Source organism: Narcine bancroftii, chromosome 2 (genome assembly GCF_036971445.1).
Source record: "Narcine bancroftii isolate sNarBan1 chromosome 2, sNarBan1.hap1, whole genome shotgun sequence".
In the NCBI taxonomy this organism is placed as follows: Eukaryota; Metazoa; Chordata; class Chondrichthyes; order Torpediniformes; family Narcinidae; genus Narcine; species Narcine bancroftii.
Window position 1 is genome coordinate 116,561,535 of NC_091470.1, and position 123,672 is coordinate 116,685,206.

At 42.7% G+C, this 123,672-nt stretch overlaps 1 protein-coding gene across 3 annotated transcripts; it reads left to right on the forward strand.

Moving 5' to 3' along the window:
• The first annotated feature begins 17,477 nt into the window (after positions 1-17,477).
• On the forward strand, positions 17,478-75,805 carry actn1 (actinin, alpha 1). Of its 3 annotated transcripts, XM_069918091.1 has the most exons (14): positions 17,478-17,571; positions 21,088-21,318; positions 23,857-24,004; positions 28,547-28,697; positions 32,252-32,360; positions 45,890-46,030; positions 59,481-59,663; positions 61,511-61,645; positions 63,574-63,753; positions 65,631-65,777; positions 67,472-67,552; positions 67,911-67,976; positions 73,360-73,518; positions 75,276-75,805. In XM_069918091.1, exons 1-14 carry the CDS (start codon positions 17,542-17,544, stop codon positions 75,432-75,434), a joined length of 1,920 nt encoding a protein of 639 aa, XP_069774192.1. In that variant the 5' UTR covers positions 17,478-17,541; the 3' UTR covers positions 75,435-75,805. The 3 variants fall into 3 exon arrangements, with proteins under 3 accessions (XP_069774192.1, XP_069774193.1, XP_069774194.1); XM_069918092.1 differs by lacking the exon at positions 67,911-67,976; XM_069918093.1 differs by lacking the exon at positions 67,472-67,552.
• The last annotated feature ends 47,867 nt before the right edge of the window (positions 75,806-123,672 follow it).

Below are 123,672 nucleotides of genomic sequence, written 5' to 3' on the forward strand. Positions count from 1 at the left end.
AAAAAAAAATTTTTTTTTTAAATTCAACATACATGTTAAAATCTAATCAATTTAAATTGAAATGTAAATATTCTGAATATAACAACCACTTATTAATTAAAAAACTATAATTATCACGCAAAACATATGTAATTTTTTCCATTATTAAACAATATTTCATCTCATTATGCCACCTATTAATATCAATCATATTTGTATCTTTCCACGTACTAGCAATACATTTCTTTGCTACAGATAAAGCTAAATATATAAAAGCAAGCTGAAACTTATCTAATCCCAAACTTTTCAAAGGTTGCAAACTACCCAATAAAAACACTGTCGGATCTAAAAGTATTTTAATCTTATACTGGTATTTTAAAAACAATTGAATTTTCTTCCATAAAGATTGTATATGTATACATGACCAAATAGCATGAAAAAAAGTTCCAACAAAATTACCACATCTAAAGCACAAATCTGATTCATGAAAACCATACTTTTTTAATTTTTCAAGTGTTAAGTATAATTGATGTAAAAAATTATAGTTAATCATTGCATAATGTGCATTTATCAATCTAGTTACACTATCATAACAAATATCTAACCAATCATCCTCGGAAAAAATAAAACCAATGTCCGCTTCCCATTTATGTTTAGACCTATCCCAACCCTTTTTATCCATACCATCCTGTAATATTTGATACATAGATGAAATATAACCCTTCTCTAGTACCTTCATAAGAAAAATCTCAAATTTAGTCATTTCAGGTAAAATCATATCTCTACCAAATGTACGTTTTACCAAAGATCGAATTTGGTAATAGAGAAACAAAGAATTCTTATCAACACCAAAACTGTCCCTTATCTGATTAAAAGATAAAAATTTACCCTCTTTAAAACAATCTCCCAAATTCTTCACACCTTTAAATCTCCAATGCAATAAACTTCGATTATGTATTGAAAAATAAATAAGTTAATTATTATACAACAGGGTCAAAGCCGATAATTCAGCCCTAGAGCCTATCATTTTATTTTTCTTAATCTATAGCTTCATTAAATGTTTTAGTATAGGCACATTATCTTCTTTTCTTCTTTGGCTTGGCTTCGCGGACGAAGATTTATGGAGGGGTAATGTCCACGTCAGCTGCAGGCTCATTTGTGGCTGACAAGTCCGATGTGGGACAGGCAGACACGATTGCAGGGGAAAATTGGTTGGCTGGGGTTGGGTGTTGGGTTTTTCCTCCTTTGTCTTTTGTCAGTGAGGTGGGCTCTGCGGTCTTCTTCAAAGGAGGTTGCTGGCCGCCGACCTGTGAGGCGCCAAGATGCACGGTTTGAGGCGATATCAGCCCACTGGCGGTGGTCAATGTGGCAGGCAAATGCTGTAACAAATTTACATTCCATCTAAACAAAAATTGATGTATTTAAAATTCAGAAATATTTGCCATCTCAATTTTGGCCCAACGAGGAAGCCGTTCCAAATCCATCAAGGAACTAATAAATTTAAGTTGGGCTGCTTCATAATAATTTTGAAAATGTGGTAAACGTAATCCCCCTAACTCATATTTCCAAGTTAATTTATTCAAAGCTACTCTCGAAAATTTACCTCTCCATAAAAATTCCCTAACCATTTTATTCAAATCTCGAAAAAAAATATTATCAAGTAAATACGGAATAGATTGAAACAAATATTGCATACGCGGAAAAGTATTCATCTTAATTGTATTTATCCTACCCAATAAATTAATAGGTAAATCTTTCCATTTAATCAAATCAGTTTTAATTTTTTTTTTAATTAATGGAACATAATTTAATTTATATAAAGATTGATAATCAACATTCAGAATTATACTCAAATATTTAATTCGATCAGTCCATTTCAAATTAATAATATTCTTATAAACTGAATAATCTCCTTCACTTACTGGTAAAATTTCACTTTTTTCCCAATTAACTTTATATGCAGAAAGACATCCATATTGTATTAAACTCTCCTTCAAATGCAAAAGTGACTGAGCTGGGTTTATTAAATACACCAATACATCATCAGCAAATAAATTAATTTTATACTCCTCATCTAAAACTTTCATACCTTGTATCTATGTATTTTGTCTTATCAGCTGTGCTAAAGGTTCAATCACTAACGCAAACAAAGCTGGAGATAAAGGACAACCTTGACGAGTTGATCGAGTCAATTTAAAAGGTTCCAAAATCAAGCTATTCGTCAATACTATAGCTACCGGTTTACTATATAAAGCCTTAATCCAACCAATAAAAAAAGGACCAAACTTAAATTTTTCCAGAACTTTAAACAAAAAATTCCACTCAACTCTATGAAATGTTTTTTCTGCATCTAAAGATATCACCATCGGGTGGTCTGAAGATTGTCGAAACCTATTAATCAAACTAATCACACGCAGAACATTATCTGAAGCATATATATTCTTTATAAAACCTGTTTGATCCATATGAATCAACTTAGGTAAAAATTTAGCCAACCTATTCGCTAATATTTTAGCTATTATTTTATAATCTACATTTAACAACGAAATTAGTCTATATGAAGATACTTTCAAAGGATCTCTATCTTTCTTTGGAATTACTGTAATTAAAGCACTAGAACAAGACTCAGGTAATTCATAATGTTCTCCAACTTGACGTAATACATCCCCAAACACTGTAGAGAAATCTTCATAAATATTGTATAAATTTCAACCGAAAATCCATCATCACCAGGCGATTTACCGTTTGGCATTTCCATCATAGCCATTTTAATTTCCGAATCAGTAAATGGTTCCCTAACTCCTGAATATCTGCATCCTCTAATATTGGTACATTCAACTGTGATAGAAAAAGATCAATCGATCCAACTTCTTGTATTTCTTCAGATGTATATAACTTTTTATAAAATGAACAAAATTCATCATTAATCTCATGAGGTTTATGTAATGAGAGAATTCCATCTAATAGCATTAATAGTCCTCGATATCTGTTCTTTCTTTAATTGCCATGCCAATACCTTATGTGCTTTCTCTCCCCATTCGTAATACCGTTGTTTAGTCCTATTAATCACACATTCAAATTGATAAGATTGCAAAGTATTATATTCAAATTTCAACCTAGATAATTGTATTTTCTGATCTTCAGTAGCATCTTTCTGAAATTCCTTTTCTAACTCAGCAATCTGTTTCTCTAAGTCAAGACTCTGATTTAATTGATTCTTTTTCATTTTAGAAGTATAACTAATTATTTGTCCTCTCAAATAAGCTTTCATAGCATCCCATAATACAAACTTACTTTGAACAGAATTAGAATTTTCTTTCAAAAAAAATTAATTTGTTTTTTCAAAAAATTAATAAATTCCGTATTTTTTAACAACATAGTGTTAAACCTCCAACGATAGGCCACTTGAATTTTCTCAGACATTGCATATGTAAAATATAACAAAGAATGATCTGAAATCACCCTACTTTTATATTCCGCTTGTTGTATCTTTCCTTGTAAATGTGCCGATACTAAAAAAAAGTCAATCCTTGAAAACAATTCATGTCTAGATGAATAAAAGGAGAAATCTTTCTCTGTCGGATTAAGACGTGTCCAAATATCTACTAAATTAAGATCTTTCATCAACGCTTGAACCTGAACTGCCATCTTAGATTTCTTAACTTTCTTCAGAAATTTATCCAATAAAGATTCCAAAACACAATTAAAATCACCACCAACTAAAATATTATCATTAGCCTGACCCAAATATAAAAATGCATCTGAAATAAATATTTCATCATCTACATTTGGGGCATAACTATTAAGTAAAATCCAAAATTCACTAAAAATCTTACAATTCAATTTAAGAATACATCCTGCCTTTTCCTCCAATGATTGTAATTCAAAAGATAAATTTTTATGTATCAAAATTGCTACGCCTTTAGCCCTAGAATTAAATGAAGAAGAATATACATGCCCAACCCAGACCCTCTTTAATTTCATACTTTCCTTCAGATTCAAATGTGTTTCTTGTAAAAAAGCAACATCAATTTTCATTTTCTTAATATACGCCAAGACTCGCTTACGCTTGATCGGACTGTTTAAACCTCGAACATTAAAAGTAGCAAACCTCAACTTTGACATATCTACTACTGTTACTAAATACCAATAATATCTTTATATGAAAACTCAAATGAACGTAAATAGGCCCTCCAGTAGGAGAAAAAAAATCACAATTTAAAAGCTAACTAAAATGAAAATTTAAAAAAAATTAAACCCCCCCCCAAAAAAAACTACCAAAAGCTAATAATCCCTAAACAAAAATTGAGTGTGGGTCACCCACCAGTGGCTGATGACTAGTAAAGAACTTAGAGCAAATCTCTCCCTCCCCAGCCAAACAATGAATAACATCAAAATATCATAATAACAAAAAAAAGTAGAATAAGAAAATTCTTCTATTCATCCAAGAGATTCCAAACTCGGAGATCCCATTTCAGAAAAAGTTGGGCTCTTTCCATTCCCGTTTTTTCCATTTCTGTCATTTCTTCCATTTCCAAAACAAGCAGATTTTTTTTTAGGAGACAATGGTGGACTACTTCTTTATCCTCTTGTGTCTGGCAATGAATCAGCAAAAATCATTGCTTCACGATCATTCTCAAAAAACCGAATTGATGATCTCCATAAAACACCTTCAACACTGCCGGGTAGCGAAAAGTAGACTTAGAGCCTTTATGTAACAAAGCTTCTTTAACTGGGTTAAATCGATGTCGGCGTTGAATTACCTCTTGACTCAAGTCAGGATAAAAAAAAACCTCTACTATTCTGAATCAATAACGGAGTTTGTCATTGTCTCGCATTTTGCACTGCTAGTCGAAGTATTGCTTCTCTGTCCAGATAATTCAAACATCGAATTATTATCGGTCTTGGTGGTTGTCCAGGTAAAGGTGTTCTTCTTAAAGCTCTATGAGCTCTTTCCAGTACCAAGCCTCCTGAAAAAAATTCTTGCCCTAATACTTGTGGGATCCAGTCTTTAAAAAAACGAAGAGGATCTTGTCCTTCTATACCTTCTGGCAAACCAACGATTTTCACATTATTCCTTCTACTTCGATTCTCCAAGTAGTCTATTTTCCTCTCTAACTCCTTCCCACGTTCTCCCAATTCTATAACTGATTTTTCAACCTTCCACACTTTTTCAGTGTTAGAAACCACTTGCTGTTTACATTCCAAAAAAGCAGACTGAAATTTTTTTAAATCTTCATGAGATGCTTCCACACGTTCTTTAACTGTATTCAATTCTGAACTTATCTAGCATTCATTTGAGCCATCTCATTCATTAAAGGTTGAATGACAGCATTTAACTGCATACATTGTAACTCAGAAAAGCTCAGCCCTGCTTTCTCTGACGTAGTGGCAGAACCAGGTAACTGTAGCTCCTGCTGCAACTCAACAAAAGGCATTTTAATGGTTTTACTTTGGGTCTGGACTCCCAGCGACGGCACCCCGACTTCCTCAGGGGGTCGCCGCTGGTCTCCCCCCACAGCTCATTGTTTTTTCACAAAATCACGAAGGAAAGCAATATCTTCAGGTTGAAATGCTTCCTGATGCATTTCAAACAATAGAATCGTCTTCCTGCGTGCTCCCTCCATTAAAATCGGGAGGCTTCCAGAATCGGGAACCACTTCTTGGGAACATGCACTTTCTTCCAGAAAACGGGTAATTTCAGCGCCATCCTTCACTTGGTGAGTAGTAGACATTTTTTTTTCAGCTCCCACAGGCAGTCTTTGTGGTTTAGACACTGAAGAAATTAAACCTGAAGCTGTAACAAGTCATTTAGGCCCCAAATCTTCAGCACTTCAAAAATGTAACTTCTTCTGCACTTGAGGTTTAATCTTTTTACCATTAATGGCCATAATAGTTCCTCAATACTTTAAACTAAAATTTAAAAAGTTTAAACTTGAAAACAAAGGGTTAAAAAAACGGGTACTTAAAAGTCTGGCCAGAGAGGTCAAGTTTACACGTCTAGACTCTACGCTATCTTGCCACACCCACCCCCCCCACCCCCCATGTTCCTGAAGATCGAGTGATTTGACAGGCCAGCATTTTTCAATGCTGGCCCTTGATTGAACAAGCTGAGTACTCCCAGCATCTTAATGCTCAGCACTCCATGCCACCTCAACAATGGGGGGAAAAAAACTCTACTACATATTTAAACCCATATATTTCATATACAGGTTCCACATCTTAACAAAAACAGAATAATTATTACGTAAATTATGTTATCTTTTCCAGTGGGATACAGGATCTCATTTCCACTTGCCATCTTTGAAGACTTAACTCAGTTTCATTTTTTCCAAGTAATTCCTAAACACTTTCTCGTCACAATGCTAATCTTATAAATGCAATCTGAAACTTACCTAATTTTAATTCCAAATTCAGTTTTTTAATAAATCCCAATAAAAATACTAAAGGATCACATGGAAGTTTAAATTTAAATAAACCTTCCAAAAATTCCATAATTATGCTCCAAAAAGGTTTCACTGTCTCACACAACCATACTAAACGTAAAAAAGAAACACTACAGGCTCCACCTGCAGGAAGAAAGGACACTACACGAAGGACAGTAGGTCCCAACCACCTTCCAGCAGCGTCACTTGTGACTGGCAGCTGCCGCCATCTTGGATCCATGGTCCTGGCGAATTGTTCTCCATGACCGGAAGGGGTGCCGGAAGTGACGCAATCCAAGATGGCAGTGGCTGCCAGTCACACATGACGCTGCTGGAAGGTGGTTGGGACCTACTGTCCTTTGCGTAGTGTCCTTTCTTCCTGCAGGTGGTGCCTGTAGTGTTTCGGGCTGGGGAACTCTTAATGGGGATGTTTCGCATGGCTGAAGAAGTAGCATTTTGGGTGCTCGATGGTGGCGGTGGTGACCTGGAACCCCACATCCCAAGATGGCGGTGCCCGAGCTCCCCACGTGGTGGCTGCATTTCCAGAGAAGACCTCCACATTCAGCTGCGCTCTCTCGGGTGCTTTTGCCAGATCAACGACTTCTTGCAGGCTTCGATCGCCCTTTTCCAGTAGTCTCTGTTCGATGTGATCAGACTTGAATCCAGCCCCACATGTATCACATATCAGTTCCTCAAAGTGGGCATCAGCAGAGACATCTCTGCAGCCACAGGCTTGCCCCAGTTCTCACAGGACCCACATGTACTCATCCACCAACTCACCAGGCACTTGTCTACAACTGCCCAAAAGGCTCCTGGTGTAGATAACATCTGTCGGGGTCCGATATTGTCTCTGCAGGTGCTCCATTGCGGCTTAGTAAGTAGTGAAGTCTCTTAGCATCTGAAAAGCATGGTGGCCGACCTGAGCAAAGAGTAGATCTCGTTTGTCTTCTCACTGCACGACGTTGCAACTCATGAAGGCATTGAGACAGTGCAACCTTGATTGAATTTGACTGAGGCCTCCAGATCTTTAGGGTCGGTGTGTCCAGTTTATCTGCCCATATTGCATTGTCCATGGCCCAGAATTAAGGTGATTAAATTGTCGTGCCATCGATGAACCACATTAGACTGAGAGTTGTGGTTCATAGGTTTTAATTACCAAAAGACATCAGTACATCTCACATGTTGCTGGCCCGGTTCCAAGGCAGATACTGAGGGAGGGGTTTGGGCATGACAGCCTTTATGGGGATTCTTAGGGGAGGAGTCACAAGTGCAGGGGGCGGGCCAGCCCATACAGTACATAAATGCAGTCAGTGCTAATAGCTATGCAATGGTTCCAGCACAACATTCTGCTTGAAATGATTTATTTTACAGAAGCACTGGAGTTGGAAATTGGAATGAATGTCTCTTTATATCAATTCTAACTGTCATTGGTTGTACTTGTTAGTATTAACACCACCATACAGATGGCCCTAGCAATCTGATATCACTTCGTCCTTATGGAAACCATTTAGCACAAGCTCACCGAAGAGGCTTGCTTTTCAAACATAAAACACATTGAAGATCAGGACTTGAATGCTTCTGAAACATTACCACTATACCTTGGTCCCCCTAGACCCCTAGGAGAACCTGACTACAAGTCCAAGGCCTGCACTTACCATTGCCATCTCTGTCCATGGCCTCATGTACTGCCAGGTCAAAGGCACATATACTGTGCCCTCCATATTTTGGGGGCATTAATAGTGTCTGGTGTGAGATGCTGAGACAAATTGCGAGGTGCTGTTCCCCAGTTTTCACAGCCTTCCATAATGTTCGGGACAAATACTTTTTTTCCTTTATTTCTCCCTGTGCTCCACAGTTTTAAATATGAAAACAAACAATTCACATGTGATTAAAATGCACATTCCAGATTTTATTCAGGGTTATTTGTATACATTTTGGTTTGACCATGTAGAAATTACAGCACTTTTTATACATAGTCCCCTCATTTCAGGGCACCATAATGTTTGGGACATTTGGCTTCACAGGTATTTGTGAGGACTCAGGTAGGTTTAATTGCTTCACTGGGGCAGGTAAAGAGAGGTGGAATAACAAGAATAAAACATCACCCAAACCTTAGGATGACCAAAATCAACTGTTCAACAGGAACATCATCAAGAAGAAAGAGTGTACTGGTGAGCTCAGTAATCACCAAGGGACTGGTATTCCAGGGAAGACCTCAACTTACTTAGCCACAGAAAGGATGGTCTGATTCCAGTTTGCCAATAAGGATTTAAAAGAGCCTTCAGAATTCTGGAAAAAGTTCTTGTGGACAGAGGAGACCAAGACTAACCTGATTCAGAGTGATGGGAAAAGCAAAGTGTGGAGATGTAAAGGAACTGCCCAAGATCCAAATCACACCACCTTTGCCGTGGATTTCTTTCTTGCAGTATAGCCTCTGCATTTCTGTTCATGTAGCCTTCTGCAGATAATAGTCATTAACACATCCACACCTGCCTCCTGAAGAGTGTCCCTGATCTATTGGACATATTTGGGGATGTTTCTTCATTATGATGAGAATTCTTCTGTCATCAGCAATGAAGGTCTTCCTTGGAATACCAGTCCCTTTGCAATTACTGAGCTCACCAGTATACTCTTCTTAATGGTGTTCCAAACTGTTGATTTTGGTCATCCTAAGGTTTTGGCGATGTCTCTCACTGCTTTGTTCTTATTTTTTTCAGCCTCATAATGGCTTCTTTAACTTTCATTGGCACAACTCTGGTCCTCGTTAAAAAATGACTCCAAAGGTGATCAAAAGTTTTGAAGCAAGACTAGCCCTCTTATACCTGCACCAATGAAGCAATTAAGCATACCTGAGACCTCACAAACACCTGTGAAGCCAAATGTCCCAAACATTATGGTGCCCTGAAATGGGGAAACCAGGTGTAAAAAGTGCTGTAATTTCTACATGGTCAAACCAAAATGTCTACAAATAACCTTGAATAAAATCTGGAATGTGCTCTTTAATCACATGTTAATTGTTTGATTACAAATTTAAAACTGTGGAGCACAGGGGCAAATCAAGGAAAAAAGATATCTTTGTCCCAAACATTATAGAAGGTAGTGTAAACTGGAGGGTCAGCACCTTGCAATCTCTCAGCGTCTCAAACCAGACACCATCGATATTGACCTCCACAGTATAAATGGGGTGAACTTCCAACAAGAATGACTCAAATATTCTTGAATGGGGTGGAATTTGTTAAGTGTGTTCAAGAGATTCCCCAATAGTGGAGAGAGTGCAACACTGGACCTCCTCTTGGGGAATAAGTGACTGGGCAAGTGATGGAAGTGGCAGCAGGGGAGCTCTGGGTCCAGCAACTATAACTCCATGAGCTTTTAAATAGTCCTGGACAAAGAGAGGATGGGTTCACAGTTTAAAGTCCTAAATCGTGCCAAGGCTGATTTTGGAGCAAATGGGCAGGAACTTGCAGAAGTTGATTGGGAGAGGATGTTTGCAAGTAAGGAGGTGAATGGAAAGTGGGATGTTTTTAAGAATGAGGTAACAAGAATCAGGCACTGCATGTTCCTGTTGGGGTGAAGGGCAAGGCTGGTCAGTTTCAGGAACCCTAGTTGACAAGGGATATTGATGTTCTGGTCAGGAAAAAGATTTAAGATTATATCAGGATCAAACTAATTTCTTGATGAGTGCAGGATATGTAGGAAATTCTTTAGAGAGAAATCAGGTGGGCATAAAGAGGCATTGTGGGCATAGTGGTTAACGTCAGCGATCAGGACCAGGGTTGGAATCCTGCGCTGTCTGTAAGGAGTTTGTACATTCTCCCCATGTCTGTATGGGTTTTTCCCGGGGTTCCAGTTTCCTCCCACCATTCAAAACGTACCGGGGATGTAGGTTAATGGGGTGTAAATTGGGTGGCACAGACTCGAGAGCCGAATTGACATGGTATGTCTAAATTAAAAATTCAAAAAAATCTAAAGAGGACATGAGATGTAGGTAGTGGGCAGGATAGAGGAGAATCCCAAGTGGTTCCACAGGTATATGAAGAGTAAAAGGGTGGTTTGGGAGAGAATTGGTTCCATTGAAAATTAATAAGGCAGTCTTTGTGTGGAGCCACAGGTGATGGGTAGGATTCTGAATGAATATTCATTGGTCTTTACTGTACAGGAAGATGAAGCCATGGATTTGGAGGAAATGAGCAGCAAGGTGCTGAACCATTTTAGAATGACCAGCCACCTTGGCAGCCTTGGACAAATCCCCAGGGCCTGATGAAGTGTATTGTCACACCCCGTGGGAAGCTGGAGGAAATGTTTCAGAGGCCCCAGCAGAGATATTTTCATCATCTTTGACTTCAGATGTAGTTCTGGAAGACTGGAGGGTGGGTAATATTGTGTTGTTATTTAACAAGGGCAAACCAAGGAACTACAGGCTAGTGAGCTTGATGTTAGTGGTTGGAAAATTGCTGGAGGGGTTTCTGAAGGACAGGATTGACTGGCATTTGGATGTTCAGAGACTGACTGGAGGAAGTCAGCATGGATTCTGATGTGGCAGATCATGTCTCACAGAAATGTTCTTTTTTAAGAGGTTTGAAACATACCAGGGGTGTCGGTCAATTGGGTGTAATTGGACGACACAGACTCAAGGACCGAGGTGGCCTGTTACTGTGCTCTGTGTATGACTATACACAGACTATACAACAAGGTGAATGAGGGCAGGGCAGTGGATGCTGGACTTCAGCAAGGCCTTTAACATCCCACGTGGCAGGTTAGTTTGGAAGATGAAATCACATGGGATTCAAGTGGAGCTGGCCCATTGAATTCCAAACTGGTTCAATGGAAGGAGGCAGAGGGTAGTGGTGGAAGGAGGTTTCTCTGATTTGAGGAATGTGTCCAGTGATGTGCCACAGGGGTCAGTACTGGGTCTATATATAATAAACACGATTAGTACATTTGCGGATGACATCAAATTTAATGGAGCAATGGACAGTGAGGAAGGGTACCTAAGTTTACAACAGGATATGGATCAGCTGGGAAAGTGGGCCAAGCAGTGGCAAATGGAATTTAACTCTCATGGGTGGGGTGTTGCACTTTGTTAAGTCAAACCATGGCAGGACTTGCACAGTGAATGATAGGGCCCTGGAGAGTGTTATAGGACAAGAGAGAGACCAGATTCATGCTTCCTTGAAAGTGGGAACTAAGGTGGTGAAGATGACATTTGACCTGTTGGCCTTCACTGGGCAAGGCATAGAGTACAAAGGCTGAGACCTCATGGTGGAGCTGTACAAGGTGTGGGTGAGCCCACACTTGCTGTGTATAGTTATGGTCATCCCGCCATAGGAAGAACATCAATGCGGGTGCAGAGGAAATTCAGCAGGATGTTGCCGGGACTGGTAGGGATGGAGCGAGCAGTTGGATAGCCCCATTCTCTGGAGCAAAGGAAGCTGAGGGGAGATCTTACAGAGGTTTATAAAGCATGGGGTCATGGATAACTTGAATGCTCACTGTCTTTATCCCCAGTGTAGATGTTTGACTAGAGGGCAAGGGTGTGAGGTGAGAAGGAAAAGATTTAGGAGGGACTTGAGGAAAGTTATTTTCACTCAGAGAGTGATTCTCATCTGGAATGAGCTGTAGAAGCGGGTGCAGTTACAAAGTTCAAATGACATTTTGACAGAGTTATGGGTAAGATGAGCTTGGTTGGATACGGACCAAGTGCAGACAGATGTGCTAAGCCCAGAATGTCGTCTTGGACTAGATGGGCCGAAGGCTTGTTCTATGCTGACTGATCAGGAGAAAAGATTTGTAAAAACATATAGAGGCAGGAAAAGTGTTTCCACTGGTAGATGAAACTAGAACCAGGGTACACAGCCTCAAGAATCTGGGAAGTAGATTGAGAAGGAACTATTTTTCCCAGAGAGGAGTGAGTCTGTGGAATTCTCTGCCCAGGAAGCAGCAAAGGTTGTTGCATTGAATATATTTAAGGCACAGTTAGATTTTTGCAAATTAGAGGTTATGGGGGAAAGGTAAGATGGTGGAACTGAGTCCACAGCTAGATCTTCCACAAATGTATTGAATGGCGGAGCAGGTTCAACGGGCCATACGGATGATTCCTGCTCCTATTTCTTGTGCTCTACTGTTGATGGACAACACAATGCATGAGAAATATTTCTTAAGCAAGAACAATATCACTGCAGTTGATCCCCTTCAGTTGATTCAATCCTTGTTGCTTTGATCCTGCTTCAAAATTGAGGGCATCACAATTGCAGAAACTGAATTAATGTTTCGCAGGGGTGAACTAGCATCAACAACGAGCAGCTCGGCACCGGCTTAATCCTTGTGGAAGCACTATTACAAATGCATTTTATCGCTAATATTAGCATCTTCTGCATTCACTTGCTGATTGCGGTTTGGTTGCTGGGCAACTGAATGGAAGGTGAAGGTTATTGTGTGTGTGAAGAATGATTGTTCAATAAGAGCCGAGGATTTAAGTTTCATCACCAAATTGTGACTGAGCCCTGCTTCAGAGCTAATAAACAGCTTAAAATGGTTCCACGACGTGGCCATCATCAGATCTCGTGGCAAGTTTTGGTTTCGGCAGTTCTTTCTTTTTGTTCTGGACTGAACTGCAGATGCGACTCTTTTGAAATATTGGCAGTAAAACTGTGACCATCCCAGGTGCAATATGCAAACATGTTGGAGAACCTCAGCAGGTCACGTAGCATCCATGGGATGTAACAGATAACCAACGTTTCAGCCCTGAGCCCTTTATAAGAAAATAACAAATAGGTAGCTGAATAAAAAGGTGGAGAGTGGGGGGGGGGGGGGGGGGAGGAGAGGAGGGAGGGACACAGCCTATTCCTGGCAAAGGGTTACCCTTCATTTCCTATGATGCTGTGAGACCCGCTGAGTTTCTCCAGCAGTTGTGCATTATACTCGGCCCCAGCATCTATGTGGAGAGACTCGATCTCATGTTTTATGGAAGGTAGAAGTGGGGTACTTCACCATTGAGTGGAAACCCCCACCTCTCATGGTTTGTGTTAATTGACCATTCAACTGGATATGTTTGAATGGGGACTTAAAGCAAACTATTGTCTGAGAAGATTGTACCATTAATGTGCAAAACGGTTAGCTGGTTAGCTGTAGACAAGCTAACCATTTTATTTTGGATTTCAGGGGAATCTCATCAAGTATTAAAAATAATTAACTAAAGATCAATAATCCTCCACTTAAAGTCTTGTTGGAAGTAAAGTTCATGTAAAATCCATTGGTAAGGCCCGAGTTTGTACTGGATAGTTGCCAGGCGATAACTGTGTCCAATACAAATGTGTTTAAAGAACTTCCCTCTACATTTAAATCAATTGATCTCACACTGGCCACATCTTGGGAGTTACCATTATCCAGTGGCATTACAGCTATGCAAGTACTCTGGGGGCAGAAGAGTTTCTGTAGTGAATGGCACACCTACTGTCACCCCCAGATCATTCCTCTTCCTACAAGGCACAGGCCAGAAGGAAGTTAAACAAGAAATTCTGTGGGCACTGGGGAAGGAGTGCAATATGTAAACGCATTGGAGAAACTCAGCAGGTCACCCAGCATCCACAGGAATTAAAGGGCCTGTCCCTTTCTCCCTCCTCTCCTCCTCCCCTTTTCCCCACCCACTCTATTGGCCCTTTGCTCCTCCCCCTGCCCCTTCTTCCTGCCTCTCCTCCTCCACTCTTGGCCTGTACTCCTCCCCTACCCCTTCCTCTTTCCTCTCCTTTCCTCCTCCCCCTCTGTTGGCCCTTTGCTCCTCCCCTGCCCCTTCCTCCCGCCTCTTCTCCCCCTCTCCATTGGTCCTTTGCTCCTCCCTTCCCATCAATGTGTGTGACTTGCTGATTTCATTCCAGTAGACTTGTGTACTACTGCACTGGCCAAGTCTGCTAGATGCTCTCCACTTCCCCGGATGGGTGTACGTCCAACCACACTTGCTGAGGTCAATACCCTGCAAGACAAATTCTCCAGCTTAGTTGATAGATTCCGACAGTGTGGGAACATGGCCTTCCTCCTAACCTGCCCATGGTGACCAAAATGTACCCACCCATACTAGTCGCACCAAATATGCGTTTGGCCCATAGCCCTCTAAACCCATCCTATCTATGTATCCATCCATTGCTTCTCAAACTTTGCAATAGTATGTGCCTCAAACACCTCCTCTGACAACCTACTCCCTAGCATGGATATGATGGGCAGAAGGGCCTGTTTCCATGCTGAAGGTCTTGATAGCTCAAAGCTAGATGAAAGATGGCCAGCCAGGAGTATACAGTATGTTTCCCATTATCCAAAACACTCGGGACCAGACGTGTATCGGTTAACGGAATTATTCAGTTAACTGAGAAATGGCTTTAAGCTGCCCAGTAGAATCAGCAGAATACTTGTATCAGCCGTCACCGATCCCAACACCTCCCCACCTCTGTTACCGATCCCCGACACCTCCCCACCACTGTCGCCAATCCCCGACACCTCCCCACCTCTGTCACTGATCCCCAACACCTACCCACCACCTCTCTCAGGTTCCACTAATCACCAACACGGATTGACATGGGATATTCAAACGTGAGTTGAACGTGGGTTGCGTCAGGTCAGGTTTGTCACTAAACGCATGGTTTGGTGTGCAGGCAACATCCATGGAAAAGATGTTCAGTTTTCGGAGGTTTAGGTTTTCAGAATTTTGGATAAAAGATTACGTACCTGTACAATCTTTGACAGTGAGTCACACGAGATGTGCCGGCATGTGACCAAAGATGTTTTGAGAAGCTTTCCTAGGGGCAAGGGGGGGCTGGTGGGCAGAAGGGGGATGCTGTTGGTACGGTTGAAATTAGGCTGTGCACCTCCCCCGCCCCCCCTCCCTCTTTTTCTTCAGGTGTCTGCCTGTTTTTGTTTCGACTTGGCGAAGGACCCAGGCCCGAAATGTCGGTTACCCTTTACCTCCTATGAATGCTGTGTGACCTGCTGAGTTTCACCAGCATGTTTGTCTGCTGACCCCAGCATTAGTAGATTTCCTTTGGTTTAACACCCAAGATGCAGATGAGCAAGGCCAGAGAGCAAGTGGAAAGCAAGAGCAAGCATTTCCAAATTAAGATGTTGCTTACCTGCAAAACAGAGGGGGCTCACCAAGCACATGGGGTTATGGTTATGGTGCACGTTGGCCAGAGAGAGCAGCCTTGTTGCTGAGAACATTTTGGAAAATGGAAAGGGGACGGAAGATTAGAGAGATGTAGGTCAAAAGACAGTCCAATGGGGCCAGCTCAGAAGGGCAACTTGGTTACGCTGGGCAGAAGGGCCTGTATCCGTGTCACAGAGCTACATCGATGAAATGCAGATGGCTGGCCAAGAGTGGGCTTGAAAACATAAATGAGAGTGTTGGAGCATGTGGGCTGACTCTGGCCTCTGTGGCAATTGTTACAAGCCCAAAGGACCCCAAAACTCAGCAGCAATAGATATTCACCACGACAAGTAGTTACTTAAACAAAAGTTGTTTTTAATTATCTTTAACATGAAAACAGAGTCAAACTTTAACTATCACTATTAACTTAACTAACCCAACTTACCCTCTTCTAATTCTAAGAGCACGTGTATGCAATGTGTGCAATGTGTGTGTAAATTTAAGAAAAGTTCTTTGGTTCACAGTTCAATCTCATTTCTCATTCTTCCAAGTTCACTGATTGCAGGCAATTCTTATACTGTGCACAGAATTTAACATGTATAAAGTTCACCAGGCTTTGATGATCAATAGATAAATGGTTACCGCTCAGGAAGGTTCTTGTAGGTTTGCAGAGAGAGAGAGATTTGTTGTTCCAAGATTTCCCCAACTGAGGTACCACCATTAGTCACCTCAAGGTCTTGCTAATGAAACTTGTCCCATCAGGGTTCTCCAGATGATAACCTCTTTCTTTCAGGTTACAACAGAGTTCCTTTCTGCTCCACTTATTCCAAGAGAAACATCAGACAGATAACACTTCCAGCCATCCACCACACTGGAGCTTCTGTTTTAGTCCCAACAAGCTTTTCCTGACTTGTTTCAGCTGTGTGTGTCACACACAGTCAAAGACTCCCTTCTGTCTGTCTCTCTTTCTGAGATTCAAACTGCCGGCAGTCTGTCCTTCTCTCTCTCTCACTTGCAAAACCCCCAACCTTCTCCAGGAGTTAGTCTTCTGCTCCGTCTGTTTTAGGTAAACAAACCTCTCAATGACCTCTGAGTGAGCACTTTACAGAGAGGTCAAAAGCCTTGCAAAAAGGTCCAAACAGACAACCTGGCTCTGGTTGTTCTTCCAGCACAATAGTCCATTCATTTCATGACATCATTTCAATTAGCACCCACTTGTGAAATGCCCATAGCATTCTCCATAGTTTCTGTAAAGTCACTGATTATGAATTCTTCAATATTTCAAATAAGATTTGTTTTAAAGTGTGTGTATGTAACCTACTCTAATTTTACCAATTTATCTCCCAAAAACATTCCCAAATATTCCATCACACAATAGACGTAGGTCATCTTGATGCTGGTTTTGTTATTGGAAGGCTGCTAGCATCCAGAATTTGTGGAGCTCTCTGCCCAAGGAGACAGTAAAGACCACCTCATTAGATATACTTTTGCCGTAGTGAGATAGATTTGTGCATCGTGGGGGAATTAAGGCTACCAGGGAACAGGCAGGTAGGTGGAGCTAAGTCCATGGCCAGATCAGCAATGATCTGATTGAATGGCGGAGCAGGCTCGATGGGCCAGATGGCCAATTCCTGCTCCTATTTTTCGTACAAGCAAATTGACCAGATTAAATGGAACATGTCTAGCCAACAGATGAGCGAGAGTTTAAGTTGAAGCTAATTTGTGGTTGAAATGAATGATACTGGATGACTATCAATTTCAACAAGACTAATTAACAGTGCTCTACAGCACTGCTTAACAGATTTGTTTAACCTTCCTCATTTAATGGTGTCCTGTGCTTGATAACTAAGCCAAATATGAAGAGACATCCCTCAGGGTGACTGAAGAAGTCGTCTTTTAATGAGACTCGCTGGAAATTTGATGTATTGTCCTTTGTGTCTGCAGGCGGAGACAGCAGCCAATCGCATCTGCAAAGTTCTAGCTGTGAACCAGGAAAACGAGCAGCTGATGGAGGATTACGAGAAGTTGGCCAGTGATGTACGTTTCTGAGGTCATGTAGCCCGACCTTTCCATCACCTTGACCCTGCTTGTCTCCTTGAATCCTGAAAAACACAAAATTTTCCCAAAAGTCAGAAAACATAAAACATAGAAATCTAAAGCACAGTGCAGTCTCTTTGGCCCACAGTGTTGTGCTGGCCTAAGTGAGCTCCATTCCACCAATTGAAAAGATAATTGTATCCAGCTCTTACCTAATGCTCTAATGACTTCACTCCCAAAAGGTTCAAGAGAATGTAACTTAAATGTGATTGGAGCCCAGGTTGCTGGGTCTGTAATAGCATGGCGCTAACTGTGCCTCATAGGTTGGCGAGAGGTTTCCTGTCCATTCTCTGAGGATGAGCATCAGCTGACCTCGGCACGGGTGGTGCAGTTGCTGGCATCTCCTCTTCCAAGCGGGCACTAAGGTTTTGGGGCAACGCAGGCTAGCTGTGGTGGGGTGCGTTGGGAGTGGTGACGTGATGCAGGGATGCCAAAGCATCAGCACAGGGGGTCGAGTTTCCACCCCCGCAGCTCCAGTGACCAAGATCCTGTCCTGATCTCTGCTGTTGCCTGTGCAGAGTTTGTCCATAGGTAAGGAAAGATGAATGAACCTTTGCAACATTGTACAAGGTAGGTCATGAGAGAGGCTCGCATTAACCTGTATAAAATTCTCACAGGACTGGGCAGGTTAGATGCAGGAAGAATGTTCCTGATGTTGGGGACGTCCAGAACAAGGGGGCACAAATCAAGGATTTGACGGAAACTTCTTCTCCTAGAGAGCTGTGAACTTGCAGAACTCCTGACCACAGGATGTTGCTGAGGCTGGTTCATTAGAAATGTTCAAAGGTCCTCGTGATGAAAGAGATGACGGAGGATAAGAGAGATCAGGAACAATGTACTGGGGTCACATGATCAGCTACGATTCTATTGAATGGTGGTGCAGTCTCAAGGACTGAATGGCCTTCTGCTCCTGTTTTCTATGATTAAATACATGAATGACCACGCCAAATTAAATCTGATTTATGCCAGAAGATATTGATGCTGCATTCAGTAAATTCAGTACAGGGATGGAGAAAGACCATCCATCACCCTTCATCCAGGTGATCCATGCAAGCAAGGCTCCGATGGTCTACGTTCTGTTGGACTGCGTAGGCGAGGCTCTATTGGACCTTGTCAGCAAGGCTCACATGGACTACCTCGGCGAGGATCCATTGGACCACATCAATGAGGCTTCCACGAAATGCATTGGGAGACTCCATTTGACCGTGTCAGTGAGGCTCATGTGGACCGTATTGACGCAGGTTCCACAGACCGCATCGGCTAACGGACTGCATCAGCGAGGCTCTGTTGGACCATGTTGCCGAGGCTCCACTGGGCCGAGTCGGCGAGGTTCCACTGGACCGCATCAGTGAGGTTCCATTAGATCGCGTTGGAGAGGCTATGATAGACTGTATCGACAAGCCTCCATTGGACCATGTCAACAAAGCTTTGTTGGACCGCGTTGGTGAGGCTCACATTGACCGCGTTGGTGAGGCTCACATTGACCGCGTCAGCAAGACTCACATTGACCGCGTTGGCAAGACTCTGTTGGACTACGTCAGCAAGACTCGCATGGGCCACATCAGCAAGTCGCCGTTGGACCGTGCTCCATTGGATTGCGTTGGCAAGGGTCACATGGTCTGCATCAGTGAGGCTTCATTGGACCTTGTCGTCAAGGTTCCGTTGGACCGCGTCGGCGAGGTCCGTTGGACCTCATCGGCGAGGCTCCGTTGGACCGCGTTGGCGAGGCAACATTAGACCACATCGGCAAGACTCCGTTGGACTGCATCAGCGAGGCTCACGTGGACCGTGTTGGCGAGGCTCCATTGGACTGCATCGGCGAGTCTCCGTTGGACTGCGTCAGTGAGGCTCCATTGGACAACATCAGCAAGACTCACATGGACCGCGTCAGGAAGTCTCCGTTGGACTGTGTTGTCAAGGCTCCGTTGGACTGCGTTGGTGAGGCTCACATGGTCCGCGTTGGTGAGGTTCCGTTGGACTGTGTTGTCAAGGCTCCATTGGACCACATCAGCAAAACTCACATGGACCGCGTCAGCAAGTCTCCATTGGATTGCATCGGCGAGGCTCCATTTGACCGTGTTGGCAAGGCTCACATGGACTGCATCAGTGAGTCTCTGTTGGACCATGTCAGCGAGGCTTCAATGGACCACATCAGCAAGACTCACATTGACCACGTCGGCAAGTCTCCATTGGACCGTGTCGATGAGACTCCGTTGGATCACACCAGCAACACTCACATGGACTGTGTCGGCGAGGATCTGTTGGACTGCGACGGCGAGGTTCTGTTGGACCGCATGAATGAAGCTCACATGGACCAAGTCAGCAAGGGTCTGTTGGACCGCATCAGCGAGGCTCTGCTGGACCATGTCAGCAAAGTTCACATGGACCCTGTCGGCGAGGCTCCGATGGATTGCCTGAGCTAACTGGTTTGTGCCTCACATCCCCCAGCTGACTTACCTTCAGAAATAGCACACTAGCTGCTTAGCTAGCCAGACAGTATTTACATCATGAGAAATGGTGAATTTTTTCAGTTGGTGACCTATCAAAGCCGAGAAAAGTTTGAGGTGAACAAACTTGCAAGTGAAGGTGGGTTGGAAAGGTGTATGAGGGACCAGGGGATAGGAGAGACTGTGACATCAACTTCTCTCTGCTTTCTCTTGCTCTCCAGACTTCCTAGTTGTTCTTCTGGGGAAACAGTTCAGACCCACAGACAATCTCAGCTCCCTCTCCTAGCAGCTCATAGCTTCTCACATTGATGTGTTATAAATTAAGGTGAAGAGGTGGCAGTTAATGGAGTTCATCTGGACAATGCCCGCAGAAGTTGTGTCCTATTGGTCTGGACCCAGGTGCATTGGTACTGGTTAGATCAAGTTGCCCAAGTGTCACTGCTTACTAAGCACTGGCCTTTCACATGAACGGATATGGGCAATGGAGAGGAATGTGCTTCTCAACACAGTTGTCAATGGACCAGGCATCTCAGTGGCTGCTCAATGTTATTCTTTGTTATGGGGTGAGTGGATGCATTTGTATGTGGGCTGTATCTGTGTGTATTTGTGTGGGATGTATCTAGGTGATGTGTGTGTGTGTGTGCGCGCGCGTGTGTGCGGGTGGTGCATGTGTTTGTGCATGCACACATGGGGGTGTCTGTATGATGCATGTGTGCACGTGTGTGCATGTCTGTGGTGTGTGTGTGTGTGTGTGTGTGTGTGAGGTGGGGTTTAGTATGAGGTGACAACCCAGCAGCATCCACTTCAGAAGGTCTAAGGCCAGCAGTGTTTGTCTTTTTGTTCCATTAGGTCTAATTATTCACACCTTCACAGGCAGGAAAGCACCTGAGCCGATGTTGTCCCATTCCCACAGCTCCTCTCAGCTCCCTGACTTCACTGGAGTGGGCAGAGCAGACCCTTTGTAGGCTATAGGTGTGATGTGCTGCTGATGTGTGCCCTTGTGTTGCAGCTCCTGGAATGGATCAGACATACTATCCCCTGGCTGGAGAACCGCTCCCCGGAGAACACCATGCAGGCTATGCAGCAGAAGCTGGAGGACTTCCGAGACTACCGCCGGCTCCACAAGCCACCCAAGGTGCAGGAGAAGTGCCAGCTGGAAATCAACTTCAACACGCTGCAGACCAAGCTGCGGCTCAGCAACAGGCCAGCCTTCATGCCATCTGAGGGCAAAATGGTGTCGGTACGTGTTGGTGGGGAATCACTCTCTTCCAGGCAAATCATTTCACCTTAACCCCCTCATTACAGGATTCAAGGCCTTATTTTCATTTCCTGGTGAGTTTCTTTATCATTGGTACTAGGCCTTTGCTTTGCAGACTTTGTCTGGTCTATGTCGATTCGGTCTTTACCACAATGATAAATGGTGCATCTGCACAGTGTCAAACCTAATCCCAGCCACATCTGATGGTCTCACACAAGAATCAAGTTTTCTTTAATCCCTTGTTACCCAAAGCCACTATGTTCTGCTGCACCTATAGACACAGAAGGCATTGTTCTCTCTGCTCCCTTCACTTCCTGCCTCCCAGACCTTGGCCTCGCCACCACATTCCTTCCAGGTCCAGGACCACCCGTGGCACACTCGGACAGAACTGGATTTGGTGGGAATCTAATTGAAGTTCAGCAAGAGAGTGGTGGAGAAACTCAGGAAGCAAAGGGTGACTAGCATTTCAGGCCTGGGCCTTTCGTCAGGAATAAGAATAAAACTGAATAAAAAGGTAAGGAGAGGGAATGGAGGGGATCACAGGCTGACAGGTAAAAGGTCGTAGGTAGGTACAGGTGGGAGGGTAGAAGAGGAGGAAAGCTGAGGAGATAAGGAGAGGGGTAGTTCTAATGGGAGACAGAAGGGAAGAGTGTGGGGAGCTGGAACAAGGGAGACAAGGGTGGGGAAAGAGGGAGATTGGTAGATTGGGGAAATGGTCAGTGTTAATGCCATCTGGCTGGAGAGTGCCGGGATGGTCGTTTTATGGAATGTTACGTAGGACTAGATGTTAATCTCCCTTGCACTCCTGAGACTTGCTGCCTAGACTCTGCGGGGCAGCCAAGTGAGTGGTGGCATCTTTTGGGAGATGAAGTGGGCGCCCTCCTTCCTCAGTGTTTCGCTGATAGACCCACGACACCTCTGCAGGGTTCAATATTGAATCCCGGGCTCACCTCCTAGATGCCCTTAACTCACTTGGGTGCCCAGGTGGAATCCTTTCTCCTCATCCAGAGCCACTGACTACCCTTTTCAGCAGCTCTGGAGAGATCTTTGGCTGCTTGTCGATGTATCTTTCCTCTCACTCCCAATTCCCGGAGTAGCCGTGATGATGATGTGGCTACAAATCTTCTGCAGCCAAATTCAACCGGTTGGACCCTTGCCTTCCAGCCTCAAGCCCAGCGTACTTCAGTTGCTTGTGCACATAGGTCTCCTCCACTTCATCCTCCCAGGGCATTGTAAGCTCGACTATATAAATGAGATGGAGTGAGGCCGACCACAGCCCAAGGTCTTGTCTGAGGTTGGTTTCCACGATTTCATTTGGGAAGCTGAGCCTCTGGCCTAAGTCTGCCGCCATCTTCCAATCACACCTAACCATCTGATCTTGATATGGCGATTCCAGCTTGACCCTCTCACCTTTCCAGACAAATGCTGTTACCGGCCAGTGGGATGAAGGGGGAGGTAGAGCATTGATACTCATCTGCCAATTTTCCAGCACTGCTTCAAGACATCATAGCACCTGATTGTGACGCCAGGTGTATCAGCCTTGCACGTTTTAGTGTTGCTGAGGTCGGGCAGAGGGAGCATTTCCCAGATGAAATCACAGAAACCAACCTCAGACCAGACCTTGGGCTCCATACCACTGGCTGAGGTTCGTGGCAGACATCAAGACCTGATGGTGAATCTCGCTCTGAATGTCTCCATCTCCCACAACTCTTTCCAGGAAACCGAGATGGAATGCAAGGTGCTACATAAATTCCAGATTGTTTTATAATCCAGTTTACGTTGTGCTTCTTGCTTCCAGAGTTACGATCACAGCCAGTAATTAAAATGTACACTATGATTCTAACGGTAATGATTTTGCTTCATAGTGTACCTCAAAAGTGCTTTCTTTAACATAATGATTAGAAATTACTGTAAATTTTCATGTTAGGCTATAAATTTTAAATTGAGATGTGGGGGAGAATTGTTTGCAGACATGTGAACCAAGATTAAATCTTCATTGAAGAGGGAGCAGGGAGAAATATTTCATTTTTGCTGCGATTTGATTTTGGTCACAATGTTTTGTGAAGATCGCAGGTGATCAGTGGCCCACTTCGCCCTATACCCCTTCCAATGGTTAAAAACCGACCCCCCCCCCTTCAATTTAAAGATTTAAAGGGGGCAGTTGGGGTTCTTGTTCACACAAGTGGTTTCCACTTTTGTGTCTCTGCGTATGGGAGTGAGGTGGGGTGTACGGGACGGTTCTGGCTTAGTTCTTGTTCACACAAGTGGTTTCCACTTTTGTGTCTCTGCGTATGGGAGTGAGGTGGGGTGTACGGGACGGTTCTGGCTTAGTGAGGATAAGTGGGAGCACAGTTCTGAAGAGTTCATTGAGGTTCCTGCCAGCATTTTCTCCTACCTTGCTGAAGGGCTCAAGCCTGAAACATTGGTTCTGTATCTTTACCTTTGCTACATAAAGGACCCTGTTTGACCTGCTGAGCTTCTCCTGCACTGTGTTTTTAATTGAGCCTCTGGTGATTGCAGGATATTAACAATGCCTGGGGGTCGTTAGAGCAAGCAGAGAAAGGTTACGAGGAATGGTTGCTGAATGAGATCAGGAGGTTGGAGCGACTGGACCACCTGGCAGAAAAATTCAGGCAAAAAGCAGCAATCCACGAGGCCTGGAGCAATGGTAAGTGCTTCAAGGTCGAATCGGCATTGAGTCACAATGTGTAGGATCTGTTCTTTTTCGTGGAGTGATGTTGGTGTTGATGTTCTTTTATGTCATTGTAAACTGGGCTAAACATTCAGGAGAAGCAGTGCTATAGATTTCTGAGCTCAAACAGGAGATCAAAGTATTGCAGACCATTTTGCCAACCCCTCCCTCTGGAACTCGCTGTAAGGTGCTCCTGGCTCTGTTCAGAGTGAATGAGAATGGTTCCAGCAGAGGCGGAAATGTGCATCGTGTGGCCCCTGGCCTCACCTCACTGTGCAACTGTCACCAGGCAAGGCCAAAGGCGATCGCGGCCACAACCTCACTTTTGTAAACGATTAGCACAAATAGATCCGAGTTGAACAAAAGGAGTGACTTATTGGGACTTAACTGATCAAATCCTTTTGGTCATTGTAAATGCCCGAATTAGTTTGCACCTCAACTCCCTGGATGCAGCTGAAATTTCTCAGACTTCAGATTTTTTTATGGTTTGGTGATATGAAGAGAACCCGATCAAAGATGGTCCAGTGTTTGAGATAAATGAGTGGGCTGCTGGGAGGGCAGGGTGGGCTCAGGGCTTCTCGGTTTCTTGGGGTGTGACAAATACATTGACGGCAGGTCCTCTGAGAGGGAGAAAGTCTAAGGCAGTGAGACTTCCACTTGTATCTCCACCCAAGCAAAGTGATTCACAGTCACTCTCCTCCCTATGCATGCTGCCACTGCCCTCGGGGAGGGTGGGGTGGGGTGGCAACACTGTAGTCGAAGCAGGACCTAAGCAATAGGGAGAGGTTGAGCAGGCTAGGGGCACAGGAGGGTGATCAGTGATCTCATAGAGGTGAACTACATCATGAGAAGAATACTGCAGATTGGTCTTTTGCCCAGACTAGGAGAATGGAGATCCAGAGGACATGAATCTGACACAGAGAGTGGTGGGTGTATAGAATGGGAGCCCGGAGGAGGTGGCTGAGACAGGTCGTATTGCAACGTTTAAGTCAGATGTATACATGGATAGGATGGGTATAGAGGAATATGGGCGAAATGCAGGCAGGTGAGACCAATGTGGGTGGGACAATTTGGGTTAGCATGGGCAAGTTGGGCTAAAGGGCCTGTTTCCATGCTGTCTGACTCTCATCGTCTGGCGGAGTTTCGATGTTGATTGCAGAGCAGTACCCTGTAAGGGTCCAATTTTGCCAATGGCAATGCTTTTCATTTTACAGTGCACTGCAATCTCAGCATCTTGTTATTTGATGCATTTAGCTTGAGTCAATTACAAGCTGATTGTAATCTGTCCCTGTGAATAAAGGACTCTCTCATTCTCCACAGTCAGGTATTTCCATTATAATATCTCAAGAACCATTTAATTTCCCAGGGTAATTAACTATTCCTATACATCCCACTTGCTTTGGTTGCTCTCAAGTAAATGAAGGGAGCATTAGGTAATACCTCCACAGTCCTTGACCTGCACAGTGCAATACATCAACGTGCTGGAGAAACTCAGCAGGTCACGCAACATCCACAGGAGTAAAAGGTACCAATACTTTGGGCCTGGGCCCTTTGTCAGGCATAAGCAAAAGCAAGCAGGTGGGGGGAATGGGGGGAGGAAAGGAGGAAGAGACAGGGATGGGAGGGTAGAAGAGACATCCCTGTCTCCTTTCCACCAGGTCCCTCACCCCTTTCCTTCCTTTACCTATCAGAGCTACTCCCTCCCTCCCCCATCACTTCCCATTTTCTCTGCATCCATTTTCTCTCTGCATCCACCACTCCCTGTGTAAAATGACTTAACCCTGACATCTCCTGTAAACTCTCCTCCACTCACTTTAAACTGATATCTTGAGCATTCGGAGGGAACCCACACAGGTCACAGGGAGAATGTGCAAGCTCCTTACAGACAGCGCCGGATTGGAACCTGGGTCGCTGGCGCTGCAGAATGTGGCTGTAAATGGCCCGCCCTGTTTTCTGTGCGCGTCCTTAATGTCATTGTATTCCACATGCCTCCAGCTGATGTGGAAAGACCTGCCTCTTTGATCTGCTCGGAATCTCTTTAATCCTGCTCCCCAACCTTTTCCCCTAACTCCACAAATGATTTATCTGAAGATATCTGTGTGGAAACAGGCCTTTCAGCCCAACTTGCCCATGCTGATCAAAGGGCCCCACCCACATAAACCCCACTGGCCTGTGTTTGGCCCATGTCCCTCCAAACCCAATCCTATCTGGGTATCGGTCTATTTTATTTTCTTAAACCTGCCTCATTCACATCCTCCCATCACATGCACCCATCACCATCTGTGTGAAAAGATCACTCCTCAGGTTCAACTGTTCAATCTCCCCTGCCCTCACCTTTGTTAGCCTGAACTTGTCCCCCTGCCTCTTCCTCCCTCCTCTCCTCCTTTCACCTTTTCATTCAGGCACCTGCCTGCTCTTTGCTCATACCTTGGCGAATGGCTCAGGCCCAAAATGTTAGGCACACTTTACTGCATAACCTGCTGAGTTTCTCCAACACTTTTGTGTATTTCACTGCGATCACAGTGTCTGCAAACTTTCCAGTTTAACTCCTTTAGTGGCCGATTCCCCAAGTCAGGGCAAAAGTCTCACACCGTTCACCTGATCTATTCCTCTCATGATTGTTTACACCTCTGTGAGATCACCCCTCATCCTCCTGCACTCTAAGGAATATCTCTGCCTCTCCCCATATCTCTAGTTGGCTTTGGAAAGTTGCCTAGACAAAACCTTGTCAATCAGGCAACTTCAGGCCATGAGAGGTCTCTGTATGGAGAGGAAACGAAATTCTACTGGAGCGATAGAGAGCTAGAGGAACTCAGCAGGTCAGGCAGCATCAGCGGAAAGCAATGGATGGATGACATTTTGGGGCAAAACCCTTCATCAGGAAATAGGAAGAACTGGACAATGTCCGAATGAAAGGGTGGAGTATGGAGGGGAGGGTGGAGAAAGACCACGAGGTGGCAGGTCTCTGGTCATATCTCCAACTCAATGCAAGTGGAAGCAGTCTCTTACTTGTGTAGCAGTTAGTGCAATGTCTTAACAGCGCAACGATAGGGACAGGACCAGGGTTCAAATCCTGCACTGTGTGCAAGGGGTTTGTAGATTCTCCCCGTGTCTGTGAGTTTTCATCCCACCGTTCAACATGTACCGGGGTGTAGGTTAATGGGGTGTAGATTGGGCAGCATGGACTCTTGGGCCAAAATGGCCTGTTACAGTACTGTATGTCTAAATTTTTTTTAAATTATGAACATTTTATTTCCAACAGCTATTAGGCTCTTGAACCTCCCCTTGTTATATCAATAAGGGACCATCTGATAGCACAAAAGAACTATCCACTCTTTTTATCACAGCAGGATAACTGTGAATTTTAACTAATTTTGTGTATTGTCTTTTTAATTCAATTAAGTATTGTATATGCCACCGTATAAGATTACTCTTGTAAAGACGACCCCCAGAATTTCCACTTACAATGTAGGTTTTGAGCTGTACTTCACTGTATAAGATTACCCCAAGTTCGGCACGTACCACTGACCAATGGAGAGATCTCGTCACAATATTTTAAAAGCAAATTACCCAGTCAAGGCTTAAATTTTAGCAGCATATATTAAAATAAACTACCATTAGCTCCTGTCATAGGCTGTTTGAAGCCCATATAGAGTCAACAACAGTCGGAGTGGGTGGATGGACCCCGTGGGGGAGCACTAAGATTTCACTGTCAAGATTTAGATTTTATACTCAGCATTTTTAAGTTTCGACTCGTCTTGTACACCAACATATACAGTATTTAGTACGTTGTTTTTGTAGTGTTTTATTCACAAGGTACGAATTTCAGTGCATGTGCACATTGTACAATGTGTATGACAATAAACTTGACATTATCACCCACACCCTGCGAACCAGATCATTTGTCAAAGAAAAACATCCTTGTGAGCAAAGCAAGGCTGCAGAGAAATCTGCCAAACACTGCAATGCTAACTCCATCTAGATCAGTGGTTCTCAACCCTTTTCTTTCCACTCACATACCACTTTAAGTAATCCCTATGCCTTTGGTGCTCTGTGATTAGTAAGGGATTGCTTAAGGTGGGATGTGGTGGAAATAAAAAGTTTGAAAACCACTGTTTTAATCATCCCTCATTGACTCGTTATGTGCACAGTTTCAGAACTCCAAAGGAAATGGGCCAATGACAATTTTTCTCAAGCAAAATATTTCCGTAACAATTGAGTCTAGAGCAGTGGTTCTCAGCCTTCCCTTCCCACTCACATCCCACCTTTGCCCTATTGTCCTTGAAGTCTTCCTATTGTCCAAACACTTAGATTTCCTGATGTGGTGGGATGCAGGCTCTGAGGGAATAATCTAGAAATCTAACCTAACTGCTCCACCCATCAGCTCCGTCTAACTATCAGGCAGACCCTGTGGTGGAACAGCGAGTTGAAGCTGCTCGCATTCCCAATGCCCAACCCCTCTCAAAGGGGGAGGTTGCACTCTCTGACTGCTCTTTCTGTCTCTTCCTCCTGTTCTAGGGAAAGAGGATATGCTGATGGCCAAGGACTTCGAGACGGTCACTCTCTCTGAAGTGAAGGCTATACTGAAAAAACACGAGGCCTTCGAGAGTGACCTGGCAGCTCATCAGGACCGCGTTGAACAGATAGCAGCAATTGCCCAGGAGCTGAAGTATGTCGTTCATCAGAGTTGTCATAACCAGGCGAGGCTGGATCAAGGAAGAGACTGGGTCTGTCCAGAGTGAAGTGCTCCATGGGAGCGTTCAAACTGCTGGAAGTCCCTTTGACTGATGGCTTTCATCAGACACAATGTTTTCTCTTGATAGTAAAGCTGTGGAGGATGAGCGCTGAATTTCGACTCTGCAAGGGCGACACAGTTAACATAGCAGTTCTTTATTTTAAATGTCAACATACAGCACGCTAACAGGCCATTTTGGCCCACGAGTCCACGCCACCCAATTACACCCCATTAACCTACACCCCCAGTATGTTTTGAACGGTGGGAGGAAACCAGAGTCCCCAGGGGAAAACCCACACAGACACAGGGAAAACGTAGAAACTCCTTACAGACAGCGTGGGATTCGAACCCCAGTTCCAATGCTGTAACAGCGTGGCGCTAACCGCTACACCAACCGTGTGACACTATTTGCAGTGCCAGTGAGCGGAGTTCAAATCCACCGCTGTCGTGGGAAGCTCCAGGAGGAACCCCATGTAAACATGGGGAGAGCATTCAAACTCCTCACAGAGAGGCGGATTCAAATCCAGGTCATTGTGATAGCCATGCTACCCCCATCTTATCCTATTTCTTTGAAGATCCAAGCTAATATATAACCCCCAAGTTTTCCGTAGCCTGTCACTCACTGTCATGCTCGCATTGAGATTTCCGATACAGCAAGGCTTTGGGTTAGTAGACAATGAATAATAGAACCCTTAGAGCAATACAGCTCAGAAACAGGCCCTTCAGTCCATCTTCTCTTCTGTGCCGAGCCATGATTCTGCACTTGTTCCATTGACCTGTACTTGGACCATACCCCTATCCATGGACCTATCCGAATTTTTCTTCAATGGCAAAATTGAGCTTGCATTCACCACTTTAGCTGCAGCTCATTCTACACTCCCACCACCCTCTGCGTGAAGAAGTTCCCCTCATGGTCCCTTTGAACATTTCACCCTTAATCCCTGTCCTCTACTTCTTGTCCCACCTGACCTCATTGGGAAAAGCCTGCTTGCATCCGTTTTCTGGGAATTATGTGCCTGCATTCCTAGATCCCTCAGTTCTACTGTATTCCTCAGTGCCTTTCCATTTACTATGTATGTCCTACCTGGGTTATTCATTGGTAGGCACTCAATTTCCCCCCCTTCTAAAAAGAAGTTGCTTACATCACACACTGAGTGTTCACTGTGACCTTTTTTGGGGATGAGGTGGGTGAAGCAAAAGGTAGAACAGGATTATTGTGTGACACCGACTGTTTGTACTGGATGTGGCCTGCTATGTCAGGGGGATGGATAGGGAAAAGCAGGAGCATTACATCTAACCATCGTGGATTGGTACCAAGTAAGAGGGGCGAGTTTGGGATCCACGTGGTGCTGTCTGTGTTTCTTCAGCTGTCATGTATCTTCTTAGCAGCCCTGGTGGGAGGCTAAAGCTTCTTTTCCTTTTTTCCCCTCCCGATCTGCAAGGTGACATCTGCAGAACATTTTCCCCCAACAATCATGAGTGCTTTGCAACATGGCCTTGAATTAAGCTGGAAAGGGCGCAGCATAGATTAGAAAGGATGAGAGAGAGCGTGTGAGTTATCAGAGAGGTTGAGTCCTTTCTTTCCCCACTGGAGAGTAGGAGGCTGAGGGATGACCTTATAATGGTAAATAATATCATGAGGGACATGAATATGGTGAATCTTTCTTCCCATGGTTACAAAATTGTAAAACTGGAGGGTTTAGATTTATTCCCCAATTGTACTGGAGAAATTCAGCAGGTCACGCAGCATCTATAGGAAGTGGAGCGTCACCAACGTTTCAGCCAGGAATAACAGGCAGGTGCCTGAATAAATAGGTGGGGGGGAGGAGGAGAGCAGAGGAGGGGGAAGGGGCAGGTGGAAGATCACTGACTAACAGATTAGACGACATAGGTGGGCACAGGTGGGAGAGGAGAAGTTAACCTGTGTCTGCCTCCTGCCCTTTCCTCTCCTGTCCTCCCCACCCTCCCCCAACTCTTTTTTATTCAGCCACATGCCTGATTTTGGCTCACACCTTGATGAGGGGCTCAGGCCCAAAATGTTGGCTTCTCCAACACATTTGTGTCCTGCTCTCTGAGTCTAGTTATAAGTGGTTCTGTCATCCTACTAAAAACTCAAGATTCCAGATTCCTTCATTGTCATGTACCAATATAGCAAATATAACAACTTGCACAAAATTGGTCAACATTTACTTGCTGTAACAATACATAATGAGGCCGCCAAAGCCTAGCATCTTCACCCATAAGAGAAAGAGAAGCAAAAAGGAATCCCTTCAGAGACACTGAGTATCCATAGATTCTCCTTCTGAAGCCGCACAGTTCGTTCCAGCAGTGTCCCTGACCTCCTGGTACTGAATCTCTGATACAGTCATGAACCCTCAGTGCCCAAGGTCATTTGGGAGCCCTGCTTGCCCTAGGCACCCTCACACAACCTCATGCTGATACCTGGCTCCGTCCAATACCCTGGTTCCCATCAGGAGCTCACAGCCTGATGTGAGTCCCTCAATCTCCAGTTCCCGAGGACTAGTGTGAATCCCTCAGCCTCTAGTAGCCCACGACCTGGGTGAGAGTCCCTCTGTCTCCAGTCTCCAGCAGCCCACAATTAAGTGTGAGTCCTTCAGCTGTTGAGCACCCTTGTTGGTCCAGTTCCGGGGCTTCTTCCCTGTAGGGCTCTCCCAGGCTTCTCTTACTGTGGGGTGGAGGGCAGGGGGTGGGGGGATGCATTCTCCCACTTCTGGTGTCCTGCTGATACCCCAGAGTCCGCGACCCCTTGTGGTCCTCACGAGTCTGAGCACTGTACAGACTGCCCCTGGCATGCCAGCAAAGCTCCAAGGAGGCCTTTTCCCTAGGGATAAGCCTCTACCACCTGGGTGAGACAGCCATGCGTTCAAATCCCACTTGAGAAGCTTGAAGATATGATCTATTCTGCCAGATTAACCTGTCTGCACTGTCTGAGGCAGCAAACTGAGGAACATTCTTCCTCGGGACTGCTTGAAGAGCAAGATCTTTTTTAATCTTCACTTATCCTTAGGTCTTAAAGCTAACCAGCAATTTGTCTTCTTGTATTTTTGATGAGACACTGCCAGGTGGAGATTGCTTGTCGACAAGGACAAAAACCATTAAGTCCTTGGTGTTATTCCTCAGGTATGAAAGGTGCAATATCTCTTACACCAGGTAATCAGGGTCCCCAACAATGAGGATCAGCTCCTCATACAGCAGGCCTTTCACTTTCAGAGCTCAGGTGCAGAGATAGCGCTGGTGATGTACAGTGAGCCTCTGTACAGTGATGTACAGAGATAGTGCTGGTGATGTACAGTGAGCCTCTGTACAGTGATGTACAGTGATGTACAGAGATAGCACTGGTGATGTACAGTGAGCCTCTGTACAGTGATGTACAGTGATGTACAGAGATAGCGCTGGTGATGTACAGTGAGTCTCTGTGAACTCTGCACTTCCCTGTGGATGAAACAAACTTCCTCTGACTTTTACAGTGAGCTGGATTACTGGGATTCTCCAAGTGTGAACGAGCGATGCCAGAAGATCTGTGACCAGTGGGACAACTTGGGAGGCCTGACCCAGAAGAGAAGAGATGCTTTGGAGGTATTTCCATTTTGCTTTGCTCAAATAAATATGCATGAGCTTGGCCTGGAATGCGGAAGGATCTTGTGCACATGCATGGGACTCTGATTGCCCTCTACTTCTCCATAAGGAGCAGATTGATTACTCTGTCCTAAAAGCCTGAAATGGCAGAAAAATGCTTTTATTCCCTTAAATTTGGCAGATTGAAGCAGAGAGAATTGGTGCTGAGGAGGATGAAAAGTTTTGAAAGGACAAAGGTCCAAAAACAAGAGGACCAGACCTTAACATTAGAGATGGATGATGACTAGAAGCAGTTCTGGGTGGCAAGGTTAGCGTGCATCTGCATCCTCTTGACTTTGGCCAATTTTCCCTTGTGTTTCCAAGTACTACGAAACCTGGTCCTTAATAATGGGCTCTAGAATCTTGCCCTCCACTGAGGTCAGGCTAATTTCCTGTCTTTTTCCTCTCCCCCTTTTTAAAGAGTGGAATGGCAGCTTCATAATCTCTTCAGCTATCTCATTAAGACCCCTGGGGGTGTAATCCATCTGGTCCAGGTGGCTGATCCCCCTTGAGCTTCCCAGCACCTACTCCTTGCTTATAGCGACTCCTGCCCTGACTCTCTCGAAAGACTGACACAAAATGCCATTCAGTTCATCCGCCATTTCTCTCTACCCCATTGCCACAATTCCGTTGTAATTTTCCATTCGCCCAACATCCACTCTTGCATCTTTTTCACTCTTTATATACCTGTGTCCCCTTTTATATTGTTGGCCAGCTTACTTCCATCATTAATCTTTTTTCCCCTTACTCCTTTTTGTATTGTCTCTGTTAGTTTTAATAGCTCCTCAGTCCTGATGGTACCTGCTTCTTCTCCTGAGAGAGTGATCAGTTTTATCAGCCTGCACTTGACATTATTCATTTCCTGGAAGGTTTAAAAGCCTTTCCCCTGATCCTGGTAGAACATTGATTAAAATTGATAGTTTGGAGGTTTCTCACTTATCATCCATTGCCATATCCTTCCTGCGTTTGAGGATAGGGGGGAGTGCTGTTGTGTCAAATGTGGCATTGTGGTTTTTGAAAAAGGTGGCAAAATTAATTGGATAAGAAAATTAGTTGGGGTTTGTTGATTAAATTCTCTTGGGATATTGCTGGACTATTTTTAAAAACTATTGTCCTGTTGACGCTGATGTGACTGTACCTGGGCTTATTTGCTCAATGCTCAATGTAAACAAAAATGTTTCTGAATGTTATGCAAGGAATCGAAGAAACAGCTGGAGCATGGGCTTCCTTTGCTGTCCTCTTGTGGTGAAGCTTGTATAAATGTTCAAATATATTATCATCCATCTGCCTGTACATAAACAACCAGAAGAAACAGCGTTTTGCCGGACCGCACCACATAATAATCGTGCGTGTGTGCATGTGTGTGCACATGCATATGTGTAAAAAAAAGATAAATATTTTGGAATAGTTACTCAGTTACAGGGCACTGTTTCTCATAGCCTATGTGAAGAAGCTACTTCCCAGTCATCAGTCCTGGTTTTGATGCTCCTGTACCTCCTTCCCAATGGAAGTGGGTCAAAGATCCTGTGTGCTGGATGGAAAAGGTCCTCTAATTCTTTGAGCCCTAATTAAACAACACTTCTGGTGGAAGTTGTCAATAGAGGAAAGGGGACCCCTCTGATCTCCTTGGATGTTTTGATGATCTTTTCTATAGACTTCCGATCCAATGCTTTGCAGTTACCATCCCAAACTATGGTCCATGATGATGCAATATATATTTCTTAGAGATTTTGTTACATTGTTTGATTTTGGTTGTCTGTTAACGACTAATCCCTGTGATATTAATGTACTGGATATAAAATATCCATTTCTGATTTCTTGATATTCCAGTAAACTAATGACATTTGTAGTCAACATGAGCAGCGATATGCCAAGAGACAAAAAAAAGTTAAAAGTAGATAAATAAATATTCACGGCTGCAATAAAGAAGTGATGTTTCAATAATACAGGCAGATCCCAGAGTTATTTATGTTTAGGGTGGTACAGGGAGGTTCAAGATCCTGATGGTGGTTGGGATTAAAAAAAAACTGTTCTTGAACTTGGAGGTGCTGGACTTCAGTCTTCTGAAGCTTCTTCCAGGAAGTGGTTGTGACCAGAACGCTGGTAGCATTTTCTGATGTTGGTTGCCCATGATGGACGTGGCTAGGTTTGCCACTTTCTGCAGTCTTCTGTGTTCCTGGACACTGGAGTTTTCAAACCAGGCTGTGAAGCAACCAGTCAGTGTACTTATCACTGTGCTCCTGTAGAGGTTTGATTGAGTATTCAAGGACATGCCTTACCTCCTCAGAAAGTAGAGCCGTTGGTGTGCCTTCTTCGCGGTTGCCTTGTGCTAGCTGCAGGAGAGACCCACTGAGATAGAACTTAATAGAACATTGAACAGTACCAGCCCATAATGTTGTGCTAACCCATATAAACCTACTCAACAATCTAACCCTTTCCTACCTCACACCCATAACCCTCTATTTTTCGCATCCATGTGCCTGTCAAAGAGTCCTTTTAATGTCCCAGTTGTACCAGCCTCCACCAGCACCCATGACCTTTTATCACTGGCATCTCCCTGAGATTTTCCTCCCCTCACCTTATACAGATGTCCTCTGGTGGTTGCTACTGTTGCCCTGGGAAGAAGGTGCTGGCTGTCCACCCTATTATAATCTTGCAGACTTTTTCACTCCAAAGAGAAAAGCCCCAGCTCTGTTAACCTTGACTCATAAGACATATTCTCCAATCCAGACAATACCCTGGTAAATCTCCTCTGCAACCTCCCCATAGCTTTCACATCCTTCCTACAATGAGGCGACCAGAACTGGACACAATACTGCAAGTGTGGTCAAACCAGAGTTTTATAGAGCTGCAACATTTCCTCACAACTCTTGAATTTAATTCCCCAATGAATGAAGACCGGTATACCATAAGGTATAAACCTTCTTAACTAGCCAAGTGCAGAAACTTGGTTCTTTTCTACAGTGCTTAGAAACCTGCATTTAACCATGTACCCTGCCTTCAGGTTTTACATTCCCAAAATGCATCACTTCACACTTATCCAGAATTAATTCCATCCACCACTTTTCGGTTGCATTCTATCCATATCCCGCTGGGTTTGGATATGGCACTATCCACAACACATCCAACCTTTGGTGTCATCTGCAAACTTACTGACCCATCCCTCTACTTCTTCATCCAGGTCATTTATAAAAATCACAAAGAGCAGGGGTCCTAGAACAGATCCCTGTGGAGCATCATGAGTAACTGAGCTCCAGGCAGAACACGTTCCATTTACTACTACCCTCTGCTTTCTCCAGCAACCCAATTCTGAATCCATACTATAACAGATTTGTGTTAATATTAATCTTTCAAGTTAAAATCTTCAGTTATAAAATGTATATTTCCTAGTAAAGTTAGTTTTGGGTGGATCAGGGTCACACAGAGATGCACAGTTGCACTCAGAGAGGTCATTTTCAGAGTCGACACGTCTGGAAAAACAGCCATAAAGCTGAAGTAGTTTTCTCGAGAACAATGGGTGTTGGCTTCAAAGCATTTGTGTGTACACACACCATTCTGCTAGCAGCTGTTCAAACACACAGGACTTTTAATTCAATGGTCAGCAGACTTATCGGAGACTCATAAAATTTTGAAGTGGCTCTAAGTGGCAAGAGATGCTATTAGCGTATACATGTGAATTAACTTTGGAAGGAACGTCAAAAAAGGTATGATTCATGTTTTTGGAGAAATGAAACAGAATCAGTATTGATGTCATGTGTCATGTCATGAGACATTTCAGAGAGAAACATATTACTGGAAGCAGAGACATTTTGAAACCAGAAGGAAGTTCACCATCCTGTGAGGAAGACAGGATTGCAAAACAGTAGCCTCTATAGAGAGAGAAAGAGAGAGGAAGGTGCTGTTCTGTGTTGTATTATCCTTATCGTAGGAGATCCACAAAATCAGTGGCAATAAAGAAGAGCCACTTCACTGAATAAAAAGGACAGTTTCAGGATTGAAGATACAGCAAGCAGAAAAGGTTTTGTTGTGTGTTACTCCTGGAAAAAGGGGAAGGCGGAATAAGTGGCTTTTGAATGAGGAAGACCACTTCTGACTGTCTCTTTAAGAAAAGAGGGCTGTTCAACCCTGTCTTTTTTCAATTTGGGCACTTCGTTTAACCCTTGTCTGGGTTTGTGAAATCATCATGAAAGAAAATAGCCACTTCTTTGGAGAAGAGAACAAACTCATCGTGTGCAACACAGATTCCAAAATCTCCAAGCAAGAGAGAAAAATCATTCGTATGAAGAAACATTGCTCTGAAAACAACTCTTCAAAAGAATGGTGTGAATTTTAAAGAGGTCTGATGAATTGATGTTTCAGCATATTTCATTTTTGCTTTTGAGCAACAATTTAAAGAAACCTGAAGCTTCACACTTAATCCATAATTGTTTTTGAACGGCAGTAAAGACTTTGAGTTTCAAACAAAAGTTTTGTGAGACTGAGCTTTAAAATCACCTCTTCAGAATTATGCCTGAATAGCAATGGTTTGGGTTTTCTCTCTCTCTCTCACACACACACACACACACACACACACACACACACACACACACACACACACACACACACACACACACACACACACACACACACAATATTTGAAAATACCTTTGTGGTACATCCCCATTACTTAGTTCGTAACAACACAGCCAAGGTTTCAAGGATCCCATGCCTCATGACTTTCTGAATGAGTCTACCATAGAGGTCCTTGTCAACTGCATTACTAAAATTCAGAATATTACATCTACCTTCATCAATTTATCTTGTTACTTCCTCAAAAAACTCAATCCCTCACAATCACTAAGAAAACTCGGCTTCTCTAAATCCTTGCAAATTCTGTTCCTAAGAATCCTCTCCAATAATTTGCCCACTGCTGATGTAAGAGTCACTGGTCTTTAATTCCCAGGGTTCTCCCTGCTACCTTTTTTAAATAAGGGGACCACATTTGCCATGGATGTGTGGATGGACCTCCAGGAACTGTCAATGCTATCAGGTTCCAGCCACAAAAATACCCTCAGTCGCGTTGATTTCATTTATTTTTATTTCGACATACAGCACAGAAACAGGCCCTTCCTGCCCATGAGACCGTGCTGCCCAATTACACCCCATTAACCTACACCCGCTCCAGTACATTTTGACGGGTGAGAGGAAACTGAAGCCTCCTGGGAAAACCCATGCAGACACGGGGAGAAGGTACAAACTCCTTACAGATAGCACGGGTTTCGAACCCTGGTCCCGATCGCCAGCACTGTAATGGCGTTGCGCTAGCCGCTACGCCAACCATGCCACCCATGTTGAGGGCACCAGATTATCAATCGCCATCCTACTCTGACTCGTTTTGACCTTTTATTCGGCCAGCAACAGGAGGTGTCACCAGTAAATTCATAAATTGCATTGGAGCCAACTTTGGCTGTGTAATCATGGGGTCTAAACCTGCAGCATTGATAGCAGCAAGGCTATGCTCTAGAAATTAATGGAGCAATGCCTTAGAGGTTCCTCCTACTTGTCCGCACCTGTTGAATTTTGTTATGGCTTCTGCAGCTGCTCTTGAACATGTACTTTCAGCTAGAGAGGCTACTGACGCAAAAAGCAAGAGTGTAATCAGTGAAGAGCAATGGAACCCTGTAGATGAAAGGGAAAATTTCTCAGTTGAGTACAAGTTAAATAGTAGGTTGGCACCTCCCTACGTTACAACCACAGCCCAGCCATGCACATTTCATTGCTGACTGACTTTCTTGGATTCTTGGTGAAGGTGAATTTCAGTCACCATTGTTTTGGTAATGGCACAGATGTAGATATTTTACACTGAGGAAGTGATGGCAATAAACAGCACCTGAAAACCTCTGTCAACTGAGGAAAGTTGATACATATTCAAAATAAGAACAAGACAGCAATTTGAAGACGAGATCTAACAATGAGTTAAAATGGAAAGAGATGAGAAAGGACATAGGGAAAGATTTTTTTGCCATTCACTCAGAAAAATAACTTTAAAATAGCAGTGCAGTGGGAGAGGCTATAGGCCCCCAAATAACCTGCAGGGCACCAAGGAACAGATTAGTACACAAATTTTGGAATGGAGCAGATATAGTAGGGTTGTTGTTATGGGAAACTTCAACTTCCCTAATATTGACTGGCACCTCCTGGGGCAGAATTTTTCTGGTGTGTTCAAGAAGGATTCCTGACACAGTATGTGGACCGGTCAACGAGAGGAGAGGCCATACTGGATCTAATCCTGGGTCAGGTGGTGGACCTCTCAGTGGGGAAGAATTTCAGTGATAGTGACCCCAACTCCTTGATCTTTATCATACCTATAGACAAGAATAAAAACAGGCAAATTGGAAAAGTGCTTAATTGAGGATGGGCTAATTATGATGGGATGAAGCAGGAACTAGGGAGAGTAAATTGGGAATAGATGTTCATGGGGGAAAGCACAGAAGTAATGTGGAGGAAGTTTAAGGACCACTTGCATGGGATTCTGTATAGGATTGTCCCACTGAGACAGGGAAAAGATGGTAGGGAAAGAAAACCGTGGTTGATGAAGCAGGTGAGGTAGCTAGTCAAGAGGAAGAAGGAAGTACACATTAGATTTAGGAAGCAGGAAACAGGAAAGGCTCATGAGAATTGCAAGATAGCCAGGAGCAAACCTAGGAGAACTGGAAGGGGGCATGGGAAGGCCATGGCAAGTAGGATTAAGGAAAACCCAAAGGCATTCTATGATTACATGAAGATCAAAAGGATAATGAGAGTGAAGGTGGGGCCATTTAAGGATAAAGGAGGCAAAATTCCTGGAGGTGGACCAGTTTGGGGAGGTCCCAAATGAATACTTTGCTTAACCACCAGAGAAAAGGACTTTGGTCAAGGTGAGTTTACATTGTCTAATCCAATTTAAAGGTGTTCATCGAATGCATAGGTCCAAAGTTAGATGATCTCGTTTTTATCCTAATGTTGATCCACGATGTGCCAAATGTAAAATTTTTGAGGCCTCTCTGATTCATATGTTCTGGGAGTGTCCAGAACTACAAGAATATTGGGAACAATTCTTCAAAACAGTATCACAGATTCTTTGGATTAAATTAGAACCATGTATTTTTATTGCTCTGTTTGGTAATTCTTTAGAAGAGAGGATTTCCTTGAATTCATCTCAAACAGGAAGAGTAGCTTTTACTTCACTGATGGCCAGTTGAGCAATTTGGATCAGATGGAAAGACAGCAGAGCACCAACCCATATGCACTTTGGTTCAGGATGTTAGGTCCTGCTTGAGTTCGGAGAAAATTAATGTTAAAGAGATCAAGGTTGAATGTGACAAGATATGAGGCCCATTCATGGACTATGATCATTTTTTGATGCCTTAGGCAGGGATGCTCTGGGGGTTTTCTATCCGATGTCCGAGAGCCAAGACTTGATTCTTCACAATTTATTTGCTGGTGACCGTGTTTAGTGAGAGTGGTTGGATTAGTGGGGGGAGAAGGGTCTTCCTTTTTTTTCTTTATTCTTTTGTTCTTATTTTTGTCTATTGGTCTATTTCAGTGGCTTTCAAACTGCCCCCTAAATTCACATCCCACTTTAAGTATTCCGTATGCGATCAGTGCTCTGTGGTTAGTAAGGGATTACTTAAGGTGGTTTTTGGGTGGAAAGAAAAAGTTTGAAAACCACTGTTTTAATCGTCCCTCATTGACTCGTTATGTGCACGGTTTCATAGCTCCAAAGGAAATGGGCCAATGACCTTTTCTCAAGCAAAATATTTCAGTAACAATTGGGTCTAGAGCAGTGATTCTCAACCTTCCCTTCCCACTCACATCCCACTTTAAGAAATCCCTGACTAATCACAGAGCACTGATGGCATCGGGATTGGTTAAAGTGGCGGGGGGGGGCATTTTGAAAACCACTCATCTATTTAGATTAATACAATGTATATCTCAGTATTAGAATGCGAGGTGAAATTCTCATAAGGACATTTCACTTTTATTTTGAGAATTATATAAGAATGTATCATTGATAATGTGACTCATATTCTGCATTGCATTTTCTAAAACCTATATAATTAACTAATAACTAAACAATATGCACATGTACTATTCCTCCCTATCAAATTTTTAAAAAAACAAGTGCTGGACCATGTTGAGATTAAGGAAAAGGGTGCTGGATCTTCTTGAAAACTTGAGGATTAATGTTCCCGGCACCAGTTGAGATGTACCACAGGCTGCTGTGCGAAGGGAGGGAAGAGATTGCTCGGGCATCGGGGATGATCTTTGTTTCAGAAAGGAAATAGGGAGAATCCAGGGAATATAGACCAGTGAGTCTTACATCAGTGGTGGGCAAACTACAAACTATTGGAGAGTATTCTAAGGACAGGATTTTCGAGCATTTAGAGGAGTACAATATTCTCAGGGAGATTCAGCATGGCTTTGTGAAGGGAAGGTCGTGCCTCACGAGCCTAAACAAGTTATTTGAGGAGGTAACAAAAGAAATTGATGAGGGTAGGGCGGTAGATGTGGTCTACATGGATTTTAGTAAGGCATTTGACAAGGTCTCCCATGGGAGACTCGTTCAGAAGGTCATGAGGCATGGCATCAATGGAGCCTTGGCTGTGTGGCTTGCTTGTAAAAAGAGAGGGTAATAGTAGAAGGAAAGTATTCTACCTGGAGGACGGTGACTAGTGGAGTGCCGCAAGAATCTGTTCTGGGGCCCCTGCTCTTGGTGATTTTTATAAATGACCTGGGTGAAGAGATGGAAAGATGGGTCAATAAGTTTATGGATGATACGAAGGTTGGAGGATTTGTGGATAGGGCTGAAGGCTGTCATAAGTTACAACAGGATATTGAGTTGGGTGGAAGAGTGCAGATGGAGTTCAATCTGGATAAGTTTGAAGTGATGCTTTATGATAGGTTAAACTTGAGGGTAGAGAACACGATTAAGGTAAGTGTGACGGTTAGCACAAAGCTGTTACAGTGCCAGCAATCAGGACTGGGGTTCATATCCTGCACTGTCTTTAAGGAGTTTGTACGTTCTCCCCATGTCTGCATAGATTTTCCCCAGTGGGTCCCATTTCTTCCCACCGTTCAGAGCATATTGAGTGTAATTGGGCAGCATGAGCTTGTGGGCAGAAAGGGCCTTTTAATGTGCTGTTATGACTAATTTTTTTAAAATTAAGATTAAATTTAAATGGTTGCCGTGCAGGTTGATACGACAATTTGAGAAGGCCTATGGGATGCTGGGCTTCGTTAATCTGAATTGAGTTCAGGAGTAGAGAGTCATGTTGCAACTCTACAAATCTCTGATGAGACCACACTGTGTTCAGTTCTGGTCACCTCATTATAGGAAGGATGTGGAAGTTATAGAAAGGGTGCAGATGAGATTTACCAGGATGTTACCCGGATAGAAAGTATGTTTTATAAGGCAAGGTTATCAAACCTGGGACTTTTTTGTTTGTAGTGAAGAAAGATGAGAGGAGACTTAATAGAGGTTGACTAGATTCTGAGGGTCATAGTTAAGGTAGATAGTCAGCACCTTTTTCCCAAGACAGGAATAGCAAACACCAGAGGACATATGTACAAAGTAAAGGGAGAAAAGTTCAGGGGCGACATCAGGTTTTTATTTTAAACACAGAGAGTTGTGGGAGCCTGGAATGCCTTGCTGGAGATGATGGTGGAGGCTGAAACATTTGGAGCATTTAAGAGACTCTTAGACAGGCACATGAATGGAAGAAAAAGAGAGAGTTACGGGACAGGGAGGGTTTAGTATTTTTTTTGGTAGGAATATATGGATCCAGCACAACATTATGGGCCAAAGAGAATCAGAATTTATTGTCATGAACAAGTCATGAAATTTGGTGTTTTACAGCAGCACAAATTTTTCAAGAGTCTTCAGCAAAGCATTCGATAAGGTTCCACATTCTGGAAGTTAAGGTCATAGCAAATTGGATAGAAAATTAGGTTGATGGAAGATGGTGGAAGTTAAAAGGGAAAGTCTGCAGACTGTAGTGCAATACACAAGTGCTGGAGAAACTCGGTGGGGACACAGCATCTATAGGAAGCAAGGGTTAATCAACATTATGGGCCTGAGCTCTTCATCGAGGTGGAAGGTTGTTTAGCAGATAGTGGTCTGCCAGAGGGTCCGGTGCTGGGCCCATTGCCCGTAGATGGAAATGTACAAGGCCTGTTGATGGATGACATTAGACTGTCTGACATTCTAGACAATGAAGGTTGCATCAGGATCTTGGTCGCTGGGCAAGTTAGCAGAGGAATGGTTGATGGGATTGAATAGAGAGAAATGTGAGGTGTTGTATTTTGGCATCTAACCTGGGTAGGACCAACAGAGAATGATAGGAATATAGGGAATGTATACATTTAAGAAATGTAAACAAACTGACTCTGCCATGCAGAGTGAATAACATTGAGGTCAAGGTGGTTGTTACACCATTAAATGAGCTGATCTATCTCCCTCCTGTACACTTCCTCATTGTCGTCTGTGATTATGCCGACAACTGTGGTGTTATCAGCATACTTGTAGATGACATTGGAATTGTTCCTGACCACACAGTCATGGGTGTGTAATGAGTAGAGCAATGGGCTAAGCATGCATCCTTGGGATGTGCCTGTGTTGATGATCAGTGAGGAGGAGATGTTGTTTCCAATTCATACTGACTGTGGTCTTCCAATGAGAAAGTCAAGGATCCAGTTACAGAGTTGGGTACAGAGGGTACCCTCCAGGGTCTGGAGTTTGTTGACCAGCACTGAGGGAATAATGGTGTTGAAGGCCGAGCTGTAGTCGATGAAGAGCAGCCATATGTATGAATTGCTATTTTTGAGGTGAACCAGAGCTGAGTGGAGAGCCAGTGATATTGCATCTGCTGTGGAGTGATTGTGATGACAGGTGAATTGGAGTGGGTCCAGACCTTTACTTAGGTACGAATTCATTCTGGCCATGACCAGCCTCTCAAAGCATTTCATCACAGTGGATGTGAATGCCTCTGGGTGATAGTCATTGAGGCAGCTCACTCTTCTCTTCTTGGACATCGGGGATGATTGATGCTCTTTTGAAGCAGGAGGGGTTGAAAATGTACTGTAATATTCTGTAATGTTCTAAGAGGATTACTGATCTAGTACTGGATTTTCTTAAATACTGAATTATTTGTTTCACCTTCAAATATTAGGGAGAGATTTTTAAAAAACTCCAATTATTGTTTGAAATTGCTTCAAAGTACATTCAGGTTCAAGTTTATTATCACCTGACTATAAATATTTAACTAATGAAACTGTGCTTCTCCGAACCCTTTATAGACAAAGCAAGGAACGTTGTGCTTTCCACTCTTTCCATGAAGGTTTTTGTGTGGCAGAAATCAAGAAGAGTCAAGGAACAATTTTAGCTGCAAATTTGGGGTACAAGTTCAGTTGCACATTAGTGAGAGAATTATTGAGGGCATATTGTTTTATTTTGTTAGAGAATATGGTTTGGAAGAACAGAGAGGTAGCGTCAAGTTTTCATTGCTCCTTGGCTGGAGGACCATGTATTTAGGTGCAGTGACTGAATCAGATCATAATACAAGTTAAGAGCTCAAAAGGAGTTAAGTATGAATGCAGACACTGTGGCTGAGTAACTCAGCAGTCCCCTTTCCTCCACTCCCATGCCTTTTATCCAGGCCCCCACCTGTTTTATCCTTATTCCTGACAAAGGTTTCAGGCCCAAAATGTTGGTCACTTCCTATAGATGCTGCGTGATCTGCTGAGTTTCTCCAGCACAGCTGTATCTTGCACTCATCCCTAGCTTCTGCAGATTTTTGTGTTGTGACAGAGTATTTTGAGGTGGTTTGGGAGGAATTGCTAGAGCAGCTTACACACACACATTTTAAAACACAGAATTTTTGCAGGACCTTTGCAGAGTGCTTTTTGCAAAAAGAGCAACAAAGTTGCAGCATACAGCTTGCCTGGGAGAACATGTGATTTTTGCAGACAGACAGAACAGTTTTTCTCCAAACTAAATTTTTTGTGTGAGACAGAAATTAGTTCCAGAAGGACCAAGCTGGCAAACATTTGGAAGACTGCTTGGTCAAAGGAGAAGACTGGCTGTCTGAAAGATTACCTGAAAGAAGGAGGATCATCTGGACAACCCTGAAGGGGGCAAGTTTCGTCAGCAAGACTGATTAAACAGGAATCAGGTGCAGATGACCTCTGAAGACCAACAAGAACCCTCCTGAGTGGTAACCATTTGCTTGTTAAGCACCAAAGCCTGGTGAACTTTGTTAATGCTAACTTCTGTGCACAGTACAAGAAATGCCTGCAACCAGGGAGATTGGACTGTGATCCAAAGAACTTTTCTAATCTTAAATATGCATTACACACAGCTGCGCTTAGTAGTAGTAGAGGGGGTGGGGGATTAGGTAGGTTAGGTGATAAGTTAAAGTTTAATTCTGTTTTCTTGTTCAAATATAATTAAAAACTGCTTTTGTTTAAGTAACCCTGTGTTGTCGGGCATATCTATTGCTGCTGGTTTTTGGGGTCCTCTGGACTCCATAACATTTTTTAACTCCTCAAAGAATTATGGAGGACCCTTTCCATCCATAACACAGTATCTTTGACCCACTACAATCAGGAAGGAGGTACAGAAGCATCAAAATCAGGACTGGTGGCTGGGAAATGGCTTCTTGCTGCAAGCTGTGAGACTGATGAATGGTATCCTGTAACTGATAAAATTTTCCAAAATATTTATATTAAATTATACCTTTCTGCATATATGTGATTATTATCCACTATGTATTATGTTTGTATGTGTGTTTGCGGAAGTTCGGAATGTGATCAGAAAATTTAGCAAATTTCTACAGATGTGTGGTGGAAAGTGTGCTGACCGGCTGCATCTCAGTCCATTATGGGGTCACCAATACCCCTGAGTGGAAAACCCTGCAGAAGGAAGTGGACACAGTCCAGAACATCACAGGCAAAAACCTCCACACCCTTGAGAACATCTGCAGGGAACACTGCCGTCAGAGGGCAGCTGCAATTATCAAGGATCCACACCACCCAGCACACGCTCTGTAACGCTGCCAGGAGGCACAGGACTTGTATCTCCAGGTTCAGAAATGGTTGCTCCCACTCAACTATCAAACTCCTGAACTCATTCGGAGACTCATTTAAGGACTCAAACTTTGCTCATTATTTAGTGTTGTAATTTCTACATGGTCAAACCAAAATGTCTACAAATAACCTTGATTAAAATCTAGAATGTGCACTTTATAATCATGTGAATTGTTTGATTACAAATTTAAAACTGTGGAGCACAGGGGCAAATAAAGGGGAAAAGTGTCTTTGTCCCAAACATTATGGAAGGCAGTGTAAGTACCTCAGTTGGTATTGGCATGCAGATAAATACCAATGAACCTCCCACTTAATTGCAGCCTGTATTAAATAATCCAGCAATCATAATTCCATTTAGTGAATTTAAGTTTTAAATTTTGTTTCAGAGGACTGAGAAGCTGTTGGAAACTATTGACCAATTGTATCTAGAATATGCAAAGAGGGCTGCCCCCTTTAACAACTGGATGGAAGGAGCAATGGAAGATCTGCAGGACACGTTCATTGTTCACACTATTGAGGAAATCCAGGTATGTATTAACCCAAAATGTTTGCATTATTGAGCAAAGCTTTTTCCTCTTCACTTGGCATTTCAAAGCAGTCGTGGCTTGCTGAGAAAAGGGGGGCTACCTGAGACCTGTCTGCTGGTGACGATTTTAATTGTGAACTTGGCCAGACCTGATTCGAGCAGACAAGATGCGTCAAAGGTAAGGACCCTCCCAGTTCCCCAAACAATTTAAATTTACAGTGCTTTGAGGTTAACTTGCTCGTTAAACAAAAAATTGAACCAGTGGCAAACTGAAACAAGACCTTAACCAACTAAATATATTGCAATCCTTTTTGTGAGATCTGTGTTCAAAACATCATCAGCATGTTGATGTTGAGTTAATGATAACGAGTTTATTGTCAGATACTAACCATGCATATGTGTACGGGATTCTGTAAGCAGGTACTTTGTAAAAAAAAAATGACAATAGCATATATAATTAAAAATAAATACAAAAGAAAATATATAATAAATCAGACCAAATTGGCCTGTTTCCGTGCTGTATTTGTTATATGGTTATATAGGTAGGTAGTCATGGTGGGGAGCTGGCTGATGGAGGACCTCAGTTTTCTTCAGGCTGACTTCCAGGCCAAACATTTTGGCAGTTTCCGCAAAGCAGGACGTCAAGCGCTGAAGAGCTGGCTCTGAATGGGCAACTAAAGCGGCATCATCTGCAAAGAGTAGTTCACGGACAAGTTTCACTTGTGTCTTGGTGTGAGCTTGCAGGCGCCTCAGATTGAAGAGACTGCCATCCGTGCGGTACCGGATGTAAACAGCGTCTTCATTGTTGTCGGGCACACAAAACTCAAAACGGTCAACCAGTTTACCTATCTCGGCTGCACCATTTCATCAGATGCAAGGATCGACAATGAGATAGACAACAGACTCGCCAAGGCAAATAGCGCCTTTGGAAGACTACACAAAAGAGTCTGGAAAAACAACCAACTGAAAAACCTCACAAAGATAAGCGTATACAGAGCCGTTGTCATACCCACACTCCTGTTCGGCTCCGAATCATGGGTCCTCTACCGGCACCACCTACGGCTCCTAGAACGCTTCCACCAGCGTTGTCTCCGCTCCATCCTCAACATCCATTGGAGCGCTCACACCCCTAACGTCGAGGTACTCGAGATGGCAGAGGTCGACAGCATCGAGTCCACGCTGCTGAAGATTCAGCTGCGCTGGATGGGTCACGTCTCCAGAATGGAGGACCATCGCCTTCCCAAGATCGTATTATATGGCGAGCTCTCCACTGGCCACCGTGACAGAGGTGCACCAAAGAAAAGGTACAAGGACTGCCTAAAGAAATCTCTTGGTGCCTGCCACATTGACCACCGCCAGTGGGCTGATAACGCCTCAAACCGTGCATCTTGGCGCCTCACAGTTTGGCGGGCAGCAGCCTCCTTTGAAGAAGACCGCAGAGCCCACCTCACTGACAAAAGGCAAAGGAGGAAAAACCCAACACCCAACCCCAACCAACCAATTTTCCCTTGCAACCGCTGCAATCGTGTCTGCCTGTCCCGCATCGGACTGGTCAGCCACAAACGAGCCTGCAGCTGACGTGGACTTTTTACCCCCTCCATAAATCTTCGTCCGCGAAGCCAAGCCAAAGAAAAGAAAAAGAAAAGAATATAGGTAGGACTTTATTCTTTGGTATGTAGACGGTTGAGAGGGGATTTGATAGAGGTGTTTAAAATTATGAAGGGAATAGACAGACTAGATGCAAGTAGACTCTTCCCCCTGAGAGCAGGGGAGGTTGAAACAAGAGGACACAAGTTGAGGGTAAGGGGGCAAAATTTTAGGAGAAACATTAGAGGATGCTTCTTCACTCAGAGAGTGGTGTCTGAATGGAATAATCTTCCGGAGAAAGAGTCAATTCTTTCACTTAAGAGAAGGCTGGATATATACATGGATAGGAGGGGGTTGGAGAGTTATGGGCGGAGAATAGGTGGGGGGGATCTAGTGGAGCTGTTTGAGTGAACTGGCATGGACTTGAAGGGCCGAAATGGCCTGTTTCCATGCCATAAACTGTAATATGGTCATATGGTTTTCAAACTGCCCCCAAACTCACATTCCTCCTTAAATAATCTCTATGCCCCCAGTGCTCTGTGATTAGTAAGGGATTGTTTAAGGTGGGATGTGAGTGGGAAGGGAAGGTTGAGAATCACTGCTCGAGACCCAATTGTCACTGAAGTATTTTGCTTGAGAAAATTTGTCATTGGCCCATTTCCTTTGGAGTTATGAAACTGTGCGCATAACGAGTCAATTAAGTACAATTAAAAGTGGTTTTCAAACTTTTTCTTTCCACCAACCTTCAGCAATCCCTTACTAATCAAAGAGCACTGATGGCATTGGGATCACTTAAAGTGGGATGTGAGTTTTAGGGGCAGTTTGAAAACCACTGTAATAAATATTCCTGGTGCAATTACTTGGCTAAATCTAATAGTTTTTTAAATTACAACATTTCTCTGTTGTCACAGCATCATAGAAAGGTGGTCTCTTGTTGATGTGGACCTGTTTGGGCCAGGGCTGTCATCAACAAGACTGATTATCAATTTCTGATAGTCTCCAATGATGTCTGTCATTGCCCACTGAATGTACTTAATGCCCATCTGCCCGTTGTCATCTCATCAAATGGTTTTGAACAGTATATGATAGATTTCTCTTCTAGATGACAAGAGAATCAAGAAACCAAATTCTTTCTTAATTGGAATGTAATTCCATCAAATCATTGTTCATATTCAGGAATTAATCTTTCAAGATGCATTTAAACAGTAAATAACTCAGGTACTGCTTCTTCAAAAACAGTATTTTAGACTCACAAGAGTCTTCAGATGCTAGAATCCGAACTCATCGGCACAGACTCATGGGCCGTAAGGGCCTGTTACCGTACTGTATGTCCAAACTAAATTTTTTAAGGTTTAGGAAACAAAAGACAGGAAAGTGTTCATGAGAATTATATAGTGGGAAGGACTTAGGTGGCATGTGAAGGCCTTGGCAAGTAGGATTAAGGAAAAGCCAAGGGCATTCTATGAAGAACAGAAGGATGACAAGAGTGAAGGTAGGACTGCTTAAGGATAAAGGCAGTAACACGTGTTTGCAGATAGATGAGGTAGGGAAGGTCATAAATGAATACTTTGCTTCAGTGTTCACTAGAAAGAGAAACCTTGGACAATGTGAGGACAAATGTATGTGCTGGATCACGTTGAGGTCAAGAATAGAGGACCTCCAGGATCTTCTTAAAAACATTAGGATTGGTACCTCCCTGAGACCAGTCAATATATACCCCAAGTTGCTATGGGAAGGTGGGGGTAAGAGATAGCTGGAGCGTTGGCAATAATCCTTGCGTCCTTCCTGGTCACACGGGATGCACTGGAGAATTGGAGAATCGCAAATGTGGTCCCCTTGTTTAAAAAAGGGTGTTAGGGAGACGTGAGTGGTGTTCAAACTATTGGGGAGGATTCTTAGAGACAGGTTGTCTGAGCTTTTAGAAAACCACAATCTGCTCAGGAATAGTCAGCATAGATTTGTAACGGGCAAGTTGTGCCTCACAAGCCTAAGTGAGTTTTTTTAAGGAAGTAACAAAGAAATTGATGAAGGTGGGGCAGTAGATGTGGTGCATTTGGATTTCAGTAAGGCATTTGACAAGGTCCCCCATGGTGGACTCGTTTAGAAAGTCATGAGACATGGAATTCCATGGAACCTTATCTGTGTGGATTCAGAATTGGCTTGCTTGCAGAAAGCACAGGGTAATAGTGGGAATAAAGTATTCAGCCTGGAGGTCAGTGACTCATGGAGTTCAGCACGGATCTATTGTGGGACCCCTGCTCTTTGTGATTTTTATAAACAACCTGGATGAAGAAGTAGAAGGATGGGTCAGTAAGTTTGAAGATTTCATGAAGCATGGAAGAGCTGTTTATAGTGTGAAAGTTTGCTGTAGCACCATTTCATCAGATGCAAGGATCGACAATGAGATAGACAACAGACTCGCCAAGGCAAATAGCGCCTTTGGAAGACTACACAAAAGAGTCTGGAAAAACAACCAACTGAAAAACCTCACAAAGATAAGCGTATACAGAGCCGTTGTCATACCCACACTCCTGTTCGGCTCCGAATCATGGGTCCTCTACCGGCACCACCTACGGCTCCTAGAACGCTTCCACCAGCGTTGTCTCCGCTCCATCCTCAACATCCATTGGAGCGCTCACACCCCTAACGTCGAGGTACTCGAGATGGCAGAGGTCGACAGCATCGAGTCCACGCTGCTGAAGATCCAGCTGCGCTGGATGGGTCACGTCTCCAGAATGGAGGACCATCGCCTTCCCAAGATCGTATTATATGGCGAGCTCTCCACTGGCCACCGTGACAGAGGTGCACCAAAGAAAAGGTACAAGGACTGCCTAAAGAAATCTCTTGGTGCCTGCCACATTGACCACCGCCAGTGGGCTGAGAACGCCTCAAACCGTGCATCTTGGCGCCTCACAGTTTGGCGGGCAGCAGCCTCCTTTGAAGAAGACCGCAGAGCCCACCTCACTGACAAAAGGCAAAGGAGGAAAAACCCAACACCCAACCCCAACCAACCAATTTTCCCTTGCAACCGCTGCAATCGTGTCTGCCTGTCCCGCATCGGACTGGTCAGCCACAAACGAGCCTGCAGCTGACGTGGACTTTTTACCCCCTCCATAAATCTTCGTCCGCGAAGCCAAGCCAAAGTATACAACAGGATGTAGACAGAATGCAGAGTTGGTCAGAAAAGTTCAATAAGGATAAGTGTGAAGTGATGCATTTTGGAAGGTGGAGTATATGCTTTTTTTGGTATATTTTATTTATGTTTTTAAAACCACAATTACAATTATTAATAATAAATTGAAAAAAACAATACTTATATGGTGTATATATCCATTATCCCTCCCTCCCCACCCCTAAACCCCTAAAAAGATAGGAGAGGACTGGAGGGGTATGGACCGGGTGCTGGTCAGTGGGTCTAGGAGGGTGAGGATTTGTTACGGCATGGACTAGTAGGGCCGAACTGGCCTGTTCTGTGCTGTAAATGGTTATATGGTTATATAGTTATAAGAAACAAAAAGGAGATTGTCAAAAATACTTCAATTCAATGACTGTGAAGCTGAAAAAAATCAAATTATTGAGAGCTCTAAATTTTCAAACCAAAATATTATAAATATGGGCTCCATATTTTCAAAAAGAAATGATATTTATCACATAAATTATGGTTTTTTTTCAAGTGGAATACATGATCGTAACTCAGTGTGCCATCTCTGCATTCCTAAACCTATATCTGATTTCCAAGTAATAGTTACACACTTCCTAGAAACGGCTAAGGCTAATTTAAAAATTCAATTTGATGCAGAAATTAAGACTAATCATTTTAATATTACCCAACAAAAATAAAATCAGGTCAAGCAGGAGTTTTATCTTTAATATTTTTTCCAAGAATATTTTCACCTGTATCCAAAAAGGTTTAACCTTAGAACATTGCCAAGTAGAATGAAAAAATGAGCCTACTTCTCGACCACATCTAAAACATAAATCAGATAATGTTGAATTAAATCTTTTTAATTTTTGAGGAATTAAATATAATTAAGTAGAAAATTATATTGTACCAATCTATATCTTCCATTAATAATTTTTTGTCATACTATCTTTACATAACTGTTTCCAACCATTCTCATCTATCTGTCTATTTAAATCTACCTCCCATCTCAATCTTGATTTATGAATACCTTACAGGAGCTTTTCTTTGAAGTAATTTATACATTTCTGAAATAAATTTATTTATATCACACTCAGTTTAATTAATAATTCTAATTCATTCTGTCTAGGTAATCTTAAATTTTGACCCAATTTATCAATCAAAAAATCCTTAACTTCATAGTAACAAAAAAAAGTATTATTCGGGATATTAAACTTTTCCTTCATTCGTTGAAAAGTAATAAAATTACCAGCTTTAAAACAATCTTCTCTTTTGTTAATCCCCATTTTGTTCCAAATCTTCAAAAATTGATTATTCATAGTAAAAGGGAAAATTTTATTTTGATATAAAGGCATTTTACGTGAAATCAAATCTTTTCCACTTATCTCATAATCTATTTTATTCCATAATTCAATTAAATATTTCAATATAGGTGGGTCATTAGTCCCTATTAACAATTTAGAATTCGATTTATAAATAAATTCCTGCATATATTTTTAATCTATTTTAGCCTAAGTTGAAGATTTCTCCAAATCAAGCATTCCAATAATAAACTTCAATTGAGCAGCGTTATAATAGTTCTCAAAATGTGCAAGTTGTAAACCTCATAATTTAAACTTCCAGGTTAATTTTTCTAAACAAGCTCAGGCCATCTAACCTTTCCAGAAAAATTTCCTAATACTTGAATTCAAATCTTTTAAAAAATTCTGAGGTATACCACAAGGAATAGATTGAAAAAGATATTGAATCCTTGGAAAAATATTCATTTTAATACAATTTACTCTACCCATTAAAGTTATAGGTAAATCATTCCATCTATTTAAATCATCCTTAATTTTATTGAATAATGATAAATAATTTAATTTATATACATTATCCAAATTTTTATCAATTTTATTCCCTAAATATTTAATTCCATTATCTGACCATCTAAATTGAGCAATTTGTTTGCATTGATTATAATCCCTATCAACCAAAGGCATCATTTCACTTTTATCCCAATTAATTTTCTAATCTCCCATTGGTGCCTCTATATATTGATTTAGAAATCTTGCCTGAACACATTTGGCAAACTCCAAGCCATCCAGTTCCAGTCAATATGTGGAAAGTTAAAATTTTCTACTATCACCACATTCTGTTTTTTTTTTGGTTTTTTTTAAACATCGGTCTACTCTCTCTCTCTCTCTCTCTCTCTCTCTCTCTCTCTCTCTCTCTACAGATTTTCTTCTCCAATTCTCTCTGACTATTGGGTGGTCTAGCATACAACCCTATCAGTGTGGTCACACCTTTACTGTTCCAAGCTCCACCCATATGGGTTCTGTATACAAACCCTCCTGGCTTTCTTGACTTTGTACAGCTGTGATATTTTCCCTGACTAGCAATGCCACTCCTCCCCTTTCATCCCTCCCCCTCCATCACGTCTGTAGCAACAGAACCCTGGAACATTAAGCTGCCAGTCCTGCCCCTCCTGCAACCAAGTCTCACTATTAGCAATAATGTCATAATCCCACATGTCAATCTATGCCCTAAACTCATCTGGCTTTCTGACAATACTTCTTGCACTGATATAAATACACCTGAGAACATTTCCATCACGTACAAACCTCTAATTTCTGTCTATACATGCAGTCCATGCATGACCTTTATCTTCCTCCACCTCACTATCTGCTCTAATGCTCTGGTTCCCCTCCCCCTACAAATCTAGTTTAAACCCATCGGGACAAGACTAACAAACCTACCTGCAAGGATATTAATCCCCTTCCAGTTCAGATGAAAACAGTCCTATCGGCACAGATCTCGCCTTCCCTGGATCAGAGCCCAATGATCTAGAAACCTGAAGCCCTTCCGACTACACCATTGTAGTGTGCATTGAAAGAACCAAAGACTTGTTGATCCAAAACAAGGCTTTTACAAAAAGACTGGAGCATATCACAAATAGGTCGACCAGTCCAGAATGACCTGGTCTGGCTAGGAGCAATCCTTTAAGACCTGCCAGTAGGTGTGGCTACACTCTCAGCCAATCACAGTCATCCTACACTACTATCTGTACATATGTACATATACACATTGGTGATAGAATCTGTACTATCACAACCATGTCCCCTGCCTTATCCTCCTATTTCCAACCTCTCCAGCACGTGGCAGGGGAAGCAATCCTGAGATCACCATCCTGGAGGTCCTCTTCTTCAACCTAGCACCTAACTCCCTGAACTCTCCTTGCTGGACCTCCTCACCCTTCCTATCTATGTCCTACATGGGACACGACATCTGGCTGATCACCTTCCCACCTAAGAATGTTGTGAACTCGATCAGAGATATCACATACCCTGGCACCAAGGAGACAACGTACCATCCTAGGTTCACGATCTCCTTCACAGAACCTCTTATCTGTCCCCCTAACTGTGGAATCCCCTAGCACTATAGCTCACCTCTTCTCCTCCCTTCCCTTCTTAGCCACAGCACCAGATCTGATTGTCAGAGACCTGAATTCCATGGCATACCCAGTAGGTTGTCTCCCTCAACTGTATTCAAAACTGTATACTGGTTTTTCAGGGGCATACCCACCAGGGGGCCTGCTCTGCCTGTCTGTCCCCTCTCCCTCTTCCAACTGTAACCCATCTACCCTCTTCCTGTCTGCTAGGCGTAATAGTGTCCCTGTAACTCCTATCTGCCTCCCGAACGCTCTGGAGTTTATCCAACTCCTGCTCCAAACAGGATGCACTTCTCACACCAGGAGAAAACCCACAGAGGTCACAAAGAGAATGTACAAATTCTTACAGTCAGCGCCAAGTGTGAACCAAGGTTGCTGGTACTTGTAATAATGTTGCGCCAACTGCTACATGAGGTACATTAGTATCAATGAGAAGTCTACCTGCAGTACACGTTGGTACAGCTAATTCACTGCTTCAGCATACATTTCCAGCGGTATTTATGTTCACTGTTGGTAAATTTTAGCAAACTGCTGATCCAGATCTTAACAGGAAGCTAGAGACACAGTCAGATACTCACCAGCTACAGCAGAGATTGCAGGTCATTATAAGGTGAGGCTGAACACATAGAACATAGAACAATACAGCACAGTACAGGCCCTTCGGCCCTCGATGTTGTGCTGACCCATATATCCCTTCTTTAAATAAATACTAAACCCTCCCTACCCCATAACCCTCTATTTTTCTTTCATCCATGTGTCTGTCCAAGCGTCTTTTAAGTGCCCCCAATTTTTCAGCCTCCACCACCATCCCTGGCACCCACAACGTAAAAACGTACCTCTGATGTCTCCCCTAAACTTCCCTCCGTTCATTTTGTACACATGTCCTCTGGTGTTTGCTGATCCCACCCTGGGAAACAGGTACCGGCTGTCCACCCGATCTATGCCTTTCATAATTTTGTAGACCTGTATTGTCTCCTCTCATCCTTCTCCATTCCAAAGGGAAGTGCCAACTCTGCTAACCTTGCCTCATGACTTATTTTCCAATCCAGGCAACATCCTGGTAAATCTCCTCAGCACTCTCTCCATAGCTTCCACATCCTTCCTGTAATGAGGTGACCAGAACTGAACACAATACTCTTAAGGGTGGTCTCACCAGAGATTTGTAGAGTTGTAACATGACCTCATGACCTCCTGAATGTAATCCCCCATTAATAAATGTCAGCATTCCTTAGATCTTCTTAACCATCCTATCAATCTGTGCGGCAACCTTGAAGGATGTATGGATTTAGACCCCACGGTCCCTCTGTTCATTTTAAGTAACAGACCTTTAACCCTGTACTCAATCTTCTGGTTGGTCCTTCCAAAATGCATCATCTTACACTTATCCAGATTGAAATCCATCTGCCACTTTTCTGCCATAGATGGCTGTGATGTTTCATTATCCAATGAGCTGAACACCTTTTATGCTCAGCTTGAGAAGGAGAACTCAACAATACCATAAAAACATAACATAACATAACAATTACAGCACGGAAACAGGCCATTAGGCCCTTCTAGTCCGCACCGAACCAAACACCCCTTTTTAGTCCCACCTCCCTGCACAATGCCCATAACCTTCCATCTTCTTCTCTTCCATATACCTGTCCAACCTTTTCTTAAATAATACAATTGACTCCACCGCCACTATTTCTCCCGGAAGATCATTCCACACGGCTACCACTCTCTGAGTAAAGAAGTTCCCCCTCATGTTACCTCTAAACCTCTGCCCCTTAATTCTTAACTCATGTCCTCTTGTTTTAATCTTTCCTCCTCTTAACGGAAATAGTCTATCCACATCCACTCTGTCTATCCCTTTCATAATCTTAAATACTTCTATCAAATCCCCTCTCAACCTTCTACGCTCCAAAGAATAAAGACCTAATCTGTCCAATCTCTCCCTATACTCTAGATGCTTAAACCCAGGTAACATTCTGGTAAACCTTCTCTGCACTCTCTCCACTCTGTTTATATCCTTCCTATAATTAGGCGACCAGAACTGCACACAGAACTCCATATTAGGCCGCACCAACGTCTTATACAATCTCAACATCACCTCCCAACTCCTATATTCCATGCAATGATTGATAAAGGCCAGCATACTAAAAGCCTTCTTCACCACCCTATTCACGTGAGTTTTTACCTTCAGGGAACGATGTACCGTTACTCCTAAATCTTTCTGCTCTTCTGTATTCCTCAATGCTCTCCCATTTACCACGTATGTCCTATTCTGATTCTTCTTACCAAAATGAAGCACCTCACACTTATCAGCATTAAATTCCATCTGCCATTTTTCAGCCCACTTTTCTAAGCAGCCCAAATCCCTCTGCAATCCTTGAAAACCTTCTTCATTATCCACTATTCCACCTATCTTAGTATCGTCTGCATATTTACTAATCCAATTCACCACCCCATCATCTAGATCATTAATGTATATAACGAACAACAATGGGCCCTTGAGAATTCCTGCAGAATCTGACAATCCTGTGATATCTGCCTCTACGTTCACCCTCCATGACTGGCCCTGGCCTAGCCGGAGTGTTCACAGACATTTTCAACCTCTTGTTGCTGCAGTCAGAGATTCCCACCTGCTTCAAAAGGGCATCAATCATCCCAAGAAGAGCAGAGGGATCTGCCTCAATGTCTATCACTCACATTTACTGCAAAGGAATGCTTTGAGGGGTTGGCCATGGCCAGAATGAACTCATACCTAAGTAAAGGTCTGGAACCACTGTAGTGCACAGGACAAGAAAAAATGAGAGGGTTGTTAACTTGGCCTGTGATATCACAGGCACTAGTCTCCATTCCATCGAGGACATCTACAATAGGCAATATCTTAAGAAAGCAACTTCTTTCCTCAAGGACTCTCATCACCCAGGCCATGCCCTCTTCACTCTGCTACCATCGGGAAGCGGGTACAGGAGCCTGAAGATGAACACTCAGCAGTACAAGGACAGCTTCTTCCCCTCCGACAATGAACCACAGACACAACCCCCACTTTCTCTCATTTTTGCACTAATTTATTTATTTTGAACTGTAATTTTATAGCAATATTTGCTCTGTGATACTGCCACAAAACAACAACTTTTGTGACATGTTCATGAAAATAAATGCTGATCCTGAATGTTTTAGGAAAGGTGCATATCTTGCATCGGCTCCTGTCGGGCCGTGGCAGATCTGGTGATCTATTGCCAAGCACCCGTGTGAGATGGCAGGGGAGATCCCAAACTTGCCTATGCCGATGTTTTACTTGTCTGCCCTATCCCCACCTGCTTGTCTGGGGTCTCCTGCACTGTAGAGTGAGACCCGATACATACTCGAGGAACACCACCTCATCATCTCTCTGGGCACATTGCAGTCTTGTCGACTTGAGATTGAACTGTACAACTCAGGTTGCTTGATTCCTTGGTATTTGTTGTTTATCAATGACACTGTCTCCGCTTGTTTATTCTCTCCCCTCCTCCTCACCCATTTTACTATCACTGTTAGTGGAGGAAGTGCCGGGCATGCCCCTCTGCTCTGCCTTTTGCAACTCCCACATCCTTTTGTTCGCATTCCCACTCTCTTATTGCTTTCATGACCCACTGATAAGATGGCTTTTTTATCCCCATGGTCACCCAGGGGTTTATCCCATCTCCCACACCCTCCCTGCAGCTCGACAAGCTGCTTCTTTCTCCTTCTCAGTTCCAACCATGGATCTTCAGCCTGAGACGTTGTCCCACAGGTGCTGAGTGACCTGCAGAGTATTGCTGGCATTTTTTGTTTTCATTTTAGCTTTCCAGCATCTGCGGGGTGTTTTTCTGACCCCAAGCTCGCAACCTCTACTGCCCATAAGAAGAAGGCACCTAGAAAATCAATTTCCAAGCCAAATGCACTCTTAACTTGGGAATATGTTGCTGGAAATGTCCTGGATGAAAGTCCTGCACCGCCCTCCCTGATAAAATTGTCAGATTACCTTCTCAGCAGTAACGAGGGATGTGTTTTGACAACATTAAGTTTTAGAAAATCATGTGCATTTTTTCCATCTAATGTTGGTTTGCAGGATCAGAACATTATCTTCGCTCGTTGGTGCTATTGTCTAGCGGGTCAACTAACGACAAGAAAGATATCAATAATATTGAGAGAGTACAGAGAAGATTTGCAATGATGTTGCTGGGACTTGAAGAACTGAGTTAAAGGGAAAGGTTATTCCCTGGAGTGTTGGAGAATGAGGGGAGATTTTACAGAGGTATACAAAATTATGAGGGGGGTAGCCAGTTTTTTTTCCCACTCAGGTTAGGTGAGGCAAAAACAAGCGAGAAAGGTGAAATCTTCTTAGGGGGAACTTTTTCACGCAGACAGTGGTGGGAGTGGGGAACGAGCTGAAGTGGTGAATGTGAACTCAATTTTAACATACAAGAAAAATCTGAAGAGCTAAATGGATGGTTGGGGTTTGGAGGGTGGCGTTCAAGTGTCACACATTTTTCAGGAGATAAATCTTCAAGTCTCATAATGATCAATTATTTCTGAAGGAATACAGAAAGTTCTGTGATGGAGCTAGTGAGATATATGACTACATTAGGAATTGTTCCTGACAGTTATTAAATCCGGTGATTTTTAACAGGCCATGTCTGGAAGAGGAGGTTGGGAAGACAGAAGTTTGTGTCTTGCCCCAGTGATGATGACTGGTTTCTCATTTTACACACAGTAGTTCTGTAGTTGGCCAGGGTGATAATTTCACAACTGGTGGTTCCCATCAAGGGTTTCAGAAGGGATCTCAGCCACAGCTGTTGTGCTGTCACTGGGCGAGTGAGGGGGAGTAGCAGCTAGATCATGTTCCAGGGGCACGCGGCAGATGTGTTAGCAGTCAGCAAAGACGTGTGTGGGCCTTCCCCTTTCCCTTTCATGCAGAATGATCATTCAGTGGTTGGGCTTCGTAGATTCCTGACCCCTTATTTCAGAGGATGGCTGGGAAGAAGGGAAACCACAGAGCGTTCAGGTCAAACACAATCCACCGGAGGAACTCAGCAGGTCGAGCAGCCTCAGTGGGAGAAAAGGCACAGTCGACGTTTTAAGGCTTCTTTGGGACTGAGACAGTGTAAAGAGGACAGGGTGGGAGGGGTGAGGCAGGGGCTCCCACAAGCGATCGGTGAAACACGATGGAGAGAGGGGTGACGGTCTCCTGTAAGTTTTCAAAATCTCTTCCTCCTACTTCAGGTTAAGTTCCAGGGAATGCATTCAGTGTCTGACTTTCTGACGCATGTACCTCTTCTCCAGGGATTGATCACAGCACACGAGCAGTTTAAAGCAACTCTGCCCGAGGCGGATCGAGAACGCCAGGCTATCCTAGGGATTCACAATGAGGTGTCAAAGATTGTCCAGACCTACCACGTCAACATGGCAGGGAGCAATCCCTACACAACCATCGCCCCCCAGGATATCAACAGCAAATGGGAAAAGGTGAGGAAAGAACACCATCAGAAATGCTTTGGTTAAATTACACTTCCTGGTTGATGAAAATTCTGAGCATATTTTGTACTCTGATAAACGACTATTTGAAGAAAAATTATTTTTGAAACTAGACGAATTTGTGCTGAAATGATCAGTTGTAGAGATACCTATTAGACTTCTTTCATGTTCGGTGTAGATCAGATGCTGGTTCAAAAATCGTCTTCAGAAACTAGACCTTAACTGTTGATCCAACCGGCAGAACTTGTCCGTGTCCCAATTCTGTAATATATACACAAGCAGAAGAATAATTGTTTGGTTTCCAACTGCTTAGGAATAATAATTCTAAATTCATTTAACACTGGAGGATGTTTAATTTAGAGACGCAGCTCAATAACAGACTCTTCCGGCCCATGAGGCCTTGTCATCCAATTACACTCATGTGACCATTTAATCTGCTAAACCTGTATGTCTTTGGAGACCGGTGCTCCGGATAAAATACATTCAGGTCACAAGGAAAGCAATTAAACTCCTTACAGATAGCAGCGAATTCAAACCCAGGTCACTGGCGCTGTAATGGCGGCTAATGTGAGGGATGGTCTCTTTCTGCTGGGACTTCACAAATTTTCTAACAACCGTTCTTATGGCCTTGTCAGGTGGAATTAATTAATTCATTTCGCAGTCATTTCTGTCCACACCTCAGTCCTTAGTGCCCAAGGATGTGATAGTTTCCCTTTATACTGAGTGGTCAGGATTGGATGGATGGGTGCGGATTGACCGGTCCATCACGATCGTCCAGATATCAGGTGTTGAGAATTTTAGGACTAAGCTCTCTCCACCTGAGTAAGATCTTGGGAAGTTCAGAAAGGGAAGGGAAACAGTGAAGAAAAAGAGGAAAGAAATATTCCCTTCCGTCCCACTCTCCCACTCAGGTGACCAAAAATAAGATAAGATAACCTTTTATTGTCATTACACCAAAATTGAGTACACATCCTGACGGTGCAGACAGACATCAAACAAATAAAATATAAAAATAACAACTCAATAAAACAGTACAATATTCAATGTTTGGTGGTGTTCAGTTCACGTAGGCCCTGGGGTAAAAACTGTTTGTCCGTGATTTAATGGACCTGAAACGTATACCGGAAGGCAGCAGGTCAAACAGGTGATGAGCAGGGTGGAAAGGATCTTTCAGGATGTTGACTGCTCTACAAGGCAGCGAGAGTTGTACAAATCCTCCAAAGAGGGCAGTGCGCAGCCAACAATCATCTGGGGCATATTGATGACCCTCTGAAGGACTCTCTTGTCTGCTGCCGAGCATTGGCAAACCACGTGGGAATGCAGTAGGCCAGCACACTCTCAATGGAGCAGTGATAGAAAGACACCAGCTGTTTGATTTTCCTGAGCATCCTCAGAACATGGAGTCGTCGTTGTACCTTCTTACCAACTGCGATGGTATTGGTAGTTCAGGAGAGATCTTCAGCAAAGTGCCTACCCAGAAACATGAAACCCTTTCCACATATAAGATGTATACAGGGGTCTGGAACTGTAATAATTATACATAATAATTGTGTGGCTTGAGTACAGACATGGAGCCACTGGAAGATATTCACTCTCTCCACGGCACTTGTTCAGTTATAGACTTTGTTCTGGAGACCAGGAATACAACTTAGGTTTATTAGAATCAAAGTGGGGTCATTTCAACTCAGATTTAAATGTTGCCTCCCCCACACACCCCATCTCACATCCAGTGCAAAATATCAGCCATTTTTTCTCAGGGATACTCGGGCATTTTGTGCTGAAAAAGCTGTAAAAGTTTCGGTGATGCTTTTCACACAATGATTTCTTTTTGCTTTCAGGTGCGACATTTGGTACCACAGAGGGACCACGCTCTGATTGAGGAGAACGCTCGCCAGCAGTCCAACGAGAGGCTGCGGAAGCAGTTTGCGACTCAGGCCAACGTCATTGGCCCTTGGATTCAGACCAAGATGGAGGTAACTTTACCCACCTCTAAACCGTGACTGCCCTCCCTGTGGCAGCGGCCTCGCAAGAAACCTAATGTTTAAAAAATGAGTTGTGGAGCAGATATTGACAAAAAAATCTTATCTGCCGGAGAAACCCAGTGGGTCGAGCATCAACAGCGGCAGGAAATGGTCGACGTTTCAGGCCAGAATCACTCATCAAGACTGAGAGGTCACTGTTTCAGACGGTGAAGGATTCGGGGCTGAAATGTCAACTGTTCTTTATCTCTGACTTGCCCTGCTCAACCCTCTCAATTCCTCCAGAAGATCATTTATTGTTGCTACCAGATTCCAGCCTCTCGTGTCATGGAGCGTGGCAGGGCCAATCATGGAGGTTGGCAGGGCCAGTCATGGAGGGTGGCAGGGCCAGTCATGGAGGGTGACAAGGCCAGTCATGGACAGAGGCAGGGCCAGTCATGGAGGGTGACAAGGCCAGTCATCGAGGTTGGCAGGGCTAGTCATGGAGAGTGCTGGTGGTGCTCCAGGACATCAGTCGTTGCTGCTTTATGAATAGTGCCCCAGGATCTTGAACACCAAGTAAGAGAATGGCCCCCATATTCCCACTTGGCATGAATCTGCACCTGTTAGATATGTAAAAGCCGTGCAAGTTTTGTGCAGTGTTGGGAGATTCACCTCCATTTTGAAATAGGCTCTTCAAGCCCTCCATCTGCAGCTTTGCAAGAATTACATTCACAAGCACTGAAGATGTAAGTTTAGAAACTCACTTTCACCATCTTGCCTTTTCCACATGGACCTTTTGCCAGTCCACTTTGTCTGGAGCAAAACCCAGGGACAGCCATTTCTGAGTTGTAACGAATCGCTCCAGACATTCAACTGGACACATGGTGTCGGGGTGATGTCACTTCTCTCTTTGTGGAGCAATGTCAGGCCAAAGGAAGGTGTCCCAAGGATGACCACAATTTCCAAGGTCTCTGGATTGGGACATGGCGAGGGAAGTCCCTCACTTTTCCGGCATCCTCCCTCTCAGCTCCAAGTCCAGATCTAAAGCAGCAACGACTGATGTCCTGGAGCACCACCAGCACTCTCCATGACTAGTCATGCTTCCAACCCAGCAAGGCCAAAGCCCTGCACCCCCCCCCCAACAAAGGCCGCAACTCATCAATTCCCTCCCTCCCCTACAAAAGTCCAATTTTGCCCCCCATCCCCACTCCGACCCAACCCTGCCAGTACTTATCTCTTTGCCATCTCGAGGCCATGGTCCTCAAGCAAAATGTCTCCCCTTCCAGCCCCTTTTCTGGAGACACCACACCGTGAATGTTTCCATTCATTAACCAAAGGATTCATCCTCTGGGCCACCAACTTTCTCCCTCCTCCTCCTGAACCTGCCCCTGTTGACCAGGAGCAGCTCATTGACCATGGCAGAGAAATGCAGTGACAGTGCAAAGATTTATCCGTGCCAGGCTTGTGATGAGTGGTCTTCTGCCCTTTGTCATGTAACCACGTCATGTCCAATGCATCAGTTCTACAGACGAGAGGCCACAGTAGCAATGTAGAGTCTGACAGCAGGAAAACAGGCCCCCTAGTTCATCAGCACTCAGACACTAATCCTGGATTTATCCCTTTGTTTAAACTCTCCCATATTCCCACCAGTTCTCCCCCCTCCAGTTTCCACCACTAACTTATACACCTGGACACCTCTCCCTGCTCATCTTTGGCACATGGGAGCATCCTGAGGATCCATGCCCTCTCTCAGGGGGGCACGTGTAAACTCTGCAGAAAATAAACGGAGACCAACATCTCTGGCCTGGGCCCATGGTCAGGTCAGATCAAGTTTGAACCAGGTTCTGTGGTGCTGAGAGCCTCCACTGCATTGTCTTCACCTGATGTCCAGTGGTTCTGCGCCCACCAGTGACCTGCCAGCCTTTTGTCACCTGTTACAGGAGATTGGGCGGATCTCCATCGAGATGCATGGCACATTGGAGGATCAGCTAAACCACCTCCGGCAGTACGAGAGGAGCATTGTCAACTACAAACCAAAGATCGATCAGCTGGAGGGAGACCATCAGCTCATCCAGGAGGCACTCATTTTTGACAACAAGCACACCAACTATACAATGGAGGTGAGAACATTTCCGTGCACTTCCCTTTTCTCTGTGCTGACATCTGCAGTTCATGCTCAAAGCTCAGGCAGATACCGGCGACCCAGAGTTGCTCTGGCTTATCGATGATTGCTGCAGATTCCAGCCTCTGGGAGCCTCTGCTATTCGCATACTCCTTGACACCCCACTCCTGCCTCACATATTTGTGTTAGTGTCGGGGATTTTCTGCGTAAACTGCTGCTGTTCTTCTCGTGTTTAGAACATTCCAGCACAGTCCAAGCCCTTCGGCCCACGATGTGGTGCGGACCTATACAAGCCTTCCCTCCCTCACAGCAACAACCCTCTATTTTTCTTTCATCCATGTTCCTACCTAAGAGTCTTTTGAATGTCCCCTATTATTCCAGCCTCCACCACCCCCAACAGTGTATTTCAAGCCCCCACCACTCTCTGTATAAAAAGAAACCTAATCTCTGTCATGTGACCTGAACTTTCCTCGACTCACCTTAAACAGATGCCCTCTGGTATTTGCTGCCGTCACCCCAGGGAAAAGCCACCGGCTGTCCACCCTAACTAAGACCCTCTCATCCTTTGTCACCCCAAAGAGAAAAGCCCTAGCTCTGTCAGCAAGGCATGTCCTCCAATCCAGGCAACATCCTGGTAAATCTCCTCTGTAACCTCTCTCTAAAGCTTCTACTTCCTTGATTATCCATAGGTATAAATGGTTGGTGGGACAGAGCACATTCTGTGCATGTCCATCGAACCCCGAGATTGCTCCATGCAGCCTCAGCTAGTCTTCCAGTAACGCTGATCATTATCGAACAAAACACTCATTCATTTGACTCCTGGATCAGCCTGATGTGCAAATGAGGAGTAGAGTTTATGGAAATAAAACCAATCCATATGGGCACTCATGAATTCTTCGGCTTAAAGGCAGTTGCTTCTTTACTTCCAGCAAGATGCCACCTGTGTGCAGCCTGTGTAATTTCAAATGGACCAGCGTAATTTCTAATATAATATCTGCATTTTTAAGGGAGAAAACTTTTCAGGTACATTTGCCAGGTATGAAGTAAATTGCAGCAAGATTCAAATAAATTTATTTGAGATAACAGCATAATTTTAATTTGAGATCTCAAAACAAAGAGAAAGTAGCTCTCTATGAAACAAAAGGTGTAAAGTATCATTTTTTTCTTTAGAGTCTACCAAGTTATTTTAGCACCAGTGAGCATGTTAAAACCACCAGCTTAAGGAATCAATTTCCTTAAACATGCTGGCCATCTATGATTGTTTTAAAATGAAATATAAATTTAAAACTTCAGTATTGTAGTGTTCGCACTATTCAGGCGTGGAGAAGAACAACACGCACACCAGAGGCTTGAAATTGAAACCGGTTTATTGAACTGGCCATCACATTTACACGGGCCCAGGTAGTGATATCAGGGTTCCGTGTCATTGGAGCGCTGGCCTGGATTGGCCAGTGTTCCCGCCACTCTTCACTGTTTTCCCGTCGTGTGGGAGGTCACTCCCAGGTCCGCACGGTCACCACATTCATCTGCCATTTTGTGGGCCAGTCCATATCTCTGTGCGTGGGCCGCTACAGTATTAACATTGATATTAAAAGAAGAGTTAACATTTCATGAGAACTCTATTTCTGATGAAGTGCCAATGAAATATTAACTCTGTTTCTCTCCACAGAACATCTTGTTTTCACCAGAAATGCAAATGGTTGTTCTCGGATCTATTAGAGGTGCAATGTTGGTTGTGGATTCCCTTCACTACATTTGCAGCTCTTCCAGTTTGCATGGCTTTAAGCTCCGTATTCACGAGTTTTCAATTCAGGTGCGGGGAGGTTCGATGGGAGAATGCAGTTAAGTGCACTGACTTCCTTACTTTTGTTTCAGCACATCCGGGTGGGTTGGGAACAGCTCCTCACTACCATTGCCAGGACAATCAATGAAATTGAGAACCAGGTCCTGACCAGGGATGCCAAGGGCATTAGCCAGGACCAGATGAATGAATTCCGGGCCTCATTTAACCACTTCGACAGGGTAAGCCACTGGGTTTAATTTAACACCTGTGTGTTTTTAAATCAGATTTTACTTGGCTGAGAGTACATGTCTACGGCAGAGATTTTTTTTAAATGGGTGATGTGTTTAAAAGTAGAACGTTTGCCATAGAAACCAAACAAATTGAAGTCCACTGAGACCCAGTTAATAGACAGATAACATTGTGTGCAATGCTGTTTACAGTTTTGAAACAAGATGCCACAAACTATTAATGCAAAAGGATGCTCCTTAGTGTGTGTTATCCTGACTCAAATTTTCCCCTCCCCTCCGCCTGCCCCGAAGGTCCATTTACAGTGGCAGCACTTCAACTCCAGTGAAATCTCCAAGAACAGTACCACACGTCCTGCAGCTACTGCTTCAAAACAATGAGAGAGAGAGAGAGAGAGAGAGAAAGAGAGAGAGAAATCAGCAGTTAACCCAGCCATGGGCAGTTTATTCTGTAGAACCTTTTAGATTGAACGGGTGTATGTCGTGTGCCCCTGATAATTAGACAGCAGCCACTGGGTTTAATTCTCAACAGTGTCCCAATGCTGGGAAGTCAGGTTGATGACCTTCTCTTTGGCAACTGGATTGAGGCAATTTTGTCAGGCACTATGACATGGAATTTCACAGGTGATGCGGGAGCCGAAAAGAAAATAGAAGCAAATTGCTGCACAATATTATTCCTCATGATAATTAGATCATGTAACCTGGTGCATGATTGATTCCTAAAGCCACATCCATCTCTGGAATTGCACAATATAGGTTAATCTTTTGCACACCATTGGATTTGCTCTTTACGATACCTTGGTTATTAACATTAGGCTTCTATGTGAGGTGCTTAGTTTTCTGAATTTTAACATTGCAGTACAATTGTCCTTCAAAAGATTTGTTTAATATTTCAGGATGAAGAAAATGAGAATGGTGTTTTGAAAGATAAAGATTGAATGTTTTTTGTTAAATGTTGATGGAACACTTGCTATGAAGGATTTGAATGTTTTCGCTTGTTCCTTTGGCTAAACTCGCCTGTCTACCACACGCAACTGCTGTCACTGTACATCCTTATCCTAAGCACAGCGTGTCACTGCATTAAAGGATGCATCCACTCTTCGACATTCAGCTCTGTTAAGTTGTATTGATACTTTTTTTTATATCTATCTATAAAAAGGTACTTCTGAATTTATAATAAAGCTGTTCCATCTAATGTCATGGGTTTAACATGAAACTGAGAGGGACCAATATTAACAATTATTTGCCTGCACCTCTGTGCAAGGAAGATTTAAAACAAGGGTTATCTAAACAGGTCACCATAGCTTGTGCTTGTAATATAGTAATAATCTTCTAGCTTACTCTATTTGAAAGGGTAACCATTGGTGTATCCTTGCTCTTCACACTGATTTAGAGACCTCCCCAATCCATCTCTTGTAATTCAGTTGTTAATTTTGATCCCTATCTGACAGCTTTCTCATGGTCTGGATGCAAAGCTTTATCGTTAGGAACCATGGTGTTTAAACTGTTGCAATATCTAATTTTATGCACTTTGTTCTCCTCTTTCCACTTGCATGACCTCCTTCCCTTCCCCATTTACCCTTTGCACGCACAACTGTTCACTCGGCCTCAACCCCCTCCGTGCCTCACCCAACAACTGCTGTCTCCGTCACCATGCATGGCGTCCCACGTGGCAATCCCTAACCCAGGATCATGCTGGCAGCCTTGGAGCAGAGGAATTCAAAGCCTGCCTCATCAGCTTGGGGTACGATATTGGAAATGACGCCCAGGTATTGGTTGCTAGTGGGTGATGTGAAGTAGTCTGATCCCATGTGTTGAATTAACTAAACGTGTTTTTTTTTCTCTTTTTTTTTATCTGTGTTGACCTTGCTGTTTCTCTCTCTCTCTCTCTCTCTCTCTCTCTCTCTCTCTCTCTTTCTCTCTCTCTGATGGATTCTCTTGTTTTCTTTTTCAATGAACTATTTTCTCCAATTTCTTATAACTTTGTCTCATTCTGGTCATATTTCTTCTGTTTCAATCTCACCCTGGTTGGTTTTCATATTTTCACTTGACCTTGCTGCCTTGTATCCTGACGATCTTTCACTCTCTCTGTGTCCTGTTGGTGTCTCCTTCCTCCTCTCTCTGTAGAAGAGGACTGGAATGATGGACAGTGATGATTTCAAAGCTTGCCTTATCTCCATGGGTTACAATCTGGTATGGTAACTTCCCGTTCCTTCTATTTTCAGTGAGTTAGCACTTGGTTCTGAAGCTGGTGATGAAGTCAGCAGCTTGTTCACTGGTTTGTGCTGTTGTACAAGTGTTTGCATTGGTGTTTTGCTTTATCCAGGAAGAGTATTATTTAGATTCCTTGTTCATGGTTTTGTTTTTTGTTTCTGAAGACACTGAATTTATTGTAACCCCTCCATTCCACTGACTGGGTTTCTGTTCTGCATGAGTGACTGGTTATTGATGCTGACACTAATTCTGTGGGTTTCATTGAACAAAGAATGTCATAGAACAGAACAGGCGATTCAACCCACAACATCAGGCCACCCTAATGTACACCTACTCCAAACCAACCAACCCACCCTTCCCTACCTGACACCAATAATCCTCTACTTTTCTTACATCCATATGACTATCTAAGAGCCTTTTGAATGTCCCTATTGAACCAGCCTCCACCACCAACCTATGTAAAAAAAACTTACCTCTGACATCTCTCCTAAACTTACCTTCACTTAGATGAAACAAATGTCGTCTAGTATTTACTATTGTTGCCCTAGGGGAAAATGTGCTGGCTGTCCATCCTATCTAAGTCCCTCATAATCTTGTAGACCTCTAGTAAGTCACCTCTCTTCATTGCTCCAAAGAGAAAATCCCTAACTCTGTCAACCATGTTCTTCAATCCAGGCAACATCCTGGTAAATCTCCTTTGCACCCTCACCAAAGCACCTTCATCCTACCTGTAATGAGGTGACTAGAACTGAATGCAATACTCCCAGTGTAGTCCAGCCACAATTTCATAGAGCTGCAACATTGCCTCGCGGCTCTTGAATTCAATTCCCTGATTAATGAAGGCCAGCATACCTTAAAATATCTTAATCACCCCATCAACCTGCATGGTAACCTTGCGGGATCTATGGACCTGGATCCCAATATCATTTCCACATTTCCAGTTGAAATTCATCTACCACTTTGCCCCTTGGTTTCCTGCAAACTGCCAAGATGTTGCAGAGCACATGTCTGGAATATGGTGGAGCCCTCCTGCACTGGAGATGATCTGAAGGACCTTGCAATGGGGACTTTTTAAACACTTAGAATCATGAAGCGGGCCTTCTTTGCCATCCTCAACCATGCCTGCTACTCTGGCAATTTACCATAATTTTGCTTCATTGGGCTTGTAAACATCTCTGATCTCAGTACCCATTCAAGTGCCCTTTAAACTTTGCAATTGTGTGTGGTCTGCCTCCTCTGGCAACTCATTCTGGATCATTTCCATCCTCTTGTGTGGAAGATCCATCCTTTAGATCTCCTTTCATATTCCCCTTGCCCACCGAGAAAGAATTAGACCTATGTACATCCCTCACCAACCTCTACACACTTAGCCCTCAACCTCCTACATTCTTGTAAGAAAAAAAAAAATTCCATTTTCAGTGAACACCTTCTTCACCATGGGTGATGTTTAAAGGTGCCAATGAAGGGTAGCGTGAATTTGGAATTCCCTCTGGTTAAAGACGCATTTTCAGCCCATGAGCTGACCCATTACCCATCACCTATTGGGGCTTCCACAGCTGAGATAGATCTATGCGGGCAAAGAGAATGGTGCAAAGGCATGGTAGCGTCAACTCAGTCAAGAACTGGGCCAGTGGGATGGATGGCCTTCACCAGTTCCTGCCTGTATCCCTATAAAACATGACCACAGTTCCACGTTCAATGTTGCTTTTTCCTCCAGTCCCACTCCCTTCCATCCCCATCTGTAGTGTGATCTCTGGGGAATAGATCATCCCTGGGAAAACCTCTGGTCACAATTTGTTATCAATGGAGCCTGAATGGACATCACCAGGTGGGGAGAACAATTTGACAAGGATATCGTATTAAATGGATACATACACTTACATTTTTGAAGGGAATCAAAATCAAATCAATATCATTGATTATTTGGTTAGACACAAGGGAGTGGATGACATCTGCATTTCTCAAAGTTCCCAATCACCAAAGAAACACCCACAAGCCACTGGATAAAGCAATCCATGCAAATTGTACAGAGCTATCAATTCAAATAAGTTTATCTTGTGATTATTTTAATTGGGGCTGGAAAATTAACTATTGTGAAAATTTAGATCCTTAGAAGAAAAGATGATGTCTAGTGAAGCATTTAAGAAGTATGTAACATTTATTTTGGTAACATCCTCTGTTCCATAGGGAAGGGAAGGGTAGCTTGTAAAAAAAAATGTCTGTGCACAGGCATACCCTGCTTTACAAATACTCGAATTATGAAAATTTGCTTCTATGTAGAAAGCCGTGTTCGCTTTTATGAAAGGATTTGAATAGGTTTTGCTTTTATGAAAACAGCCTCCACGTAGTAGTTCATGGGACTTCATTTTTCACCCTTTCAGCTTCCGAAAAGTTTCCTAGAAACGCGCTAGTTTTGTAAAGTGGGGTATACCCATAATGTTGGTACATATTTATATGAGGTAAATAGAGTTGGGTATCGTGGATGTATCACTAATTTAATTCATAAAATCAGTGAAATTGTGGTGTAAAATAGTCCTGGTGAATGGAAATTCCTAGTACTTATAAATGTCGGCAAGTCCGTGTGGGGTGGGAGGGGAAATGCAGAAGAAAAAATTGTTCAGAAGACACTTCAACTGGAGAGTCCGTAAAATATGAGCTTGGCATATTATTATTAAAACCATGGATTTTGGGTAACTGGTTGATGGATTGCCCTTTTCTCTCTGAGTCCTGACTTCATTTTAAACACAGATGGAATCTCACTTTTAGTCTCTGTAATAAACAACCCCAATTGCTTTGTTCTCCACTTGTCCACAAACTTAACCAGAATCGGAATTTATTGTCATGAACATTCCATATGTCCTCCGCCCTCTGTGTAAAAAGGTTACCCTCAGATTCCTGTTAAATCTCTCCCTCCTCCCTTAAATCTATGTCCTCTGGTTACCGATTTACCCTCCTTCAAGCAAAAGACTCTCTGTGTTCATCTGATCTATTCCTCTCATAATTTTGTGCACCTCCATGAGATCACCCCTTGTCATCCTGCACTCCAAGGAATAAAGCCCCAGCCTGCTCAACCTCCACCTACAGCTCAGGCCTCTTGAGTCCTGGAAACATACTTAAATCTTCTCCAGCTTGACAACATCTTTCCTGTAGCAGTGAGCCCAACTGAACACTCCTAATGGGGCCTCACCCATGTCTTGTATAACTAGATACAGTGAAAAAGTTCATTTAGCAGGCAGTCCAGTTGGTCAGGCAAAGGTCACCAGCCTCAATCAGTCAGGCTCAGCTTTGATCTTCAGTCTCTGATAACACTGGGAGACAACAGTCAGCCTATATCCCTGGGTGGGGAAGGGGATATTGTCCTTGCACTGAACATCAGACCAGCACAGGTTACCCCCTCCAATGAAGCCTGCGCATGATTAGAATAAGTGCCGACCTTCTAGAGCAGGATTCTCAATGGGGTCTGTCCACAACCCCATTGATGTGGGGCATGGACTGAAACCATAACCTTTTATGTTTTGTATGTAGTCGGTAAGAGAGAACAACAGAAGAATCCAATTAAACTTGACTGCTTCCTCGGGAAGAGGGCCCATAAATTTTGAGTAGAGTCCTTGGGGTGGGCCAGAGACTTTTTAAAAAGGTTGAGAATAGCTGGTGTAGAGGATGCCTAATGCCTAACTCAACAGCTCTGGGTCATGAGAGGCAAATTAAAGAACTCGTTTTTTCTAAATGAAACAACATGGAAACAAGCCGCCTGGTCCATAAGCCCATGCTGCCCAAATAAACCCACGTGATCAATTAACTGACTTACTCCATGCGTCTTTGGAACGTGGGAGGAAGCCCGCGAAGATCACGGGGAGAATGTACAAACTCATCGCATACAGCGGCGGATTTGAACCCAGGTCATTGGCACTGGAATACTGTCGTGTTAACAGTTATCCTAACCCTGGTCCCCTGGTTCCACAGTTCTAACCTGATAAACAGTTATCCAAACCACTTATACCAAGGTCAGCCTCACTAATGCTGTGTTCAGAATGGTCTAACCCAGATATAGAGGGCTGCACCCAGGGCTGGAATTTTTGAAGGCATGGTAATTGTCATTGCCCCCATTAATGTTTAAATTGGGAAGGACTAGTCTGTGGCCTACTCTGACTTCAGCAGTCTGTGCTCTCAGCCTTGCCCCTCCCACCCTTTCATATGGGGGCTCACCAGGTTCTTCCTATTCATGATGAAGGGTTTTGGCCCACAACATTGACAGTCTGGCCCCTCCACGGATCCTGCCATTGACCCATTGAGTGCCTCCAGCACTTTGTGTGTTGTTGAATATTTTCAGCATTATTTTATTGTTATATTCAACCTGGGTCTGAGCTTCTCATGGAAAATAGGCTCTTCGACCCAACTTACCCACGCCAACCAAAATGTCCCATCCACGCTAGTCCCACCTGCCTGCGTTTGGCCTATATCTCTCCAAACACAACCTATCAGTCCAAATGTTTCTGAAATGGTACCTGCCTCAACCACCTCCTCTGGCAGCTTGTTCCATTCACCCACCACCCTCTGTGTGAAAGCGTTTCTCACTTTCTCTGCTCCACCAATGTGATGTCTGTCAGATTTAACTCTGCCAGCTCTCACTTCTTCCTGCAGCCTCAAAACCTGGCCAAACCCCCATTACTCTGACAGTGTGAATTCCTACACTTGCTTGTTCTGCCCCTGGCCCATCTCTCCCACCAGCCCATCCCCTCTCCACCTCTCTCACCTTTTTTACAGCTCTTAAATTGATGGATGTCAACGTAGCTAGCGAATGTTTTATGTTCCAATAATAATTTAATTACACAGAAATATTGCGTTCCCCAGAAGACAGAAAAAAAGTCATGTCTGAATCATATCCTAAAAAAAAACAGCCAGTGATTTGCCTTGTTCCAAAATATTGCCTGACGTAGAGCTAAATAAGTGGTTTCTGATTGAGGAAAAACCCAAGAAATTCCCTGAGATACTTTTATCTCCATTTTTCTACTGGACAGATCCTTGTTTTTCCAACCAATGCAAAATTTGGTGAGTGTAGGAATTCGGTACTCCCTCATTACAGATCGAAGGTCGACGAATGGCTTTCAGTTGCATTTCTGTACAGGTGTCCACACAAAATTTATTTGTGTGGACTATCCTGACACATAATCTTGATTCCTGAAAGATGGCAACCGCCAGTTACCAAAGTCCAACTGAGCAGAAAGTTAGGCTGCTGTAAACAAGGTATGAAGGTCCCCATGCTAGGATTCACCAGGCAGAAGGTGGGGAGTAATGCAGGGAAAGTGCATGCACATAGACTTGCAAAAGGCTCTGGTACAATTGCTGTGGTTGATCATTTCAGAGTGAAGCAGAATTTGGACGCATCATGAACATCGTCGACCCCAACAACATGGGCGTGGTAACATTCCAGGCCTTCCTGGACTTCATGTCTCGGGAGACCACAGACACAGACACTGCTGACCAGGTCATGGCCTCGTTCAAGGTTCTAGCTGGCGATAAGGTAAGCTCTTGTACTCAATACAAGCACAATTTGACTTCTGTTCACTCATTTTCTCTTGTGCATCTCTTTGAGGGCCACAGTCAGCATTTATAATGTTGGCCTTTGACAAGAAAGGTTATCTCTTGATTTTGGAGCCCTTCTACTTGATCCTCTCTCATGGTACAATTTGTACTATTTTCACCATTTACATGGGGCATAATTTGGAATAGATGAGGGAGCGGGAAAACTATGGTCTCACAGCATCTGTTCCATCCTGACCTTGGGCGTTTTACATTTTTTAAAATTTAGACAAATAGCACAGTAACGGGCCCTTTCAGCCCATGAACCTGTGCCGCACAATTGGACTCAACTGACCTTCAACCCCGGTATGTTTTTGAACGGTGGGAGGAAACCGGGAGCCCCCAGGGAAAACCCATGCAGACATGGGGAGAATGTACAAACTCCTAATAAACAGTGTGGAATTCGAACCCCGGTCACTGACACTGTAACAATGTTGTGCTGACCATTTCGCTAATCGTCCCACCTGTGGAGGACGGGAGTAGAGCTTGCACCTTTTCCCTGTGACTGCAGAGTTTTCCTCCAGGTGCTCCGGTTCTCTTCCACAATCCAAATGCGTGTGGGTTGATGGTCGCAGGTGTGGAGGCAAGAGGGAGAATATAAGGGAGCCAATGAGAATATGGATGAAGTAGGTAGTTTATGGTCAACGTGGACTCACTGCGCCAAAGCACTAATTTCCGTGCTCCAACTCTCTGCGACGGTGACCGGATATGGGCAAGGATCAGAAGTCTTTGCAGCGGGTCCCTGTACCTCGCTTGTCACGTTGATGGTTGTCAGGTCAGATTCCCAACACTGTTGCATCTCTTTCAAAGGTTCCTCACTTGAGACTTCGATATACTGTGAGTAAATAGGAGGCTGGAATAATCGCTCTTCCAAGCAGTGATGATCCCATTGATGAACGGTGACGTAGCATTCACTTGCCACCAGCCACCAGAGGAACTCCTGCTTTTGAACATCTGTCCATATTTAACTGGAGTTACGGAGAGTTACTGGCCCTTTGGCCCATCACATCTATGTCAACCCATTTGCCCATCTATACTGACTCCATTAGCTCACATTTTGTCCTTCAATCCCTTGCTTATTTAAGTGTCTATCCAAATGTATCTTAAATGTAGTCATTATGCTTCTGTATCTGGAAGAGCATTCAAAGGTATCACCTTAAAACGAAACCTTCTTGTTTTGAATACCCCTGTCTTGGGTTTAAAAAGATCTCCACTCTCTACCCCTCTCATAATTTTAGTTATTTACAAATTGGTATAAGCCATTTCTGAGAATTGAAACCTGTGCTGCCCAATTAACCTAGAGCCCCATAGATTTTTTTTTGGAGGCTGGGAGGAGACCAGAGCACCCAGGGAGCGTACAAACCACTTACAGACAGCACCAGATTTGAACCCGGGACGCTGCCCCACTATAATTAGTGTTTCGCTAACCGTGTCACCCTAATCTTGTGCGTTTCTATCAGGTCACCTTCTGCCTCCACTCCAGAGATTATTCGGGGATCTGCACTCTTTCAATCACATCTTGTCGTTAAGTGACTAAAAGGGAACACCATACTCAAAATCCTTTCTCTGCACAATATCACATTGGGGCCTTGCAATTAGTTAACAAAGATCTCTCCTGAGTGGGGAAGCTCCAGGTTGCATTTTAAATGGAAGAATCCGTTGTGATTAAAAGGTGTGCATTTCCTTCCTTCCTTTCAGAACTACATCACCGCAGAGGAGCTCAGACGCGAGTTGCCCCCTGACCAGGCAGAGTACTGCATTGCAAGGATGGCACCCTATACAGGGCCAGACGCGGTCCCTGGCTCACTGGACTACATGTCCTTCTCTACAGCTCTGTACGGCGAAAGTGATCTCTAACTTGACATCTTTTGTATGCAAGCCTGTGTCTGCTCACGTCTATTTGGCTTTAAACTAAAGAAATTACGGAATGTCTGCTTGAGCTGGCAAAGTGCTGTTTCCAGAAGAATTTTTTTTTCTTCAGGCAACTTCAAAACATATTTTATTATAGAAATAGGTATTTTTCTCAAAATGTTCCAAACAAAAATCAAAATGCACCATTTCCTTTTGATGTGATATCTGTAGTAAAGCACAAAGCATTTCATGATTTTCTACAAATGTGCACATTTAATGTATATGAAAGCCACATTGTAACTCACTGTTGCAAAAAAATTGAGCAAGTTCACTCACAACACCATATAATAAAGGATTTATTTTATAAATATGTTAAATATTTGCAGACTTTTTTTAACCTGCCTGTATTTAAGGGATTGTTTCTTTTTATCAAAAATGGAAAGATTCCCATCATCGCAATATACACATTGGACTTGCGTTAATTCAGATTGTAAAAGGCAGCAATAAGATTGCAGGGCCGTTTATTTCTGCTCTGGTTTGAATTGTCTTCCTCAATCTCTGGAACTATCGGCTTACCGTCTGTCCAGAATCAGAAAAGCACTGGAAATCTGACACAAAAATCCAAGACTGCAGAAAATACCCAGTGTGAGGAGAGGAGGAGGATTACTTTTTGACAGGTGGATGATGTTTCGTCAGAACAAGAAAAGGTGAGAAAGCAAAGGGGAATGGGGTGGTGGGAGGGGAGGGGAGTGGTACTGGAGAGAGTGGAGAAAAGAAAGGGAATGTCTGTGGCCAAGAGAATCTGGATGACACAGATGGTTTCGGTGTTGATGAAGAGGGTGATTAGGGTTTTTTTTAAACTATATGGCACGGTCGTATAAAACCCTGTACGCTTTGGAGAGTGGGAGGAAACTGGAGCACCCAGGGAAAACTCCTGCAGACACAGAGAGAGCATACAAACATCTTACAATTTCTAATTGCAACTTACTTGCCTGTACACAGGCAGTTCAATGAGAAGAAAATGTGGGGGAAAGTAAATTTATTCTCCTTTTCATCTTTGCAGGCTCTGAGGGTGTACTTTCTGGTGCTAATCTTGATAAATACATTTTAAATAAAGCCATCAAGAGGTAGAAATAAACAAGAAAAGGAAGACAGGTTTACAGAGGCTGTGATTCTCTTCCACCATTCAGTGAGATGATGGCTGATTGGTGGGTTCTCCTCCACCGACCTTCCCCCTGAAGGTCAAACTGAAGATTTATGAACTGAGCCCTAGCTGCCCTTCACTGAAGGAAACTCCAAGTTGTGGCAATGCTTCTGCATGTGGAGGGTTTCCTTCGCAAAGATATTTCCGTGTTTTTTTTTATTGGACTCAAGCAATGAAAATAGATTCCATCATCAACCCAAGGAAATAATGTCAACGTGTTTTAAGTCACCCATTACTCCCTCCCCTAGATTGCCGCGGTAAAGGTCCAGAGAAGCTTAAAGCATCAGGTCATTAAAGAGTCGAGCTGTGATGGGGGAAATCGAGTTCTATAATGGACAATTTTTGATTGAGAAGGCACATCTGCTCTTAGCGTTTTATGTGGCTGAGTAACATCAAATGTAAAGAACATCCTGAAGTTGGCGCATTTTTGTCCTTCGAAGACAAACAACCAACTGCTGCATCCACTTTCTTCCCCATTTTACAAAATATTTTTTCACCACTAGTTTGTTGAGAGTGAGAGGAAAGATACATTGACAACCAGCCAAAGATCTCCCCAGAGCTGGGTAGTCAGTGGCACTGGATGAGGAGAAAGGATTCTACGTGGGCCCCCGAGTGAGTGAAGGGGGTCAAGGGGGTGAGCCCGGGATTCAACATTGAACCCTGTGGAGATGGTGTGGGTCAATCAACGAAACACTGAGGAAGGAGGGCACCCTCTTGACCACCCAGAAGATGCCACCACAAACTTGGCTGCCCCGCAGAGTCTAGACAGCAAGTCTCAGGAGTGCAGTAAGGGAGATTAACATCTAGTCCTACATAACATACCTTGCTTTATTCCAATAATGTATTTAATTCAGACATCCTGCAGTTAAACAATATAATGTAGGGATGAAGCTTCAGAATAAGTTCCTATTCTGGATATGCAATAAAATAAGCAACAACTGTTTCCCCACCCCTCCCCCAAAGTTTACGACTGAATTTCAAGCCAGAGCAAAAAAGGTGGAAATATTTAGTAGCAACCAGACATTTGCATCTTGTCACTTGGCATAATAGTCATTCTGAGAATACAGCAACAAATGGTCTTTAATTAAAAAAAGATGTATTCCTCTAAAATGTTCTGATAAAATGGAAAATGCTGGGGGGGAAATGCTTCACGTAAATGTTTTCCAAGGTACAAAAAGTGGTCCAATTCTCGTTTAAGTGACAGGAAATTGTCACTGAAGACCCAGAAGCTGATGATGGTACTGGGTGGTACAACGAAAATTCTCAAGTCTCTTGTTTGTAAATTGAGGAATTACTGTAAAGCTGCTGAATAACCGTTTTAAGTGGAATTGATTCAGCCCTGGGAAATAGTCCACTCAGCACCAACCTGAAATGGACTCCGCTCAAGTTTGGTGGTTCATTTGCCCTTCAAGTACAGTTTGAAGGTACAGCAGACCAAGTAGGATTCTGAGCAAGTTCAAAGACATGATCCTTTTCTCCCGTACAACTCATTCGTCAGAAATAAACCCTTGATAGAACACCACAGCACAGAAAACAGGCCATTCAACCCCTCTAGTCTGTGCCAACCACCATCTTCCTAGTCCCACTGACCTGTTCCCATTACCATACCCCTCCAGTCTTCTCATATCCTATCCAATTTACTCTTAAAACACAAGATCAAGCCCACATTCACTACATCAGATGTGTTGCTCATTCCACACTCTCTGAGTGAAGAACTTCCCCCTAATGTTTCCCCTAAACCTTTCCCCCTTCAGCTTAAAACTATGACCTCTCGTATTTATCTCCCCCAATCTAAGTGGAAAAAGCCTACTCGCATCCACTCTGCCTAGACCTCTCAAAATCTTGTAAACCTCGATCAAATCTCCCCTCATTCTTCTTCACTCCAAGGAATAAAGTCCTAACCTCTTTAAACTTTCCCTGTAACTCAACTCCTGAAAACCTGGCAACATCCTAGTAAATCTTCTCTGCACTCTTTCAATCTTATTGATATCCTTCCTGTAGTTAGGTGACCAGACTGCACACAATACTACAAATTTAGCCTCACTAATGTCTTAAACAACTTCAACATAACATCCCAACTCCTCAATACTTTGATTTATAACAGCTAAGAAACCAAAAGCTTTTTTTACAACCCTGTGGCAATTTTTAAGTAGCAATTTTTGATCTATAGAGAGTTGGAAATTTTTTTTTTAAATAGTTAAATTGCATTTATTTTCAATTAGAGATTGGAAAATTTTGACTGGCATTTATGCAAGAAATAACTTTGTATTGGTAACTGGTTTTTTAAACACAAATAAAGATATTGTATTTGCAAATCATCTGTGTATCATATATTAAGTAGCTTTATGAAAAGGCTGGACCAGTTATACACTATCAGTTTTTCAATGGAGTCATACAGAGATCATGAGCCTTGTCCAAAAGGAGGCAAACACAAGTTGTAGGACGCTAAAATAAGACAGGGGCCTGGAGCAATATAAAGATTGCAGGAAAGAGCTCAAGCAGGGCATTAGGAAGGCCAAAAGGAGCCAGGATATGTTCTTGATGAGAAGGATTAGAGTCCCAAGGCATCTTGTACATGCAATAAACACAAGAGGAGGAGTAGAGAAAAGACAGGACCCCTCAAGGACAGGGAATCAGAGGTGAGATCAAATGAGACTTGGAAGGGGGGGGCACAAGAAGGCATTGGCAAGTACGATTAAAGAAAACTCCAAGGCATTCAAGATGTACGTGAAGAACAGGACACCTCATTAGAGAGGAAAGTGCAGCACTTCCAAAGAAGGTTGAGGAAGGCAAGGCTGGTTGCCCCCATCCTGACAACATTCTACAGGAGCACAATGAGAGTGTCCTGTCTGGCTGTTTCATTGCATGGTGTGGTAGCTGCAAACCATCGGAACAGAAGTCAATAAAGAGGATGATCAAAATGGCTGAGAAGATCACTGAGGACTCCTTCAGTTAAATAGGCCTCAAGAAATTTTTGAGGACCTTCCCCCCCCCCCCACCATCCATCACACAGTATCTACTACCATCAAGATGAAGACATCACAATCAAGACTGCCAGGCAGGGAAATAACTTCTTGCCACAGGCTGTGAGATTGACGAGTGCTATCCTCCAACCTTGGATATCTTGTAAATGAAACTGAGTAAATCGTTCCAGAATATTTATACAAATTTATTTTATATTGGAGAAGATTCTTGGGGACAGGATTGATGAAGTTGATGTGGAGTACGTAGATTTTAGTAAGGCACTTTTGCAATGTTCCCCATGTTAGGCTCATCCAGAAAGTCATAAGGATTGAAAACGTGGATTGGCATCCACAGAAGGCAGATGGGATGTATTCTGACTGGAGGTTGGTAACTACTAGGGTTCCACAGGAATCTATTCTGGGACTTCTGCTCTTTGAGATTTTTGTCGAAGACTTGGATAAAGAAGTGAACGGGTGGGTCAGTAAATTTGTCGACGAGATGAAGGTTGGAGCTGTCGTGGATAGTACAGTAGGTTGCACAGGATATAGACAGGATGCAGAGTTGGGCAGTAAAGTGGCAGGTGGAGTTCAATCTGGATAAGTGAGAAACTTTGGAAGGTCAAACATGCTGATTGAGTACATGGTTAATGGCAGGATTCTTAACACTGGAGGAACAGAGAGATTTGAGGTCCAGGCCCACAGATCCCTCAAGGTTAAGAAAACATGATGATGTGCTGGTCATGGGTTTGAGTTCAAGATGCGTGCGGTCATGTTGCAGCTCCATAAAAAGTTGGTTATGTGCAGATCTGGTCACCTCGTTATAAAAAGGATGTGGAAGCTTCAGCGAGAGTGCAAAAGGGCTTGGTTTGAAGAAGCAAGGTTGACAGTGCTGGGGCTTTCTCTTTGGAATGACAGAGGATGAGCAATTACTAGAGGCATAGATCGGGTGGACAACCAGCACCTTTTTTCCAGGACGACAATAGCAAATACCAGAGAACATCTGTCTAAGGTGAGTGAAGGAAGGTTGAAAGGAGATGACAGAGGCCATTTTTTTTTTAAAAACAGAGTGGTGAATGCCTCAAATAAATTACCAGGGATGGTGATGGGAGCTGCTACAATGGGGGCATTCAAAAGACTCTTAGTTAGAAACATAGTTGTAAGAGAAATGGAGGATTATGGGTGTGATGGGCCCACTCCTCCCCAAATCAATACTTTTCTATCCTTGTCCCCTTGGGCATCTTGAATGTTGACCTGCTCTCCTCCCCATGCCCCTTCTTCCCTCCTTCCTCCGATAACCTGTCTGGTTTTTGCTCATGTCGTGACAAAGAGCTCATGCTTGAAATATTGGCTCAATGTCTTTGCCTCCTATGGACACAGCGGGACCTGCTGTGTTTCTCCAGAACGTTTGTGTATTTAGTACAATCGCAGCATCTGAAGACTTCCTTGTTTCACTCTATGTGGGTTAGTAAGTATGCAGATGATACCAAGTTTGGTGAAGCTGCAGACAGTGTCGACTCAGGGTGATCAAAGAATGCAATTGGATATAGATCAGTTCTAGATATGGGCAGAGGAGTTTAATCTGAACACATATGTGGTGTTGCACTTTGGGAGGTTAAATGCAAGGGTTAAATGGCAGGGCTTTTCAAAGTATTAGCATGCAGAGGGATCTGGGGTCCAGGTCCAATGGCCACCCAGGCAAATCAGGTAGTAAAGAAGAGGTATGGTGTGCTTGGCTTCATTCACTGGGCGAGGCATACAGGAGGTCATGTTGCCACTATACAAATTATGGCTTGGTCACATTTGGAGTATTGTGTGAAATTCTGGTGGCCTCATTGCAGGAAGGATGTGGAGGCTTTACAAACAGAATAGGATGTCACCAGGACTTGGGGACCTGAGTGGTTGACTAGGCTAGGGTTTGGGGCTCAGGGAGATGAGAGGTGTACAAAATCATGAGAAGAATAGTTCAGGCGAATTTTTTAAAATTTTTCAATTTTAAACTTAAATTTTTTTTTTTTAATTTTTAAAATTTAGACATACAGCACGGTAACAGGCTATTTCAGCCCGAGTCTGTGCCACTTAATTACACCCAATTGACCAACAACCCCATTGCATTTCGAACAGTAGGAGGAAACTGGAGTCCCCGGGAAAAACCCACACAGACATGGAGAAAACGTACAAACTCCTTACAGACAGTGCTGGATTCGAACCCTAGTCCCGATCACTGGCGCTGTAAAGGCGATGCACTAACTGCTAAGCTAACCATGGCGTCCCAACACAGAGTCTTTGGCCCAGAGTATAGGAATCAAGAACCAGAGGACATAGGTTCATGACGACGAGGGAGAGACTTACCAGGAACATGACGGGTTACTTTTTTTTTAAAACACTGAGACCGAACAGGCTGCCAGAGGAGGTGGTTGAGGCCAGTAATATTGCAATATAAAAGAAAAATTTGAATGGAATCATGGATAGAATGGGTTTGGACAGATATGGGCCAAGTGCAGGCAGTAGACAGGTGGGACTAGTATGGGTGGGACATTTTGGTCATTGTGGGTAAATTGGGCCGAAGGAGCTGTACGACTCCTCTTGCACTATTGCTTAGTAGAGGGTGTTGGGGAGGGTTTAAACTAGTTTTTATGCACTAAGGATAGCTCTGTGATAGTCTCTGGACACGGCATGTCCCAGCGTATTGGAAGACAGGAAGTATCATGCCTCTGTTTAAAAAAGGATGTAGGCAAAAGGCAGATAACTATAGGAAATTTATTGAAGCTACCATTGAAGAAGAAATAGCAAGATGTCTGTCCTGTTAATTAGAGGCCAGATATATGAACTGAAAGAACAGAGATATTCAGAATGATGAAACCAATGTCCTAATCCAATGTAGACAACATGTTTGTCTTAGTTGGTAAGTGGAGTAACAGTGACAGAGCTCGTTAATATTGGGACAAGTTCCTCAGGGAAAAGAATCCATGGTAAACCTGGAGCATTTGTCATGTGAGTTTCATTTCCTTTGCATGGTATCTTAAGCACATCACTAATATCATTGCAAAACCTCGTAATTACTCTCTTAATGCAGACTTCTCTCTCATGCCTGTCTATATAAGTCATGGATCTCCTTTCAATGATTCATTTTGTGCATGATAACAGCCAAATGAGAGGCAGGGTTGGTGGGGTAGTTAGAGCATCACTGTATCAGTGCCAGCAACCAGGACGGGGGTTCGAGTCCCGCACTGTCTGTAAGGAGTTTGTACATACTCCCTGTGTCTGTGTGGGTTTGCCTTGGAGGCTCCGCTTTCCTCCCACCGTTCAAAACGTACCAGGGCATTGTAGGTTAATTGGGTGGTGCAGGCTCCTGGGCTGGAAGGGCCTGTTTATGTGCTGCATGTCTGAATTTTTTTTTTAATTAAAAAATCAAGGTTCTTTTTATTGTCACGTCATAATACATAAAAATGTAATACACAACATGCTTCAACTTTTGTCTGCTGTAAGGCAAAGAGTTGCACCTCTAACGTTATCAACTGGCACCTCAGCAATAATCGAGGAGGATGGTCCCAGACACCCACGAGCCGAGGATCTTCAGGAAATGGCAACATCACCTCCTCATTGCTGATCATCATTGCTGATCATCAACACGGAGGCAAAAACGCAATGCTGGAGAAACTCAGCAGATCGAATAGGGTGGTAACGTGATGATTTCTCACTGTGCCACATGGCAGAGAAAGTAAGAACAGAAAGCTGTGGCAGATGAATGCATGGATGAAGATTTGGTCCAGGGGACAAGGGTTCAGATTTTGGGATCATTGGGTTCTCTTCTGGGGAAGGTCTGACCTGTACAAAAGGAAGAGACTGCACCTGAACTGGAGGGGGACTAATATCCTGGCGGGCAGGTTTAGTAGAGGGTGTTGGGGAGGGTTTAAACTAGTTTGGCTGGGCGGGGGGGGAACTAGAATGCGAGGGCAGAGATTAGGGTAGAAGGACAAAAGCATGATACTGAGTTCTGAGTTGGTGAGGAAGGACAGGCAGCAGAGAAAACATAAAGGCAGCCAATTCGAGGGGTTGAAATGTGTCTATTTCAATGCTAGGAGTATCAGGAAATAAAGGGGATGAATTTAGAGCATGGATCAGTACGTGGAACATTACTGAATCTTGGCTGGAGGAAGGGCAGGATCAGCTGAAGCAGGCATCTGGGTTCAGGTGTTTTAAAAAGAATAGGATGAGAGATAGAAAAGGTGGGGTGGGGAGTAGCATTGATGGTCAGGGATAGTATCACAGCAATAGAAAGGGAGGACACTGCAAAGGGAGTGTCCACTGAGTCAATGTGGGTGGACGTCTGAAATAGGAAGGGAGCAATCACTGTACTGGGAGTGGTCTGCAGGCCCCCAAATAGACCTTGGGAGACCAAGGAGCAGATAAGCAGGTAGATTTTGGAATGGTGTGGGAAATACAGGGTTGTAGTTATGAGTCATTTCAACATCCCTAATATTGACCGGCACCTCCTAACTGCAAGAGGGATAGAAGGGGCTGAATTTGTCAGGTGTGTCCAAGAAGGATTCCCAACACAGTATGTTGACCAACCGACGAGAGGAGAGGCCACACTGGCTCTGGTTCAGGGGAATGAACCTGATCAGGTGGTGGACCTCTCGGTTGGGGAGCATTTTGGTGAGAGTGACCACAACCCCTTTAGCTTCAATGTTGCTATGGAAAAGGATAAAAACAGTCAAACTGGAGAAGTGCTTAACTGGGGAAGGGCTAATTATGAAGGGATGAGGCAGGAACTAGCAAGAATAAATTGAAAACAGATGTTCAAGGGTGAAAGCACAGAAGTCATGTGGAGGAAGTTTAGGGACCACTTGTGCTGGGTTCAGGATAGGTTTGTCCCACTGGGACAAGGAAGAGATGGTTGGAAATGGGAACCGGGTCAGGCAACTAGTCACGAGGAAGGAGGAAACATATATTAGATATAGGAAACAGGAAGGGTTCGTGAGAAGTACATAGTAGCCAGGAAGGAACTTAAAAAAGGGCTTAGGAGAGCTTGAAGGGGACATGGAAAGCCCTTGGCATGTAGATTTAAGGAAAACCTGAAGGTGTTCTATGAGTATGTGAAGAACAACAAGATGTCTAAAATGAAGGTGAAGCCTCTAAAGGATAAAGGAGGCAACATGTGCCTGGAGGCTGTCAAGATTGGGGAGGTCCTAAATGAATAAGTTGCATCAGTATTCACAAGAGAAAAGGACTTTGATCAAGGTGAGGTCGGAATTGAACAGGCCTGTGGGCTAGACATTGTGGAGGTTAAGGGAGTGGAAGTGTTGTATGTTTAAAAACATTGAGATTTAACAAGACCCCTGGGCCAAACATGATATACACCTGCTGTTTTGGGAAGTGAGGGAAGTTGTAGCTGGGGCAGTAGCTATGATCTTTGAATCCTCTTTGGCTGCAGGAGAGGTGCCAGAGGATTGGAGAATGGCAAATGTACTCCCCTTGTTTTAAAAAGGTAACAGGATTCCTGGGAATTATTGGCAGGTGAGTCTTACATCAGTGATGGGCAAACTATTGGAGAGGATTCTTGACGATAGGATCTATGAGCATTTGGAGAAGTACAGTCTTCTCAAGTATAGTCAGCATGGCTTTGTGAAGGTCATGTCTTATGAGTCTAACTGAGTTCATTGAGGAGGTAACAAAAAAAATTGAATAAGGTAGAGCAGTAGATGTTGTCTACATGGATTTTAGTAAGACATTTGACAAAGTCCCCCATGAGGGACTTGTTCAAAGTTGTGAGGCACAGGATCAGTGGAACCTTGGCTGTGTGAATAAAAAATTGGCTTGCAGGAAGAAATCAGAGAGTAGTAGTGGAAGGCAAGTATTCTGCCTGGCAGTCAGTGACAAGTGGAGTGCCACAGGGATCTGTTCTGGGACCCCCTACTCTTTGTAATTTTTATAAATTACCCGGATGAAGAGGTAGAAGGATGGGTCAGTAAGTTTGCAGATGACACAAAGGTTGGAGGAGTTGTGGATGGAGCTGAAGTTTGTCAAAAGTTACAAAAGGATATAGATAGGATGCAAAGTTGGGTGGAAAAGTGGCAGATGGAGTTCAATTTGGATAAGTGTGAGGTGATGCATTTTGGAAGGTCAAACCAGAGGCTGAGTAGAGGGTTAATGATCAGTTACTTATCAATGTAGAGGTACATATAGACCTTGCTGTCCAAATACATACATCCCTCAGGGTTGCTGCACAGGTTGATAGGATAGTTAAGAAAGTTGATGGGATGATGGGCTTCATTAATAGGGGAATTGAATTCAAGAGTAGAGTCTGATGAGACCACATTTAGAGTATTGTGTTCAGTTCTGGTCACCTCATTACAGGAAGGATGTGGAAACCATGGGGAGAGTGCAGGAGAGACTTACCAGGATGTTGCCTGGATTGGAAAATAAATCTTATGAAGCAAGGACTTTTTTCTTTGGTGCGCAGGTGAGAGGAGGCTTATCAGAGGTCTACATAAGATTCTAAGAAGCATAGATAAGGTGGACAGTCGCACCTTTTTTCCCAGGGCAGGAATAGCAAACACCTGAGGACATGTGTACAAAGTGAAGGGAGGGAAGTTTAGGGGAGACATCAGGGTTGTTTTTTTTTAAACACACACAGAGAGTTGTGGGTGCCTGGAATGCCTTGCCAGGGATGGTGGTAGAGACTGAAATATTGGGGGCACTTAAAAGACTCTTAGGCACAGGGATGGAAGAAAAGTGGAGGGTTCTGGGGTAGGGAGGGTTTAGAACTTTTTGGTGGGAATATATGGGCCAGCACCTCATTGAGGGCTGAATGGCCTGTACTGTGCTGTAATGTTCTATGAAGTTGTCTTATTTATTTTTAATATTTGAAAATGCATTTGCAACACTGTAGAAGCCAATAAAAAGCATACCGCCATTGACTCTCAATTAACCTTCCAATCCTGTAAAGGGTGGAAGGAAACCAGAGCATCTGGAGAAAACTCATGCAAGTCCTGGGGAGAACGTACAAACTCCTTACAATCAGTGGCGGATTCTAACTTGGGTCACTGGCACTGTAATAGCATTGCACTAATCGCTGGGCTCACTGTGCTGCCTCATTTCAATAAAGATTCAAGACTAATATCCTTGTGGGAAGGTTTGCTAGAGCTGCTCTGGTGGGTTTAAACTAGATTTGCAGGGGGATGGGAACCAGAGGGCCAGAGCAGATAGAGGAATGGAGGAAGGAAAAGATGATATGTGAAAATTGCATATCATGGTGGAAATCTTCTAAAGGGCATCGATTTCAATGCAAGGAGTATTGTAGTAAAGGCCATTTGATTGGCACAGAGAATTATGACGTGGCCATGTGAAACTTGGTTGTAGGAGGGGGAGGACTGGCAGCTTGATGTTACAGGCTTCCGTTGTTTCAGATGCAATAGAATGGGGGGGAAATGAAAGGGGGAGGAGGGGCATTGCTCATCAGGTAGGATAGACCAGAGGGTTCGTCTACTGAGGCTATATGAGTGGACCTGAGGAACAGGAAAGATATGACTGCACTCATGGGGTTGTATTATAGACAGCCCAATAGCAGCGAGAATCGGAGGAGCAAATCTGTAGAGAGTGAGGAGACAACTACATGAAACATAAGGTTGCGATAGTATGAGATTTTAACTTTTCACATATTGTCTGGGACTCCCATATTATAAAAGGGCTGGGTGGCTTGGAGTTTGTCAAATGTGTTCAGGAAAGCTTTCTAAATCAATATATAGAGGTACTAATGAGAGAGAGTGCAATACTAGATCTCCTATTAGGGAACGAGACAGGACAGGTAACAGAAGTATGCGCAATGGAACATTTTGGGTCCAGTGATCATAATGCCATCAGTTTCAAGTTAATTATGGAGAAGGGTAGGTCTGGGCCTCAGGTTGAGATTCTAAATTGCGGAAAGGCCAATTTTGAGGAAATGAGAAAGGATCCAGAATGCGTGGATTGGGAAAAGTTGTTTTTAGGCAAGGATGTGCGAGGTAAGTGGAGGACCTTTGTTGGAATCTAGGGGTTAAAACATTATGAAAGAAATGATTAATTAATAAGTTTATATGTACTGCATGGGTCAGGGAAAAAGAGGAATGTGATTAAGTGGCAATCACAGCATGGAGCAAAGTTGGCTGAGCAAAATGGTCTGCTCCCAAATACAGGGAGAGGAAATGCATAAAACGATTTAGGAGGAATGCTCAAACTAAAGGAGGTGGTGAGTAGCACAGGAGACACAGGCCAGACCAGAACAAAGAATGGCCTGCAAGAAACAAAGGGAATGGAAAACCAGTCTAGGAGGAAGATTAAGGCATGAGGAGGTGTTAAAGAGAACAGCAGAAATTGGCCAGACAGGAACAGAATGGTGATTAGAAATATCTGGGGATGAATTAATTTCTGATCAACACAACAGGATAGTCTGGCCTGGAGGATTAAGATGGGAGTGCTACACCCCAGATATCTGCAAAACAGGAGATGACTTGTGCAAAAGAATGGCCTGCAAGAAACAAAGGGAATGGAAAACCAGTCTAGGAGGAAGATTAAGGCATGAGGAGGTGTTAAAGAGAACAGCAGAAATTGGCCAGACAGGAACAGAATGGTGATTAGAAATATCTGGGGATGAATTAATTTCTGATCAACACAACAGGATAGTCTGGCCTGGAGGATTAAGATGGGAGTGCTACACCCCAGATATCTGCAAAACAGGAGATGACTTGTGATAACCCTCATGCAAAAAGATCTAGCAAAGGAAGCCAACTTTTGTTCTGTATGATAAGGTTGATCTATATAAACTGAGCCAACTGGACAATAGGGGTCATTCTTGGGGAGTAGCTCACTGTGCAGGTGACCTATGAACTAACGACTGACTCAGAGCTCTGTTAAGTTTTATTCTTGTGCTGTGTAATAAATTGACTGTTGAACCGAATACCTTCTCCTATCACTTCATTCAAAGAACACGCTGGACTCAGACTATACATAGACTAAATTAAGAGTAAGGTAAACCCAGAGTCTGACACCTTCAGAGGTGAAATTTTGAGAGTACAAAGTTTGAATGCTCCTGTTAGGATTAAAGGAAAGGTTAGCAGGCAGAGGGAACCTTGGTTTTCGAGGGATATTGGGAATCTGGTTCGGAAGAAGAGAGAGGGGTTTAGCAGGTATTGGCAACATGGAGCAAATGAGGTACTTGAGGAATATAAAAAATGCAAGAAAAACCTCAAGAAAGAAATCAGGAGGTTGAAAGAAGACACGAGGTTGCTTTGGCAGACAATATGAAGGAAAATCCTAAGGGTTTCTACAGGTAGATTAACAGCAAAAGGATAGTAAGGGACAAAATTGGTCTCCTTGAAGATCAAGCTTTGTAGGGACACAAAAAAGAAGGGGGAGATGTTAAATGATTATTTTTTCATCAGTATTCACTCAGGAAATGGGCACAGAGTTGTGGGAAGTGAGGAAAACAAGCAGTGAGGTCATGAAATCCATACAGATTAATGAGAGGAGTGCTTGCTGTCTTAAAGCAAATAAGACTGGATAAATCCCCAGGGCCTGACAAGATATTCCCTACGCCTTTTTTTTTTTTTTTTTTAAATTTTTTTATTTTTCACACCATAAATCACATTAGCCATGATATACACAATTTCTTTTTCACACATATACAGTGACTTTTTCTCCCCCCCCCCTTTCCTCCCAAACCACCCCCCCACCCCCCCCTCATCCATTTTAGGTATACAATCTAGGTTGCATTAAGCCAGTCAGACAATGTTGTCATTCAACAAAATTACACCAGAAATTCTACTGAGTCCATTCTTTTCTTTCCTTCTCCTTCCATCAACTTAGGTAATGTTTGTCCCCGGTAGGTTTTCGCTATTGTATTTAATGTAAGGCTCCTATACTTGTTCGAATATTTCAATATTATTTCTTAACCAATATGTTATTTTTTCTAATGGAATACATTTATTCATTTAAATTTGGTAGTTTATTCCTTTTAATTTGGTTATGTATTCCATTAATATTTAAAGACATATAGTTCAGCGTAGCCCTTTTATATTTTGTTTATCTTCTCTTTCCGTTTTTCCATCATTACCTTTCCTCCTTTTCCATTTCTGTTTTCTTATTTTCAACTCTTTATAAGACAACATTCCTACAACATCCAACATTTTCCTTATTCTCCTATTTCTATCTTATTTATCCCCAATCTCCCCTTCACCTCCTGAGTTGTCCTTTATCCCTTGTCGGACAACCACATCTCCCCTCTCCATTTGGATTTGCGAATCCACTCGCAAGCGTCAACTGATTTTGCAGTGACCGCTATTTCCCCCCACCCCGCCTCCCCCAGAAAAGATTTCACTTTTCATATGTCACAAAGGTCACTCTTTTAATTCCCTCCTTATTCTCTCTATTCCATTACCTTCCCTTATTAATTCTTGTCTATACTATCTATATTTTCCTCTAAGTACAGATACATTCATGTATGCTCCTTGTCTCTATTCACTCTTATACCTCTTTACCCGCATACATATCAATCGTGATCATTTTTACTCTCATTACCCGTCTTCATCCCTCAATCTATTTTTGTCTTTACCCACATACATATCAATTGTGATCATTTTAACTCTCATTACCCGTCTTCCTCCCTCAGTCTATTTTTGTAATTGTTCTGCAAATTTTCGTGCTTCTTCTGGATCCGAGAATAGTCTGTTTTGTTGTCCTGGAATAAATATTTTCAATACCGCTGGATGCTTTAGTATAAATTTATACCCTTTCTTCCATAAAATTGCCTTTGCTATATTGAACTCTTTTCTCTTCTTTAGGAGTTCAAAACTTATATCTGGATAAATGAAGATTTTTTGCCCTTTATACTCCAGCGGTTTGTTGCCCTCTCTTACTTTTTCCATTGTCTTCTCCAGTACCTTTTCTCTTGTAGTATATCTTAGGAATTTTACTACAATAGATCTTGGTTTTTGTTGTGGTTGTGGTTTAGAGGCCAATACTCTATGTGCCCTTTCTATTTCCAATTCTTGCTGTAGTTCTGGACATCCTAGGGTCTTAGGGATCCACTCTTTTATAAACTCCCTCATATTCTTGCCTTCTTCATCTTCCTTAAGGCCCACTATCTTTATGTTATTTCTTCTGTTATGGTTTTCCATTGTGTCTATTTTTTGAGCTAGTAGTTCTTGTGTCTCTTTAGTTTTTTTATTAGATTCCTCCAATTTCTTTTTTAAGTCTTCTACCTCCATTTCTGCTGCTACTGCCCGCTCTTCCATCTTGTCCATTTTCTTTCCCATTTCTGTTAAGGTCATCTCCATTTTATTTATTTTCTCTTCTGTGTTGTTTATTCTTTTTCTTAAATCCTTAAATTCCTGTGTTTGCCATTCTTTAAATGACTCCATGTATCCTTTAATAAGAGCAAGTATATCCTTTACCTTGCCTTTCTTTTCTTCTTCTATTTCACCATACTCTTCCTCTTCTTCTTCCTCTGGGTTGGCCATCTGTTGTTTCTTTGTTGCCCTTTCCTCCTCTTCTTTCTTGTTTCTATTGTCTTCTGTGGTCTCTTCTTGCTGCAGGTGTTCTGCAGCTGTCGTTGCCGGCTGTGGAGATCGACTCCCCAGCTGGTCCCCCCTCCCGTCGGTGTGTTTTCTTTCATTCACATCGCGCATGCGCGAACTTTCGCGCATGCGCGGTTGCGCACTTTTACTCGGCTCTGCGAGCCATTTTTGTAGTCCATTATTTACCGACCTGAGGGAGCGGGTTTCTCTCTCCGCAGCGGGCCTCTTCGGACAGGTAAGGCCTTCACCTTTTTCCTCCTTTGTCTTCTCTTCCTCTCTTCTTACCATTGCTTTCGACTTTTCTTTTTTTGTCGCCATCTTCTTTCCACCTTTATACTCACTTTTCTGTAACTTTTATTTCTGTGCCTTTGTGTTTTCTCTTGTTTTTCCCGACTTTTCTGGAGAGGGCTGGAGTTCACCGTCCGGCCACTACTCCCTCGCGTGACTCCTCGATATTCCCTACGCCCTTGAGGGAGGCTGGTGTATAAATTGCAGGGACCCTAGCAGAAGTATTTAAAGTGTCATTAGCCACAGGTGAGGTGCCAGAGGATTGGAGGGTAACTCACACTGTTCCATGGTTTAAAAAAGGCTCCATAATTAACTTGAAATTATAGGCCGGTGAACCTGACATCAGTAGTAGGTAAATTATTGGAAAGTGCTCTAAGAGATCAGATATACAATTATTTAGATAGCCAGAAACTGAATAGGGATAGTTAACATGGCTTTGTGTGTGGTAGCCTGTGCTTAACCAATCTTATAGAGTTTTTCGAGGAGGTTACCAGGAATGTTTTTTAAAAGTTTAGACATACAGCATAGTAACAGGTCCCTTTACCCATGAGCCTCTGCTGTCCATTTACACCCAATTAACCTACAACCCCTGTTACATTTTGTACAGTAGGAGGAAACTGGAACCCCGGAGGAAACCCTCGCAGACACGGAGAGAACGTATAAACTTCTTTCAGACAGTGTGGGATTTAAACCCTGCTTCGAATCGCTGGCATTGTGAAAGTGTTCCATTGACAGCTATGCCAAAGTGGTGCCCAAGCTAACGATGGAAAAGTTGTGAATGTTGTCAACGTGGACTTTACTAAGGCCTTTGGCAAGGTCCCACATGGGAAATTAGTTCAGGAAGGTTCGGATGCTAGGTATTCATGGCAAAGTAGTGAACTGGATTCGATAATGGTTGGACGGGAGAAGCTAGAGAGTAGCGGTGGATGGTTGCTTCTCAGACTGGAGGTCTGTGACTCATGGTGCGTCTCAGAGATTAGGCTGGGACCATTGTTGTTTGTCGTCTATATCAATGATCTGGATGATAATATGGTAAATTGGATCAGCAAGTTTGCAGATGACACTGATTGGAGGCATGGTGGATAGAGAGGAAGGTTTTCAAAGCTTGCAGAGTGATTTGAACCAGCAAGAAAAATGGGCTGAAAAATGACAGATGGAATTTAATGCAGACAAGTGTGAGGTGTTGCATTTTGGAAGGACAAACCATGAAAGAATGTACACGATCAATGGTAGGGCACGGGGGAGTGCAGTAGAATAGAGGGATCTAGGAATACAGGAATGCCCTGAAAGTGGCATCATAAGTGGATAGGCTTTTGGCATATTGGCCTTCATAAATTTAAGTATTGAGAATAGGAGCTGGGATGTTATGGTAAAGTTGGAGTATTTGGAGTATTGTGTACAGTTTTTGTCACCTAACTACAGGGAAGATATCAATGAGATAGAAAGTGCAGAGAAGATTTACTAGGATGTTGCTCAGACTTCAGGAACTGAGTTACAGGGAAAGGTTAAACAGGTTAGGAATTTATTCCATGGAGCATTGAAAAATGAGGGGAGATTTGATAGAGGTATTTAAAATTATGAGGGGGATAGACAGGGTAAAGGTAGGTAGACATTTTGCACTGAGGGAAGGTGAGATACAAACCAGAGGATGTAGGTTAAGGGCGAAAGTTTAGGGGGAACATGAGGAAGAATTTCTTCACATGGAGAATGGTGGGAGTGTGGAACAAGCTGGCAGCTGAAGGGATAAATACGGGCCCATTTTTAACATTTAAGAAGAATTTGGACAAGAACGTGGATGGGAGAGGTATGGAGGGTTATGGACTGCGTGCAGGTCAATGGGACTAGGCAGAGAAATGACTAGATGGGCCGAAGATGTTCAATAGTTCTATGATTATGTTGGTAGAAAACAGTGTCTATATTTACACACAGGGGAATTTGTAACAGGAACACACTCTCACACACATACTCAACAGTTGCATGCAAATTACACACATCTGAAGCTAGTCAGATAAAGATACTCGCAATACTAGATAATACATTACGGTTAGGCAACAATCCCCACCGCCACTTTACAATACGTCAGCATGATAGATAAATTGACAGAGAAACAGTATATGATAGCTGTATGCCACTATAGCTTTCACCCTGTACCCAAATACTCCACGCAACTGGTCTCTCATGTCACGCACAGCTCTCGACCTGAATCAGACCCTTCCCGTGTTGCCCGTGGCCTGCAACCTGGAGTGGAGCTCAGAGATGTCTCAAGGAGAGGGAACTGCTCCACGTGGTGGGCTTTATGTTGCAGGCAGCTAGAGCGGACGACTCAGGTGTGCAGTGACCTGTGAGGACCACTGGTTTCTGGGTCTGAGGTGCCTCAGATGCATCCACATGACTTAGGAGAACAAATTGCATGGCAGCCTCACTTGTGGGTGGATCTAACCTTAGGAAATGAATTTCAACCTTCCTCCTGCCTGGATGCTCAGATGACCCTCCAGGAACAAGCATGTGGATATTCCTTGGTTCAGGCAGTTTCCTGTCCGATCTGTTGGGTAATTCCCCTGGAAAACAGTAGACAATTCATTAAAAATTTGGATCAGTAAAAACAGAAAAACGAGAACTACTGTTGGCAACACTAATCCTCTGGTTTCCACCTTCTGAAGTATTTTGCTTTGCATTTAAGCTGTTCGATTATTTTACTCCTTCTCTATGCTTCCTGACAAGAAGAACTGAAGGCGAGAGGGGAGCCTAGACTGGTATCCATCCACCAGATATCTGATTTAGAGTTAGGTGGACCTACCTTCCCCACTGTCTGAACCGTACTGGCTCCAAATCCAGCAAGACCTTGATTTTAAGAGTTACATCCTTGTTTCTGAAGCTCCCCACAGCTTGACACCTCTCTACATGTCCAACCTACTCTAACTCTCCAAGATGTCTCTGCTCCAATTCTGCCCCCATGAGCCAGGTCGGAGAGATATCTTGCTTGTAGTGATGTCATTTTAAACCCGTTACTCAAATTTTTACACAAATGTGTAAAAAAAATTCTATTTCCTTGTATAATATTCCAGGCCAAACTACTCGAACTCCTATAAATAAAAATCTTTTTTTTTGGTTTGGAGTGCTGATACAATCTCACTTACAATAAGTAAATCAAAATTGAGGTTCTCACAATAATATTTTATGATTTTCTTTAAAAATGTTCATTAAAATTGCTTGTCTAGTTATCGACAGGGTAAAAGCTAATATTCTCTCGTGGTGAAGTCAAGAATATACCCTTTCCTCGAGAAAAACCAAACAATGCAATGAGAGGCCATGGTTCTAATTTCATCTTTAGAATTATTGGTCAAGTTTGAAAAATGTCTTCCAAAATTTCTCTAAATTAGGGCACTCCCAAAACATGTGAATCAATGAGGCTTCAAAGATTTTACACTTATCGCAGAGTGGATTAACCTCTGCATTAAAATGAGATCATTTTAATTTCGGACGTTTGTATTCTACGCTCCACCTTAAATCGTAACAAATAATGTCATGCACAAAATTAAGAGTGAAAATCCAATCTTGGTCTGAAAATTATTTATTCAAATCACATTCACAATCATTCTTAATCCCAGCCATTGAGGCTGCTCTTAAATCTAATAAGTTATTATAAATCATTGATATGAATCCATGCTGGGAGAACTGCAATTTTAATGAAATGGAAAGATAACTCTTCACCCATTCATGCCCAGTTGTTTGTTAATGAATCGAAAGATGAAATTAGAATTGCTTTGTTTGATTTTTCTTAAGGAGAGGGTATATTTATGACTTCAACCCAATACAGAATTTTAGCTTTTACCTCGTTGATAACAAGATGATCAATTTTAATGGAATCGAAAGATAATTCTCCACCTACCTATGCCCAGTGGTTGCATGATGTTTTGTCCTATTTAAGCTCGGAGAAAATTAGATACAATGTTAAAGATTGAAAATTTCAAGTTGAAAAGATATGAGGCCCAGTCATAGATTATGATCAAAATTGGAAGATTTTAAAAGTCTGGATGCTCTGGAGAGTCTCTGTCTGGCGTATGAAGGTGAGGCCTCGTGGGGGAGCTGCGAAAGGCCACCACAGGTTATTTATTTATTTAATTCTAAGGGTTGATCTACCTGTCTATTTATTTATTTATTGTTATCTGTTTATTTATTTAATTTTCCGGGTTGATTTTGGAATTCAGGTGGGGGGGCCTAGTGATGTTGGTCGGGTGGTAGAATTTGAAAAGGGAAGGACAGCTTACCTTGCTGTTCACTTGGTGAGGAGCTTTCAGCCAGGAGAGTGACTGCTGGTCATTGATTATTGTGGGAGGGATTCATTGGGTGATTAGGAAAATTAGCAAGAACCAATAAAAAGGAGGGCTCGCTAAAGGAGTGGCCCAATGAAGCAAGGCCTTGACGAGCAGTTGCTGAGGAAGAGCTTCCCGTGAGGTAAGATTTGGTAAGTCTTTTTTTAAACTTTAATCTTAATTACTTTAATTTAAATTGAAGAGTGGGTGATGGAGACAGTTGGGGCAATTGAGTGCTCTGATTGCAGGATGTGGGAGGTCAGGGACAGCACAGATGTTCCTGATGACACCACCTGCAAAAGGTGCATCCAGTGGCAACTCATGGAAACAGGGTTAGGGAACTGCAGTTGCTGCTGGATGAACTGTGGATCATAAGGAAGGCAGAGACAGTGATAGACGGGAGTTATGGGTGACTTGAGGGAAAGGAAAGTGGGGTGGGAGACAGGCAGTGCAAAGAACTCCTGTGGTTGTTCCCCTCAACAACAAGTATACTGCTTTGGATACTGTTGGGGTGGGGATGATCTACAGGAGACAAGTCATGGAGGTTGGGTCTCTGGCACAGGGGTTAGAACCTTGGCTCAGAAGGGAAGGGGGTGGAAAGAGTAGGGCTCTTGTAGTTGGGGACTCACCAGTTAGGGGAGCTGATAGGAGGTTTGCTGGATGAGATTAGGGCTCCTGGTTGGTATGTTGCCTGCAAGGGTCAGGGATGTGTCTGATTAAGTCTACAGCATTTTGGAGGGGAAGGGTGAGCAGCTAGAAGTCGTGGTCCATGTGGGGACCAATGACATAGAAGTGGGGATGAGGTCCTGAAAAGTGATTACATAGAGTTAGGGAAGAAGTTGAAAAGCAGGACCTCAAGGATCTCAAGGATGGCAATCTCGGGATTGCTGCCAATTGTTAGGTCTGCTTTGTTCATGAATGAGTGAGACAAACACCAGGCTGAGTCGAAATCAGGGTTCTTTGTTCTTTATTACCGGATTGTAACACTTGCGACTAAACATGTTAGTCGGAGAATGCATTCTGCCGTTATCAGCAAAATGGTGATTTTTTATACCCTTGGATACATGCTTAGAACATCATCATATCATTACTTGTCCAATGACTAAAACTGTTGCTATCCTTTCCCTGCTAGCTTCCTGCCTCTCAATCCATCAATGTCTCTCTTATCTTGTAAGTACAAGGATGCATTTACATCTTGTTACAGCCCTGTACAGGGCAGGGTAACTCCTTACACATTCCCATCTCATGATGTTTTACCTTACACTATGCCACATGATAGTGAGGGTAGAAATAGGAAGTTGTGGAGGATGAATGTGTGCCCTGGGGCAGGGGTTTAGATTTCTGGATCATTGGGATCTCTTCTGGGGCAAGTCAGACCTGTACAAAAGGGAAGGCCTGCATTTGAAATGGAAAGGCCCCAATATCCTGGCAGGCAGGTTTGCTAGAGCTGTTGGGGAGGTTTAAACTAGTTTGGCAGGGGGTTGGGAATCAGGATGAGGTAAAGAGAGTAGGGAGGAGGAAGACCTAGACCAGAAGGAATGGAGGGAACAGAAGGAAAATATAAATGAAGGAGGGAAGGAGGTAAAGGTAGTTGGTAACAAAAGGAGTATATGTGCAAGGAGCAATGTAAATAAGGAGGATGAGCTTAAGATGTGAATGGCCACATGGAAATACAATATTGTAGCCATCAGCGAAACTTGGCTGCAGGAAGGTCATGTTTGGCAGTTAAATATTCCAGGATTCTGTTGTTTTAGCCATGATAGAACAGGGAGGATAAAAGGTGGAGGAGTTGCTTATTAGAGTGAACATTAAGCAGTGTTGTGGCAGGATGGTTTGGTGGGATTGTCCAGCAAGGCTATTTAGGTGGAATTGATGAATGGCCTAGGCATGAATATATCAATGGGAGTGTATATGGACCACTGAATGGGCTGAGGGTATTAGAGGAGCAAATTTGTAAGGAGATTATGTATGTGTAATAAACGTAAGGTGGTAGTTGTGGGAGATTTCAACTTCCTGAACATTAACTGGGACACCCATACAGTAAGAGGGCTGGATAAGGTAGAGTTTAAGTGTGTTCAGGAAAGTTTTCTGAATCAATACGTAAAAGAACCGATTCGAAAGGGCAGCATTGGATCTCCTATTAGGGAATGAGATAGGTCAAGTGACAGAGGATTGTGTTAGGGGACAATTTGGGTCTAGTGATCACAATACTATTAGTTTTAGGCTAGTAATGGAAAAGAATAGAGATGGGCCAAAGTTTGAGATTCTTGATTAGAAGAAAGCAAATTTTGAGGGGATGAGGAAAGATTTGGAGGGTGGGGATTGGGGTAAGAATTTTCAGGGAAAAATGTAGTAGATAAATGGAGGATATTCAAAGGAGAAGTTCTGAGAGTGCAGAGTCGGTGTGTCCCCGTGAGGATTAAAGGAAAGGATAGAAACTGTAGGGAGCCTTGGTTTTCAAAGGATATTGGGAACTTGGTTTGGAGGAAGAGGGATGTGAACAACAGGTATCAACAGCTGGGAATGGATGAACTGCATGAGGAATATAAGGAGTGTGTTTATAAAAAAAAATATTTTTTTTTTAAATTAAGAAGGAAATTAGAACGGCTAAAAGAAGATCTGAGGCCGCTTTGGCAGGAAAAGTAAAAATAAATTCAAAGGATTTCTACAGGTACATTAAAAATAAAAGATAAAATTGGACCCCTTGAAGATGAAGAGGGTAGTCTCTGTGAGAAGCCAGAGGAGTGGGTGAAATTTTAAACAATTTTTTTTCTTCAGTATTCACTAAGGAAAAGAATATTGAGCCAGATGAAGTGAAGAAATGTGGTCAGGGAGCTCATGGATAATACAAGGATTAATGAGAAGGTAGTGTTGGCTATATTGAAAAAGATCAAGGTGGACAAATCTCCAGGTCCTGGCAAAATATTCCCTAGGACCCTGAAGGAGGTTAGTGAACAAATAGTGGGGGCATTGACAGAAATATTTAAAATGTCACTGGCCACGGGAGAGGTGCTGGAGGACTGGAGGGTGGCTCATGTTGTTCTGCTGTTCAAAAAAGGGTCCAAAAGTAAACCTGGTAATTATAGGCCTGTAAGTCTAACATCGGTGGTGGGTAAATTAATGGAAATTCTTGGAGATGATGTACACAACTATTTGGAAAGACAGGGATTGATTCAGAGTCGTCAGCATGGCTTTATATGTGGTAGATCATGTCTAACAAATCTTATAGTTTTTCGAGGAGGTTACTGAAGGGAAGGCGGTGGATGTTGTCTATTTGGACTTTAGTAAGGCTTTGACAAGATTCCCCTTAAGAGGTTAGTAAGGAAGGTGGAAGCATTAAGTGTTAATGATGAAATACTGAGATGGATTCAACAATGGTTGGATGGGAGATGCCAGAGAGTAGTGGTGGAAAATTGTTTGTTGAACTGGAGGCCGGTGTCGAATGGAATGCCTCAGGGATCAGCACTGGGTCTATTGCTGTTTGTCATATATATTAATGATCTAGATCAGGGGTGTCAAACTCAAATTCACGGAGGGCCAAAATTTAAAAACTTGGACTAAGTCGAGGGCCGAACTAAATATTTATTGAAAATTTTCAACAACATCTGCATGTTTTCTCTTCTTTCAACATATGCAATGTTAAACTTTTTCTTATTAAAATAAATGTTTAATAATAGTTTTGGATAAACTCTTTCCAGAAGCATTAACAAATGAGAAATAAAATATTCAATAAATAATATTTCTCTATAGAGGATTTGTCAAATGTTGCTAGTGTGCTGTCGAATAGTAAAATCAGAGGGCTATTGAGAATGTGGGAGAATAACATGATTCCTGAAACAATCAAATGGGTGACTGATTGTGGGCATGAACTCTAGCAAGGTTATTTGCCATGCCCTTTTTCCATTGATACAGATATCCTTTGATTTACACACTTTTCAAGTTTTATGCCTAATGAGCTTGTATCCAGGTGCAGGACCATTTTTAACCAGGAATATATTTATCACTGTGACATGAAACTATTGGAAGATCGTTTTATCCTGAGATTAAAGTTCATAATCCTTACTCAGGCCTGTGTGCGGGAGGGCGGGGTTTGCGGGCGATCGGGTTGGACAACAACAGTGCGGGGGCATCGGCTCTCGCTGCAGGGCGGCATCTTGGCGGATCAGCAGCCCCGTCAACTTGAGTCACGGATCGGCCTGCAGCAGGGAGGGGGAGTGGGCAACGGCCCTGGCGAGGTCAGGCCCAATGCCTCTGGTTCTGGGCGCTGGGAAGCGGCCTTGCCTTCCCCTGACACCGGCCAGGCCCCAAAACTAGAGTCCACGGTGAGACCCTGCAACGTAAACAGAGGAGGTGGGGGTGATTAGCAGGCTGATGCCAATGTATTCTGGGATTTGTTGTATTACTGTGCATGCGCTATACTGGCGCGGCAGCCAGCGGGCCACCTCTAATACATTTTTGAAATGATCTTGCGGGCCAAATATAATTATATCGCGGGCCAAATTTGGCCCACGGGCCAGAGTTTGACATGTGTGATCTAGATGATAGGATGGCAAATTGGATTAGTAAATTTGCAGATGATGCAAAGGTTGGCTGTGTTGTGGACAGTGAGGAAGATTATTAAAACTTGCAGGGTGATATAAGAGTGGGCTGTAAGATGGCAGATGGAGTTTAATACTGAAAAATATGAGGTGTTACATTTTTGTAGGACTAATCGAAATAGGACATGCACATTAAATGGTAGACAATTGAGGAATGCAGTGGAATAAGGGGATTTAGGAGTTATGGTACATAATTCTAAGTTAATCACATGTGGATAGGGTGATGAAGAAGGCATTAGTATGTTGGCTTTCATAAATCAGAGTATAGAATACAGGAGTTGATGTTATGTTGAAATTGTATAAGGCATTGGTGAGGTCAAATTTGGATTATTGTGTGCAGTTTAGGTTGCTGAATTACAGGAAGGATATAAACAGTATAGAGTGCAGAGGAGATTTATGAGAATGTAACTGGGGTTTCATGGTTTGAGATACAGGGAATGGTTGGGACTTTATTCCCTGGAGCGTAGAAGGTTGAGGGGTGATTTCATAGAGGTATTCAAAATGATAAGGGGGACAGACAGAGTCAATGTGGACAGGCTTTTTCCACTGAGAGTTGGGGAGATTCAAACAAGAGGGCATGAAATGAGAGTAAAGGGGGAAATGTTTAAGGGAACATAAGGGGGAATTTCTTCATGGAGAGGGAGGTGGGGGTATGGAATGAACTTCCAGCAGTGGTGGTAGAAGTGGGATTGATGTTAATATATGAGGAAAGATTGGATAGGTATATGGATGGAAGAGGTTTAGAGGGTTATGGTCTAAATGTGGGACTAGGTGGGAGAAGATGTTCGGCATCTAGTGGGGGCCAAACTGGCCTGTTTCTGTGCTGGAAATGCTTATATGGTTATAAGATGGAATTTATAAATGGATTGTTAATTTTGTCTTGTCTAGAATCATACTGGGATATATTATGAAAAAGGGATGCACTGTTGAATATCAGATTGATAGAATTTGATGTCTTAAAGAAACAATGAGTGGAAGGTTTTAGATGTATGTATTTAATATTTGATATGTATATATGACCTGTTTGTCATTATTAGATGACTGTGTAGGAATTGTATATTTAACTCAATAAAAATATTTTTTTTAAAAAAGAAAATTTGTCAGAATTATAGACCATTTCAAACTGAAATAAACTTCATTAAGCAATAGTAGGAGACAAAGAATGCATCTGGCTTAGACGAGCTTACTTATATTTTCTAATGCTGACCCATGAAGCCAGTGTTCCTGAGTAATGTGCTAAAATAAAACTTGAAAATGTGTTACCATCATTATTTCACTCTGTTGTCCAGTAGTTTGGTTTTCTTGATTTACATTCCCGGTCAAGTCAAAGAGTTGTAGCCCTCAGCTTGTTCAGTTCCCGGCAGTAGCCAAGTCTGACCACTGGAGGTTCCATGTGAGCTATGCCATGTGAAACAGCTCCTTTCCACCGGAACCCTTCTAAAAACCAATTTATTTAATACAGAAGACTTCCAAACTCAAATTCCTAACTTTCTTCAGTTACAAAAAAATTGTATGTCAGTTTTGCTCACCAACATAAGGTTTCATTTTACAAATAGAAGGCCCTTTGAAATCTAATGTAAAAGCTTTCTTTGTACATTTGAGATGTGGGACTAATTTGTCAAAGATCTTAACAAGATCTTTTTTTAATTTTTTTAAATTTTTCACACTATTAACTAAAATACACACAAACATTTCCCTCTTGAATATACACAGTGTCATTTTCTCCCTTTTTTCCCCCCTCCCTTCCCTCCCTCCTTCACACCCCCCTCCAAACCCATTAAATGTTCCAAGATATACAATACAATAAACCCGTTAAACAATGTCATCACACAATGAAAATAAACAAGAAAATTGTGTCATCTACTTTTACACATTGGGTCAGTTCATTTCGTCTTCTCATTCTATCATTTTGGGTGGTGGAGGTCTGTGGTAGGGCCCTCTCTGTTGTGTTCCATGTACGGTTCCCAAATTTGTTTGAATACTGTGACTTTATTTTTTAAATTGTTATTTTTTTCCAATGGAATACATTTATTCATTTCTATGTACCATTGCTGTACTCTAAGACTCTCTTCTGATTTCCAGGTTGACATTATACATTTTGTTGCTACGGCTAAGGCTATCATAATATATCTTTTTTGTGCTTCATCCAGTTTGAGGCCTAATTCTTTACTTCTTGTATTACTTAGAAGAAAGATCTCTGGATTTTTTGGTATATTGCTTTTTGTGATTTTATTTAATACCTGGTTTAGATCTTCCCAAACTTTTCCACTTTCTCACATGCCCAAATTGCATGTACTGTTGTTCCCGTTTCCTTCTTACAGCGAAAACATCTATCTGATACTGTTGGGTCCCATTTATTTAACTTCTGGGGCGTGGTGTATAGCCTGTGTAATCAATTATATTGTATCATGCGTAACCTCATGTTTATTGTATAGTTTATAGTTTATGTTTATAGTTCCGGAGCATAGCTTTCCCATTTTTCATTTTTTATCTTTATGTTTAGATCTTGTTCCCACTTTTGTTTGGGTTTACAGCTTATTTCATCATTCTCTTTCTCTTGCAGCTTGATGTAAATGTTTGTTATAAATCTTTTAATTATCATTGTGTCTGTAATCACATATTCAAAGCTGCTTCCTTCTGGTAACCTCAACCTGCTTCCCAGTTTGTCCTTTAAGTAGGTTTTCAGTTGGTGGTATGCAAACTTTTTACCATGAGTTATTCCATATTTGTACTTCATTTGTTCAAAAGATAATAAATTATTTCCCAAAAAACAATTTTCTATTCTTTTGATCCCTTTTCTCTCCCATTCTCTAAAGGAAAGGTTATCTATTATGAAAGGGATTAGTTGATTTTGCGTCAATAATAATTTTGGTAGTTGGTAAAACCCTTGGCAGAACTGATAAGAACAGAAAATAAAATAAAAGGGATAAAAATAAAAGAGAATATAAAATCAGTCTATTTGCAGACAACATCATAGTATACTTAACAGAATCAGAATTATCAATAAAGAATTACATAAAAAATTGAAGGAATATGGAGAAGTATCGGGGTACAAGATCAACGCAAATAAAAGTGAAGCAATGCCAATGAATAATGCAGATTTCACAAAGTTTAAGAAAGAATCACCATTTAAATGGCAAACACAAGCAATCCGATACCTAGGTATTAGACTAGATAATAATCTAGGCCATCTATACAAATTAAATTATCAGCCATTAATGAAGAAATTACAAGATGACTTAGAACATTGGAAAGATTTACCACTAACACTGATAGGAAGGGTAAATTGCATTAAAATGAATATCTTCCCAAGAATACAATACCTATTTCAATTGTTATCAATTCCCTTAACAGAGAAATTCTTCAATGAGTTAAAGAAAATAATAAGGAAATTCTTATAGAAAGGGGGGAAACCGAGGATAGCGCTAGATAAATTAACAGAATGGTACAAACAAGGGGGCTTACAGCTACCAAACTTTAAGAATTATTATAGAGCAGCACAATTAAGATATCTATTAGATTTTTATCAAACAAGGGAAAAACCAGATTGGACCAGGTTAGAGCTAGGTAAAATAAGGGAGAAGGTACCAGAACATATACTTTATAAGTGGGATTAAATGGAATTTAATACAGATAAATGTGAGGTGCTACATTTTGGAAAGGCAAATTTAAATAGGTCATAAACATTGAATGGTAGACAACTGAGGAGTGCAAAGCAACAAAGGGATTTAGGAGTTATGGTAAATAGTACCCTCAAGGCTGATACTCAGGTAGATGGTGTGGTGAAGAAGGCATTTGGAATATTGGCCTTCATAAATCGGAGTATTAAATTCAAGAGTAGAGGTTATGATGAAATTGTACAAGGCATTGGTGAGGCCAAATTTGGAGTACTGTGTTTAGTTTTGGTCACCAAATTATAGGAAAGATATAAACAAAATAGAGAGAGTGCAGAGAAGGTTCACGAGAATGTTGACAGGATTTCAGGGTCTGAGTTACAGGGAAAGGTTGTGCAGACTGGGGCTTTTTTCTCTGAAGTGTAGAAGATTGAGAGGGGACTTGATAGAGGTGTTTAAGATTTTAAAAGGGACAGACAGAGTAAATGTGGATAGGCTTTTTCAATTAAGAAAGTGGGAGATTCAAACTAGAGGACATGGTTTAAGACTGAAGGGGGAAAATTATAAGGGGAACATGAGGGGAAATTTCTTTACGTGGTGGGGATGTGGAATGAGCTTCCAGCAGACGTGGTCGAGGTGGGATCATTGGTTACATTTAAGGAAAGACTGGATCGTTACATGGATAGGAGGGGACTAGAGGGGTATAGACCGGGTGCTGGTCAGTGGGATTAGGAGGGTGGGGATTTGCTACGGCATGGATTAGTAGGGCTGAACTGGCCTGTTCTGTGCTGTAAGTGGTTATATGGTTATATATATATGGTTATATGGGATGAAAAACTGGTGCAACATAGAAGTTCACCAGTACTGGACCCTCTGCTCAACATTTGGAAGAAGATTCACGTAGAAAGGAAAAAACAGATCTCAACAGGATCTTGATCAGGTGGGCAGATGGAATTTAACACTGAGAGATGTGAGGTAGTATCCACACAGTGAATGGTAGGAATCTGGGGACTGTTGTAGATCTAGGAGTACAGGTACATAGTATCTTTTTTTTTATTTAATTTTTTATTTTTCACACCATAAATCACATTAGCCATGATATACACTATTTCTTTTTCACACATATACAGTGACTTTTTCTCCCCCCCCCTCCCTCCTCCCAAGCCACCCTCCCACCCACCCTCTCATCCATTTTAGGTATACAATCTAGGTTGCATTAAGCCAGTCAGACAATGTTGTCATTCAACAAAAATACACCAGAAATTCTACTGAGTCCATTCTTTTCTTTCCTTCTCCTTCCATCAACTTAGGTAATGTTTGTCCCCGGTAGGTTTTCGCTATTGTATTTAATGTAAGGCTCCCATACTTGTTCGAATATTTCAATATTATTTCTTAACCTATATGCTATTTTTTCTAATGGAATACATTTATTCATTTAAATTTAGTAGTTTCTTCCTTTTAATTTGGTTATGTATTCCATTAATATTTAAAGTCATATAGTTCAACGTAGCCCTTTTATATTTTGTTTATCTTCTCTTTCCGTTTTTCCATCATTACCTTTCCTCCTTTTCCATTTCTGTTTTCTTATTTTCAACTCTTCATAAGCCAACATTCCTACAACATCCAACATTTTCCTTATTCTCCTATTTCTATCTTATTTATCCCCAATCTCCCCTTCCCCTCCTGAGTTGTCCTTTATCCCTTGTCGGACAACCACATCTCCCCTCTCCATTTGGGTTTGCGAATCCACTCGCAAGCGTCAACTGATTTTGCAGTGACCGCTATTTCCCCCCACCCAACCCCCCCCAGAAAAGATTTCACTTTTCATATGTCACAAAGGTCACTCTTTTAATTCCCTCCTTATTCTCTCTATTCCATTACCTTCCCTTATTAATTCTTGTCTATACTATCTATATTTTCCTCTAAGTACAGATACATTCACGTATGCACATTGTCTCTATTCACTCTTATACCTCTTTACCCGCATACATATCAATCGTGATCATTTTTACTCTCATTACCCGTCTTCATCCCTCAATCTATTTTTGTCTTTACCCACATACATATCAATCATGATCATTTTTACTCTCATTACCCGTCTTCCTCCCTCAGTCTATTTTTGTAATTGTTCTGCAAATTTTCGTGCTTCTTCTGGATCCGAGAATAGTCTGTTTTGTTGTCCTGGAATAAATATTTTCAATACCGCTGGATGCTTTAGTATAAATTTATACCCTTTCTTCCATAAAATCGCCTTTGCTGTATTGAACTCTTTTCTCTTCTTTAGGAGTTCAAAACTTATATCTGGACAAATGAAGATTTTTTGCCCTTTATACTCCAGTGGTTTGTTGCCCTCTCTTACTTTTTCCATTCTCTTCTCCAGTACCTTTTCTCTTGTAGTATATCTTAGGAATTTTACTACAATAGATCTTGGTTTTTGTTGTGGTTGTGGTTTAGAGGCCAATACTCTATGTGCCCTTTCTATTTCCATTTCTTGCTGTAGTTCTGGACATCCTAGGGTCTTAGGGATCCACTCTTTTATAAACTCCCTCATATTCTTGCCTTCTTCATCTTCCTTAAGGCCCACTATCTTTGTTATTTCTTCTGTTATAATTTTCCATTGTATCTATTTTTTGAGCTAGTAGTTCTTGTGTCTCTTTAGTTTTTTTATTAGATTCCTCCAATTTCTTTTTTAAGTCTTCTACCTCCATTTCTGCTGCTACTGCCCGCTCTTCCATCTTGTCCATTTTCTTTCCCATTTCTGTTAAGGTCATATCTATTTTATTCATTTTCTCTTCTGTGTTGTTTATTCTTTTTCTTAAATCATTAAATTCCTGTGTTTGCCATTCTTTAAATGACTCCATGTATCCCTTAATAAGAGAAAGTACCTCCTTTATCTTGCCTTTCTTTTCTTCTTCTATTTCACTGTACTCTTCCTCTTCCTCTTCTTCTTCCTCTGGGTTGGCCATCTGTTGTTTCTTTGTTGCCCTTTCCTTCTCTTCTTTCTTGTTTCTATTGTCTTCTGTGGTCTCTTCTTGCTGCAGGTGTTCTGCAGCTGTCGTTGCCGGCTGTGGAGATCGACTCCCCAGCTGGTCCCCCCCTCCCGTCGGTGTGTTTTTTTGCATGCGCGGTTGCGCACTTTTACTCGGCTCAGCGAGCCATTTTTGTAGTCCATTTTTTACCGACCTGAGGGAGCGGGTTTCTCTCTCCGCAGCGGGCCTCTTCGGACAGGTAAGGCCTTCACCTTTTTCCTCCGTTGTCTTCTCTTCCTCTCTTCTTACCGTTGATTTTGATTTTTCTTTTTTTGTCGCCATCTTCTTTCCACCTTTATACTCACTTTTCTGTAACTTTTATTTCTGTGCCTTTGTGTTTTCCTTTGTTTTTCCCGACTTTTCTGGAGAGAGCTGGAGTTCACCGTCCGGCCACTACTCCATCACGTGACTCCTCCAGGTACATAGTATCTTGAAAGTGATGTCACAAGTAGATAGAGTAGTTAAAAAGGCTTTGGCCCATCAGAGGTATTGAGTATGGACATTGGGAGCTCATGTTGAAGTTGTATAAGATGCTGGTGAGGTGAGGCCCCCCCCCCCCCACCATTTGAAGTATTGTGTTCAGTTGTTGGTCACTGTGCTGCAGGAAGGATGTTGTCAACCTGGAAAGGGTGCAGAGAAGATTTAAGAAGATGTTGCCAGGACTCTGGTAGGAAGATGATGAGCAGCCAGGGGCCTTATTCCTTGGACCGCAGGAGGATGAGGGGTGATCTAATAGAGGTGGACAAAATCATGAGAAAAATAGATTGGGTGAACGCAGGGAGACTTTTGCTCAAAGTAGAGGAATCAAAAACCAGAGGATATGGGTGTAAGGGAGGAGATATTTAACAGGAACTTGAAGGGTAATTTTTTTTTACATACAGAGTGTGGTGAATGTATGGAACAGGCTGCCTGAGGAAGTGGTTTAAGCAGGAGCTATTGCAATGTTTTAGATGAAATTGGACAGATCCATGGATAGGGTGGGTTTGGCAGAATCTGGGACTAGTGTGGGTGGGACAATTTGGTCGGTGTGGGCAAGTTGGACCACAGGGTCTGTTTTAATGCTGTTTAAATCTATGACTCTACATTAAAAGATGCTTTGAATATAATTTATTTTTACCATTATCATAAACCAACCACTTTACGTGCAAGCAGAAGCTTCTCTCTGCTCCATGTTCAAAGCGCACAATTTGTTGTCAAATACAGCAAAGGTGATTTTATGGAAGAAAGGGTATAAATTTATACTAAAGCATCCAGCGGTATTGAAAATATTTATTCCAGGACAACAAAACAGACTATTTTCGGATCCAGAAGAAGCACGAAAATTTGCAGAACAATTACAAAAATAGACTGAGGGATGAAGACGGGTAATGAGAGTAAAAATGATCACGATTGATATGTATGTGGGTAAAGACAAAAATAGACTGAGGGATGAAGACGGGTAATGAGAGTAAAAATGATCACGATTGATATGTATGCGGGTAAAGAGGTATAAGAGTGAATAGAGACAATGTGCATACGTGAATGTATCTGTACTTAGAGGAAAATATAGATAGTATAGACAAGTATTGACAAACCCTGAAACTTCGATCCATGCAAATGTCAGCAGAAAGATTTTGGCAGCTCTCCTCCCTCTCCCCTCTCAATCCTATTGGCTGAAATATTTTTAAATCTCTAGCTCTTCATGCCCTTTCAGGGAATCCAGTTAAAAATGATAAATTGTTGTGTTTTGAGTGATTGTTGAATGTGGATTTATTGTGTGTTTGTTTTAGTAATGATTCCATTTTCAGAATAGGGTAGTGTATCAGGATTTTTTATTTTGTAGATAAATAGGAAAGCTTGCCACTAATGTCATAGGTAATGTTCTCATCTAAGCTCCTTGTGTCATACTGCCACCATCTGTGTGGTGTTCAAGGATAGGTTTGACTGGTTCAAAGAGAATCAAGATTAAACATGTTTTATGAACAAACAGTGGCCTTTATTTACACATAGGGGAATTCACAAAAAGGGCACACACTGACAGACTAACGCACACAGGCACGGTTTTACTGAGAAATGATGGTTTAATTTCTTCAGCATCCACCACCCACAGGCACAGCATAAATAAACTAGTACATACTCGTGAATCAGATCCCCTTGCATTTTGTAAGGTCTAACATGGGTAGAACCTATGCCACTACTCAGGATCCGAGATTGACCCATTGCAGTCAGCCCTTCGGAGCTGCCTGTGGCTTGCAGGTTGGAGTTCAGCAATGGTCACTATTAACAAATACATACACAGCAATAACACACAAATAACTATACATCGGTGCAAAAAAAATTACTGAAACTTTCTCAACTCCTGATTGGGAACACTAGGGATAAACATGCAGTACCCTCTGACTCTCGACCTCTAGGAAGCACACTAACAAACAGAAAATGAATTACATCTATCAAGGACATCGAATGAACCTGTTCTCCAGCATCGCCCATTGCTTGAGAATGGTTAATTATGATGGCAGCAAGGAGGAAGGGAGATGGAGAGACTTTTTCAATGCAGGGCCAGTCCATGTGACCTAAGGGACCAATCATACATCAGCCTCACTTGATGCATCAGATCTAACCACTGATTGACACCTGGAGGGCCAATCATATGTCAACTTCCAGGGCCAATCACACATCAGCCTCACAGGTGGGGAGATCTACCCCCTTGATTGGCTGATCTAACCACTTGGCGAGGCTCTAGCCCAAGAGGACACTTGACCCTCCACAATCCACACTACAATCTGAAACATTGTTTTACAAGACCAAGGTCATTACTGTCTGCAAATAGTTGGTAGATCGCTTTGGAGCATTTGATACAGGTAGGTTTCAGCAGCCATAGAATAATTTGTCCTTGTTCTTGTAATTCATTTTAATTTTAATTTAGAGAACAGCATGGTAATCGTCCCATCCAGTTCACAAATGTGTGCCGCTCAAATATACCAACAAGCCTGAAAACCTTGTACATCTTTTTGGAGGGTGGGAGGAAACAGAGCACCCAGAAGAAACCCAACACAGGTAATGGGAGAACAACAAACCTCCTTACAGACAGCGGTGGATTTGAACCAGGCTGCTGGTTCTGTAATAGCGTTGCACTATCCACCACGTTAACTGTGCTGCCCTTCGGAATTTTCCTTCGGAATATTATTTAGATTAACACTTTCCATTTGCACAATGAAAACATCTCAAGATGGTTCATGGGTATGTTGTTCGATATTTTCTTTGGCTTGGCTTCGCGGACGAAGATTTATGGAGGGGGTAAAAAGTCCACGTCAGCTGCAGGCTCGTTTGTGGCTGACAAGTCCGATGCGGGACAGGCAGACACGGTTGCAGCGGTTGCAGGGGAAAATTGGTTGGTTGGGGTTGGGTGTTGGGTTTTTCCTCCTTACCAGAAGGAAATATTAAGCAGATGGTTGATGCCTGTTCAGTAATATTAAGAAGGGTTTTTTAATAAAAATGAAAACAAAGCAAAAAGTTTAGAGGTAATTACAGGATACTGCTGAATGGACTTATTAAATCAAGTTATTTGAGACTGGAGACTGAGGAAGGAGAAATCATTCATTTTCATTCAATTTACCAGATAACATCTTTCAGTTGATACTCAATATAGATTCATTGGGGAAAACATGTTAGGTGGAGGAAAGTCTTTGCTCAGCCTGGGCTCGAAATGTCGATCGTTCTTCTCCGACTGACCCTGCTCGACCCACTGAGTTCCTCCAGCTGACTGTGTTTGTCTTCAGATTCCAGTGTCTGCAGTCTCATGTGGATTTTCATTTCGTATGACAATAAACTTTAACTTTGATCAGGGAAAAGTAAAGGAAAAACTCCCAAAATATGGTGAACAGATTGCCTGGAGTAGATGTATAATGGCTTACTAAACAGCCATTGAAGCCTTAGGTCGAATGATACAATAAAAGGTTGGGGTGTTATGAACTAACAACCCTTTAAATTTTGTGAGGGACGAGAGAGACTTTGTTAGCATTAATAAAGGAACAGCAGTGGGAAATTCACCAGAAAATGGTAAATTCAAAATAATAGTTTTTATTAAACTATAATAACGTGACATTTCTTGCGTATTAAAGTCCCAAACTCTGAAAAATCCATTTTAAAACTTCAGCATAATTTTGGTCTTGCTTGAAAGTCTTAAATTTTCAGTTCAGAAATAATTATAATGCACTTTTAATCATCATATCTTCACATCTCTTGATGTGTTGTCTTTCATAGAGAGTTTCTTAAACAGGAGTGACCATCTTCTGGGGACGAGAAGTTTTTTTACTTATTTAAAAGCCACTTATGTTGGTATCTCCTGTGAATAGGATAATAGAAGACCTGCCTTTCCAGGAGGTTAAATTTTCTTCTTCAGTTTTCTTAAGAGGCATGGAATTTCCTTCCACAATGAGGTTGCATTCTTTATTTTCAAAAGAGCAGTTGGACAGAGGTTTCCCTTTTGAAATCCACTTATTTTCTATATTCCCCTTTTATTAGGAGTAAAACATAACAACATCTATTCTGGTTACTGTAATTCAATCCTGTCTTTCACAAGGGTCCAACTCCTGTGTATCCCACAGGGTCTTGACTTCAGAACTGAGTCAAAATGTCTAACTTTGATATTTCTCCAAATCTCTCATGTCACATGGTAGGTGGCATCACATCTGTCTTTGAAGTTCATATTGTTTCCTAACACTTGGGTGCTCAAACATCTCTGTCCACTTTCTCACAGAATCAAAGTAATTAACTTTGATGGTTCGCTCATGGTTCCAGGCTGTCTGGAATTTACTAATAAACTGGCTTCTTGTATACTCAAACAAACAATCCACTTATCTCAAGAACCATCATAAAAATCTTTCATACCTTCTCTTTGCAACGCACCAGCAGACTCTTCAGGTTTCAAACGGGCTTCTGTGGACAATGGTGTTTCAAATGCAAATGCATTTGTTGATGCTGAAGCCAACTACCAGCTGCAAAGAACCATGTGTGTCTGTAGAATGTAAATGAGACCCTGTCCATATATACAAATGAAATATAGTTTTAACATTAACCTAAATATTAATATTAACACAGATCCAGGAGAGCGGGGAGCAGAGTCACAGCACTTCTCCACCTGGTCCTACTGCCTGGTAGTTATACTGAAAGCCCTGGATACATTTTAAATGGCCGATAGAATGGTCCAGCGATCTATTTTGTAACATCAGTGAAAGCATGGATGTCCGTGCCTAAGATGGCGATGCCCATGTTAGGCAGGCCAGACCACGACTGGTGTGGCCTTGGGGAAGCAGCTGAACAACACAGGGGAGAACACCCCTCCCACCAAGAAGGAGAAGCCTGGGAGAGGATCATAGAGGGTGGAAGGTCATGGGAGCAAACCGGTGAGGGGCTCAGAGACTGAAGGTCTCACACCAGACCTCAGACTGCTGGAGATTACCTTGTGGGACCCAGATTTGTCAGGGCATTGAAGGTGAGCATGGTTCTGGGAGGTCCTCAGCTCCTGACAGCTTCCTGATCATATCAAGGGTTTGGAACGGAGAGCTCGGGGATCACAGCTGGAGCGGAGAGCTCGGGGGTCACAGCTGGAGCGGAGAGCTCGGGGGTCACAGCTGGAGCGGAGAGCTCGGGGGTCGCAGCTGGAGCGGAGAGCTCGGGGGTCGCAGCTGGAGCGGAGAGCTCGGGGGTCGCAGCTGGAGCGGAGAGCTCGGGGGTCGCAGCTGGAGCGGAGAGCTCGGGGGTCGCAGCTGGAGCGGAGAGCTCGGGGGTCGCAGCTGGAGCGGAGAGCTCGGGGGTCGCAGCTGGAGCGGAGAGCTCGGGGGTCGCAGCTGGAGCGGAGAGCTCGGGGGTCGCAGCTGGAGCGGAGAGCTCGGGGGTCGCAGCTGGAGCGGAGAGGGGGAAGGGGAGGGGGAAGGGGAGGGGGAGAGGGGAGGGGGAGAGGGGAGGGGGAAGGGGAAGGGGAGGGGGATGGGGAGGGGGTCAGATGTTGTGGTCCACGTGGGATGAGGTCCTGAAGAGGAAATATTGGTTAAAAAGCAGGACCTCAGGGGTGGTAATCTCAGTTCTGCTGCCTGTGTCACGCACCAGAGAGGGTAGGAATGGGAAGTTGTGGCTGAGAATCTGTCCTGGAGCCTCCACATTGATGCAATCACAAAGAAGGCTCACCAGCGGTTATACTTTGTGAGGAGGTTCGTTATGTCACTGAAGACTCTTGTAAACTTCTACAGGCAAGTGGCAGATTAACCATTAGGCTGAGTTGGCTGAAGCCTAGGGGCCCGGAAGGTAAAGGAGCCTGTCACAACCATGCTGGTGCCATGCTGCTAGAGCAGAATTCTTAATATGAGCCACAGCAAGAGAGATGGCAGTGTTTGTACCCACAATGCAAAGCGGTGCAGGAACTGTTCCCTCTCAGCTGCCTTAAGAATACACGGACTGCAACTAAACCACATGATTTCCCATAATGACATCGTGCACAGCGCCCCCCCCCCCCCCAATCATCCCCACTCCCCATCTTCCACCAATGCTTGACTTTGGAAACCTGTTACTCTCTTGGACCCACTCTTCTTCAGGCCGGGTGCCACAGTGTGTCCTATTCTCCATCGGATTCAGCAATGAAAACTATCTGTCATACTCCATCACTTGCACGCTGGGGAACCTGGAGTTGGGGGGGTGGGGGGGGAGTAGGGAGGGACCATATTTCTTTTGCAAAGTAAAAACACAGAAATGCTGGAGGAACTCAGCAGGTCTCGCAGCCTCCACAGGAGGTAAAGACTCTTAACTATCCCTATATCTCTGTGGAGCTGAGGTCTACTTTTAAAAAAAAAAAAATCTCCTTCTTCACCTGTGTAATTTTGTATCGAGACTTTTTTTAGAACTGATTTTATTTATCCTTTTGTAACTAACAGAATTTTCAAATTATTCGGGGCTTCGGTAAGGTTTTGTTTGATTTTAATGAAGTTTGGCGCTGGACATTTTGATGCTAACATTTGGGCTACAACCTTATTATGAAGCAAGGGCTCCGGGCTGTTGTCCAGGTCCCTGCCGCTGTCCCATCTCATCAACCTGACCGACACGGCACTACGGGCACTGGAGGCTGAGCACCGTTTGGTTGTTAGCAAGCGGCGGCAGCAGGTGGTGAGAAGGAACCTGTTGCCAAGCCCTTTCAGGGTAGGAAAGGCAAGTTGCCCAGGGAATGGGGACCGGACACCAATTTGTTTTTTTTTCTTTTTTTTTCCTCTCATGATCCCTAATCACGTACTGCACCTGGTCTCCCTCTGCCACCTGGTCCCCTCCACCTAGTTCCCCCGTCCACCAGTCCCATTGACTCAGTCATCGCTGGTAAACCTCCGGTGCCCATAGTGCAGTGGCAGTCAGCTTGATGTGATAGAGGGACAGCCACTATCTCGAGAGCAGGGTCCCACACAACAGACCGAAATACCGCTTCTCACTTTGTAATGTATAATAAGGAAATAAATTGCTGTAGCCATACTGTTAGTGCTAAGAAACAATTTTAATCAAGGCTTAATATTTATTATATTTAATTAAAATCATAATAAATTACTGGACATGTCTGTTGCCATTGTGAGATCCAGCACCAAACTGGGAGCATCAAAATGTCCGATTCCGCAAACAAACACCAACTTGTGTATTCCCAGCACATACCCAGTGGATACATTTAGAATATGTGAGGGCATCGAACAATTTCACTTTATTCTATTCATCGAAGGGTGGGAGCAGTGGGGCGGGGGGCAAGTTCGGGGGTACCTTACTAAAGCTCAACCTAGGGGCTCGGCTGGTAGTTAATCCACCACTGTCTACAGGTGGACCGTGGAGAGCATTCTGGCTGGTTGCATCACTGCCTGGTTCGAAGGCGCCAACTCTCAGGACAAAAATAAACTCCAGAGGGTTGTTAACTCACCCTGCGACATCACAGGTACCAGACTTCACTTCCATCAAGGACACTCTACTTGAGGCAGTGTCTTTTTATTTATAAAAAAAAAGCAACATCGAGGACCGAACAGCCTGTACTGAGCTGTAGTGTTCTATGTTCAGATTGTGACATTTTCTTGAACCAGCGAAACGATTCAGCAAATATTACTAATGGGCCCCATTATAATTTATTTTTAATTTTAGAGATATATCATGGTAACAGCCCCTTTCAGTCCATGCTGCCCAAATACTCCCATTTACCTACCAAGCCCATTCACTTTTGGAGGATGGAAGGAAAGTGGAGCACCCAGAGGAAACCACATCGATCTGGGAAGTTCAGACAAACTCTTTACAGGCACCATTGGATTAGAACTGGATCTCTGGTGCTATAATCCAGAGTTGTACTATTGCTACACTTACTGCCCTATTGTACGAAAATCCATGGAGTATAGTTTGGAATTAAACATCACTCAGTTCAAACTGAATGTTTAATCAACCATCTGATACAGTGCACTAATACACTAACACACAACTAAACAAAATATTACTTATAGATTTAATAGGGCTCAAAGAATTAACTGGACCCTTTTCCATCCAGCACACAGTATCTTTGACCCACTCCTATCAGGAAGAAGGTACAGGAGCATCAAAATCAGGACTGCAGGCTGGGAAATAACTCTTCCTGCAGGCTGAGAACACAATGAACAGTATCCTGTAACTGAGTAAATCATTCCAAAATATTTATACATATTTATGTTAAATGATGTCTAGACATGTGCAGCATGGCCTGGAGAAATGCTGTTTCATCTGGTTATGTCTGTATAACAAGATGATGATAAACTTGAACGTGAAATATGAATTTAATTGAACAAACGGCCTTTTTGTCGTTGCAATATTGAGAAAATGAAGAAAAAGAAATAATAACCTAATTCACTGTCAAATCTAGTTATTCTGATGTAACTCGGAGCATTGGATTACCCGAACCATTTTCTGGTTTGAGTCTTTTGAATGAGCATTTAGCAAAATGCTTGTAACTTTTTTAATTGATTTATTTTAAATTTATCCTTTAACAGATTCATTGATATTACATAAAGAAATGGTTTGCTATCCCTTACCATATTAGGATATTTATTTCTTCTGGCTCTCCATCCCATAGGATGATGATGGTTTCTTTCAGTCAGTTTGTGGGGGTTTGATACGGGTTACCCCATTCCTTCGAAAGGAGCAGCGTGTGCGTGAATGGATTTGGGGGGGTTGCACTGGTCTAGACCCACCCTCTTGACATCTCCCCCCAGATCCAGCGACATGGTGAGGCCCAAGATGGCTGGGGGAAGTTCTTTTGCGGTGAATAGCCAGACCAAGCATCGATGCAAGGGATACCCTTGCCGTGTTTTACAGCACGTGTTTGCTCGATGGCCGTTGACCCTACGAGAGGGTTCATCCACTCTTTGTCAGGTCTGGTTGTTCATCCTGCAGGGTGTCTAGCCACCCTCCGCGCCAGGCAAGCCTGATGGGAGAGCTGGTTTAGTCCCCGACCATGCGACAGGTAGTACTGGGTTACATGGTACCAGTAGCACTTTGACCAGTGACCTGGCCTAGGATATTTACTATTTAGTTAACAAATCCTATTATTCACATCTCCTGAATACGATTCCTGTTGTTGCATTGCTAATATTGTTTAATTCCAAACTTTCTGTAAACTAAATTGTTTGCTTTAGATTATGCTCTATAAGAAAAATAGACGGTTATGTGGTAGTGAGGGTTTAGTACTTTTTAAAGGAAAGACTATATAGGTCAGCACAACATCGAGGGCTGAAGAGCCTGTATTGTGCTGTATTGTTCTATGAAGTCTTACAATAGTTATTAGCCCTACCACTTCTCAGCTTCCTTCTCTCCCAGCTGCTCACCGGTATCCACCTCTTACCTGTGCTTGTCCCTCTTCCCCTTCCTCCCTCCCCCCCCAAATATACACCCATGTGGCTAATTAACCTACTAACCCCGTCTATATTTGAAACGTGGAATACCTGGAGGAAACCCATGCAGGTCACGGATTTAATGTACAACTCCTTACACACAGCAACAGACTCGCATCTAAGTCACTGGGGCTGCAAGAGCATCATCACTGATAGAAACAGTTAATCGTACCAAATGCATAGGAACTCAATATTTACTTTTCAACAACACATAATAAGGACAACTTGTATTCTAAGATTGCAGTCCTGATTTCATCCTTTCAGATCACAAGTTTGAGGTAGATCTGACCACACAAAATATCCGTGATCTTTGTTCATTAATTTTGCTGAATCAGCAGGTTTACTAGACATGTTCTTGAGATGATCAACTTGATGCAAGTTGCAATATCAGAGATTTATATCAGTAGAGATGCAAAATTCAGGTGCTGTGTATTTGGGTGAATATTATGAACATAAGAAATAGGAGCAAGAGTCAGCCATTAGGCCCATCAAATTTATTCTACCCTTTACGGTTGATCTGATGTTAGGCTCATCCCCACCTACCTGCCTTTTCCCCATATCCCTTAATTCCCCTACTATGTAAAAATCAATCCAACCTAATCTTAAATATATTTACTAGGTCACCTCCACTGCTTCAATGGGGAGCGAATTCCAAAGATTCACCACCTTCTGGGAAAAGCAATTCCTCATATCCATCCTAAATCTACGACCCTGGATCAAGAAGCTATGTCCCTTAGTTCTGGTTTCCTCCACCAATGGAAACAACTTACCTACCTCAATCTTATCTATACCTTTCAAAAATGTTATAGCTTCCTATAAGATCCCCTCTCATTCTTCCAAATTCCAGTGAGTAGAGTCCTGGACGACTCAATCTCTCCTCATAGGCTAACCCCTTTGCCCCGGAATCAACCTGGTGAACTTCCTCTCCACCTCCCCCAAAGCCAGCCCATCCTTCCTCGAGAAAGGAGTTCAGAACTGCATGCAGTACTCCCAATGTTCGCTTATCACTGATTGCCAACCAGAAAAACACCCCTGTACCCCAACACTCTGCCTTCTATTGGCTAACCAATCGTCTACCATGCTAATACATCACCCCAACTCCATGCAACCTTATCTTCTGTATAAGCCTTTATACAGCATTTTATTGTATGCTTTCTGGAAATCCAAGTAAACAATATCCATCTACTCCCCTCTATCTACCACACTCGTAATATCCTCAAAGAACTCCAGTGAATTTGTCTAACAGGACCTGTCTTTGCTGAATCTATTGCTGCGTCTGCCTGATGGATCCATTTCACTCCAGATTCCTTCCTTTTCTTCTTTAATAATAGTTTTGAACATTGTCCAAACTACAGATGTTAAACTAACTGTCCTGTTGTTCCCTGCCTTTTGCCAACATCCTTTTTGAATCGTGGTATAACATTCACTGTCTCCCAGAGCCCAGAGAATTTTGGTAAATTACCACCAAAGCCTCAGTCATAACTTCTGCCATTTCTTTAAGTGCCCTAGGATGCATTCCATCAGGACCAGGGAACTTATAAAGTTTTATAAGTACAGTAAAATCCCCATTATCCAGCACCTATGGGGATCGTGGATCCCGGAAATGCAAATTTTCCAGATGACTGAGACTCTCTCTTTCAATGCCTAACTAATACGCCTGCTTTAAGACTACACCATTCAAAAAACAGTGCAAAATGTAAAGTAATTTGAAAAAACTATCAGTGTTGTAGTATTTAATTATGTAAAGTTCAGTATAAAATAGACCAAATACTGTCCAGCATTTCTGCATGAAAATATAAGATTCTGGAACTTATAAACTAATTTTTTTTTAAAAAAGCAACTTAATGCTCTACTCACTTTACACCAGTGACTGTATGGCTCAGTTCGACAATAACACTATCTACAAGTTTGCAGTCAATACCACGGTAGTGGGTTGTAAAAAGAGGAAATGAGTCAGCGTACAGCAGGGAGATTGAAAACCTGGCTGAATGGTGCACCAACAACAACCTCACACTTAATATCACCAAAACCAAGGAGCTGATCGTGGATTTTAGGAAGGGAAAACCAGAGGTGTACAATCCAGTGATCATTTGGGGAATCAGAGGTGGAGAGGGAGAGCAAATTAAGTTTTCAAGAATCACTGTCTTGGAAAATCTTTCCTCCACACCAATGGTATCATGAAGAAACCTCGTCAGCACCTCTACTTCCTCAGGAGTTTGCGGAAGTTTTGTATGACATCAGAAACCCTGGCAAATTTCTACAGAGGTGTGGTAGAAAGTGTGCTGACCGGCTGCATTACGGACTAGTACGGGGACACCAATATCCTGAGCTTAAAGCCCTCTGAAAGGTAGTGGACACAGCCCAGGATATCACAAATGAAAACTGTCCATGCTGCCCAGTTTACACCCCATTAATCTACACCCTCAGCATGTTTTGAAGGGTGGGAGGAAACCGGAGCCCCAGGGAAAACCCACACAGACACAGGGAGAATGCACAAACTCCTTAGACAGTGCAGGATTCAAACCCTAGACCCAGTTGGTGGCGTGGTAACGGTGATGGGCCAACCGTGCCACCCTAATATCGAGAACATCTACAGGGAACGCTGCAGCAATCATCAGGATCCACACCACTCAGCACATGATCTGTACTCGCTGCTGCCATCAGGAAAGAGGTGTCGGTGCCACAAGACTCGCACCACCAGTTCAGGAACAGCTGCTCCCCCTCCCTTATCAGACTCCTCAATAACAAACTCAATCAGGGACTTGTTTAAGGACTCTGACTTGTGCACTTTATTGATTTCTTTTTTGTTCTCTCTGCTTTGCACAGTCAGTTTGTTTACATTCATTATCTGTTTACATTTCTTACATATGTTGTGTCCAGTTTTTTTAGCATTACCAATAATTGCAATTTTGTGATGTGTTTGAGGAGATTTGGTAAGTCATGGAAGACACTCAAAAACCACTACAGGTGGACTGTGGAGACCATTCTAGCTGGTTGCATCACTGCCTGGTATGGAGATGCCAACTCTCAAGACAAGAATAAACTCCAGAGGGTTGTTAACTCAGCCTGCAACATCACAGGTACCAGGTCTCACTCCATCGAGGACATCCATATGAGGCGGTGTCTTAAAAAAGCAGCCTCTATCCTCAAAGACCCCCACCACCCAGGCCAGGCCCTCTTCACTCTGCTACCATTGGGGAAAAGGTACAGGAGCCTAAAGATGAGCAGTCAGTGGCACAAGGACAGCTTCTTCCCCACTGCCATCAGATTCCTGAATGATCAATGAACCAAAGACACTGCCTCACTTTTTGTGCACTATTATTTTTTTTATTTTTCACACTATGAACCATATTGACCAAAATACACATAAACCTTTCCCTCTTGAATATACACAGTGTCATTTTCTCCCCTTTTCCCCCCTCCCTTCCCTCCCTCCTTCACCCCCCCTTCCCCACCCACTCAATGTTAACATATATGATACAATAAACCCATTAAACAATGTCATCACACAATGAAAATAAACAAAAAATTTGTGTCATCTACTTTTACACTCTGGGTCAGTTCATTTCGTCTTCTTCTCCTTCTGTCATTTTAGGTGGTGGAGGTCCGCGGTAGGACTTCTCTGTTGTGTTCCATGTACAGTTCCCAAATTTGTTCGAATACTGTGATGTTATTTCTTAAATTATGTTATTTTTTCCAATGGAATACATTTATTCATTTCCATGTACAATTGCCCACATTTCCATGTTGACATGATACATTTTTTTGCTACAGCTAAGGCTATCATAATAAATCTTTTTTGTGCTTCATCCAGTTTGAGGCCTAATTCTTTACTTCTTATATTACTTATAAAAAATACTTATAAAAAAAAATCTCTGGATTTTTTGGTATGTTGCTTTTTGTGATTTTATTTAATAGCTGGTTTAGATCTTCCCAAACTTTTCCACTTTCTCACATGCCCAAATTGCATGTACTGTTGTTCCCGTTTCCTTCTTACAGTGAAAACATCTGTCTGATACTGTTGGGTCCCATTTATTTAACTTTTGGGCCGTGATATATAGTCTGTGTAACCAATTATATTGTATAATGTGTAACCTCATGTTTATTGTATTTCTCATAGTTCCGGAGCATAACTTTTCCCATGTTTCATTCTTTATCTCTATTATTTTTTTATTGATGGAAGATGGCTTGTATGAATGTTTACACTGTGACGCTGCCACAAAACAACAAATTTCATGACTTGTTCATGACAATAAATTCTGATTCTGAAGTGGTAACTATGCCTTGCTCACAGGATAAAGAATCTTAGGGTTGTATGTGACATTATGTATGTACTCGGACAATAAATCTGAAAATTAAACCAAACTTTTCAAATCCTGGCTATGACTGGATGACAGGCACATACTGGAAGGATCAAAGGGCCTGTTTTTGCACTATAGCAGAGTTCCAAAGCATATTTATAGATATTTTTGTCTTTTTGGACTGGAAGAATAATTTTCATGAAATAATGATTGCAACCCGTGGACAACTGACAAAAGAGTTGTCAGTTATGCATTTTCCCCTCATCAAAGATGATGAATGAAACTCATTCAATATTTATTCATGGAATAGGCTTGGGACACAGTTTCTGCAAACCATAATGAACTCTTTGGGCTATTGAAGAGGATGCATTTTTTCCAATCAGGAGAGATTAAATGTTAACTTGACGTTTCTTAAATGTCCTGTAATAGTTCAAGATGAACAGAGGACCCAAACAAGAGTGTTGGTTGCTACAGAAAATGTTAAAATAGTTGGATCATATTTGACTCGTCTTGGTGTTGGACGTGAATACAAAAGAATGCTGTTAAATGAGTAGAAATTGCTCTTGTTCTGAAAAGGACTTGAAGGACTTAATGAGGTTCCTGGAAAGGGTTGTCTTTGTGGATGGTGAAACAAGAATGAATGGTGCGTTTCAGACCAAGTTCAAATTTATCATCTGACTGAAACAAAGCAGTGTTTCTCCTGACAACTGTGCATACTCAATACTCTGCACATAATAATCACATATATACAGAAAGATGTAATTTAAAACAAATATATATGAATATTTTGGATTATTTATTCAGTTACAGGATACTGTCGATCCATTTCACAGCCTGTGGAAAGAAACTATTTCCCAGCTTGGCCATCCTGAATTTAATGCTCCTGTTCTTCCTTCCTTCCTGTGTGCTGGATGGGAAGGATCTTCTGTAATTCTTTTGAGCCCTATTTAACATTGCTTGCAGTAAATGTTGTCAATAGAGGGAGACCCCAGTGATCTTTTGGATCACGGGAGCATCGGAGGAAGAGCGAAAGTTTTGCCAGAGAGGCGAGTGTTAGAGTTTAGAGGCAGTTTAAAAAGGAGGGCAAAGGGTTAAGCAGAGCGTTGATTGGTGGGAGTGAGTCATTGAGATAATTGGAGCTGTCACTAAAGAGGAGCAGGGTAGTGAGTGGGAAGCCCCAGTGAAGGAATGGAACTTTGAGGCTTTTCCTTGAGAGGCTCCGGCAAGCTGAGGAAGAGCTTGCTCCCAGTGAGGTAAGGCTGGTAAGTTTCTTTAATGAATTTAACTAACTTAGAAGGAAATGAGGCGGGGGGCGTGGCAAGATGGCGTAGGGAGCGGACGTACCTTCCCGGTCTCCCCCAGGCAGTTATATAAATACCCGTTTTAAGAATATTTCTTTTCTGTTAAAAGTCTTTGTTTTGTTTATCAATTGTTTTTAGTTTAAAATGGCAACAAAGATTAAGGAAAATAGAGTTCAAATACAGAACAAAACTACACTCTCCGACTTTGGAAGAAACTCGGCCTACTTCCCCAGACAGAACCACGGAGTCAAGGCTGGAATCTTCTTAAGAACGGAGCTCATTAATTGGACTGGCAGATAAGCTGGCCTTGGACACCCCTCTGAAAGATGGTGATGAATATTGATTTGAAATGTTTTATGAAGATAAATTGCAGTAATTGGCATTGGTTGCCCGTGAGTTTTAAAAATCCAGATAACATTAAAGTTTATTAGTGATTTTTTTTGGATGGAATATCGAAAGGATGAACTTATTATCTATAAATACAGAACAAAATTACATTCTTTGACTTTGGAAGAAATTTGTCCTATTTGCCCAGACAGAGCCGGAGTTGGTGCTGGAATTTTCTCAAGAACAGAACTTATTAAAGTTGATTTCGGACTCCTTTTTGAAAGATGGCGACGAATGTTGATTTGAAATATTTGAAATATTTTCTGAAGATAAACATTTCTATGGAACTCCTTGACCTGCAATAAGGTTTATCAGTGATTTTTTTTTTGGATGGAATATTGGAAGAGTGAATTTATTATCTGTGAGTATGCATACATTGCAAACAGATTTTAATAGTTTTGAAAAGGTTTTTTTTTAAACTAACAACAAGATCAGTTTAATATTGAGAAAATTGGAAAAAACGGAAACTTTATTAAACTTGGAAACTCAGTAGAAAGAAACTATGAACAAGATTGATGATTTATAAAATTAAAGTCGAAGGAGCAATGTCCAAGAAGAGTTAAAAATTTTGAATAAGTTTTTCTTGAAAATAAACAATAATTTCAACTTAACATTGAGAAGATTGACAAAGTGGAAAATTTGATATTAAATTGGGAAACATAGAAGAAAGAACTTATGAATAACATTGATGCTTTAGAAGATCAAGACCGAAGAAATTATGTTCAAGAAAATTTTAAAAGATTTGAAAAAACTTTTTTTTGAAAGTAAGCTACAAATTCAACTTGAGACTGA

Excerpts from the sequence above, each read along its gene's own strand:
- actn1 (XM_069918091.1), top strand. The coding sequence starts at position 17,542 with ATGGAGGATTACGAGAAGTTGGCCAGTGAT. Across the intron at positions 46,031-59,480 it reads ACACTATTGAGGAAATCCAG|GGATTGATCACAGCACACGA; the intron begins GTATGTATTAAC and ends CCTCTTCTCCAG. Across the intron at positions 63,754-65,630 it reads ACACCAACTATACAATGGAG|CACATCCGGGTGGGTTGGGA; the intron begins GTGAGAACATTT and ends CTTTTGTTTCAG.